The sequence below is a fragment of the Lissotriton vulgaris genome, chromosome 2_1 (assembly GCF_964263255.1).
Source record: "Lissotriton vulgaris chromosome 2_1, aLisVul1.2, whole genome shotgun sequence".
Taxonomy (NCBI): domain Eukaryota; kingdom Metazoa; phylum Chordata; class Amphibia; order Caudata; family Salamandridae; genus Lissotriton; species Lissotriton vulgaris.
The window spans coordinates 742,503,503-742,647,681 of record NC_141687.1 but is presented as its reverse complement, the minus strand read 5'-3'; the positions used below and the strand labels follow the sequence as shown (position 1 = coordinate 742,647,681).

At 42.8% G+C, this 144,179-nt stretch overlaps 1 pseudogene; it reads right to left on the bottom strand.

The window, feature by feature from the left end:
• Positions 1–123,779: 123,779 nt before the first annotated feature.
• On the bottom strand, positions 123,780–125,088 carry LOC147731068 (zinc finger BED domain-containing protein 6-like; annotated as a pseudogene).
• Positions 125,089–144,179: the final 19,091 nt, after the last annotated feature.

Sequence of the window (144,179 nt, the reverse complement as noted above, 5' to 3'; positions counted from 1 at the left end):
TATTATTTTTAGGATACAAATTATCAAGTGAAGGAAAAAGCCTAGCGGACAACTTCTTAGAGAAGTGCGCTGTATTCCAAGCACCAAAAACGCTGAAGAACTTACAATCGATTCTAGGCTTCCCGAATTTCGGAAGAACTTACATTCTAAATTATGCGGAGAGGGTTAAACCTCTCTACGAACTAATTAAACCTGATTTTAAACCAATCAACTGGACTCAAAAACACACAGAAATTTTGAGATCATGGCAAACAGACTTGTTAGCAAAAACAAAATTAGATACACATGACAATACACGAATCCTTGTAATCCGAGTCATCCCAGGAAGATGCGGATTCACGTACCTGACCTCTAATGAGGGAGAAACGGTACCAATAGCTTACAAATCTCACTTGTACACACAAGCAGAAAAAACATTCAGTCTCACAGAAAATACTGTGAAAGCAGTACAAACTGCAATAGTGAATGAACGAGAACTAGCACATGGCAAAAGGATCAATGTCCTCACAGCAGAATCCGCCTTCGAGGTGCTATTCAGCCCAGTAAACCTGCCTACAGTGTCACTGGATCCGAAATGGATACAGTGGGAACATTTTCTTGCTGCAGAAGACGTGAAATACTATTTCGCCCCGCACATGAAAAAACTGAATGATTTAACTTATGAAAAAGAATATCCTCTGCCAATCGAAAATTCTGCCCCTTGAACAGTACTCCTGTATAATCTACACAGACAGATTTGTACAGCATTACAACGTAGAAAATAAATCCTACGATGCAGCCTGTGCGATTGTTAAAGGTCGCTGGCTGTGCGGTAAATTCAGACCGAAAATAACAAAAACTGAATTACTGAGAAACTGTTCGGCTCAGCGAGCTAACATCAGATCTTTAAAGATGGCGCTTGAAAATGCAGAATGTGAATTCCCAACACTAAACGTGTGCGATTCACATTTTTGCGTCAACAACTACAATAATAAGTTGCAGAGCTGGATTCAAAATGATTACAAAGATGACACAGGTGCCACAATCAAGCATAAAATGCTTTGGAAACAGTTAGTTCTTTTACAGAAAGAACTACAAAAGACTCACGTGATACACACTCTGAGTCATCAACGTGATGGCATTCACGTTGCAGGGAATTCATTGGCTATTACAGCCACAGCGGATGCAACTAAACAGGCTTCCGTAGCCACAAAAAAGCCATCAGAAAAATACATAGACGGGGAGACCATGCTGGCAGTGAAAACAAACGTCCTTTAAAAGCGACTGTGCAGCACTACCCATGAACTATCCACTCAATTATGCATACGTAATTGATGCAAACTCCGTTCCTTTTTGCTCGAATCCCTGGAGTGGGGGATAGGGTAATTCCAAACACGAACCGGAAAAAGTTATTAATAGCAGACGCACACATGGGTGAAGGTCCAAGGCACAAACAGATGAAGGAATCCCTTACTGAATTACAATCAGTATACTGGTGGCCGGGGATGAGCGTGCAATATCAAATATATGTAAAGAACTGTCCCGACTGTTACCGTTTATAGACAGGGTAATGCTGTCTACATGCAAACCAGCGTCCTATTAATTGTTTAAGACTACATTCACTTAGAGAATGTGGCCCCAGCGCTCGGCTGATGCCACAACTGTTATAAAAGATCTGCGAGTCTTTATCGGCACATACGCAATTGCCATGTTCCATTCTGACCAGGGTCCTGCTTTCAGCTCTCGAGCTTATAAGGAGGCCTTGGCCAGTATGGGCTTTGGGTTGCGATGCTCTTGTCCATCACACCCTGAGGGGAACAGTGTATTGGAAAGAAAAAACTGATACATAAAGCAATCTATAACAGCGAGGGTATTAGTTTCGGGTGATGGGTGGGTCAAACATTTAATAAGTGTCCAACTTAGTCTAAATAATTTGCCAAGAAATTCTCTAAAAGGTTTCAGCCCGTACGAACTATTGTTCGGAACTAGAATGCATGTTCAGGACCTCGATAGTCAGGCTTCAGTGGTAAAAGATAAGAATAAAGACTTTGACATCAAAGATTGTTTGGCTGTTTTACAGGACTTGAATGAAACAAGAAAATCCTTAAGCAACATAAAGTTAAAGCAACAGCCAGCCCCCACTGAAGACACACCACCTGTCCCAGCAAGAGTTTTCTGGATTCCAAAGATTGGGGATCTAGTCAGAGAGAAAATAGCCGTGAAGAAGGAATTTGGCCTTCTTACAGAAAAGCAGTACCTGTCTTGGCAATCAACGGAACAAGATCAGTAGTACTACCGCCTCTTGCTGGTAAAAAGGAGAACCGAGTTGTATCAATCGACCTGGTAAAACCACAATCATGTGGCCTATAATCAACAGTAGGCCAAGTGGACTTCCAAGAAACAACAGAATACCAAATTTGCAACAATCCTAGAGGTTCAAACTGAAAGACTAATCACATTTGATAAACCTGCAGTGCACAGAGAGGGACTATGCAATAATGACAGGAACTTGTGCCTCTTGAAATACAGATTGAAACAGTTCGTCATGAAACACCAGTCTACAATGATGTGGCATCAGAATGTGCTACCGAAAGACAAATTGAGAAACAAATTCCAACAATTGACAGAACTGCCTCTGGCTACTTCATCAACTTCGATATTGTTAGAACCCAGTTGGTATGTTCCGTACACCCCTTCTCCCTGACCCGTGTGGGTCCTCCCACTGTGAAGCTTACTGTGGAATGTTGAGGTGCTCCTCAGTGAGGAGAGTTGGATGACCAATAAAGAGTTGTATTTCTACCAGCTGCGTCCTGTGTCCTGAGTACTACTACTTCCAACACTGGCGACGGTACTGTGCAGGGGACAGTGATGGTCATCTCCCCTTTGAGTACTCTCTCCACACAGAAGAGTAAAGGAGATTAGAAATAAGGCTCGTGGACCGCAAGGGAACGAATATCCATTCTGGGGAGGACGAGAAGAAGTAAGCTTAAATTGTGGATTCCCTCGTGTTTCAAATTTATTAGCGGATGAAAGACGTGAAGGGGGCCTTCTACCTAGCCGTTTTGAGGAGTGTATGGGCAGATGTTCAAAAATCCTTCATACTACTTAAGGCGTGTGTGCCCCTGTCAAGTGTAGAATTCTTTTGAGGACAGAGGAACTCACATCCTTTCTAGGGCCTAACTGTGTTAATGTTCGAAAATCCTCCACATTACTTAAGGCTTGTGTGCCTCTGTCAAGTGTAGTATTCTTTGAGGACACAGAAATCCCCATCCTTCCCTAGGTTCCCTTTCCCTTCTTTTTCTTTCCCCCGGGTGGTAAGATTCCCTCTACCGCAATCCACTATGGCAGCTGCAAGCATGAACCAACCCCCGCCTTTCCTAAATGACATTGGGGAACCTGAGATAACTTGGAAAGAATGGGTGAAGCTTTTTGAGTCCTATCTGATAGCGATTGGGGGACAGAGGTTTAATTCCATAAGGAAACAGCACATTTTGTACACAATTTGGGTGTGCAAGGGCGTAAAGTATATGAGAACTTACCTGTACCAGAGCGTGATGAGAATGCTGTGGGGGAGGTAGATGTGTTTGCGCAGACCATGGAAAAGTTGGAGAAGCATTTTGGGGACAGAATAAATGTGGTCCTGGAGCGACATAAGTTCTTTAAGAGATGTCAGGGGAAGCAAGAGTCTGTACAAAATTATATTGCTGTATTGTTGGGTTTAACTCAGCTTTGCGAATTTGGGGACCTCACTGACTCTTTAATACGAGACCAATTGGTAAGGTGTACAAATGATCCACGTATTCAGGAGAAACTGTTAGCAAAGAATCCAGGGCTAAAAGAAGCTGTTGAGATAGCAAAGTCAGTGGAACATAACGCAAGATGTGTCAAAGAAATTAAACCTGAGGGAGAGTTAGTAGCCTCCATAAATGATGCAGAAGAGAGGGTAGAGGTGTACAAGATGAAATTTAGAGAAAATGCTAGTACCAAAGTAGAACACAGAGAGAAAGGTCTGAAGTGTTACCGTTGTGGCAGTAACAACCATTTTGCCACCTGTTTCCAATGCCCAGCCAGATATGTCACCTGCAAGAAATGTAACAGAAGGGGGCATTTTGCCAAGGTATACAGTGATGGCGAATTACATCCTAGGGAGAATGAAATAGGAACTGAAAGAGGTGCCAATAGAGAAGTGAAATGCATTGAACAAAAAACGGAAAAACTCATTTTACAGGTTAAAGATGTTGATGGCACTGTCAATTCCATATATCCTAAATGTGAAGTACTAATTGACGATGAGCGCATTGAAATGTTTGCTGATTCTTGTTCTCCGTTCACCTTGATAAATAAAGACGACTATGAGTCCATGGGAAAAAACAAGATTAGTGATCTAAAGAATCCTGATATCTCTCCCGCAGGATACAATAGGGGCAGTATACCCCTACTGGGGATGAAGGAGGTGCAGCTACAATTTAAAGATAGGAAAACACAGAAGGAGTTGGGGATTATACTGGATCCCAATAGTGCAGAACAGGTTTTACTTACAGAAAAGTTCCTGGGAAGTAATAAAATCTGTGAAGAATTTGACCAGCTGTTCAAGGAAGAACTAGGATGCCTGCACAATTTCCAGCACAGGATCAAACTAAAACAAAATGCAAAACCAGTAGTGCATGGGCTGCGCACAGTGCCCCTCAAATTGAAGGAGCCCTTAGAAAATGAACTGCGCAAGTTGTGCGACTTGGACATTATACAACCGGTTGAATGCTCTGAGTGGTTGGCCCCAATTGTTCTCGCGGCCAAGTCCAGTGGTGATGGCATCCGCCTCTGTGTGGATTTGGGAAGTTTAAATGACTGCATCTGGGTGGAGAGACACCCTTTGCCAGTCATCAACGAGATGCTAAGCACAATGGGTCCCGCAAATTTTTTTAGCGTCATTGATCTATCCATGGCGTACCACCAGATAGAATTGCATCCAGACTCACGGCCGCTCACTGTGTTTATTACGCCTTTTGGAGCCTTTATGTTCAGAAGAATGCCGTTTGGCCTTGCGTCTGCGGTGGCCATCTTTCAGCGAGTCATGCAGAAGATCCTCGAGGGGGTGGAATGCACCATGTGCTTCCAAGACGACATTTTGGTCTATGGGAAGGACTCAGAAGAACATGACAAGGTACTCAGGAAGGTCTTCGGAAGACTCATGGATGGAGGCCTAACTGTAAAAAAAGAAAAGTGCAGAATCAAGGTGAAGCAAGTTGAGTACTTGGGCCATTCCATCACAGAACAGGGGTTCAGGCCCAAAGGGAGTTTGATCCGCGCAGTGAAGGAAGCGCCTAGTCCGCGCAACAAAGAAGAACTCAAATCCTTTTTGGGGCTCATGGAGTACATGTCGAAGTATGTGGGAAATTTTGCAACCAAGTGTGAGCCCATGAGAGAGATGTTGAAAAAGGACAAAGAATTTGTGTGGAATGAGGAGCTGGAGACTGTTGCCAACACTCTGAGAAAAGATCTAATCAACTCACCTGCATTAGGAACGTTTGATCCAACCAAAAGGACCATCCTGGCAACGGATGCATCGAACTACGGGTTGGGGGCCACCCTAATCCAGAAGGATGGAGGAGATGAAAAAGTGATTGCCTATGCGTCCAGGAGTCTTACCTCACCAGAGAAAAATTACTCTGTAATTGAAAGAGAAGCCCTGGCGTGTTTTTGGGCAGTCAGGCATTTCAAGTTTTTTTATGGGGAATAAGGTTTACGATACAGACAGATCACAAGCCCCTCATGTATGTGTTCTCTGTGAAGGGTTTAGAGAACTGCACCCCACGCATCAGCAGGTGGATCTTGGGACTTGAACATTACAACTTCAAAATTGAGCATGTACCGGGCAAGGAAAACGTCATTGCTGATTTCCTGTCGAGGTCACCACTACCGGAGGAGGAGGGACCTGAGGAAGTTTTGGACAGCCCCATAATGATGATGGACTTTCCTGCCATCACGGAGAAAGAGTGGGAAGAGAATATGAAGGAAGACAGCGAACTCAAAGTTCTAGTGGAACGGTTAAAGATAGGGTGGCCCAAAAACAAGAGAGATGTTGAAGCAGAACTGGAAGGATTCTGGGAGGTACGGAATGAATTGAGTGTCATCAATGGGAAGGTGTACCGCAACAACAGGGTAATTCCGCCAAAGGGATTACGCAAAAGAGTGATAGACCTGGCGCACGAAGGCCACCTTGGGCGCAGTGCCACGAAAGGAAGATTGAGAACAAACTTTTGGTTTCCTAGAATGGACAACATGACAGAAGAAACTGTAAAAGAGTGTGGAGCATGCGCCAGAAGCAACAAAACTAAAGTGATACACAAGTCACCCTTGTCTCCAGTGGAGGTTCCAACCAAGCCATGGAATAAACTAGCATTAGACATCATCGGACCCATGCAAAACCAAAAGAGTACAAAAGAGATTCATGTTGGTTCTGATAGATTATACCTCCCACTGGGTGAAGCAAACATTTGTACACACTGTCAATACCAAAGCAGTGATTCAATTCCTAAAGGAGGTGTTTTGTATAGAGGGCATCCCCTCCACTTTAGTTACTGACAATGGGGTACAATTCACTTCCGAGGAAATGCAGAAATTTCTGGAAATGTCTGGCATCAAACATGAGACCACAGCGCTCTATTGCCCTAAAGCCAATGGCATGGTGGAGAGGGCAAATAGGGTTATCAAAGAAAATATCCAGCTGGCCACCATAAATGGTCGTGACGTTGAGGATTGTTTGAGGGAATGTTTGTGGGCTTATCACACCTCGCCCAATAGAATAACTGGAATCTCTCCTTTTGTGTCTTTACGCGGGAGGGAGCCTAGTACCAAGTTTAACCCCTGTTGGTTAAATGGGGGGGATATCAGGAATGTGGACAGGGAGGAAGCAGGAGAGAAGGTCAAACAACATCAAGATGTATACAAACAATGGTATGACAAGAAACATGGTGTGAAGTTGCAAAGGTGGGAAGTGGGGGACATGGCACAGGTAAAAAAGAACACCAAATTGGGAACTGACAACAGTAAGTTCCATGCTCCCAGCAAGATTGTCAAAGTGTTTAAAAATGTTGTTCAGTTTGAAAATGGTCAATGGTGGAGTTGTGACAATATTGTTAAAGTGCTGCCATAACCTTTTCTCTACAGGTTCACTGCTGTTCCCCTAAGGGGGCCCACTAGTTTCTGTGAAGTTTTATCTCCTTGGCATGCATGGTGGGAACTCAATATGAGGAAGGGAGATGTGTTAGAACCCAGTTGGTATGTTCCGTACACCCCTTCTCCCTGACCCGTGTGGGTCCTCCCACTGTGAAGCTTACTGAGGAGAGTTGGATGACCAATAAAGAGTTGTATTTCTACCAGCTGCGTCCTGTGTCCTGAGTACTACTACTTCCAACAGATATCTTTTCTGAAGATGAAAACGAACCTGAAGTTACACCAGAAACAAAGACTTTTAAAGAAAAAGCAACAGAACTCTTTCATCAAATCAAAGAAGTATATCTAGATGCACAATTGATTGAGCATTGGATTATCTCAGGGGTACTTATACTCCTACTATGCCTAATTTTAGTTTTAATTTTAGGAAAATTTATTACAGATCAATGGACACAGCAAGTCAGAACATCAACTTAGTCCTGAAACCACACAAATCATCTCACGTCAAGAAAAGAGGACTATCATCAGTAAATGTCACAGCCATTCCAATACCCGGCGGGGTAGTATGGGATAAAACTGACTATGAAGTATAAGGCCCAGTCGAGATCTTGAAATATCCTCACCAGTTCAAGGTTTCCTTAAGTGACTTTGTAAAACCAAGTACATTCTCTGATGATTGGGATTTTGAAAGTATAAATAATATGATGTCGGATTTAGTGTTGTCAGCAAGATTTACAGAACATGATTATTTACAAGGTTCGTCTAAATATGAACAGATGTACTGCTTCTCACATTACGGAGACCATTACTTACATAAATCTGCACAACCTAGAAATGTTTTTAAATATAACCAATGGGAACATTGTGCTACTCCACCTAAAAGCAGTTCGAAAACGTTTTTTGAGAAATTCCAATACTTCTCAGGGTTTAATACAAGTAATGCAGAAACATTTTATTATAAACTGTTAGATAAAACAGGGACAAAAACCATGCTGACAAATACTAAATTGATATATTCAGAAGCATTTTATGAAAAAATGATGACATTTGGTTTTGATTTCTGGAAAAACAACATTGAAACAAAAACCATCTGGGGTACAAAAGAATGGCAGGTACAAGGCCTAGAAGCATTATTTCGATCCTGCATGATCCCAGAACAAATAATGTTCTTAAATGACAGAATTCACCAAACAACCTGTCTTGGCCTAGCTAAGATTAAAGAGCTTAACAAACCGTCTATTCCAAAGCCAATACCTGATAATAATACAACAACAGAAGTTGAAATAGACGTATCTAAAATTTTACATCTAAACACAACACATCCTGATTGGAAAAAGTGGTTAATTTGGCCTACTGACACGAATAACTGTCAAGATAGATTCCTGAACAAGACACAGGGGTTAAAAATGACCAGACCAGACCCTAGATACTCCCAGAGACAACATCCAGGGATAGTAACAACATACAGTGTAGGGAACCTGTGCTTTGAATGGCTAGAATCATCCACACTGGCAGAAATTAAGCAACATTTATCTTTACTTAAAGATGGTGCTGATTTGCACGATTTCATTCTGGGACCATGCAAACAGTGTCAAAAACGTTTCATAGCGGCAAGTGTATATGCGGCTTACAACGAGGCATGGAAAGTAATGCAAATTGAAACAGCTGAAAAAATACGAGAAATTGATCGTATTAATTTGGAAAAATCAGTTTCTGTTGTGGACAATGGGTTAATGACTCTGTCCGCCAGAATATATTCTCTGGACAGTATTGTATCATCTGCCATTAATATAATAGATAAAGACTTGCTAATGTTACAACATGGCCAGTCGCAATTGCGTTCTATTGTACAGCTAGGCTGGACGCTGCAAAATCTTCGTTCAGGCTATGTGCCATGGCGTTTAATCAACACAACGTCATTGTTTTCCATCTTTAACCTTACTGATAAACAAATCAGCTTGGCACAGAAAGGAGCAGGCTATAAAATCCTGAGCATCGAAAAACTTGAGAGATTACCATTGACAATGTCAGAAAGACCTGTCATTTAATGGATAATACACAGGATTATCACAATTCCGATAACAATTTTCCAATTTAAAAATTGCCTTGAATATATACTGACTGGCCAGTATGAACGATTGGGTAAAGGGTACATTATATCAGCATGGAAATTACCATATACACACAAATGCTATAGTGACAGCAACAAAAATGTATTTCTTAGTGGTGAAAATAGCAAACATTCACTAAGCGGTATACTTTTGTGCCAGGGTATTAATTTACACGGGGCCTGTGAAGGACCTTCAAACAACCTTTCATGCCACCAACATGTCACACCTGCAACACAGATAGAGCCTTTCTTTAACCGCTTCGCCGCGGCGGCTTTTCCCGCTGTGCGCAGCATTTTTAAAAATCGCGCGTTACGTGACAAAGCCAGCTCGTCATCCGCGCAGCGCAGGTAACGCCCATGACGAGCTGGCTTTGTCATCCGCGTCAAAGGGGTTAAGCAACTCTCTAACGGAAGTTACATTCTAATAACGGATCACAGCTGTTGTGGCTTGATGCCAGGGAAAGCATATCTCGTAAGCGTAACTTCCATGGTCACTTGCTGCATGCAAGCATTGTTTCCAAATGGCCCTGAAGATTCCGAGACGCCGATTTGGCCTCCTTTGAATGTCTCTTCTATACAAATTGATACTTTAAGCAGAATGAAGTCTGTGCTTTTACAGACAACAGTGCCCATAACATCATCAAAAGAGACGCATGATCTCCAATTTGCAAGGACAGCTTCGGAGATACATGACCTTTCATCAACAAATTGCCCCGTGCATTTCACAGAAATGCTTAGCCAAATTCTAAATATGTCAGATGCCGTAGGTATCTCAGGCGTATTTAAGACGATTTTTTCAGAACTGTTAACACCATTCAAAGCAATCCTGGAAATTATTCCTAATTTTGTCCATTCAGTCTTTGGCGGCATACCCCTGACTTTGGGACTTGTAGCAGGCATTTTATTTTTGACCCTCCTGCTCCGATATGGCAAGCCAAAACACAGACATGACTCCGGCAAGGATGGAAGAAACGATCCTAGCAGTATGCTACCGGGACTGCATAACTAGAGTCCTTGGATTGGCCAGGCTGAGAGATCCGAACATTACCTGGTTTCTTTCATTCAGACCTATTTGGCAGACCTGCATCTTACCTGTGCTTCAATGTATGCTATGCGGAGAAGAATGTGTGTTAGACACCTGTCTTGCACTACAATCAGCAGTACCAATGGATATCGATACTTTGCTAAGTCCTGTAACGGCTCACGCATCGTGTTGTCCCCAGCAGCTACCAATCCTGATGACGGCATTCATTGAGACTCCTGCGCTACGACTAGGTGGCGGCAGTAAAGCGATACAAGAAAGCAACATCACCCAGGTACGGCCTTCTGTGAGCATTACTGATTCAAACATCGATGATAGCAATCATTCTCACACCTGCCAAGTTACAGCATTATCGATCTTGGTCGAACTGTCACCTGAATATGTAGACCTATTTTTTAAGAGCCTGTCTGATATGATGTTCTCCCATGAACAACAACAATGATTTTTTGGAAAATACATTCCGGCACACAGCGTTCCCATGAACTCTGAATTCGGCCTTCAGTTTTGATCAACAAAAACTACTAAAAAGCGTTTGGAACTCTATTCCCCCGTTCACCATGAAAACATTTTATTTTTTATTTGAACACTTTTTCAAAATATTTACCTTTTTTCTGGCACAAAAACCTATGCTTAAAGTAGAACTATTCATAAAGAATAGAACTTCTATTATTAGTACATCTAGAGACATAATAACTTCACCTCAGCCTCTAGCACGGATGTATGACGTTAGCACGCATACTATTACCACGCATACCTTTATAACGCGGTATTTACAACGAATACCGTTACAACGTATAGCGCTTTGAGGTGCTGGATAGTGGTAAGTATAATTTTATATTCCAACTCCAGTCCCCGTGGACACTAGGGAAGGTGTTGGATATAAAATTAAACGTATTCCCTATCCTAGAGCGCCCCCCAGCGCAATGCGTTGTAATGGTATGTGTGGTAATGCCTGCGTTGTAATGGTAGTGCATGGTAAAAAATGCATGCTAAACGTTGTATACTCTCTAGCACATGTTACAGCAATTGCATTTATATGTGATGAAATAGTCTCGCCTTTTTTCTGTATTCAGAGACATTTCATGTGTAATTTTTTCGCAAAATCGTTCAACTGATTACATATGCTATCATTTTAGAATGATTTCTATGCTTAAAGACGTACAGTACCTATATTTTCATGTATTTCAAATACGCCATTTCAAATGTAATATGTATTTTGGGGTGGGAAGTATTACACACAGATCTTATTGCTTTAGTTTTTAGTAATTTGATGGACATAAATTTGTGGAGTGGGTGTCGTGTTCTATCTAGGACCCCGATCAATATTATGACCTTATGCCCCTATACGGCTATAATCAATCCATACCCCTATAATGGCAATAACGATCAGAGCCATATTTCAGAAACTCGTCTCTGCAGCTCATTACAGTATATGACACAGCAGAAGCCACGATCTAAGATTCCTAGATTACACACCGAGTTCTTTCAACAGATAAAACCCCCAGCAACCTGGGAAAGCCCCGCTTGCTATGTTTTGATTAGTAATAGAATTCTAATGAGCACTGTAAGAACGACCGTTTTTTAGTGATATCTTTATTGACGTCTTATGTCCAGAAACTTACGTCAAACAAGGCACCTTCCAGGTATAAATAATACCAACATTGCCTTAAGCAAAAACAGCGGTGGTGGTAGAGAATACAGGAGCAGAACAGCTGTCCCTTGCAGAGCCCAGCAGATGCGAGAAGCCCACGGACGCTGCCCCTCCTCCTCCTTGACGTGCTGAGAAAGACGCTGTCTTTTCTCCTGCCGAGAAAATCCAGCTCCGGCGTTTCCAGCCGACCCTTGCGGGTGACTGGGGTAGCGAGTCCTGAGAGGAGATACCAGACCTCCAACATTCTATTCAAGAGGTACATTGTTGACTAAACCCTTAGAGAGAAATCTTGAAGCAAACCCTTGGCAAAACCAACTTAACTTAAACTGCTACTTACTTACTCCCTTCCAAGTATTAGGCTTAGGTCAGGTACACTGGGGTAGGCGTATTTAGAAGCACCAGTTGAATACGTTAGTCAAATGTATATATGAATGTATACATTTTATTAATTTTAACCATTGTATAGCTAAGAAACCATATTAATGCTTTTACAGTATTATTTCACAATCCTCCTTTTACTGTATGCACTTTTTATAATAACAAGTATTGCAATTGTGGCAATTCATTTCTCTTGCATGAGAAGAAAGACTGTTCAATAAATAATACCTTTTATTGAAAACGCCCGTCTCTCTATCCTCTGCATAATGGTGAAAGTAATCTGCGCAACTGACTGAGTGAAATAGCTGTCTATTGTTTCACACGACTCTAGAGATTGACTCTTATTCTAAGGAGCAAAGTGGTCATGTTTATGCGGTTGTTGGAAAACTGAATCCCTTCTTGTCTGAGCCAGGGGAGCTGATCACTTCCTATTCAGTCAAGAAAGTTTCCAGTGACCTCTGAGCTAGTTGGTACAAACCCAATTAAGTCTAACATAGTCAGTAGAGACCTGGAAGACCGCACTTCTACGTCTACACTGCTGTTTATGTTATTCCAATGCGCAGGGCCTATATGGAAAATAGGAACTACACTACAACGTAAGGCCATATTGCCGCCTCCATGTCTGGATTGCTGTTTGGATACAATACTTGCATACAGCAAACGACCCTGGAAGTAACAGTTACGAGATAGCATTCTCCTGGCACAATTCCACAACAGCTGTGGTCAGTTATTATAACGTAGCTACCTTTGGAGAGTGGTCTGAAGAATGGTTCTATCTGTGTTGCAGGAGTGCCTTGCAGGTGACATGAAAGGTTATTTGAAGCCCCTTCGCAGGCTCCATGCAAGTTAATACCTTGACACAGAAGTGTACCGCTTAGTGATTTTGTACAATTATTACCACTAAGGAATACCTCCTTTTTTCCTTCACTATAACATTCGTGTGTGTAAGGTAAATCCTAGGTTGATTTGATGCAGCCTTTACCCAACCTTTCATACTGGCCTGCTGGTATATATTCTTGGCAACATTTAAGCTGGAAAGTTATTATCGGAATTGTTATTGTTCCGTGTATTATTCATTCAATTACAGGTCTCTCTGACATTGTCAATGGTAATCTCTCAAGTTTTTCAAAGCTCAGAACCGTATAATCTGCTCCTTTTTGTGTCAAACTGATTTGTTTATCAGTAAGGTTAAAGATTGAAAATAATGACGTTATGTTTATTAGACGCCATGGCACGTAGCCTGAACGTAGGTTTTGCAACATCCAGCCAAGCTGTACAATAGAGCGCAATTGAAACTGACCATGTTGTATCATTAGCAAGTCCTGCTCTATTAAATCAAAGCCAGATGATACAACACTGTCCAGTGAATATATTCTGGAAGACAGAGTTGTTAACCCATTGTCCACAACAGAAAGTGATTTCTCCAAATTTATACAATCATTTTCTCGTATTTTTTCTGCTGTTTCAATTTGCATTACTTTCCAAGCTTCGTTGTATGCAGCGTATATACCGGCCGCTATGAAACGTTTTTGACGCTGTTTGCAAGGTCCCATTATGAAATCTCGCAAGTCAGCACCTTCTTCAAGTAAAGTCAAGTGTTGCTTAATTTCAGCCAGTGTGGATGTTTGTAGCCACTCAAGGCATAGTTTCCCTACACTGTATGTTGTAACTATCCCTGGATGTTGTCTCTGGGAATATCTTTGGTCTGGCCTGGTCATTTTGAACCCCTTTCTTTTATTCAGGAATCTATCTTGACAGTTGTTTGTGTCTGTGGGCCAGATCAACAATTTTTTCCAATCAGGATTTGTTCTGTTTTGGTGAAAAATATGGGATACGTCTATTTCCATATCAGTAGTACTGTTGTAATCAGGTATGGGCTTCAGAATAGACGGTTTGTTTAAGTCTTTTATCTTAGCTAAACCAAGGCTAGTAGTTTGTTGAATGGTATCATTCAGGAATATTATTTGTTCTGGGATCATGCAGGCTCTAAATAATGATTCTAGACCTTGTACCTGCCAGTCTTTTGTTCCCCAGATGGTTTTTGTTTCAATGTTAATTTTGCAAAATTCAAAACCAAATGCTGACATTTTGTCATAAAATGTTTCAGAATTAATCAATTTAGTATTTGTCAGCATGTTTTTCATTTCTGTCCTATTTAACATTTTAAAATAAAAAGTTTCTGGTTTATCGTTGTTAAACCCGGAGAAGTATGGAAATTTCTAAAAAAATGTTTTCGTACTTCCTTTTGGTGGTGTTGGACAATGTTCCCATTGATTATAAGTAAAAAAAATTTAGGTTGTTCAGATTTATGCAAATAGTGATGACCATAGTGATTGTAACAGTATAATTCTTCATAATTTGATGAACCCTGTAAATAATCATGTTCTGTAAATTTAGCTGACATTATTAAATCTGACATCATGTTATTAATATTTTCAAGATCCCAATCATCAGAAAAGGAACTTGGTTTCACAAAATCACTTAAGGAAATCTTGAACTGGTGTGGATACTTCAAGAGCTCAACTGGGCCATAAATATCATAGTCAGTTCTGTCCCATGCAATACCCTCAGGTATTGGATTGGCTGTGATGTTCACGGATGATAGTTCTCTTTTCTCGATGTGAGAGGATCTGTGCGACTTTAGGACCAAGTTGATGTTCTGACTTGCTGTGTCCATTGTACTATATTTTCCATCAATGAATCTACCCAAACATAAAACAATGATGAGCCAAAGCAGGAGGAAAAGTACACCTAACACAGTCCAAAATTCAATCAATGGTGAGATCAGATATGTCTCTTTCAGTTGGTGAAACAGCTCGGTCATTTTCTCTTTGAAAGTTTTTGTTGCTGGCTTGTTTCCATGTTCACTTGGATCATCGGAAAAGTCATCAAAGTTGATAAAATAGCCAGATGCAGTTCTGTCAATTGGAGGGATCCCTTCCGGATTTCCATTGATCTTTGCATTTTCTTTTGTTACGTTTGTACATTCTGAAGCTACATCGTTGTACATTGGTATACCTTCACATATTGTTGCAATTTGGGTTTCAAGAGGCACAGGTTCCATGGCTTTGTTGCATAGTCCTTTTTTATTTACTGTTGGTTTATCGAATGTGATTAGTCTCTCAGTTTGAACCTCTTGGATTGTAGCAAAGTTTGGTCTTCTGCTATTTCTTGGGAGTCCACTGGGCCTGCTATTTATTATCGGCCACATGTTTGTTGTTTCACCAGGTCGATTGAAACAATTCTGTTTTCTTTTTTACCAGCAAGTGGTGGTAGTACTAATGATCTTGTTCCGCTGATAGCTAAGACAGGTACTACTTTTCTGTAAGAAGGCCCAAATTCCATTTTCACTGCGATCTTTTCTCAGACCAGATCCCCAATCTTTGGAATCCAGACAGGTCTTGCTGGGACAGGTGGTTCTTCAGTGGTTGTTGGCTTATTCTTTATGTTACTTAGACTCTTTCTTGTTTCATTCAAGTCCTGTAAAACAGCCAAACGATCTTTGATATCCAAAGATTTTTCTTCTGCCACTGAAGTCTGACGATCCAAATCCTGGATCATTCTAGTTCCAAACAAAAGTTCATACGAACTGAAACCTTTTAGAGAATCTCTTGGCATGTTATTAAGACTACGTTGGACACTTATTAAATGCTTGACCCACCCATCACCCGAACCTAATACACTCGCCGTTATAGATTGCTTTATGTCACGTTTTTTCTTTCCACTACCGCATTTCCCTCAGGATGGAAGGGAGAAGAGTACCGCAATGCAATGCCCATGCTGGTCATGGCCTCTTTGTAAGCTCGAGAGCTAAACGCAGGACCATGGTCAGAATGTAGCATGCCAATTGCGTATGTGCCGATAAAGACTCGCAAATCATTTAAAATAGTTCTGGCGTCAGCCGAGCGCTGGGGCCTACATTTTTAGTGAATCAAATCTTAATAATTATGGGACCGCATTTGTCCGGTGGGACGTCTGCGCATAGATAGCCTGATGCTGTCTAATAGTGGTGTCTGGGCTGTTGTCTGGTCTGGTTCACAACTGCGATCTCTGTTGCAGTCCTCACAATTTCTTGCAAAATTGTAGAGATCTATGCTCATTCCCGGCCACCAATAATTTGATTGTAATTCTATCAGAGATTTCAGGATCTCTTGGTGCCTCTGACCCAATCCCATGTGTGCGTTTTTTATCGTGTTTGGAATTACTCTATCCTTCACTCCAGGGATTCGAGCAAAAGGAATGGAGTTTGCATCAATTATGTATGTATTATTGAGTGGATAGTTGAGAGGTAATGCTGCATAATCGCCTTTTAATGAGGCTTTTACCACCAGCATGGTTTCTCCATCTATTTGTTTTTCTGAACGCTTTTTAGTGGCTACGGAAGCCGGTTGACCAGCGGCCGCTGGGGCTCTATCAGCCAATGAATTCCCTGCAACGTGAACGCCATCACGTCGATGACTCAGTGTATGTATCATGTGAGTCTTTTGTAGTCTTTTGTAGTTCTTTTTGTAAAAGAACTACTTGTTCCCAAAGCTTTTTGTGCTTTATTGTGGCACCTGTGTCATCTTTGTACCCGTTCTTTCTCCATGTCTGCATATCACTGTTGTATGACTTGACGCAGTAATGTGAATCGCACACTATTAGTGTGGGGAATTCGCGATCGGCATTTTCAAGCGCCGTCTTTAAAGATCTTATTTCAGCTCGCTGAGCTGAGCAGTTTCTGAGTGATTCAGTTTTGGTAATCATCGGTTTGAATCTACTACAGCGCCAGCGACCTTTAACAATCGCACACGCTGCATTGTAGGATTTTTTCTCTACATCGTAATGGTGTGCAAATCTGTCCATATAGATTATACAGGTATATTGTTCGAGAGGCAGAAATCCGATTGGCAGAGGATATTCTTGTTCATATTCTAGATCATCTAGTTTTTTCATTTTCGGGTGAAAAAAGTATTTCACGTCTTCTGTAGCAACAGAATTTTCCCATTGTATCCATTTTGGATCTAATGCCACTGTTTTCAAGTTCGGTGGACTCGTTAATGCCTCGAGGGCTGATTCTGCTGTATAAACAGTTATTCTTTTGCCTTGGGCCAGGGCGCTTTCTCTTGCTACAGCAGTTTGAACCGCTGTCAGAATTTTTTCTGTAGTACTGAATTTCATTTCAGCCTGTATGTACAAGTGTGATTTGTAAGCTATTGGTACCGTTTCTGCCTCATTAGAGGTCAGGTACGTGAACCCGCATTTTCCTGGAATTACTCGGATTACCAGATTGCGTATGTTTTCACGAGTTTGCAGTTTTGTTTTAGCTAACATGTCTGTCTGTAATGATCTTAAAATTTCTGTGTGTTTTTGAGTCCAATGTATGGGTTTGAAATTAGGTTTTATTAATTCATAGAGAGGTTTAACCCTCCCTGCCTAATTTAGAATGTATGTTCTTCCAAAATTCAGGAAGCCTAGTATTGATTGTAAATTTCTCAGCGTTTTTGGTGCTTGGAGTACAGCACACTTCTCTAAGAAGTTGTCTGCCAGGCTTTTGCCTTCACTTGATAATTCATATCCTAAAAATAGGACTGTTAGATGGGCAATTCTTGACTTTTTAAAGTTGAATTTGTAAACCTCTGAGGCGAACCCAAGAATTATGGTGTTCACTCTTTTTAAGTGAGTCTCCAGGTCATCGTCTGTCAGATAGATGTCATCGACATATGATAATGCTTCATCATCATATATTTGTAGTAATTCCGTTACCCTTGCTGAGAATAATCCTGGGCTATTCTTGAATCCCTGTGGGAGTTGGCAAAATTGTTTTTGCTACCCCATTATGGAGAAAGCGGTCAAGTACCTGCTTTCAGGTGCTATGTTTTGACAGAAGAATCCATTTGAAATGGATGGTGGTAGGGAGACCGTGAGAGGGACCTCAGATTTTGTATCAATATTGCCATCCATGTTTCTGGAAGAGACAGCATTGCCTACAGGAATTTAGCCTCAGTGGGTAATAATGGAATTCAAATTCGCCATATTTTGAATTGTGTTTCATGTTCAAGATCTTCAGTATGAACTGCACATTGGGGTGAAGAGGAATCTATACGTAGGAATGCATAGTTGTTGTAAATAGAAGCCTGGAGCCTGGTATCATTTAGGTTGCTTTATTCAAGATATTCAAGTCTTCAAGATGTTAAGATAAGATATAAGGAAGACCCACCAGGAGTGACCAACTTGCCACTCAGCCTGCCTGGTTCCAACTGCCAGTTGTCACCAGAATAAGCCCCAGACCCCCATGATTTTACCAGAGGTTCTAGTGGTGATATCATGTGGATGACAATGAAATCCCACAGGTAGAAAAGAGACAGGCTAAATACAGCACAAGCTACCCTGGAAAATGGAGGGAAACAGAGACATGCAGATGGCTCATATTGAACGCAGCTTCCAGGGCAAAAAAGAGCCCAAACAGAAAAGAATGTTTCAATTTCATGGTGCAGTTTAAAGTAGTTAGCCTCATTTTTAGGGATTAAGAGCCCATTTTAATGCCTAGTGGTAAAAGAAGACCTGGGTTTTATATGTTGGGGCTGAAGTTCCTTCTCAAGCAACAGCTACAGACTCTGTAAGGGCAAACCACGAACGTCACCAAATTAACCTCTGCTTAACCCTCTGGTAGCTTGCCTCAAAAGCAGTCAGGCTTTACTTTAGAGGCACTGTGTGAAATATTTATAAATTGCACAAACAGAAAGGCAGGTGAAAATACAACACAAAAAAACAATTTAGAAAAATAGAGAAATATTAATAAATTATTTGACAGCTAAACAAATTACATCTAATAAGTAGAACCAGAGCTGTGAATTTGTTACATTTTAAGTGAAAAATAGTGCCTAACACCTGGTTGCACGAGACCATGGCCAAGCCCAAAGTTGAGGCCAACTGTGATGGAGTTTGGTTCGGATACACAAGGTGGATTGACCTGGTCTCAACTTACCTTCAGACTAAGAAGACATTTCAAAGAAACAATTCTGAGAAGGTAAAGTTCAATGGGGCATGGTATCCAGCAGTGTTTAAGGAAGAGGCATTGTCGGTGGCAGGCTGCTGGAGGAAGTCACAGTGAAGAATTCTACATTTGGACTTTGTCACTTTTTTGGAAGTCATAAACCTCCAGTGGTACAGTGTTGCAGGCTGTAGCTGATGAGGGCTCCATAAGGCTTGATACCCCTTCCAAGAGCAGCAGCTAAATAGGATTTGCTGCAGTGGAGAAGAATGTGGTGAGCACCTCCGCAAAGTCAGGAAGACCAGCAATGCACATTGGGAGGATCAACGAGCAGTTAGGTCCCAGTCTCCTGTTGGCTCTCAGGCAACTTTGGTCATAAGTTTCAGGTTGTGTCTGTTTGGAGACCATTAGCACCACTTCCAAGGGTCCAGGACTGTTTTAGCACCACTTGGAGGGTAGGACTCAATTCAGGCAGGGTCCAGGTACAGGGTTCAAGGTTGTTGAAGCTTGTTGTGTCGTTGCTCATAACAGGAGGCTAGCCAACTAGCCCTTGGAGTCACTCTGGTAGACCTGGGTTCCAACAGCAAGGCAGGATTCAAGCAGCTAGGAAATCCTCTGGAGCAGCAAGGGAGTCCACTGAGGTGGAAAGCAGGTCTCCAGCAGCAGGGCAGCCTTCTGGAATACAAGGCCGTCCTTCTGAGCATCCTCTGTAGGTCCAAGAGTATTCTGAAGAGTTGGTGTGAGGGGCCAATATGTATACCTGGTACTGGCCTTCAAAGTGAGAGAAACCTCTAGGCTATCCCTCCATCTGATCTAGGAAATTCCCACACTTCTACTGTCCAGGCTTCAAATGATCTAGAGTGACATTAGTCTGGTATCATGTTCCTTTGGGAGTTGGAGGCAGCCATATGAAATGTAAGTAGGGTAGAAAACAGATCTGATCCACCTGTCCTTGCAGGATGGCCTACCCTGCCAACACCTGGTCCCACTGTAGTGTAGTTCCTATATTCTCAAAAGGCTCTACGCATTGGAATAACATAAACAGCAGTGTAGACGTAGGACTGAGGTCATCTAGGTCTCTACTGACTATGTTAGACTTAATTAGTTTTGCCAGCTAGCTCAGAGGTCACTAGAAGCTTTCTCGAATGTTCAGGAAAGGGTTAACCATCCTGATTTAGACAAGAAGGGATTAGTTTCTGACAACCACATAAACATGACAACTTTGCTCCCCCAGAATAAAGAGTGTATCTCTAGAGTCGTGTGAAAACAATAGAAAGCTATTTCACTCAGTCCATCGTGCATGCTTAGTTTCACAAGAGTGCAGAGATATAGAGAGACAGGAGTTTTCAATAAAAGTGTTATTTTATTGAGCAGTTTTCTTTCTCAAGCAAGAGAAATGAATTGCCACAATTGCAATACTTATCATAAAGTAAAGTGCATACAGTAAAAGTAGTATTATGAAATAATACTGTAAAAGCATTGATATGGTTTCTTAGCCAAAAGATACTTTAAAATATATAAAATATGTTCATACATAAAAACATTGACTAAACAAACTCAACTGGTGCTTCTAGATACGCCTACCCCAGTGTACCTGACCTAAGCCTAATACGGGGGAAGGAGTAAGTAAGTAACAGTATCAAGGTAAAGTTAGGTTTTTGCCAAGGATCAGAATCAAGAATTCTCTTAAAGGTTTTAATCAGCCCCGTACCTTGGTTATAGAATGAAGGAGGTCTTGTATCTCGCTTCTCAGGACTCAATCTTCCAGTAACCCGCAAGGGTGACTTGGGAACACCGGAGCTGGATTTCTCGGCGTGAGAAAAGGCAGCTTTTCCAGCGCATCAAAGAGGGAGGGGCGCCTTCCTTCGGCTCTGGCAACAGCTGGGCTCTCGGACAAGTAGAACGTCGCTCTGCTCCCCACCACCGTGTGTTTGCTTAAGGCAACGTTGGTATATTTATACCTGAAAGGTGTCGGGTTTGACGTAAGGTTGGACATACGACGTCATTAAGAACTAACAGTTCTTGCTGGACTCTAGGAGTTCTTGTGCAAATCAAAACAAAAGCAGGAGGGGGATTCCCGGGCTGCTGGAGACTTGGTTTGTTTAAAGAATGCGTTGTGCTTTCTAGGAGTGTGTGGGAGTAGCCTTGCCGTGCTTTGGACTGTGGGCTATTACTAAATATGGATCTGATTCTTATGCCTTTATAAGGGTACTATTATAAACCACATAAGGCATGAATCAGGAATATCAAATTAGGGTCCTAGATAGAAATACAACACCCCTTTATTTTACTGTCTGGGAGGAATACAGACAAGTATTTACAACCTACCATGTTACAAACAACTACAATTGAAAAACGTTTCTGCACCACATTATTGCATTAAAGTAACTGAGGCTGGCTTATAGCTCCACCAAATGGGTACTTTAACTTCTTTGTTTTGGGGTCGGGGCGCAGAAATTAAGTAAAGGAAATTATCCATTGGTTCATGTCATTAAAAAACTATATATAAATTGCTTTCATTTAGCATGACTGCATTCACTTTATGAACTCAATGAACACAATGTTTTTAGAAGCTTATGGAAAGAGAAGAACAGCTAATGACCACTCACCTATTTTTCAATATTATGCTTTTTGAAAAGACCACACCAGATAAAGAATGTTGCTAAATCTGGGAGGATAAAGATATTAAACTCAAAGATTATTTGTGGCTGATGACAAATATTTGTTTCCCTCTAACACAGGTATTCACTTTCAACAAAAAAGCGCTTGAATTAGTAGTCTGATGGACAAGGGCCTTTTGCAGTTGCAACCCAAAGTGATTCACAAAGGGACTGGATTTGTGACTGCAAAAGTGTTTTCTTCAATTACAAAAGCTCTTTTATAAGTTATAAAATATTTGTGACTGATTTTTACAATCCTTTCAAAATTGCAAATAGCTGCAGCCATGACTGCGGAATCCCCTTCCCATTTCTGATTCAAAAAGGAATGTATCAATAATTTGTGATCACAATTGTGGATGCCAACTCCTGAGTTAGGGTGATAACTAACAAAGATGAAGGTGTTCCTTCGGAACACCTTCCCTCTATGGATCATGGTTTATGCCTGAGGGGTGTAGGAAGTGACCCAGAGGACCAATTCCTGCTCCTCTAGTGTCTTACCACATTGGAAACAGTTCTTTGCAAGAGGCACCTGTGCCTTTAACAGACACAGTTTGCTTGAAAAATATATGTCCAGTCATGGAAAACTAATGCAGGGAGAGAGATCTGTTATACCCTATAGCATTGTTCCCTGCTTTAATAGCCAATCACAGGAAATACTACTCATGACTTGTGTAATATTAGTTAGACCTGTCATTTTATTTTCCTGTGAATAGACAATTTTCAGTGCGTCTTATTAGTACAAACTGCATTTCGTAAATTAGTGGGTGTGCACATTGTGCATCCCTGATTTGCGAATGGGAATTATACCTCTGGCCTTTAATAACAAACAAGTAAAATAGATCAGTTACATTTGAAATGATCTTGGTTCTAACAACACTATAGGCCCCTAGTACAAACTTCTTTTTTCAGCCACAAGTTCACCCCAAACTTGATTGTGTAACCTAATTTGACCTTCAACTTGAGCACCTGCTTTACTTTATCTATTAGAGCTTCCTGTTGAAGCTCTTTGTAGCTATTTTGGAATGGCGCTGGCAGCTTATTGGTGCCATTCTAAGTAGGGCTGAGGGCAGAAGGGCACAAAAGTGGGACAGAGGGCAGAAAGGGATAAAAAATGAGTGGGGCAGAGGGCAGAAGGGCACAGAAACGAGTGGTACAGAGGGCAGAAGGGCATAAAAAACGAGAGGGTGGCAGTGATTAACCAGGCAAAAAAAAACCCCGCAAACACGCAAAGCGCCCGTGAACACCTGCGAACACGCAAAGTGCCCAGCAAAAACACGCGAACACGCAAAAATAAAAAAATCCGCAAATTCGCATTCGGATTGCGAATTCGCAAATTCGCGGATCGCGAATTCGCAAAATTCGCCCAAGCTTAATTTCAAACACTTGTTTACTCTTGCAAAGCGCCTCTTGGAACCCTTTCTAACATTTAAACAGCCGCGGTCGGTAGTGGGATGACCTGCAGGGCGGTGATGTGGGGAGGGGTAGGGGCAGGGCGGGGGGGTAGTAATGTATGGAATACTAAGTTTTACAGGTCAGTAAACATATGAATAAATACAACGAATTTCGTTGCGTGCACTGCATCACATATTTATATGTTTACTTACCAGTAAAACTCCATAATCCAAACATACTACCCCCCACCCTGCCCCTCCCCCTCTCCACGTCACCGCCCTGCAGGTCACCTCACTACCGACCGCGGCTGCATTTAAATACCAGGGGGGGTTGAAATGAGTGTTGCACCTGTTAATTACAAGTTGCAATACAGTATATTAATTCTTTTAACTTGCAATTGTTGTTGTAAATCTTTGAAAAACATTAAGACTCAACATGTTACAGGGTCAAATGCTATGTAACCATTGCTATCTTCATTCTTATAGTATTTTTAAAGTATTTATTAACAATTTCTTGCTGCCTTCTTATTTTTGATCTCAACATGTATTATATTGTAAAATTCAATAAAAAATTTCAACACAAACAAAACATGTTAAAGTGACTCTTGCCAAGTGAAACTTGTACCCATGGCCAAATGGCATGGCTTCCGCTGTGCAAATGGTGAATACTTGCATTGGGCTGGAGTGGGCCAAACAGTAGTCCAGGACCACTAGGCTCTATCCTTAATGTATTCTCAGACTGCTATAAAAAAAACAAAGAAAACACTTCTTGTCCCTATGTCGAGTAGAGAATGATTTTAAACAACTATTGGGGGAATGCAAATGCAGTGATGGAGGGCTGTGTTCACTTGGAAATTCATTCTCAGCCATATGCAGGAGCCTTACAATTGATCTTGCCTCATGAATTTAAATGAGGCAGAGTTTTTTAATGTATTTTCAGTTATTTGTTTCAGGAAACATGTAAAACACAAATTTATGTCGAGCAGGAGAAAATTCCACATAACAAAGTCATACCAGGTTAAATACCATGGAACGGGACATAGAGCTGTACATTACATTGCAAGTTCTTCTGACTACGTCCATTTGATGGTGTTGGTTTCAATCCTTTAAACATCCAGAGTCCCCTTAACATTGTCATCTCACACCAACTATCAATTTGTACATGATACCATTAAGAAGTGTGAGTTGCTCCAAAAGATAACTCCTTAATGGGGTCCAGCTGTCCTTATGCTTAGAAGTGGGAGGCATGGTGGAGGAGTAGACAGCTACAGTTTCATTGCTATAAATTAAGTCAGAAAGCCAATCTGACAGTTTGGATATAGGGTCTCTGTCCATTTATATAGCCACACTTTTCTTGAACAAGAGGCAGGCCATTGGGATTTCCTTGACAGAGTCCAGCAGGGAAAGGAGCTGTGATAGAGTCAACTGCAAACATCATCTTAGAGAGTATACTGAAGTCCCGACCTCAATATTCTAGAATCTGTCGACAAGCACACCTCAAGTGGAAATAGTCTGCCTTGGAATAAAGACATCTAGGGAAAGTTGAGTCCATCTTTAGCCCAATCATATTAAGGCCTGCTAATGTGAAATACACTCTATGCAGAAAGTTGAATGCAACAATCTATGGTGACCAGTAAGCAAGATTGCCCCAGTTTTAGTACAATAATAGTGCTATAGTGAGTTCATGATTTCCACTACTATGTCCCTTTCGCCTTGCCTGTTAACACCAGACTCTGTCATTTTTCTAGTCTTGGCAGTCATGCTGTAAAATTCGGTAATTTGTTCTTGGGGACTGGCAGTTGCAACAATCTGAGTTAAGGCTAAAAGAATGTGCAGTTCAGCCTGAAACCCAGGAAAGCACTCTCTCAATGTATGTATAAGTCGGACGTTGAAAAAATATATCAAATGGAGAAGTCATCTCCTTTCAGTTAAAGTGATCCAAGGGCATAAACATATTCTCCAGATATAGATAAACATTTGCCAAAATGCCTGGGCTGGTTAACTCTTGCCAGGAATTTGGTTCAAATGCAGGTTTTAGAGAACAGGTGATACAGGGAAGTACAGTTTCTACAATACTGAAATATAAACCAATGTATGCCTGGCATGCACTGGAGACAGGCTATAGTACTAAACTGTAAGCGAGTCACCACCTTAGGCAGTTTAAACAGCATATCACGTTCAATATCAAAGTATAGAAGTTGGTATTCTGGTTGATATACAGACAAAATATCTAGTAAAAAATATTGAATTGCATAAATATCGTCTTCAAAATATAGAATGGACAAAATATCGAATGGACAGAATATAGTCAGCAAAAATATTGAATTTGAGGTAAGTAATGTAATATTGATTTTTATCAATATAGAAAGTTAAAATATCGAAGTATATAATATAGGTTATTAAAATATATCGAATTTTTTATAATATCAACTTTTTTAAAGCATTTTGTATGTTAGTATACTTGTGAAAAGTGTATTTTTTTTGTAATTTATTTTAATAATGAATTTTATGTTATTTAATTTTTGCGTAATTTAATTCTGTAGCGGGTTGTGGGTTTATAGGGGAATAGGGTGGGAAGTAATTTAATTATATGAAACAAAATAGTAATTTTTATAAATTATTAATAATTTTTTATTAGATTTTGCGTTTTAGTTATGTAGCAGGTTGTGGGTTTATAGGGGAATAGGGTCGGAAGTAATTTAATTGTAATTAATTAAATATGTTAATTTATTTATTGGCATGTATTTTGAATAAATTGTTAATTAATTTTTAATTGGTAATTACTTAATTTTTATTCGGTAATTAATTTGTATTAAATGATTAATTGATAATTATGTGAATTTTATTAATTTATTTTCGGTAGCGGGTTGTGGGTTTATAGGGGAATAGGGTGGGACGTAATTTAATTATAATGCTTTTAAATATTTTAATTCATATATTGGTAATAATTTTTTGAATAAATTGTTAATTCATTTTTAATTGATAATTAATTAATTTTTAATTGGTAATTCATTTTCATTAATTGATGAATTGATAATTATGTGAATTTTATTAATTTTTTTCCGTAGCGGGTTGTGGTTTTATAGCGGAATAGGGTGGGAATTTACTTAATTGTAATTAATTAAATGTTTTTATTTATTTATTGATATTTATTTTGAAATAATTGGTAATTAAATTGTAATTGATAATTAATTAATTGTAAATTGTTAATCAATTCGTATTATTAGTTAATGAATTTCAATATTTAATATTTTTTAATTGATTAATTATTATATTATATCAAATTGGTATTTACTATTAATTAATTTTTTATTGGTATTGATATTTAATTTATTTTTATTGATATATTAAATATTTACTTTCCCTACTGTTAAGCTCACTAGAGTGGGAATAGTTTCATACTGACACATGGGTCCAAATAAAACTGGGATCTGGTACACACCTATCGAGAAAAATAAAGACCAGTAAAGGACTAAAACAGGGCTGTGTCTTAGCGCCAACACTGTTCAATCTCTTCCTCGCGCACCTTCCAGAAGAGCTAAAAACAGTCACATCACACGCATCTCGGTAAGGAAATATTACGCTCTCAAATCTGCTTTACGCAGACGACCTGGTCCTCATCAGCCGGTCTCCTATTGGCCTCCAAAACCTCCTGGACAGAACCAATACATTTTCAAAAGCAAATTCTTTAACAATCCATCTGAACAAAACTAAAGTCATGCCAATGAACTACAACAAAAAACGGAAACCCGCATGGTACCTGGACAATCAAAGACTAGAACAGGTGGCCTCATACAAATATCTAGGAGTCATAATAGAGGGCAACGGCTCCTCCAAGCAACAACTAGAGGTCATCTATCAATAAGGCCCCTGCACAAAGCTCTCCCTGACAGGACATTAGCGCCACTCTTACAGGTAATAAAAGCTTGCCTACAGCCTATGCTCTCCTACGGCAGAGAATCAATGCGAGGCAAAGATGCAAGTACTCTGGAAAATACTATCAGTCGTGCATATAGGGCAATCTTCCATCTCCCTAAAAATTCTTCGCCCTCTCAAATTCGTCACGAATTCGGACTATTGAAACAATCTGTGGAGAGGAAAGGTCAATATATAAAAAGCTGGCGCAAAATTAAAGATTCGGAGCAAGGATCCCTAAACGCCAACTTATGGATTGAGCTTCACGCCAAAGAAATCTCACCTGCAAGGGCCTACCTTACAAACTCATTGGAGAGCCTAGGACTAAATACGCTCTGGGAAACAAGAATGGATTTTGGGACCTATAAAAAAGCAGTGTCGAAAGTCAAGCTGGTCTCCTCACTTGAGGACCGAGCCACCCTAACCAAGAGAGGGCATGGATGGGTTGTGCTTGAAGGGTACAGAACCACAAAGCCACAAGAGTACCTATCAATGGGCCTTACAAAAAAAACAAAAAACAAGTTCCTAAACATGCGCTTAAGCAACATATCCATAGCACGTCATCTGGTACCTTGGAAAAGGCCTGATCCATCAAACGCATGTCGCCTTTGTCAATCTGCGAAGGAGGTTCTTATACATATCATTTGTATTTGTAAAGCTCTTGTGGATGTAAGTCGTTCCATGCTCCGGCCCCCATGGAACCAGAAGGGCGTAAAAACATGTAGGCAAGCAGTGATGCTCTGCTTCAACCCCGAAGAGACTCAGTTAAACTGTAGAACAGTTAAATACTTTGAAATAGTGGACAAAAAATTAAATGAAATAACACAAGGGTGCGAAAAACCAACCGCACAAGGAGAAAAGTAGTCTTCCTTAATGGCCCTTAAAAACTATAAGACTGTTGGGCGAAACAATTAATCACATCAGGAGAACAGAGATCTCTGCAACAGCCTTACAGCCATAAGAACTATAAGTATTAATAGCTGTGACCAACAGGAAGACTTACTAATTTATTATAGACTCCTTGAGATTTTACCAATGTGCAATATCTTCTTGTTTGTAAAAGTTTTTTATATAGTCAATGACTTTTTATCTCTTGTGTAATATTGTGAGTTTTTATTAACTGTACAATAAACAAATTAGAATTCACTAGAGTGGGAATAGTAAATCCTAACACTACGCTATCCAACACTTTCCCTACTGTTGCATTCTCTGGAGTGTGAATAGTAATCTTTACACCTACGCTTTCCCTACTCTTGCACTCTCTGGAGTTGGAATAGTCATTTTTACCCTCCCGCTATCCAATGCTTTCCCTACTGTTGCACTCACTGGAGTGGGAATAGTAACTTTTACCCCTACGCTATCCAACGCTTTCCCTACTGTTGCACTCACTGGAGTGGGAATAGTAATTTTTACCCCTACGCTATCCAACGCTTTCCCTACTATTGCACTCACTGGAGTGGTAACAGTAAATTTTATCCTCCCGCTATCCTATGGTAAAAATATTGTACTTTTTTATGAATAATATGTGAATATATATATGTTTTAAAAAATAAAATTGTATGTTTTTTTAGCTTTAATTAATTATTTTATAATTTTAAGGTTATGTAAGTATTTTTAAGTATTTTTTAGTTAATTACTTTTAATATTTCATTTTTTTATTTTTTTTAAGACATTTACAAAAATTCGATATTTTGACTAACTATATTATTTTTAAACAATATTTTTGATTTAATATTTTTGTACTTACCTGTTTGTAGATAGGAATTCGATATTTTTGTAGTCGATATTTTATCCTCGATATTTTTGTATGTCTATATTTTTGTACTCGATATTATTTCAGTGATACATTCTGGGTAATACCAGTTAAATATGTACTTTGCCTGCGCAACCCAGTAGTAATTTTCCAGTTGAGAAACAGTGGATCCCGTCCAAACCCGGAATATGGAAACATCCGAGTATATCAATTTACCCTTCGTTGTTTCTCCACCCATAAAAAACCCAAAGTGGGACTGCAAACAGGCAAAGAAAGCTTTTGAACGGGGTAACTGTATCTTGATAGATAGGCCAAATAGGCGGAGTGAAAAAATAAGAGATAAGTATTTATGGAGCTTCCTGCTCATGGGACTTTTGCAATGTGATTGAGTAGTACATCAGTTGCATTGAAATGTGAACTGGGTTCATAAAGCAGTCGTGAAAAAACACTGACTGGTTTGCATACTTAAATCCGGAAATCGGCTTACATCTTCAAAAATTTATAGAACCTGTTCTCAAACATATAGACTTCTTTTACACATACATATCCATGTCAAGTAAAATTGCAGCAATTAGTGGTGCTGATTCATAATAGTGAATCCTTGACCTGCCACAAACCTTCAAAAGCAGATATGTGTGTGCTTAAAAAGATGCATATAGAAACAAACAGGAAAACGATTCCAATTTAAGAACTAAGACAGATGCATAGCTTTTCACGCATTCTTTGTAGCAAGGCCCTCATGTACGAAACATTTAAACGTTCACAAACTCTCTGATTTGGTAAATCAGAGGGTTTGTGAATGCTGAAACCCTTTTTCAAATGTAATAAACACATTTATTGATTCAGAAAAAGTTTTCAGAATCGTTAAATGGATTTAGAACCCACACCAAACCGATATTTGGAAGTAGTGTATATGGGCATTCCTGCTGATACAGACTTCTGAAAACATCACCATTCATACTCTTGCACCTACACAAAGATATTGGTAACCAATCGCAAATGAGTAGGAGTCCACAAGGACGCCCCATCCCCTTAATGAATGTTGACAAAAGCACTGTTTAAGAGTAAGCTGTGGTCTCATGGTCCACAGTCTAGTGTTAAAGAAAACGCTTCCAAAACGTTTCATTTTTTTTAAAAAAAAACATCTTTTGTTCCTTTCAAGAAAATGGGTTGCATAAAAAAAACAGTTTGCTTTATCTAAAAGCAATGACAGACAAGATGGTTTGCTGACTCCAATAGGCCACATTCCTATGAATGCAGGGAATAATAGTGGTACACAATTTGTGTCCTTGCTCAATAATATTTATGCGGTACGTCGAAATGCAACCCATTAGGATTCAGTATTTTGTCATACAAACTATTTGCACATTTGTTAATTTGCAAAATACCTATTCATAAGGTAAAAGTATGTGTGCAAATTGCATTTTTAGTACATGAGGCCCCATGCTCCTTATTTTATGGCAGATGCAGAAGACATGCAGTTCTTATTTCCCGTAAATATCAGTTTGCTATGCTTGAGTGAACACACTCTATTTCACCTAAGGTAATGGAGTGAGATTATCCAGAATTATTTCCAGTGGGTTGAACTTGTGCATGCCTTCTGTTATGAGCATATAAGTAAACAACTGACACCTTTATTAAAAGGCGAGGATCTCAATACCAGTCCCTTTTCATATGCTTTTCATGAGCGGAGAGCATTTTGTTGTTAGCAATGCTCAATTAACTCATCAAATAATCAGTCCAGTCAGAAATGATGATGTCAGTGGGATGAACCGGACACCTGTTTTTAAAAAGATTCACCTCAAAGCCTTTTTCTTGGGGGAAAAAGAACCATGCTAGCCGTGAAAGAAACATTCTCTGTGCATCTAAATAGCATCCTATTTTCAAAAGCGTCGACAACAGTGGAGCAAATCATCAAACATTTAGAGTATATTGCCAGCTGCACACATTTTATGACTGATTGTCATTGATATGAACATTACTTTGAACCAGATACTTCCTAGATTTTTTGCATGGCATTATCATAAATTAAATTAGTAAACATCTGTAGCTGTAAATTACCTGAACTTTGCATCACTACAAATTCGTTGTCAAGTGAACTTACTTCTAAGAGGGTCCACGAGTGTTTCCAGGATCGTAAAATGTACATCATTCTAGAAGTCACGGGCTGGTACAATAGAACTAAACCCCACAGTTTCCAAACCATTTTGTGCAATACATGTAAAGCTGACCTGTATCGTGCAATAAAAAACAATGCCCACGCCTAAACCCGCCGAATTTCAACACTTTGCAGAAAGCTTACATTGAAGCCAGACTGACAGACATATTTCACAAACCAATATCCATACAAAAAGTAGAATCCAAGGTGGGCATTAGGTCTGGGTAGACGTATTTAGACGAACCTCAAACTTCTGGAATATTCATGGTGGTCTGAGATTCAGGGGGTTGTACACATCTTGCTTGCTTAGCAGGTTGTTTTGAAATACACTGGCGGTTAGAAAATGTGCTCACCCCTTACAGACACCTAGCACTCACTTCAGGCCACATTTTGAGCCTTGACCGACTCAAGCACTTCACACACATTAACTAACGACTGCCTTGCAAAAGTATGTACAGGGTGGCTTTCCCATCTTATACTTGTCTTTCCCCCAGACTCACGGGTGCCCATCTAATCAGAGGATGTGAAACCACCGCCTGGGACAAGTTGTGAAGAGACCCATTGAAGTGGGAGAGGTGTGACCCGCATTAAGGGTGGGTAATCTAAGTCTAATAGTGTCATGAGACTGTGGTCGAGAGATGCTTACGCAGCACCATGAACAGCAGGTAGAGGTACATGGGTAGGAGGGTTTCATGCTGCACTGAAGTGAAGATAACACTGTCAGCTTCCACAGACTTACAGTAGATTTACTATTAAAGTGCGCGCACATGCAGCACAGGGCAATGTTGTCGTTTACATGGAGGCCTTTATAATGTGCAGTAAATAAGCACTAGTTTATGTATTGCATTTTGCTTCGTTAGCAACGCACACATATTAATACCTTGTCTCGCATTTGATTCTTTTCGTTGACCCACATAAGCAGTCTAGTTTACCAATATGTTAAGTGGCTATTACCTATTCCGCACAAAAGCGAGATATGTGTGAGACCCACTTTATCCAGATTAATCCCTGTGTGCAATGATTACCAAGGTAAGTAAAAATTGTTCTTGCAACCTCCTAGCTCTTCCACATGGCCATCATCTTCTAATACCCCAAAAATAATCAGTGGTAGGCTTACCTCTAATATTCTTTCCATAAGGATAGTCAGTACCTTACCCACATCCTGCCAATAAGATTGGAAATCTGAGCATTGTCAGAACATGTAAGCATTATCTGCTTTCTGCTCAACGCACTTCGTGAAGCACTAATTTCCTATCCTATTCTATACAGTTTCAAGGGGGACAAATACACCCTATGGGAGTCAACAGATGGTTCTTTCTTAATGGGGCATATCTGACAAAGGACCAAAGAGTAGCCATAGATACTTTCCACAGAGATGGAATACCAGCTGCCAGTAGAACTTCCTTCCATCTTTCTTCTGGTAGGGTGTTAGGGCCATCTTCTGTATGAATCATCATCCTGTACCAGGTTGAGATCTCTTTCTTTTGCGTGTTGGTGTAGAAAGATTTTCTTTTACCAAGTCGATGGAGTGGCCTGCAACTGATTGTTCACAAGCCCAACTTGTTGATTTGAAATACTTAGACCTTCACAGCATATTGTTTGTTTCTTGAGCAAGGAGGTCCCATGAAATTGCATTCTCTTCCCCGAGCAGCTGCCTCCATTTTTCTATTCCGGCCTCAATATGTGGAGTTGCCAATGAATCCACTAGGCATAACGGCGTTCCCGGAGACTTCTAAATTGACGCCAAATGACAATAGTAGGAGATTCCAAGGAGTCTCCTAACCTATATCCACAACCTGCATGCTGAGATCAAAACCCTAAGTCACACCTTTTTGAAGAATTAGGGATGACCAAATTTGAATAAGAAGTGAGCTCTTTGCTCCGCCAGCTTTTTGGCTAAGGCTCCAAAGCAGGTCGTCCCTGTTTGGAAGTTATCTGTTGACAGAAATTTGGAGTGTTTTAATTGGAAGGCCTAAAAGTATATTTGGAGATCGGGCAAGGTCACCCCACCATCGATATTTATTTGCTTTGTCAAGGATATTTTGATGGCCTTATTTAGCTCACTCTGTACCTTCCTCATCTACTTAGCCTCGAAATTGAGGGGTAACACATTAAAAAGAAAGGTACTTTTTGGGAGAAGTGTCATTTTAATAAGGTTAGTTCTGCCAATGATCGATAAGGGGAGGTGAATCCAGAGTTTTAGGAGCTTTATGGTTTCTTTCTCGATTTTTGACCAGATGGTCTTGGTCATGATATCTATATCTTTCGTCACTTGTACGCCTAAATACCTGATCTCATTCTTCCCTTGCTTTTTCAGGGTTGTGCCTAACAGTGTGTTCCATGCCATAATCTCAGTTTTCCCTTCATTGACTAAGTATACCAAAACTTTCCCAAAGTCTATTAAAATGTCCATAATGATGGGGTGAGCACCTACAAGGTCTGGTATGTATATCATTAAATCAGCTACATAGTGGGCCTCTTTCTTAGTCCATTCTAGATTTGCAGTGGTAAGATTTGCTGTTCCTGCCTAATTCTCCTAGCTGGAGGTTCAATGTATAAGTTAAAATGTAATGGGGATAGGGACCAGCCTTGCCGGGTGCCTCTACCTATCTTCATCACAAGTGTAAGTGTGCCATTGGCCAGGATCCTTGCCTTAGGGATCTATATCTGTTTTGAATTACGTGTAGGAAGTTATTACCTACCCCGTAAAATCTTAGGACTTCATATAGGAAGGGCCAGCTCACCCTATCAATATGGCTAAGGGAAGTTGTTGGACAGTGGCTAAATCATTCACACAGACCAGACCGTGTACCAACTCATGTATATGTCTATTCATCCTGAACCCCTTTTGGGAAGTGTCGATTTGCCCTCCCAAAAGGCCAAAATATTTGTAAACAACTTATAATCATTGTTGAGTAATAAAATTGGCCTATATGATTCACATTTTGGGAGTTTTTTTGGGTTGGAGGTGAATTTAGCATCATTTCACGTACCAGTTATGGGGTTGTTGTCTACGTATACAAGGTTAAATAATGAGTTCAACTCTGAAGCTAGGGCCTTGAATATCTCAGATGCAATACTATCTGGGCCTGGGGTCCTCCCCTTTTTTGAATGTTTAATGGCTTTAAGAACTTCCTCAGGGTTATTTCCTTATTGAGAAACTGCTCCCTGTCTAATGCAAGTTTTGGAAGTGAGTCCAGACTTAGCCAACTATCAATCTGGGTGTCCATCGTAGGACAGTCCTCCCTGTACAAATTTTTTAAAAACGTAGTGAAGGCCCTCCCAATATCTTGATCATTCTGACACCTTTCCCCTGTTTCTTCAACTTCAACTTCTTTGATTGAATTTCTAGTCAGAGCCCCTCTTGCCTTCCAAGCCGGTAGCTTCCCACAGCCCTCCCCGTACTCTTAATGTGCAAGTTGGCTAGCGTTCATTTTTGTTGTATAATTTCGTCTAAGTATTCTAAGAGTGCCTTTTTAACTTTGTCTATTTGTTTTTGCATTCCGGTAACCTCTTCAGGGTAGACTGCTTTATTTAGATTTGATAGCCTAGCAGCTATTACTCTCTCTTGCTCAATTATTCTATGGTTGGCTTTGTGTGGCACAGCTTATCAATCTTCTCCGCAAAAAGTCCTTATACATATCCCAGATTACACTTGGATAGGCAAAAGTTTTACTCTAGGGTGTCTCGTTTCAGACTCGTTATGACCTTCTGATCTTCTAAGATGGATCTGTCTAGAGTCCACCGAGGAGTAGGTGTGTCACTGTCTAGAGTTAAAACTAGTCTAACTGCGGAATGATCTAACAAGTGCGCACGTTGATGAGTGATTGCTGCAACCTTGATACCTAACCTGGTATCAATTAAAAAATAATCTATGCGGGAGGCATGACCGTATTTCTTATTACGGTATGTGTAGCCTCTGTTGCTGCACGCCTAACGTCTCCAGGGATCCATCAACCCCATGTTCGTCATTACATTCTGTATGACATTCCTAATTTTTGGTGTATTCATCGTTGGTCAAGGAGAGGATTTTTCTAAAACAGGATCCGGTAATGCGTTGAAGTCACGAGCGATTATAATAATGTTTTTTTTGTCTAGCAGTAGATGGAATAGATCCTGCAGGGAGGAAGGAGCATCTATGTTTGGCCCATAATAGGTGATCAGAGAGTATTTAATGCTGTTGATGTTTACAATAGCTATGAACCATCTCCCCTTAGGATCTGCAGTAATCTCTAGTAATTTAGCTTGCACTGTATTTTCTATTAGGATTTCAACCCCCTTTACACTACAATTTTGATGTGTACCTGCATACTGGTTGATCCAACTCTGGACTTTATAATTTCTTCCCACTCCACTTGCCGAAGGTGTGTATCTTGCAAAATTAGTATATCAATTTTTGATTGGTTTAATAAAAATTAGATTCTCCTTCTTCTGGCCGGCACACTCAACTCATTTACATTCCAGCTTAGTATTCTAAGGCTACGGGTGTTGTTAGAATTAGTTATTTTGAGGGGAAAACCCTTTCTTTGCACTCTTCAGTCTCGATTTAGTTCCTACATGTGAAGACCTTATTTTTTTCCCACTGCTCCCTACCCAGTGAATTATTTACATTGGTGTATTTCTGTTTACCCCACCCCCAGAGGAACCCTCCCTTTGATCAAGCTGGGCATTAACATTATGGCGTTTTCCCTCACCTCTCCGTATTAGGTATGAAACGATACGTTGCAGTGTTCAGAGCCAAACCCTTAGCTTTCATTTTGAAAAAAAACAAATTTAAGACTTCATCAGGGTCTTTTAAGTTAATCATCTTTTTACTCCACATTATTCTTAATCTGGTGGGGAATTTCAATTGGGCCATGGCGCCTAAAGATCTGAGCTCTTGTATATGTTTACATAGTTCCCACTGTCAATTTTGAGTCTTCCTGGCTATGTCCGACCAAACGCGGAAGGAGTCAGGACCATTCATCTTTTTTAAATGTGCCTACCTTTAGACCCTCCCCATGTATCTTTTCCTTTATCATGTAGGTATTGAAGTTAACCAGAACCTTTCTGGGCTTAGCTATTTTGGGGTTCTTCCTGAACAGATCCCTGTGTACCCGTTGCATGTCCTGATGCAAGTCTAGTGTCCTAACCAAAGGTATAAACTCCTTTTTGATGGTTATCACAAACGCTTTTAAAACTCCCCCTTCTCTTCCCTTGAGGGTATTTAGGATTCTCAAGTTATTTTTCTTAGAGTGATTTTCTAGCGCGTCTACCTTTTCCTGCAGTAGTTTCTCACTGGCCTTGAGATCCGTGATTTCTCTGCTGTTCTCTGTTGATTTCTCCTGCACTGTCTCCAATGCTACTTCTAGGCTCCCTATTCTTTCTGAGAGGCCCGTAATTTTATTTTCTAGGCTTTCACCATCATCACAGATTTTTGCTTGGTTTGCCTCAGAAAGTGTGAACCTGGTTCAAATCACCTTGGAGGGAGCACGCAGTAAGCCTCCTGTCTCTTGCGCTGGGGTGGGGAGGACGTGTTTTCCTCTGTTACTTTTGCAAGCACACCTATTTCTATCTCAGATGTAATTTCGGGGTATATTGTACTCTCCCCCAGAGTTTGGAAACGGTTAGAAAGCGGGAGCCCCTCCTGATCTCTGTGGTCTGTTTTTATAGATGCCATTCCTCTGAGGGTATTTGTGTGAGGCAGGGTGGTAAACACAATGTTATCCTCTTTCCCTTGAACCTTAAAATAGGATCTCAAAGAGGGAGTCATTTTGGTTTTCCTAGACAGGGGGTCTAAAGTGAGCGCCGATTTCCACCCACCTTTTTTCCTTTGTTTGCTCTCAGGGAGAAACTCCGTAAATGGTGGGGTCATTCTGGTATTTTGGGGCAGTGTGGTGGACAGTGCAATGGGTGCAGATATAGAAAAAATTATTGGGGGAGATGCACCAGGGCCCTTACCTTTAGACAACACAGAGCTGAAATCTACCCAGGAGTTACTTAGGGTATAGCATGAGATACCTTGATGCTTCCCTTCTGCAGATGGCGTGAGTACGGTCTTGACCGCCTTCTTGGTTGTCCTAATAGATTTCTCCTGTCCTTTGTCCTTCTGGCCTGGCAGAGGGGTCCTTTTGGGGCACATAGAGTGTGGAGAAATTGCAGAGATCAACGTCCTACTCAAGAAACCCTAGGCAAACACAAAGGACCTCAAAAACTTCTAGCTCATCTCCCTGCTCCCGTTCCCGGCAAAAGTCATCGAGAAGATCGTCAACAGCCAACTGACCCACTTCCTTGAAGGGAACAACACCCTGAACTCATTCGAAACCGGATTCCGCAGCAAACACAGCACTGAAACTACCCTCATCGCCGCCACCGACAGCATCAGGACCCTGCTGGACAACAGCGAAACCGCGGTCCTCATCCTCCTAGACTTCTCGGCCGCCTTTGACACCTTCTGCCACCACACCCTATGCACACGCCTCCACGATGCAGGGATCCATAACAAAGCTCTGGACTGGATCACCTCCTTCCTCACCGACAGAACCCAGAGAGTCTGTCTCCCTCCATTTTGATCCGAAGCCACCAAGATCACTGGCGGCGTGGCCCAAGATCATCCCTTAGCTTAAGCCTCTTCAAAGTCTACATGACGCTCGCCAACATCGCCCAATCGCTTGACCTCAACATTGTATCAAACGCCACCGACACCCAGCTGATCCTCTCCCTCACCAAGGACCCCGCCACCGCCAAAACCAACTTCCACAAAGGAATGAAGGCCATCGCTGAATGGATGAAGGACATTCTCCTGAAACTGAAATTCGACAAGACGGAGGTCCTCATCCTCAATTCCACCCCGCTGCCTGGGACGCCTCTTGGTGGCCGGTCTCGCTGGGAGCTGCGTCGACACCCACTGACCATGCACGCAACCTGGGGTTCATCCTGTCAATGACCCAGCAAGTCAACGCCATCTCCTCCTCCTACTTCAACACCCTCCACATGCTTCGCAAGATCTAAAGATGGATTCCCACCGGAACTAGAAGGATGGTCACCCATGCCCTCGTCACCAGCAGGCTGGACTACGGCTACGCCCTCTATGTGGCCTTGTCCTTGACATCCCCTGCCACAGCCACATCACTGCTCACCTGAGAGACCTGCGCTGGCTCCCCATCAACCAGAGGATCACCTTTAAGCCCTTCACCCATGCTCACAAAGCACTTCACAACGCCGGACCAACGACAAAATGACTCAGCTTCTGCACTCCCAACCAACAGCTTCGCTCCACTGACCTCGCCACCATTCCATGCATCCACTGACTGACCACCCGTCAGATCCTTCTCCCACCCGATACCGAAACTTGGAACACCCTCCCCATCCACCTGCGACAGACCCAGGACCTGCTGACCTCTAGGAGACTCTCAAGACCTGGCTTTACCAACAGTAGCAGCTTACCCTTCCACTTTAGTACTTTGAGACCTGCACAGGTGGGTAGAGCTCTCTACAAATGCTTGATTAATTGATTGATTGATTGATGCCTCCAAAGTGGGCACTTGTTTCAGGAAACGTGCCCACAAACTTGTGCTGACTCTGCTTCCAGCAACCTGCTGGTGAAACTGGGCTGCAGCTTGCCAATCCTGACGTAGCTTCGATGTGGCCAGGAACCTCCGGTCCCCGCAGGAGACTGGCCGCTGCATGAACATGCTGGAACGATACAGCTTCAAAGGCTACTGGGGGGTTCAGACACTCCCCCACCCCTTCATTAAAGTATGCAATATGCTCTACCGAGTCGCGTCTCATGCATCGACCCGGTGAGTGTCTTCAGCACGGCTCAGTGTGGCTAGATGGCTCGACATTCTGACAGCTCCGGAGAGGTGAGTAGCAACAGCCTGCTGTTAGCCGGCCGCTACGTTCCTCCTCACAGAACCAGTGTAAGTGTGTTTTGAAATGCTTTATTTTTTGAATACTTAAATATTTTGGTGATTGGTTATTAAATGTATAGTACTGACGATTTGTGGAGGTCAGTGAACCTGATTAATATAGTGGCCTGAGTAATATATAAAATGTTGGTAATATTGTTTAAAAAATAGTCATTCTTAATGACTATCGGCTGGATTTACAAAGGTAATCTTAGACGTTTGGTCTAAGCTTAGAATAAACATCTTTTACCAGTACTATCATTATGTCCACACTCTGGCAGATCTACGCCCCAAGTGCGAACATAACAATGGTATTCCTAAATACCCATTGTGAATTAAGCATGGGCGGAAAATCCGTTTCGCTCGCGGATTTTGCGGATTTTCGGTAAATTCGCAATCCGCGAGATTCGCGAATCTCCCGCAAAATCCACAAATCCGCGAGCAGCGGATTTTATGGCTTGCTCGCACTGTTCGCGTGAGTTCGCGGCTTCCCAGTACAACTTCGCACCCGCGAATAAGCGCAAAATTGCAGAAATACGATCTTAGCAAAACTGAAACCACTTACCAGGTTCAAAAGTTCAGGCTCATCATTAGTAGCCATTTCCTGTAGTGCTTCCTGAGGGGTCCCTCCAGAGTTCAGTTGCCAGTTGCAACTATTATGTGACCCTGCTCTGAACCTCAGAATAGTTACACATATGCCACAAAGGTCCTGAATTACAGCTAAGGGAGACAAGCAGGAGCCAGGCTGGAAGTTCAAATCCATTAATCAGCCCCTAATTCATTTTTGTCAGTTGGGGCAGGGCAGGTGTTGTAACTAATTTTGCAACAATGAAAGCACTTAGCAAGTGCAAAAGATCACTAATCAGGAAGCACTAAGGATGCAGGTGCCAGCTAAAAAAATATTCTGTGACACATTAATCAGCCCCAAATTAATTCAAGTCACTTGAGGCAGGGAAGGTGTGCTTGCTTTGCCACAATAATGTACACTGACTGGACAACCAGAGGGTGCTGTGATGAAACAGAGGGTGGCATGGGTGGGCCAGAGGGTGGCATGAGTAGTCAGAGAGTGGCAGTGGTGACAGAGAGTGGCAGTGATGAAGAAGAGTGTCCCAAACAGGCTGGACACGTAGAAACAACAAGTTCGTGAAACTTGCGACCCGACAGGTAAGTTCGCGTTTGCGAAATTGTACAAAACCCTCGCGAACTGGCAGAAACCCGCGCGAACACACACAAAAAAATCCACAAATTCGCGAGAATTCGCGGATTTTGCAAATTGCGAGTTCGCAAATCCGCAAAATTCGCAAACGCGAGATTCCCAAAATTCGCCCATGCTTATTGTGAATTCCCAAAGTCATAAACGTAGACGTTTGGCCTAAGTTTAGACCAAAAGTCCAAGTTTACGGGCCCAAATGTATTGCCTCCGAACATTTATTTCCTCCAATTTTCTTCCACAGTCCTAATGAATGTTTCCCGTTCCCATTAGAAACACATGTGCAGATGATCCACCTGTAAATGTAAAAGCAATGACTTCTAAAGACATGTTTGTACCCTCCAAGGCTGCTCAACAACTTATGGCTCATCATCAGCATTTGCTCCACCCCAATGCCTTAGTTTATCACCCCATTACAGGTGTAGCCCTTTTGATTTCCATCTTTATGGCATTGTAACTATCTATCTACATATTATTTTTTCTTTAACTTGTACAGTTTTATTTTTGTATTATTTTATTCACGACCATATAATGTAGCGCGATTGTATTAATTCTTTGTGTTCTCCAAATTGACAAACGTTCCTTGATGACACATTGAGGTCATATTTACATTCTGTGCAAAACAAATGTAACCGTTTGGCTTCTAGGATGAAAGTTTACTACTTTCACACTTCAACCCACGTTGGGCACGCTCGGACACAGCCACTGCCTGCCGACTTTGCAACTATCACAGAGAATCCTGGCTACACTTGCTATGTTGCTGCACTAAGCTGGCCAGTGACCCACAGCGACTGCTACGTCCGGCACTACGCATCTTGGGCCACAGAACTTGCAGAGAGGCCTCGGATTGGTGTTTCTCTGAAACCACAACATGTTTATTAGCCAGGATAGACAAGTTCATCCATCAAGTTAAAATGGCACTCGAAAACCATCCAAAGGATACCATCCCGAAGAGCCCTGTGACCCGCCGCCCTAAAGTTGACAATCCACAGATAACACAGGGAGTCGCCGAAAAGAAAATGGTCCCATCAGTTAGAGGTATCCAACTGGGGCTGACTAAGGGTCTGATGAAGTCCACAGTGCAACTGAGAATGTCGAACTTTTACACGCCCTCCAGACTCTAGTATGCGAGGCCTCATGCTGACTCTAAAAACTTTAATTCTTTTTAATAATGTATAGTACCAGTGAACATAGTCAGTATCGAGACCACATAGCTGTACCATTGGTCCCTGACCGGTGTAGGTCGAGCAGGGAGGGGGGCACTTTACTGTATTTTACTGTGTTTTATTTGAATCAAACTGCATTTTTTATACTGTAATGATTTTAAGTAATCGCACAGTTCATTAATAAACCTATACTTTCACACTATTCGCATGCTCTAGTGGCATGTGACACCATGCAAGTAAACATCCATGCTTGCCAATTCTTCAAAGTTCAGCATTTGAGTTCATTGTATAAGAAAACGCATTGCAATATCATGACGCCATTGCTAAGACACTGATGGAACTGCACACATATTAAAAATTAACAATATCTCGTCATCATTCAGTTGTAATAAATGCTAAGATCATCTTTACATCTTCAAAAAACTGTTTCCCTAAACAGTCATAAAAGTGCAGCCAAAGAGTATACATTAAAACTAGATACCAAAACTGGATTTAAACGTGCATTAACACTTTACAATAAGTGATCCCAAAAACTGATGCTGAGATAAGAAGGTGTTAATACAGACCTCATGGGTTGTTGTATAATTAAGTTTAAGGATTCCTTTAAAGGCTCTTAGTAATTTTGTGTCTGTTATATATAATATACATTTTTTTATTTTAATGTTTTTACGTTTTGCTTAAAGAAATTGATATTGAAAAGAACTTAACAAAATGTATACAATAAAAGTAAAATCCCTAAACTAATACTGAGAGCCATGCGGGTGAAGCCTGTTAATACAGTTAAAATGCCTCATGCTGCTTTACACAGTGTTGTATGTGCCCAATGTGAGCCCTCTTACTGGTTAGATAGAAAAACAACAGCTAGTTCAGAGAGGAGGACAATGAACCCCTCACATACTTTCTCCTGGGTCAGTGGGGGACAAGGCTACGCAGTACTTGTAGAGTAGAATTAAAGTGCTTCAAATTCACACCCAGATCTAATCCTTCATTTCCTATGATTTGTTTCTTGAGAGATTATCGTAATATTTTCGCAGGTGATTAAATGCCTTTAACTAAACTAGGAACATTGCAATTTCAAATATCAAAACAATAAGAACGTGTGACCAGTGACAGCTGCCTATAATACAAAGTAGTGGAGCAAATATTTGTCCATCTTACAGGCACTTTGAGAAACCATCAAAGCTGTCAATCTTGCTCCGATGTAAACAGTGTTTATAATGGGCCAAGATTGAGAGCTCAGGAGTTGAGACTGAAGCCAAGACAGTGCGAGTTTTCACACTGCCTGTAAGTGGGTAATAAAGCAGTTTTAATTAAAAAGAAATAGCAAACTTACTCACTACGAAGGTGTTCCTCTCTGGTCCTGCAGTCCGTGGCTCCAAGGCACTGCAGGGTCCCAGAGTCAATTCCCATAGCCAAAGCAGACGCTGCTCTCATGCTGATGGTAATATTAACCAGCATGAGAGAAGCACCAAGATTGGTGAGAGAGGGCTGACTCAGCGCTCCTACAGACACTGGAGGCCTGTGTCTGCTCTCCACCCAGCTGTCTAACATAGCACTGAGTGAAGAGATTTAAAGAGCTCATGTCAAGCTGGCCATCTGAATGCAGCTGGCCAAAGTGACGTGCACCTTAAACTGGAGTAGCCACCACTCCTTCCCCGCTGATGCCAATCAACAGCACTGGCTCCATCCTGCCCTGACACTCAGCTTGGGCTGGCTTTGAAAAATGAAATGATAATAAAATATATTTATTACCATTTTAGTTCTCATGTTTACTGTGTTTGCACTGTGCGGGGGTGACACTTCTCTGACCTAAAGGAGCAAATTCCTTTGAGTATGACATAGTTTCAATCGTTGAGGTAGCTCTCTGTTATCATTGCATTACACTGTATGGATGGTAAACACAAACAGTAATACCATTTACGAGTGTGACATTTTCTATAGGTAAAACTGCTGCAACTCTTTGTGCCTTAGCCAGTGCATAAACACAAAAATGTCAAAGCGATTGACGAAACATATCATAACCCAACCAATTACTACACTGCCACATAATATTCAACTCAGAATCCTCACAATTAACAGTCCTGCCCAACCAGGGAGAGGTTTCCCCCTTCCTTGCTTCAGTGCCAATGGCACCATTGCTATGTCATTGTAAATGGCGATTTGGCATGTTTTTCCTTTGGTGCCGCCCACACTCTTCTCATAACCAACTGACCAAATGGCATCAATTTCAAACTTTTATTAGCAATTTGTATTCACTTTCCAAATAGTTATCCCCAATCATTTTACAAAAAGCAACAGTATGTGCTGAACGTTTCCAAAACAGCCATAATCATAGAAAGTAAAATAATAGCTAAAAAAGTATTACTGCATTATCCAAATGTATTTTCTTGTCTATCAACCTAATACATTTATTGCCAAATTTCCCAAGAGAGAGCGAATGGAATCATAGCTAGTTTTTGTGAACTGTGATTGTGTGTCTTTTGTAGAACTTGTTTCAAGTGAAAAAGGGCCCAAGAACCTTTTTTTTTTGTTGGTAAGTAAATCTTACACCTAACATATGTGTGTTTTACGACAGTATTTCCGTGAATCAGACACGCTGCTGGTGGACCAGGATCAACATAAACAGCTTATCATAAGTCTTCATTCTAAGGAAATTGGGTTATTAGATGTGAAGAATGTGAGTCATTTACAAGCAATTCTTCCTTAATTGTCTTATTACTGAGAACCAAGTACCCCATTGTAGCGCTTGACTCTCTCTGAGTAGTGAGACAGCAGTCAAAGGCCTACTCATGGGAGATGGTGTGGGTTAGCAAACCCACTACCCTGACACTAAAAAACACTCAATAAATTATTGTCCAATCAGTGCCTTTCCTTCTAAAATGTAAAAGTGCTGTTATTATACACACTACTGAATACTATTTACAAAATTACACATATATATTTTAGGTACATAGACATACCTTTGATGAAACCCTCCAATGACACCCTTAGTGAGTTCTGAACCCTGTAATCACAATACACCCTACCCATTCCAGATACCCACACCAGATGTAACATCAACATATATGGGATTCTAGTACATATATATGGCAGGCCTAGTGGCTTTGTCAGAGTACATTAAGAAAATCAGCCACATGTCATACTTCACCATGACATTATCATTATTACCAGTGGGGATAACAAGCATTGCAGTGATCAACAGCAGTATAATCAATAAACATTTTTAAATTGTGCATGTGTCAGAATGTTTCTTTACACTCTAAAGACAGCCAAATACAGGCAGAGAAATGACCACAAGGGGCTGCCACACCCCAGAGCCCAAGAACAAAAGTTCCAACTCAAAGAGCCATTACAATGATATACCTACACTTATGGGTAGGTTTATCATTGTGAATGATTCTTGGCTCTTACAAGTGTTTGTAATTCACAAAGGTATTTTTATGAGTGCTATCTTTTCAACTGCTAAGTCTACAAACATAAAAAAGATATGACTGGCCTATCTTTTTATGTATGGCGACTCCGCAGGCGTAAAGATACTACTAGCAAAATACCTTTGTGAATTAGCAAGCAATTGTAAACGTACACAAACGCATAAGTATACCTTTGTGAATCAGACTTGAAGAAGGCTTTAATTACGATAAACCTCTTCGGGGGCTAGGATGGGCTTGTTTTGATGCTTTGGTCAGAAGGGATCAGGCAGCTGTGCCATTAAGGGGCAGAGCTGGGGGGGTACTGAGAGAAGCTCTTACTAGCGACAATTACACTTTGCTATTTTAAATTGTATCAGAATCCCAAATGCTTGGCACCTAAAACTTTACATTCCACTGAAAACCACCTGCACACATGAGAGATGGTTGAGAAAACCCTAGACCTGAAATGACAGTGAAAGGATGCCCAGCTTGAAGGAGAGGCCACCTGATGCCCTGCAAAGATGCACTAAAGACTTTGACTCCAGCTACCACACTGGGGGGCAGGCATGCCAGCTACTCACCTCTCTGCTGGCACTCCTCACAGACAGGGGATAGTGCAGTACTCCAGACATGGATTCAAGTCAATAAGAGAAGAAGTGTATTGCCTGCTCCTGTCCAGCACGAGGAGAGAGGCACTGTATACAGAGAGTAGGTGTGGTCATGGGGGCCTTGGTGCTCCCTCTACAGCTGCCAATGCACTCTGCCACACGTGGGTATCATGCGTGGGACATAAGCACCCAAAACCATACTCAGGACTGTGGTGCAAGGTCACTTCACTAAGTGTAAACAGCAGGCAAAGCTGCTCACTACTTTTGCAGGCTTCCAGCAGAGGAGTGCCCCATAATGCCTCACTTGGGCTTACTTTTTGGCATATTTTACTTCTAGTTGTCTCCCAAGGAGGGGTAGGGACACCAACAATAGTGTTTCTAGTTTTGTGAGGGGGTGTAGGAAGTGCACCAGCCCCCTCAGAAATATTTAGTAGAACATGCAGGAAGTCTCTTAGGAAATATGGGATAGCCCATTGTGTCCACACCTAAGCCCCCTTTGTGTTACTAGTGGACAGAGCAAATGGTTAGGACAAGAAAAGGTCAGCTTTCTAAAAGTGACATTTTCAGAATTGTGATTTAAAAGCTGAAATTACCATAAAATAGGCTTTTAAACTACACTTCATTTGAGGGCAAACAACATATCTCTATTTGCTCCAAATACAAAGTTATCGCTTAATACATGTTATTAGTGAACCCTGTGTTGGTCAATTAAAGAGATGGACCTTACAATGGAGTTTTTCATTACCAGAACATGTAAAACATATGTACACATGTCCTCTATCTTTAATACAATATACCCTGTCCCATGAATCTTTAGGGATTACCTTAGGAGTGAGTTGCATGTAGGGAGTAAGGTTTAGACCCGGTAAAATGCATTTATCCAGGTCAAAATGGCAGATTAAAACTGAACTACAGGCTGCACTGTTAGGCCTAATGCATGATTTAATATGCTGCTTTAGTGGGTGGTGCACTGAGTAATGCAGGCCCACTAGTAGCACTTAATTTACAGGTCCTGACTACAAATAGTACCATTTACTAGGAACTTACGATTCCATTATATGTATCAATTAGGTATATCCCAATTGTACCATGTTTTTAAGGAGGAAGTACAAGCATCTAACCACTGGTCAGCAGGAGAAAACTGCTCAGAATCCTAATGTTCTTCCAAAATGTTTTTAAGTTTTTGTGAACTGACTCCAGTACTGGGGACATCATTAACTCTATTACAATGCATTCTAGTAAACTTAAAATCTGGATCAGGACATCATCATCTTGCTTTTGGTCCTCACCAGAACAAGCACATGTAATCACACATTTAGAAACCCTTCTATTACTCCAACATTTCGAATCCTGTGAGATAACACTTCCCTTGTTCAACTTTATTGCCTTCAATTGTTTTGAAAATCTAAAACTCCCTTTTACTACCCTTAATGGTACCTTATGCGTACCTCATCACATACGACAACCCAAGTTGCTTGACCTTGTTTACCTCATCGTACCTTTGTTTGCCCAGTGACTGTTTCTCTTGCTAACAATACCATGATCCACAGTTAAATCCAAATAATTTTTGGAAGAACAACTTTTAAGTAACCACCAGGGACACGCGTCAACTCTGGGTGATCTACCCCTCAGTAACCTGACTGGACTAAAATCCGAGGTGAAATGATAATTTAAAGTCTGTTTTTCAGAACCATGTGGATGCTATCTTTAAGATACTGATTGCATCTTTCAATCAAACCATTGGATGGAGGATCATATACAGCAGTGAAAGTGTGTTTGGTATTATATAATCTGTGGAAATTCATAATTTCCTTGGTTGCAAACTGAATACCATTGTGGTGACAATGGATTTTGGGAACACTTCTCTACCGAAAATGTCTTTCATAAAATATAGTTCAACATTAGCAGTCACTCTTTCAGCGAATGTTCCCTCATGCCTAATTCTAATCTACCATGACAATGCCATAATGTTTATGTATAGGAATACCTTTGAATGAGCCAGAGATATAAAAATCATGCTTTTGCCATGGCAACTAAAGCCAATGGGTTAGTTACATCGGTGGTGTGATGCATGTGAGATTCTTGTCACAATTAGAACCTTCCACACAATTCCTCACATAATGATCAGGTCCAGGATCCATATAAAGTCCCCTGAATTGTGGTCTTAATGAATTTGTTATGACAGGGTTGCCCAAATGGCCTTGGTGGCTGGCTTCCATAATATTTTTTCTCACATTTTACGGGGCACAGACTTGGCATTTCAGAAGAGAATGTTAGTGAGCACACTAAGGGCCAGATGTAGGTAAGTAACATTTACTGATTCTTAATTACTGAAAATTACCGAATTTTACTGATTCGGTAATTAAGAATCGGTAAATGTGAGGGGTGGATATGTAGGGAATCCAGATGTTCCCTTTTACCAAATCGGTAAAAGTCGGTATTTACCGATTCGGTAAATACCGAATCGGTAAAGCCTATTGATTCCTATGGGCTTCAAAGCCCATAGGAATCAATAGGCTTTACCGATTCGGTATTTACCGAATCGGTAAATACCGAATTTCACAAGGGTGCAGGGGGTGTCACTTTGACACCCCCTGGAACCCCCTAAACAGGATTGGGTGCCATGTGGCAGGCATACAAGCCCTAGGGGCAGGTCTGCCTGCCACATGGCATAGGTGTGCATGCACACATGTGCATGCACACCGGAATCGGTATTTTACCATGAAGTTGGATTTCATGGTAAAATACCGATTCGTTAAGGCCTTTGGGACTATGAAGAGTCCCTCCTACATATGGAATTTACAGAATCGGTAAAATTACCGATTCGGTATTTTACCGAATGGGTAATTTTACCGATTCTGTAAATGTAGATTTACCTACATGTGGCCTTGGATTTAGGCCCCTACATACCGATTGGCCATTTACCGGTCGGTAACGGCCGAAATCGGCCGTTACCGGTCGGTAAATGGCCTGAAACGGCCACCTACATCGGGCCCCTAGACTATTCACACAGTGGGTAAAGGAGTGTAACTCCCTTTGCAATAGTTGACGGACAGCCATCCAGAACACAATATTCTTTGCCTTACAAAGCAATTTGGGGTAGATTTACTAAGGGCTTGCATTACCCCTGCGTCATGCAATGTGACGCAAGGCAACACAAGCCATTAAATGGGATTTACTAAGCCACTCAAAGTCTACATGCGTGGCTCAGCATGGCTTATTACATCCAGAGTAAGATGTGACAGCGCCAATTTCTGCCTTGTGTTACTCTGTGTTGAGACGGCATTGAAAGGGTGCAGCATGGGTGTTCCCAGGCATCCACCCACCAATTTTGAGACAATCTCAGATTTACTAATATCAGTTAACCTTGGAATGCATCGAAATGGTATGCCTTGCCAAGTCAGGCGTAACAAGGAGAAATATCTTTATTTCGACTCGTTATTTCCTCTGTCTATATATTCTGCACAATGCCTCTAAGCAAGGGCGGGGGTCAAAATAACTTTTTTTTTATTGCCCATTATTTTCTTTTATCTTCGATTTCTAGGTTAAAAGATAAAATCCAAAGCTAATAAATATTAAAGAAAAAAAATACAAAGTAAAGATTTGAGGTTAAGTAAAGTGGTGGCAAAGGGGGAAAATACATGACAGAAAGAACAAGAAATAATGGCAATACCAAAAATACATGAGAGGCTAATAGTGTGAGATCAAAAGAAAGAGAAAATGAAATAAGACTGCAAAGAAGGAAAAAAGGGTAGAAAGAAAAGAAGCATGGCTGAAAGAAGGCACACATGAAGAATGGAAGAAAAGGAAGGTGGAAAAGTTATAAAGGAAAAAGGAAGATAAAAATAAAAGGGAAGAAATAAGGGTGGCCTGAAAGAAAGGAAGTTAGAACAAAAGTATAAAAGAAAAATAGAAGGAGAGAAAGGAAGAACAATGTAGGAAAACAAAATAAAAGAAGGAAAAAAGAAGAGACGAGAAGAATTAAAGAAGGACAGGCATGGTGAAAATAAAGGGAGAAGAAAGGACAACAATGTAAGTAAGGAATACAATAATGAATGAGGCAAGAGACAAAGGAAACAAAGATGGAAAGAAGAAAAGAAAATTAAATAAAGAAGGGCAGAAAGGTAGCAAGAGGGTGAGACGGGAGGAAAGAATAATGGACTGAGAAAAGCAAGATAGAAAGAGGGAATTAAAATAGAGTGGAGAGAAGGAAAAAGGAATACTATAATGTAGAACAGAAAGAATGATATTAAGGAGGAAAGAAATGTCGAATGCATGATTGAATGACAGAGAGAAATAGAGCAGGAAGAATGGCTGAAAAATAAAAGGAAAGCAAGACTGTAGAATAAAGGATAGCACAATTGTAGGAAGACAGATAGAAAAGAAGGAAGAAGGAAAGTCTGGTAAACATGGAGCGGTTTGGCCAAATTGTTTTAAAATTGTGGCGTAATGGAATCATTTTGCACTATTTATTCAATTGGGAGCGGGAAACAATTCTCACAGGCCTCTATAGAAATGGTCGAGATCGCTTACTTTGCTCTTATGTTTTGTACTAGGTGGTTCAAAGTGGTGGTTATTTTATGTTTTTCTGATTACTCCCTTGCCTCTGGGGATCATTTTTGTGCAGGAATGTATCCCTCCCTACACAAAAACAAGCATGTCTGCAATGCATGCACCCCTGCCCCATTGCACAAAGGGGCCTGCATTGGTGCTAGGAAGCACAAAGTGCACCGGTGCAGAGAGAGCAGAAATGTGTCATATCAGTAGCTATAGTGCATTTCTGCTCTCTCCCTGTTGTGCAGCTCAGCTCAGCAAGTTATCTTTCTGCGTTGCATCGTATGAGTTCTCAGTAAAGCTGTCCCTTCATCTTTAGCATTATCATTAAACCATCTTTTCTCAGTTAATGGTACACCTTGTAGAGGGACAATTCTCTCTTACATTAACCACAACATCCAGATCAGCATCCTCACACAAACCCATTCCTGCTGCAGGACAAGGAGACCAATATAAATAATCAACATATTTGTTAGTTTTGTCCAGCACATGCAACACTCCTGTAATTATTAACTCAATTTTGCGATACGTGTCCGCTGAATTTAGCCCACCTCCCAGAGGTAAGATGTGAACTAAGGGTTACTTACCAGTTTGTAAACTGAAGTTGCGTCCCCTTATAAGGTGCTTGTAATGGTCCTTGACCCCTACACATGCCAAAAGCTCACGTTATGTTTCAGCATAGCATTTCTCTGTTGGACTAAGGGCCTTATTACGAATCTGGCTGTCTTCAGACCACCAGACTTTTGGTGAGGCGACGGTGGCGGTCTTCCAACTGCCACAATATGACCTTGGCGGTCGTGCCGCCCTGGGACCACTGTCTCTGCCATGGAACCTCTGTCCACTGACGGTGGCATGGCAGGCTTGAGGAAGTAATATGCTTGGCAGGACGGATGTGGTCTGGCTAAGCATATTACGACTTTGATCACCGTCACTGATTTCACGGAGGTCTTTCCTCCATGAAAGCAGTGGCGTGAGGAATGAAAGAGGGCCCTACAGACCCCCTTGAGCCCCAGTACTTGGGAGGCTCAATATGTGCCCCTCCTCCCCCTGTGTGCATGCACCCCCAGTTGCAGCAAAGCATGAACTTCACAATCCATGCCGTGCTGGAACTTCATTTGATGTTCCAATTGTGGTGCCTATTTTATACGCACAACATTTTATAGGCACCGCTGTGGAACGCCAATGAAACCACCAGCCAGTGACGAAAAAAGTCATAAAACTGCAGGCTGTTCTCACGTGGGCTTCGCTGTGCAGGGGCTGGGTAGTCCTGCCGCCTCACTGCTAAAATCGTAATCGGGCCCTTAGTGATCTAGAAGCATAACCTAGCCCCCATTCATCATGTCTTTGTGACAAACAGCACACCACACGAGAATGGAGAGATGAACATTTATTGAAATGTGCATTACTTAAAAGAACACAATATATAACGGAGTTATTTCTGAAATATCATTTGATCCTTATAATTTGCACACGATGCTTCCTTAATAATCTCTTTTGCCGTTCCTTAGTATATCATTTACTGATTTTTTCACTAGTTTAGTCCCATTCTCGCTGTTAAAAATTAGTTATACTGTGTAATTTACATTTTCATGAATGAAATTAGAAAACAAACCAATTTTCTTCTCGTATCATTCTTCCTTGTAATCTGAAAGCAAAACCCCCTTATAGATTTACAAATATGATTTACCAGAGTTCCTCAATTAAGCCTATGATGCAGGATTGAGTTTACTTTAATACATTTATATTTTAGATTGTACCTAATTTATACAAAACGGTGTTACTCCATTAACATATCCTGCCTACAGGATCATCAAATGGTTATCGACTGTTTTTCTTGGTTCCTAAATATCACCGTGGATCTAGTTTGTTACTTATGTTTTACAAACAGATGTGTCCAAATCTCAACGATGTTCCTTATAATTATTATTAGGTTAGTGTATTTACCATTTATCATCGCAAAAAAACATGATTCCTGTTGGATAACTTTTTGTGGTGTCATTTTAAAGGTATGATGGAAAAGGAATGATGGGCACTATTATTTGGATTGAAGAGGAGGAGGAGCTAGGAATGTAAGTGCAATTGTCCTTGTATTTCTCTTTGCCTTTTTCTTTTGTATTGGGAACTGTGGGGCATATTATCAAGCCTGTGCGCTAAAATTATCGCCGCTTTATCGGCCGAAAACGGCCGATAAAGCGGCGATAATGGGCTTGATAATATGCTCTGTGGAATTCCAATCGAAGCCCATGTTAGATGTCTTCACATCTAACATGTGCTTCGATTGGAATTCCATAGAGCATATTATCAAGCCCATTATCGCCGCTCTATCGGCCGTTTTCGGCCGATAAAGCGGCGATAATTTTAGCGCACAGGCTTGATAATATGCCCCTGTATTGTTTGAGTGATTGCTCTAACTTCAGATGAGGCTAAAGATTTGGAAGGGTTGCTTTTCGGATACCCAAGAGTTATCTATATCTGTATTTCACAATGGAATCCAACATTCAATGGGATGCATACTTGCTGACTAGTTCAATCAACTTTCAGCTTTAACTGTTTGATGTCCCCAAAGTGGTTTTTAGTATCACAATTATGGTGCTAGCCTTCACTGAGAAATGACAGAGAAATCAGAATGGCAATGAGATGGATTATTTTAATGGGTTAGCACTTTTAATCTCTTTGCTGGCAAGTTTGGAACATGATTTGCATAACAATTGTTTTGAACTCGATTCCAATTCTGTAGTTCAGGGGCTCATTTTGGGATGCCCTCGTGTTTTTGTATAGCCAACAGTGTAAACAATAGAATCACTATTCCTGACATGAACGCACCAATGACTGGTGCAGGACACAAGGCAGTGTTAGTAACGTTTCATCACAACAGGTCCTTGCTCCAAACCTTGTCTTAGTAAGTGTTGCAGGTAAGACACTTTGGCATATCTCCACGCTTGGACCTATGACGCCTGGTATTTGCCTGCTAAGCACCTTCCTTAGAAATTTACAAACTTAAATAGAGTTTAGATGAATTGGTGAACCATTACTAGTTGAAGGTGCATCTTCCTCACTAAACTCGTGCTTCCTTCATCTCTTTTCAAGGTGGGTGAACTACAGAGATTCTACTAGTCAAACCTCAGCTGGCTCTTCCAGTGAAAACTCTTGATTTAGTTGCTCATCTACCATAGGGCCACCAGATTGTAGTGACAGTCACCCAATCACTAGATTTTCTTTTCTTGAACTTCCATACCAGGCTTGATGGGTCCAGGCAGGGAGATCCAAGAATGACCTCGATGTGCAGATGGAAAAAACTCTCTAGGGCTTTGATTTTTTTCTTTTTCAAGAACAAACTTTCACTTTTAGAGCTGTAATAGGGCAAGTCTGCCAGGAGAAGGCTCTATGCATCCACTGACCTAGCCGGTTGGCAGGGCATCCACTGAGATGTTAATGGCCCCCACAATCTTCTCCATCCTCTTCTTCCATCATTTATGTGCTAAAACATCATATTCTCCTTCTCCTCCATTAAGGGTTAGGAAGCTAATGTAAGACTAGCAGAGGACGTGGATTTTAAAATGCTGGTAATGCTGTGGCACTATTTTTCTGGAGCTTGAGAGCTAAGCCAGAACTTAGAGGGCAGATGCATAAGCAGTATTGTTCATCCAACAATGTTAGTCTGGATGTGCATGCAAATCCCTTTATAGAGGACAGACTTCTTGGACGTCTTGGTCTTCCTGGCGCCTGAACATAATTCAAGTCCACTACAACCACTCTTCCAATAACCTGAAGCAAAGCTAAAGATAAATAAAAGATAGGATTAATCCCCACTGAGAATCTATTGCTACACTTTGATCTGGGTTTTCAGGGCTCCCTCCATAGAGGGTAGATAGAGAGTACATAATATGCTGACCTGCTGTAAACTCAATTCATGATTTCAGCACTGAACAACTACGAAATCTTTCTTCCCTTTCACTCACCCGCTCTCTCACACATAATCACACACAGACAAACACGTGCACGCATGCATGCGCCTATGCCTTGATAACTTTGCTTAATACTCAGAGACTAATGACACTTAAATGGGAATTGATGCAATCTGCTCCTCACAGAACCACCTTTTTCCTTGTTGTCTAGCAAAGTGATGGTGTAAATGAACAGCAATTTACTAAATGTTGAATCTTTGCTACCCTGGAGGCTGCTCATATACATGCCTTTTACTAGATGTGCATCTGAATTCTGGTTTATGAGCAAATGTATCAAGAGACAGGTAGCATTAGCTAAATCAAGGATAGCCTCACCTGATTCGAATATATCAATGCAGCAAGAAGACTTAAAATGTGTTTGTACTGTTGTGTAGGATAATGGAAACATTTGTGGTAGCTAGCAGACAGCCTATACAGTTTTAACGTGCATTCAGCTACAAGAGGCTATCTCCTCCCGTGCAGAAGAAATGCCACATATTCATGACAATGACGTAAAAAATAAAAAGGAATTAGAGATAGTGGTCAACGTATATTTTCTTCACAGTTTCAACACAACAAGGATGCAGTACAACCATACACCTAGCGGACCTGAGGAAAAATGTAGATAGGCATATATAATTATACACATTGTAAAGGTACTTCATACCCTAAAGATTACCAAGTAGACTTAACAAATGCAACACAAATTAAATATGTTTTCATTTAAACCAGCCCCAGAAAAGGACCTCAGTGGAGGATTTAATATGCAGGCAGGACAAAAGCAAATGGAAATATATTTCCCGAAAGAGTCTGTAAGTTTCAGTATACATAGCTTTGATGCCATATGAATGGCTAACCACTGGGGCTCTATTGCATAGTTTCTTCAGGGAAAATTGTTGGCCTTTGGTTTAACCATTGTCCTCTTCCATTGTTTTCTGCTCCTTCAGCTGCATGGATGATAGACCTGTACAATAATAGACCTGCAGACAGGGACGGTGGGTGACATTTCAAAGTGGTGGGGCGCAAAGTGATTTGCATACTGCACTGTAGCGAGCGCAGCGAGTGAGCCCGAACCCCAAAAGGTTTTTTTTGGGGGGGATAACCCCCCCACATGAAAATTTTGAAAAAAAAGAAGAAAAATCATGCATTTTCAAGCAAATTTGAGAAAGCAGGAAGGTTAATAAAGCAATTGTGAAAGTGCAGTTATTACATTAGTAGATGGCATAACATAGGTAGCTGCTTATTCAGTATAACCACAGAGCTTCATACATCCCGTCCTATTACGCCCAGGTGCTGAATTCAGACTATAAGACTTTCATGAAAATCTCAGCTCTAAGAGTAGTAACTTAAAGCAATGCATCCAGCAAAACAGTGCATGCAGTCAACCATACAAAAGTAAACTAAAGTAAGAGTGAACCTGTGAACCTTCACTTTGAAAGCAGGGTGTTAGTCAACAGGCCAGTCACATACATTTAAACTGAAGAAGAGTACACTTCAGCATGCAGGCACCAACATAAAAGCACCAAGCAAGTCAAAAAATGAAAGCAATACATCCAACAAACTAGACAGTGACTCAAAAAGTAAACTGAAGCAAGTGCACAGTCATAAGTCAGAAAACCAGTCACCCAGAAAACCAGACCAGCACACCAAATCATCCCTCCCCTGATTGGATGGTAGCTGTGCTCTTACGGTCACCCCTCAGTTTTTTGGCAGGGTTGAGCACCCCCCAGTTTTACGCCCTCTGCGTCTGAAGGGGAGACAGGCAAAAGGGGTCATAATGGGACATCTGGCACATCCACTTTGTAATCGAGGTCACCCACCCAGCTCAAGACTGAGTTACAGGCTGATCTTAAATCTTGAAACAACCACAAGGGTCTCCAGCTAGTTGGTTCTTGAGCCAAAAGAGTCCTCAGCTCACTGGTAATCTTTACATCGCGCCTGAAATGACATGACAATGTCCCTTAATCCGGAGCAACTGTGGGGACTGGTCTGGGTCCGGATCTGACTTGGTACGAGCAGGATACAAAAAGTAACAGGTAGGTGGTAACCCACTTCAAGTGAAGGAGCTGTAAGGAACCTAAGGGTACTGGTGTTCATACCACTTACAGGGCAGCTCTGGCTTTCTCAGGGTGGGTGTCAGCTGTGTGATGAAACCAGCATGTGAAGCAGTTACCTCAAACAAACTAAAACCAATGCACTCATCAAGACAAGGAGTTACATGAAATCAAATAGAAAACCACCATCAAACCAGGTAGTCACCTAAAGGCAAATTGAAGTGACTGCACACTATGGGAAGTGCACTTCACCAGCCAGCCTATTACACTAAAGGAAAATAAAAGCAATGCTCCCAGTAAACACGACAACATAAATTGAAAATGTTTCCCCGCAGGACCAACAGTCACAAAAAGTAAAGAAACAGAATGAAGTCAGAGGCACTCCAGGAATCCAGGTAGTCACACAAAATCATAACTGATTGAGCAAACTGTGTACTGAAAACTATTGCAAATAAGACAATTATATCTAGTCACAGGGAAATAAACGCATGCACCCATCAAGCCGTGCATCACAAGTCAGCAAACGGAATCGAATTAAACCAGCAATACTTGGTGTCACTCAAAAGCAAGTATAAAGTGCACTTCAGCAAGCAGGTCAGCCACATTAACAGGAGACTTTCGAGGATACACCCCTAAAAGTCATAGAATCAGTTGCAAAAAAAACAAATGTACTCCAGCAACATAGGAAGTCGAATGAACACCACTGTACATAACAGCACTGTACATAACGCACACATTACACAGAGACTAGCAATCATAGGTGTGTAAAACAGTGTATGGGACATGTTATATAAGACAAACGTGGCTGACTGCTTCGTCTGCGTTCTCCCACATTGCCCTGTCCCTTTTCTCCACACACCCCAAAAAGCCCAGCTCCTTTTTCTTTTCTCATTTTCCTCTTCGTACATTTATTTAGGTTTTATTATGGCGAGGTCTCGATTTTCCTTCCTATTGCTCTACTGGCTGCCTTCCTCAACTCTTTGTGAAGCCAAGCCCTCCATGTCACCCCTTCTTACTTTCAGGGTTACCTCTGCCTTTTTCCCCTAAAGCATAATGAACGCATGCTCTCCCTATAACCATAACTGATGCCCGTCTCCCTTTGCCATTGACACAAGGTCTCCTTTCCATGGACCACTCTATCCATCTCATCACTAAAACCACTGCCCTCTCCGTTAAGGCCCATGTCTCCATCTCACCACGAATGCTCCTCAGAGGCGTGATAAAAACGGTGCCCACTCCCCTCCTGGAACACGATGAGGAGCGGCCGAGTCTCCCATGTCTCCAAATATATTCAGTGGCCTTGGGCAGGAAGCCCCGCACTCCATGAAGCGTAGCAGGGGCCTGCCTGACTCCCCGGTCTTCCTTTCTCTATTAATGCCCGTCTCCCTCTTACAGTGCCCCCGCCGCCTTCTCTCTCCGCTGACGTCCTGTCTTCCTTCTACCATTAACTCTCCCGTCTCCCTCCTACTGTTAACACCTTTCCCACTCACTAGTCACGCCCTGTCTGCTTCTAGCTCCCCATAACTGCCCTGATGCCTCTCTCTCACCACCACCAATGGCCCTGCTGCTTCTCTCTCACCATTAATCGCCCTGCTACTTCTCTCTCACCATTAATCGCCCTGCTGCTTCTCTCTCACCATTAATCGCCCTGATGCTTCTCTCTCACCAATAACGCCCCTGTTGCCTGAAAGCGTCATTATTACCTGGAAGAACCTGCGGCGTGAGTGGACTCCAGAGATTCCGAGTTCAGCAAGAGGCTTCGGCTCTTAGGAGTCATAGCCCTTTCCCACCCTCTGAATAGTAGTAAATGCCATACGACACTCTGCACATTTGTATATACTATAGCAATATGCACATATGGTCTTTTCAATCCATTCCAAATTAATATCATAAAGTTATAGGCTGACTTGACAATTCGCATCCCAGTAGCTCCATCCTTAAAGTGCAATGTCTTCTGCACACCTGTGGAAACAGCCGTACGTACTGCGCTTCTACTGGAGGTGTGAACAAATTTACGTAGGGAGTGTTGTTGTCCACATTTCCACGGAACACCTATAATGAGAGCACAGACAATCACTTTATGTTGCCCTACATTTTCATTTAAAGAGTTGCAGCATGTCTCAATCTTCACTGATGGCTAAATATCCTACCTCTGTGTATTGTCCTCCCTGCCCTGGCTGCACCCCTCTGACCCACACCTGCCCCCTGCTTACACCCCCTGCCCTGGCTGTACAACTCTGACTGCAGCACAGCTCTCCCCTCTACCCCGCCCCCTGCTTGCACCCCTGTCCTGCTGCACCCCTCGGACTGAAGCACAGCTCTCCCCTCCACCCTGTCCCCCTAATTGCCCTCCCTGCCCTGGCTGCACCCCTGTGACCCACACCTGCCCCCCGCTTACACCCCCTGCCCTGGCTGTACACCTCTGACTGCAGCACAGCTCTCCCCTCTACCCCGCCCCCTGCCTGCACCCCTGTCCTGCTGCACCCCTCGGACTGAAGCACAGCTCTCCCCTCCACCCTGTCCCCCTAATTGCCCTCCCTGCCCTGGCTGCACCCCTGTGACCCACACCTGCCCCCTGCTTACACCCCCTGCCCTGGCTGTACACCTCTGACTGCAGCACAGCTCTCCCCTCCACCCCGCACCCCCTGCTAGCCCCCTGTGCTGGTGTACTCTTCGTACTGTAGCACACCTCTCCCCTCTACCCTCCGACCCCCCTGCTTACACCCCCTGCCCTGGCTGCACCCTTCAGACTGCAGTATAGTCCACCCCCCTGCTTGGCCCGCCTGCTTGCCCCCCTTTCCTGGCTGCACCCCTCGGACTGAAGCACAGCTCTCCCCTCCACCCCGTCCCCCTAATTGCCCCCCCAACCCTGGCTGCACCCCTGTGACCCACACCTGCCCCCTGCTTACACCCCCTGCCCTGGCTGTACACCTCTGACTGCAGCACAGCTCTCCCCTCTACCCTGTCCCCTGCTTGCACCCCTGTCCTGCTGCACCCCTCGGACTGAAGCACAGCTCTCCCCTCCACCCTGTCCCCCTAATTGCCCCCCCAACCCTGGCTGCACCCCTGTGACCCACACCTGCCCCCTGCTTACACCCCCTGCCCTGGCTGTACACCTCTGACTGCAGCACAGCTCTCCCCTCTACCCTGTCCCCATGCTTGCACCCCTGTCCTGCTGCACCCCTCGGACTGAAGAACAGCTCTTCCCTCCACCCCGCCCCCCCCTGCTTGCCCCCTATGCTGTGTACTCTTCGGACTGTAGCACACCTCTACCCTCTGCCCTCCGACCCCCCTGCTTACACCCCCTGTCCTGGCTGTACCCCTCGGACTGCAGTACAGCCCTCCCCACACCCCACCCCCCCTGCTTGGCCCGCCTGCTTGCCCCCCTTTCCTGGCTGCACCCCTCGGACTGAAGCACAGCTCTTCCCTCCACCCCGCCCCCCCCTGCTTGCCCCCTGTGCTCGTGTACTCTTCGGACTGTAGCACACCTCTCCCCTCTACCCTCCGACCCCCCTGCTTACACCCCCTGTCCTGGCTGTACCCCTCGGACTGCAGTACAGCCCTCCCCACACCCCACTCCCCCTGCTTGCCCTCCCTGCCCTGGCTGCACCCTTCAGACTGCAGTATAGTCCACCCCCTGCTTGGCCCGCCTGCTTGCCCCCCTTTCCTGGCTGCACCCCTCGGACTGAAGCACAGCTCTCCCCTCCACCCTGTCCCCCTAATTGCCCTCCCTGCCCTGGCTGCACCCCTGTGACCCACACCTGCCCCCTGCTTACACCCCCTGCCCTGGCTGTACACCTCTGACTGCAGCACAGCTCTCCCCTCTACCCTGTCCCCTGCTTGCACCCCTGTTCTGCTGCACCCCTCAGACTTAAGCACAGCTCTCCCCTCCACCCCCGCCCCCCTGCTTGCCCCCTGTGCTGGTGTACACTTCGGACTGTAGCACACCTCTCCCCTCTTCCCTCCGACCCCCCTGCTTACACCCCCTGTCCTGGCTGTACCCCTCGGACTGCATTACAGCCCTCCTCACACCCCCCCCCCCTGCTTGCCCTCCCTACCCTGGCTGCACCCTTCAGACTGCAGTATAGTCCACCCCCCTGCTTGGCCCCTGTGCTGGTGTACTCCTTGGACTGTAGCACACCTGCCGCTGACCGCTTCTCAAAAATGTCAAAAAGTGCCTCTTTCAAAAGTAACTGGAAGACTTCTCAATATGAAGAAAAAATAAACACTTTGACAAGAATAATGGAACACAGTCTTAGAAAGGATGTTCAAGTTTCCCACACTTAACACAAGACCACCATAAAAAAGGGAAAATCATTGCTTCTGATATGCCAGTATATTGTAATATGAACCAATCTGATTTTTTATCTATCCTCTAATTTTAAATGCATCATCTTACTTGTATTCTTATTCCCGGTGCAATACTCCTGGAATCAGTTGCCATGTTACTGAACCATAAATTACGGCACATTTTCAAAAATGTTCACCCGAACATTAAAAACACTAAAATGAGGTGCCCGCAGACCCATAAAAACAAAATCTGTGTTTCGTTACTAAAATTCAACATGGGTGTTAATGCCAGTCATTTAACTAACCTGTTGCTATGGGAAACCTCACAGTGTATGTACACATTGACTACTGTTCTCAACAGGTTGTTGACAGGAAGATTTTGCTTTCCATTATATTCCAGAGCATTAAATCTTTACTTCAGTGTCTTCTAAATTCTCAAACTCTGAAACCGCCCGGCGACGATCACAGATGTTCACCCGAACTCGCCCATGGGAAAATATGTCCGTCCTGTGCCCCGTGAATGTCTGTGGTTAAACTTCGATGCTTGTAACGAAGTGCACACCCCAGCATTGTACACAACAGGGAACTGTCCCTGGTAGCTAATTCCGTTCTGCAAAGGGGAATGCAACATACATAGACATTACAACACTTGCCGAAGTTTTCTTACCGCCGTCCGCCGACATCCTGATCCTCCTCGCAGCGTGTGCGTCGACAGTGTGTGCGCCACCCCCCGCGCGGCCAGCCAATCCTGGCGCTGGGGGGGCACATTTGCTGCTCGCCCTGTCGCCCTTTGAAAACCCGGGCTGTTGCACTGGCAGCAGGCGAACAAGTACCCCCCTGGGTCCCGCTGGGGAACTTAGTGCACATGCTTGAGGTAGTTGCCAACAATCCCAAGCATGCGCACAGTGCACTGTAAGCTCCCCAGCGGGACTGCGCACTACGGTCTGCCTGAGTGTCACTCAAGCTGCAGGCCACCCCCCCCCTGCACAATTCCCGGCAGTGGGCTGAGGGCGGAGGCTGATTGTTGCAATGTATTTAAAAAATGTATAGATAGGATTGCGTACGGCAGCCGCGATGCGGGTCCATTGTGGCTGGTGGGGCTACGCCCTTACGCCCCAATGGATGCACCGCCGTGTCAGACACGATCCTGGGTATAATGGGCGTTACCTCATGATCAGGGATAATAGTTTGATAAAGAAATGTTTGTGTGCAAATGTACATGGGTGGTGTCAGGTAGTGTGTGTATATTTACCAAAAAAACAAGGGAAGTCCCTAATCAAGAAGATTAGGAGTATCAATAAATATAGAGAAAAAGACTGCCCTCATGGATATACCATCTATTTTTTAATTAGATAAGAACGTTTTTCTCTTTCACAAACATATGTTTACAAACAAGTGTATTTTGTTCATTTCACAAACATAATTCTATGGGTGGAGGCTTTCGCACATGTAGATGTATATGCCTGGACAAATCATATCTAAATATATTTAGTGACTCTAGGGAGAGATTTGCACCTAATGGAAGCAGTATATATCTCAATACTTTACGTAAGGGGTAAGGGACATGTAGAACTCAAAAATTGATTATAAGGTTACTACAAAAACGTTATGGGTGTCTTTTATGCAACAATCTGACAAATGTATTTTTTCACAGGGTAAGTGGAGATCGAGCCTATGTAAATCTACGAATTACAGAAAAAGGAAACAAGTATCACCTGAGGAAAATAATACATATGTGACAGTAATTACAAGTTGAAACACATAAATACAGCCCACATCCTGGGCTGCACCTACTTCCCCTTGTGCTGCAGTACATTTTGGAGCTTCAGCTAAAGTTGTCTGCTGTGTCATTCTGTGTATGTTCGTTTACAATTTCAATATTTTTAATTATCTTAAGTATGTGCATTATCTGTTATGTTCAAATTTGTAGAATTCCATTTTTCTGAGTGTCCACACTGTATGAGCATTTCTAAATTTTGTATTTTACGTTTTACCGATTTTTGATATGGATATAAAGTTATTCATATGCCTGTCTAATGTTATATTAACATAATTTTAAAATATTTTTTCTTCTTCTTTATTTGCACTTATAAATCCGAACCCATGCCTTCCGTCTCCCCACAAAGTCAGGCGAAATTGTCGAATGGAATTTTAATCCATGTGACCCTGAGTGACTGGGTTTTTCCACGCCTGATTTCTGCAGTTGGGAGAAACCTTACCGAATTTTTCTGCCATAAAAAAACTTCCCCTTCCCATCTCATCCTACACCCTTTCATCAACTATATACCACCAACAACTCCTTACTCAGAGCAGGTGATACATCAAATCATTAAAAGCCTATGGAATTAGGAATTCTATGTGGGTTTATGACTGTTCATTGAACAAACTTGCAAAGGTATACAAAACACCCACAACTGGTAACCCCTAGGTGCAGTACATCATCATACATTACAATCTGGGCTCAGTCAGTTCCGAACAATTGAAGTAAAGTGAAACTTTCACCAGCCTCTCCTCTCATGGGTTCCGGTGGGGCACTGGACGGCAGTCTACACAGGCCAACCCCCACAAACAGCTTCATGCATTCAACCAGTGTCTCTATATTCACTGCACTTTCTCCCACACTTTAGAGAATTTGCAGGAACATCCCCGGGCCTCGTATATTACCTGTTCTGCCTGCAGGCACTAATCCATATTTTGGCCCATCCAGTCACTCCCAGGGTCATATCACTACCCTACAACTGTCCAACGTCTCTCTTGGCCACCATCAGTGAAAAATTGTAAAAGAGCAGCATATATCTAGCAGGAGATAGATCGCTCCAAATCCCCAGTAGTACCAGCTGGGAGGTAAATTTCACTGGGTTTCCTGTGACATGGGATAGTATTTGTCCTATCTTAGACCAGAATGGCTGTATCAAAGGGCACTGCCAAATGGTGTGGATCAGTATTCCTGGTTTTTTAACAACCCTGGAAGCATCTGTTGTTATCCACCTTCCCAATCCTACATCATTGTGTTCAGTTGAAGTATGTCCTATGTAGAATCTTTATTTGGATGAGACAGAAGCCAAATCTGATCACAGCGTCTCTCCAGTATCTAAAGGCCTCCTCCCAATCTCCTTTGTCCAACACCCCCAGGTCAACCTCCAATTTAGATTTGAGTGCCACAAGTGGGCTATGAATGTTGGAAATGAGTGTCTGGTAAATCTGTGGGATGGCTTATTTTCAGAGTGGTGCCTCTAGGAGTCGAAATTCAACAGGGGACCCTTTCTCTTAGGACTCCAGTAGGAGGCCATATTTCATCAGTGCTGCTTAAGCTGCTTATAGCAGTAACATTGGGTATAAGCCAGCTCACACTGTTTTTGTAATTCTTCAAACTATAAGACCCACAAGACCCACACATCCCCAAGTTTTGAATTGCCAAAGAAATCGCATTTTCAGAAACCTTGCAGTTTAGTCAAGTCTGGGAGCAAGACCACCACCCAAGGGGCTTCTCAGCAGATGCCAATGACCAGGGCTGTCAGGGTGGAATTTCATAGGGTGTGTTCTGCAGCATGTACAGTACTTTTGGCTGGAACAATATTTATTAAAGCACTGCTAATCCCATCAATGACACTGGCAACATTCTCCAATAAGCTACATCTGTCTTATAGTCTTCAAGGATTTCTCTAGTTTTTACTACATAATTGCTGAGCAATCCCTAGTGATATACACCACCAAATACTTTAAGCCCTCTGTCTGTGGTGATAATGTCTTCCCAGGCTAATTCCTATGTGGGCATCACATCTCACCTAGTTGACCAATGGCTCCCCCTCCAGGGCATACAACAGTGGGTAGGAAGAGTGGGCAATCTTGTCTGGTTCCACATCCCAGCGCAAATTCCTCAGATACTGATCCAGTTATTTGGACTCTCACTCTGGGGTCATTGTATTGTAAGTGGACCCATGCTTTGACTTGGGAGGTGATCTCCATCTTACTCAGAACCACCTTGATGAAAGGCCATTTCAGAGAGTCGATCTACCGGGCATGAATTCCGATTGGCCCACATGTATGAGTTTGTTGATTATTTAGTACAATTGGTTGGCCAGCACTTTGGCCAATATTTTGGCCTGAATGTTCAGGAAGGAAATAGGTCGGTAAGAGGCACGCTCCTCCCGTGGCCTGCCCTTTTTATAAATGAGGGATATGTGGAGCATACTAAGGTATCTTGGCAGTATCCCCTCAACCTGGGCCCCATAGAACACATGTGAAAGATGATTCATGATCTTTTCCACAAAACATTTAAATAATTCTGTGGGCCATCCATTGGGGCCCAGTGGTTTCTCATAATGCATTTGTGGGATGGCAATCTGGATTTTAGACACTAGAGAGGCAACATCCTTCGCTAATAGGAACCAGAGAAGGGAAATCCTGCATGAATGCATCCATCTCCTCTGAGGAACAGTGGAGTTTAGACCCTTAAAAAGACTCCAGGTATGAGACAAATGTTAGATGTGGGGACTGATCAACATCCCCCATGGAAGGAAGTGTGTATCCGTGTATCAATCCCCCTGCAGTGACGGGGCAAAGAAGTACTTAAGCCTAGAGAAGTAATATCTGTTGGTGCCCACATAGGAGTACTCTTTGTCAGTAGGGAGTGCATTATGCTAGAGGTCCTTTAGCCTGAAGGCCCTCAGGACTTGTTGTTGGTGTCTATGATCACTGGCTGAGGTTTTGGCCATCATGAACCTGTCCAGGTAGTGGAGAAGCGCAAAATTAAAACCTACTCCTATGATCAGGAGCCCTGCTGGAGCCTATGTGAGCCATGTCTCAAGTCTCTCTAACAGAACTGACTGTCATTCTGGTGGGAAGTACACAAATCAATTAAAAATATAACAAGTCAAATTTATTAATAAAATTACATTCTCCAAAGTTTATACAAGAACATATTCATTACAATGTTAAAAAACACACAAAAATATGTATAGCTAAAATGATTATTACACAATATCACAAAAATTTACTAACAATACAATTTGTCGACGCGCGTTTCGGCGTTGTCAAAACGCCTTCATCAGGAGCCACATACAATCTAGTAAACACAGTGTAGGTGATCTCTAATAAATCTGGATACGGTCCAACATCTGATTTCTTAGCCGTAACTGACACTTGGATTAGTCTTGTTCGACTATTATGGTCATATATATTAAAAGGTGTTGCTGACGACGCGATCAAAGCCCCGAATGCTGCTGTAATATCGGTATGTTTACAACGTGCAAAAAAGTAAGGGAGAGAGGCCGCTGCATCAACCTGTCAAGAGCCGATTAAGTCACAAAAGGTGCTAATTTCCGTGCGTCTTGCAGCCGTTGGTATTGTTTATATACTTCCCGAGTTAAAAAGAATTATAAGCCGACAATGCAGCCTTTTGGGTTCCGGAAAGAATTCCGTTTCTTGGGGTATCCAGCAGCGTATCGCAGCCGTTGATTTGCGTGTGGTACGTCCGAAAAGAATAGAAATCGGTCCGTATCTTCAACCTGCGGGCGCGGTGCACATGTCCTCAGCCAGCGTCCCGCAGCCGTTGGAAAAGGGACGCTGGCTGAGGACATGTGCACCGCGCCCGCAGGTTGAAGATACGGACCGATTTCTATTCTTTTCGGACGTACCACACGCAAATCAACGGCTGCGATACGCTGCTGGATACCCCAAGAAACGGAATTCTTTCCGGAACCCAAAAGGCTGCATTGTCGGCTTATAATTCTTTTTAACTCGGGAAGTATATAAACAATACCAACGGCTGCAAGACGCACGGAAATTAGCACCTTTTGTGACTTAATCGGCTCTTGACAGGTTGACGCAGCGGCCTCTCTCCCTTACTTTTTTGCACGTTGTAAACATACCGATATTACAGCAGCATTCGGGGCTTTGATCGCGTCGTCAGCAACACCTTTTAATATATATGACCATAATAGTCGAACAAGACTAATCCAAGTGTCAGTTACGGCTAAGAAATCAGATGTTGGACCGTATCCAGATTTATTAGAGATCACCTACACTGTGTTTACTAGATTGTATGTGGCTCCTGATGAAGGCGTTTTGACAACGCCGAAACGCGCGTCGACAAATTGTATTGTTTGCCACCTATGTTTTAAGTAAATTTTTGTGATATTGTGTAATAATCATTTTAGCTATACATATTTTTGTGTGTTTTTTAACATTGTAATGAATATGTTCTTGTATAAACTTTGGAGAATGTAATTTTATTAATAAATTTGACTTGTTATATTTTTAATTGATTTGTGTGCTTTACATATTGGTCTTTTCCCTAGTTGTATTATCAAATGTCCTCTCTTTTCTCTCACATTGTTATTTCCCTGTATTACAAATCCAGTAATCGAACAGGGGGTCCTTGTTGTTCACATTGATTCTGGTGGGAAGTACATCAACACCACCACAATCTTGTCCCCATTCCATTTTCCAACACTGCTACGTTGCACCCCTCTCTATCCTCACAAACTTGTGTAACAGTCAGTGGGAGTGATCTGCCGGGGTAGGTGACAATTATCACATCCAATAAACTTGGAAAAAGTCGGTGTTGTATTTTATCGGGTGCAACAATTATTGCACCAGACATGGACCTCTTGCACTGAGGCCCATGATATCACTAATGACCAGATCAATGACATAATTGGAAAAATAATATGTTCTGCCAACTCTGACTTTGTGAACAATAATATTACTTTAACTGTATCTGTAATATTGTACATGTCTCTGGCCTTTTCGCTCTTTTTCACACTTGCCCATTGCTGGATGGAAAAGTGAGAGAACCAAACTACTGGTTTATTGGTCCAGTGGATCACTGACGCAACATTGACTCCTGTTATATAGATTTACAAAATTATTGAGTCACTAATATCGCATATAAAAATATCGACACCATTACAAAAAAAATTCAAATGACACAAATATCGATAAAAAAATTGTCGAAACAATTATTGACTACAAAAATATCGACAACAACACAATAAAGCACATAAATATTGCAAAAATGTAAATAACATAAATGCAACAAAAATATTGAAATGCATAATATCGACAACACAAACACCAATAAAATACATATAAACTATAAAAAAATCACATTTAAACATACATTATTTTTTTCAATACTGTAAACAAATAACGTATTTCAAACATTAAAACAAAGACTAACAAAAACAATTACAATATAATTAGAACCAAAACACAAACTAATATACTTAAAAAATCTAAATCTAATAAATACACAAACACTACAACATAAAAAATATATCCCCACTAGCAAAAATAATGAGAAATATATATAACATATTTAAAATAATATACAACATTTGCTAAGACATTCATTTTAATTATATTACAAAAGAAAATACAAACTCACATCTGTGACTGTCCACATTCCATGCCCTATTCCCTTCCTTCTGTCCCCCAAGGTAAATTTTACTGCCATACCCTTCTGCCCTCCCTGGTATGTTGTGCTGCAACTGCTCCTCCTGCCTGCCCCGCAAGGTCTGTTGTGAGGCCCCTTCCCCAGAACTCTCTTTTCTGTGCTCAGGTCCTGACCCTCCATTCTATCCTCCATGGTCCTTTGTGCATTCCCCTGCACCCTCCTTCTTGCCCATCATAGCCATTGTGCTGCCACTAACGCTCCTGCTTGCCATGCATGGTCTTCTGTGCTGCCAAGGCCCCTCCCACCTTCCCAGTGTGGTCAGCTAGCTGCCCCTGAACCCCTCCCACCTTCCCTCCATGGTCTGTGTGTATGCCATTATAGCCTCACTGTTGCTCTCCATGGTGTGTCTTGCTTCTAATGCCCATCCTGCCTGACCTCCATGGTCATCTTGCTGCTTCTGCCATGCCCCCTTGCCCCCAGCCTCTGTTTCCATGTGCAGACCACTCTTCCCTTCCTCCTGGCTTGACTTGACTGTTCCATTGTAATGCCCCTAAACTGTCCCTCCTGCCCATTATGGTCCGATATGCTGCAGCTTTCTCTCCTGTCTGTCCATTATGGTCAGCTAGCTAAAATTGCCTCTTTCCCCTCTGTTCTCTGTTGTCAATGTGCATTGTCCTGACCCTTCCCTATTGCTTTCTATGGATTATTGTGCTGCACTCCCGTCCCCCATGCCCTGTGTGGTTTATTGTGCTGCTGCACACCATGATGCCTGCCCTGTAGGGTCGGTTTAGTGCACCTCTCCATGTCCCTCCTGTTTGCTGTTATCCGAGTCCATGTCTTGTCCCCAATTCCTCCTGCCTTCCATTATCAATGTATCCTACTTGCTAACATTTTGAACTTGGTAAGAGGGAGATTTTGAAAAAAAACTGGGGTATTGATTTCCCCCTTTGACTTACATCGAAAAAGAGGAGATTCTAGACAGGAGACAGATCAATTAAAGCCCATTTGGGCTTAAAAACATTGTAAGTTTCTTGGCTGAATCGGATCTGTTGGTCTATATGGTTGTACTATCACTGCCTCTTCCTTCTGCCCCCATGGTCTATTAAATTGACACAGCCTCTCTTGCCAGTCCTGTATGTTGGTTTGTTGCCCCTGCCCCCCCTTTCCACTGCTCTCCATAGTCTGTTGTACTGCCACTGTCCTACCTGCCTGCCCTGTGTAGTCAAATTGTTGCCTCTTCACCCTCCTACCTGCCTTCAATTTTCAGAGTCAGTGCCCCTGACCTCTGCCTCTCAACAGTATCCTAATGCACAACAAGATTGCTAACATTCTATATTTATTACAAAAGCCTGACGTCATCTTGATGTAATTAAAACTGTAATGCCTAGAGCATTTCCTTTAGAAATTACATATATGAGAGGGTCTTATTTGCATCAAAACTATGGTTAGCGCTCCAAAACACTAAAATGAGGACACATTTTCTGAGTTTTCAAATAGCGACAAAGCACTTTTAAATTATTTGTTATCTTTATGCTTTTTTATCCAGTTGACCACTTGATTAAATGTTGCATTAACCAATGCTCATGTAAAGCACTCCAATACCTGACAAGTCTGCACTATATAAAACTGTAAAAACACAAACAATAAAAAGTGTTTTGCACACTTCTGTCATTTGGCTACATGTGGGCTACATATGGGTGATATTTGTGCTACATTTGGACCCTGTTGTCTCTGGTTGCCATCATGGACGATTTATTTGTTATGAAGTTTTCTAATTTCCTCATTTTCTGCAATCTCCTCAGTAGGAAATGCTTTCGGTTTTTTACTTTGATTCCGTCAAGAAGGTATTCAGATATGTCACACATTTGCCATAAATTCTGAATGTTAGCACTCTAGTTGCTCATTAGATCACTGTAGTAAAGCTACTGCTCACCATGGAAGTCTGCTGCTGGTATTAATAGTGCATGTTTCAGTCTGCATGTCAGAAGTTTTTTATGAAATCGAAGAGGATTGAGAAGTCACTCAAAATGTGCCCTCATTTTTCTTTCTTCAGCACTAATCATTATTTCTATGACAAAATGAGCCCCCTCATTGTGTTCCTTTTTTCATTAAATGTAAGTGTTACCAGTTTATTCTAATCAAGATGGCTTCAGGTGTGCCATACTTTTGTCACAAGTAAGACAGTAAGCACTCTAGTTGTTCTTAAGAACACTCTGGGATATTCTATCATTGAGCTATATGTGGGCTACATCTGGATGATATTTGTGCTACATTAGGGATCTTTTGTCGATGGTGGCCATCTTAGGAGACTTATTTGTTATGAAGTTTCCTAATTTCCTTATTTACTACAGTGTCCTCAGTAGGAAATACTTTCAGTTTTTACTTTGATTACATCAAGAAGGCATTCAGATGTGTCACACATTTGCCATAAATTCTGAATGTTAGCACTATAGTTGCTCATTGGATCACAGTAGCAAAGTTACTGCTCAACTGGGAAGTCTGCAGCTGGTATTGAAAGTGCATGTTTGTCTCCTAGTTCCCATCTTGCCCGCCCGCCCGCCCCGCATTCCACCCGCATTCCTTCCCGCCGCTGCGTCCCCTGCGGCCCCGCCCCCTTCCTCTCCCATTCGCCACCCGCCTCCCAGCTGCTCCTCCCTCCCTCCCTCCACCCTTCTTAATGCAGGCCGCTGCCCGGCGAGAGTGCAAACCTTGACCTGTCCTCAGGCCAGGTCCGCTCCCCCACTGCTCCAGCATTCCCTGCTGTTGCTCTGCTGCTGCCCACGCCGCTGCTGCCATCGCTGGAAGTTCGAGGCCCTCCTCCACCTTCAGGCTCCCGCCTGTGCCTCATCCTTGGTGGCCCAGTGGTGGGCGGTAAGCATCACGTCTGACCTCTTGCTCTGTTTGTCTCTCTCTCCTGTATTTCCTCTTTTTTGCTGCACTTTAAAATCGTTTCTCTCTGCCTTGTTGCCTGTTTCTAATCTCTGCCTGCTTGTCTCCTAGTGCCCATCTCGCCCTCTCGCCCCCGCATTCCTCCCGCATTCCTTCCCACCACTGCGTCTCCTGCGGCCCCGCCCCTTCCTCTCCCATTCGCCAGCTGCTCCTCCCTCCCTCCCTCCACCATTCTTAATGCAGGCTGCTGCGTGGCCGCGCCGCTGGTGCGCCGGAGGCGCACCCGAGGCAAGCCCGTCTGCGCCCGTCCGTGCCTAGACCGCGCCCAGCGCCCGAAACCCTGGACTCCGCGCCCCTAATCCCTCCACGCTCATAACACCGACCGAGACCAACGCTGCGTCCAGGCAGCCCCGACACGCACCCACGGACCCTTCTCCTGTCGGAACTGCAGCTTCACCTGCAACAGAACGACCGAACCATCGAGGACTAGACCCAACCACCTCCGCTGCATACTCCTCAACACCCGCTCCGCACGGAAACACGGCATCGAACTGTGGGACCTACTCGACACCACCACCCCAGATGTAGCCTTCCTGACGGAGACATGGTGGAATGACTCCTCGGCCCCAGACATCGCCATCCCAGATGGCTACAAGACCACCCACAGGTACCACGCCAAAGGCACCGGAGGAGAACTAGCCATCCTCCACAAGTCCACCATCGAGATCACCACCCACGCAGACGACACCCTCCACACCGTCGAACACATGCACTTCCAGATCCACACCAACCCCACTACCACCCTCAGAGGAACACTTGTATACAGACCCCCCGGACCCCGAGCCCAGTTCAGCAACTCCATCGCCGACCTCGCCAGCACCCACGCCCTCGCCTCCATGGACTACATCCTCCTCGGGGATCTGAACTTCCACCTTGAGAACAACAACGACGTCAACTCCGCCACGCTGATCGACAACCTTGCCAACCTCGGCCTCAGACAACTCGTGAACACACCCACGCCGCCCGCCACACACTGGACGCCGTCTTCTCGACTGCACCCACGTCGCCTTCAACCATACGACTGAACCCCACTGGACAGACCACCGCTGCATCCACTTCACCTTCAGAAAACCCACCACTTACCACCGCACCCAACAGCTACCTCGCCGATACTGGATCAAAATAACCGAAGACCAGCTGACCTCCACCCTCGCCATGAACCCTCCCACCGAGCTCAACAACCCTTACATCACAGCCCGCAACCTCAGACAGTGGATCTACGACTGTGCTAACATCCTCGCCCCTCTGAAGAAACCCCCCAACAACAATGCCAGCAAGAGAGCCTCCTGGTTCACCAACGAGCTTCTGACCTCCAAGCGCACATGCCGGAAACTGGAGAAGATCTGGCTCCACGCCCGCACACCGGACACCCAGGCAGCCCAAAAGGACGCCACCCGCAGACACCACCACCTCATCAGACAAGCCAAGAGATCCTCCTTCACAGACTGCATAGACAATAACACACACGACAGCAAAGAGCTCTTCCGCATCCTGAAAGAACACTCCAACCCCAGCGCCAATGCCAACAACATCCCTCCCTCACAGGAACTGTGCAATTCCCTTGCCAACTTCATCCATCGCAAGATCACTGACATTCATGACAGCTTTAACACCGCGACCAAAACGACCGCACAAGACCCCACCCCTCCCACGCGCACCATCAGCACCAACCATCTGGCTTCCTGGTCCAACGTCTCTGACGACGAGACGCGCAAGGTCATGAACTCCATCCACTCAGGATCACTGACAGACCCGTGCCCACACCACATATTTAACAAGGCAGGTGCAACCATCGCACCCCAACTACGGAGGGTCATCAACATCTCCTTCGAAAATGCGACATTCCCGGAAAGCTGGAAGCATGCCGAAATCAACGCCCTCCTCAAGAAACCCAAGGCGGACCCCAAGGACCTCAAGAACTTCTGACCCATCTCCCTGCTCCCGTTCCCGGCGAAGGTCATCGAGAAAATTGTCAACCTGCAGCTGACCGGTCACCTGGAAGAAAACAACATCCTGGACCTGTCTGAACCCGGATTGGGACAGCACAGAGACAGCCCTCATCGCAGCCACAGACGACATCAGGCGCCAACTTGACAACGGGGAAACATCTGCCCTCATACTCCTGGACCTATCGGCCGCCTTCGACACGGTCTGCCATCGCACACTAAAGACCCGCCTCCAGGGAGCCGGAATCCAAGAGAAGGCCCTCGACTGGACCACATCCTTCTTCTCCGGCAGATCCCAGAGCATCCGCCTCCTGCACTTCCGATCTGAAGCCACCGACATCATCTGCGGCATACCCCAGGGCTCCTCCCTCAGCCCGAGGCTGTTCAACATCTACATGGCCCCCCTCGCTCAAGTGGCCCGACACCACAACCTCACCATCATCTCCTACACCGACGACACTCAGCTCATCCTCTCCCCCAAGGACCCGCACTCCGCCAAATCCAACCTCCACGACGGGATGAAGGCCATCGCCGACTGGATGAGGAGCAGCCATCTGAAACTGAACTCGGACAAGATGGAGGTCCTCATCCTCGAACCCACCCCCTCAGCCTGGGATGCCTCCTGGTGGCCGCCCACCTTGGGAACAGCACCAATGCCAACCGACCACGCACGCAACCCAGGATTCATCCTCGACTCCACCCTCTCCATGTCCAAACAGGTCAACGCCGTATCCTGCTCCTGCTACAACACCCTCCGCACACTCCGCAGAATCTACAAATGGATCCCGACCGAGACAAGAAGAACGGTAACACAGGCCCTCGTAAGCAGCAGGCTGGACTACGGCAACGCACTCTAAGCTGGAATCCCAGCCAAACACCTGCGTCGTCTTCAGCGCATCCAAAACGCCTCCGCCCGACTGATCATCAACGTACCCCGCCGCTGCCACATCAATCCCCACCTGCGAGACCTCCACTGGCTCCCCGTCCAAAAGAGGATCACCTTCAAACTCCTCATCCTCGCACACAAAGCACTCCACAACGCCGGACCAGCCTTCCTGAACAGCAGACTCAGCTTCCACACACCCTCCCGCCAGCTCCGCTCCGCAAGCCTCGCCCTGGCCACCGTCCCCCACATCCAGCGTACTACCTCCGGTGGCAGATCCTTCTCCCACCTCGCCGCCAAAACCTGGAACACCCTACCTACCCACCTACATCAGACTGAAGACCTACTCGCCTTCAGAAAACGCCTCAAGATCTGGCTTTTCGAGCAGTAACGGCGTCCCCGCCCTCCCACACCCCCAGCGCCTTGAGACCCTCACGGGTAAGTAGCGCGCTATACAAGTCCTTTATTGTCAGAATTTTTTAATGAAATAGAAGAGGATTTGAGAAGTCACTCAAAATGTGCCCTAATTTTTCTTTCTGCAGAACGAATCATACTTTCTATGGCAAAATGAACTCCCTCATTTTGATTTTGTTCCTTTTTAAATTAAATGTTTTATGTGTTATCAGTTTATTCCAATCAAGATGGCTTCAGGTGTGCCATACTTATGTCATAAGTTAGACTGTTAGCCCTCTCGTTGTTCTTTAGAAAAATCTGGGAAGCTGCAATAGAACACAAAGGAATCAACTGACAGTCTCTGCCCTTGTTGGATGTACATGTTTTACTGAGAATGTCAGACTTTACTGTCACATGACTGAGAAAGATAATGTGAATTTACAGAAAATATGCTCTCAGTTTAGCTTATAGATCACTTTCCAAACCTATGTGGGAAAAGCATGAGAAAATTGTTTTCTCTCAAACATGATTCATGATATCCCAGCAGAAGGCTTTTTCATATGGTAAAATCACCTTGGAACGCACCAGAGTTCCTAAAATGGGTATGGTACCATCAACAAATGATTTATAATATAACTAAAGTCTTAAAACTTTCTATAAACTGCAATGCTTTTTAATGTGGTGCTATCATGAATATTGGTCCCAGGATGGCTGCCAACACTTCTTGGATGAAGTGCTGACAGCCAATCAGATCTCACAATGAGATGTGAGAGATGAGATATTGAAACTTTTTCTTTTACTAATTTCTCTCGAACTACTGAAAGGATTCAAAAGGGGGGTCCCAAAACGTGTTTTCTCCATGCAATTTTTCATTGGAAACTTTCAACACGTCTACAGCCTGAACTGCTGAAAGGAATTACACCAAATTTGGCAGAAAGGTAGCCCTTGGTTCAGAAAGAGCCCTTTTTGTTAAATGGTGTAAATCTGTTCAGTAGATGCTGAGAAAAAAATATATATATATATCGATATATAGAGGCGCGGTGGATCCGGGCACCCTGCTGATCAGGAGCTGCATTCTAATTGGCTGTCAGCACTCCAAACTAGGAAGTGTTAGCAGCCATCTTTTTAAAAAACTGCGAGATGCGCAATGAGTGCGCAGATCCAGCAGCGAAAATAAAAAAATTACGCGCATTATCCCATTATTAATTGGCCCCCGGGTGGGCCAAGTCCTGGGGGCATGTAAAAAAATACTTGAGGGGGCTGAGGGGGACCCCCATAACCTCCAGGGCATTCTATAAATATTTGTGGGGGGACACAAGCCACCCCCGCAGCCCTGGGGACCACCACCCCTGGAGCTTCAATTTTTAATGTATGGGGGCCTCAAAGGCCCCCCAATCCCTGGGGACCGCCACCCCGGGGCTTTCATTAATTATTGTGCATTGGCACACGCCCCCCCGCTGACCATCCCACCCACCGGGGCTTCTTTAAAAAAAAATAATACCTGTGTGGGGGGGCTCAAGCCCCCCCACACGCCCCGGGGTCCACCACCTCCCCGGGGCACTAATATGCAAATTTGGGGGTCCATTAAGGACCCCGAGCCCTGGGGACCACCACCTCACTGGGGCTGTGTATACATAGGGAGTGGGGCTGTGCGTCCCCGCTCCTGGAGCCTGTCATGGCCCCGGAGACCGCCACCCCCCAAGGCTGGCTCCTGCAGTGTCACAGGCGTGCCCACCCCGGGACACTGCTGTTCGCTATGGCAGGGCGGGAGCCTCGCAGCTCCTGCCCTCCCATACCCAACTTGGTTTGAATTTTGGAAGAGAGAGCAGGAAGCCTGCTCTCTCTTCCAAAATTCAAACTAGATTGCTTTTCCACACGGCGAGCTGCATGTCAGCAGCTCCCCACGTGGAAAAGCAATGCCGGCTCCTGCAGGATGCGGGGAGCCAGCAGGGACCATGGGGGCATTAGAGCTCCCCCCACGGTCCCAAATGGAGTGGGTCAGGCCCTGGGGTTGGGTCCCTGGGGCTAGAAGTGCCCCGGAAGGGGGGGCCACGCGGCCCCCTCCTCACAAATAAAAAAAAATAAAAAAATGAATAAAGGCTGGCCCTGGGGGATGGGGTCCCCGGTGCCAATAGAGGCCTTAGGAGGGGGGCCATGCAGCCCCCCTCCATAACAAAAAATGTAAAATCATGTGGCCATGCTCCACTGGATGGGGTCCTTGGGCCTGAAATTTGCCACAGGAGGGGGGACCAGGCAGCCCCCTTCCCGGTCAATTTAAAAACAATATGTGGGTAAGGCCCTGGGGGATGGGGTCCCCGGGGCCCAAAAAAAGTAAAAAGAAGGGGGCCACACAGCCCATTCTAAAAAAATAAAATAAAACAGAACCCGGGATCATGCCGGAGGCCCCATACCTTACAGCAACAGTCTGAAAACGCGCCCTGTGGTGCGTTTTACAATGGGGAATTAATTCTTCTGGAACATTGGGAGTCCCTGGGGGCCAACTATCCCACTAGGTACCTCCAGTAAGTGCCACAGGGCTGCGTTGCGGAGAGGTGGTCCAGGCCACGCCCCTTTTTACATCTCTCTGCAGTGTAGCACTGTGGCGCTAACTGGAGATAAGTGGTGGGCTAGTTGGCCCCCAGGGACCCTCAGGATTGAAGAGGAATTAATTCCCCGACTTAAAATGCACCACAGGGCGGGTTTACACACATGTCACCTCAGGCCGGCCCCCTTCCTCCACCACTGTGCAAATGCTGTGCAAACGCACCTCAAGGCGCATTTTAAGAGGTAGTTTTGATCCTCCTGCCCTATTATGTACTAGGGCCTTACAGAGGAGGTCAAGCTAATCATGAGGGAAACCCAACGCATAATGTTCCCTAGTGTATGTAGGTGTTTTCACTGTATTCTAAGTGTCTTGTAGCATAGGATGGCTCTAGGCCTGGTTAGTCAGAGTCAGTTACCACCAGTACTCGTCTGAAAAAGTTGTGGGTACAGGATGATTTTGCAACAAGGACTTTTTCTGCTTCTCTGTTGGTTCTTTCTGCACATGTCTTGCTTCTTCCTGTACTTCTCTTCATCTTTGTGGACTTCTGTTGCCTCTTTCTTTTGCTTCTTTCTGTGAGTTTATTCTTCTTTATTCACATGTCCAACCTCTGTAGGCATAGTTAGAATTTAGCATTTAAAAAACCTTTGAAATTCACTGAAAAAAACATAGGTTTCAGGGGCATTATAGTTAGTTGGACATTTAACTCGTACAATACCATAGAAATTCCTCTGTTACAGTTGACTTACACACATAGTCACACATGCAAACAAAGTATCAAACATCCATTTACTGGCATATACATTTCTACAAACACCACCACACTTACTTCTACAGAAAGTAACACATACTTATTTATACAGGAACTCTTCCAAACTCTCACTCTCACATATACTCACTTATATAAACAAATACTGACATATACTAGTTTAAAACATGTAGTTACTCATAAAGACACTATTTAGGCAGTCATTCAATCACTAACACACCCATACACACACTCATCCACCCATACAGTCCTGCACACATACTATCTTCAACACATAAAAACAGTGACTCACTCATTCATGCATCTATGCACTAAGTAATACCCCCAGCAAACCACACAGACACTCACACACTCATACTGATACTCAAAAAACAACTAATAACGAATATAGAAACTCATGTAGCTACTCACCAACCAATGCAGTCACGTATACACAAAGTTAGAGACTGATACAGATATTTACATATTCAAAAATTACTCACTAACCCATGCATTCACTAAGATACACTCAGTCAGTTATACAATCAATTTTACAAAAAAATAACCATTTAGACATTTATATACCCATTTATTCTTCCATCGATCTTGAGATATACATATATAAAACATATTTAATTTTCAGAAAAACACATATTCACTGGATGATGTCATCAGTAATGTCATTTGACATGTTATCAGTGATTTCATTGACCATGTCATGAGTGATGTAATATGTGACATCATCAGCAGTGCATTGCGGGCGCGCATGTTATAGTTAGCTGAAATAACTATAGCGGGGGAATTTCTATGGTTTAGTATGTGTGAAATGTCCAACTAACTATAACGCCCCTGAAACCTATGTTGTTTTCAGTGAATTTCTAAGGTTTTTTAAATGCTAATTTCTAACTATAAGGTGCCTGAAACCTATTCTTTCAGTCAATTATATATATATATATATATATATATATATATATATATATATATATATATATATATAGTTGAATATACCAATTGTGCGTTAACAGCTCGAAGAAGGCGCTACGCCGCAACGCGCCCTGCTTTTGTTTTGCGTTAAATAACGCCGCATTTGCTTCAACCGATGAGTGAGGTCTGGTATTTTACAAGGAAGTGAAGGACCTTGACCGAATATATATATATGGCACAGGAAGTAAGCTGTATGTGCCAGGACCTCCGAGACACTTTGAGACCAAGAATAAAAATAGGCGGACAGAAAAGCACCAAAGGGCAAACAGGAAGCGCAGTACAAGGCACAAATGTAATGCAAGGAAACACAAACAGCGAGAAAAGAACACAAAAAGGTCGCTGGAACAAATTACCCAAGAAACAAACAAAGGGGCAAACTCTAGCTCAATAATTAACCTCACCACGCTACAGCTCACACAGAATGATGAGAAGATTCTTAATTTAGGACAATCATAATGTCCACCATGTGACTTTAAATATGCGGACTTAAGAATGGACGCTTTTAGATTTGTAAGAAAGCTAAAACTGAAAAAATATTTCAAGCTGCAGCCCGCAAACAAGAAAGTCGGGGAAATATTGAGCAGCCCAACTCTATTGGAAGCAGGAGATCGGATAGGGTTTGATGAGATTTGGGCTTTACATGAAGAGTCGGGTCCTTCAAGGTTGGTTCCACCAGCAACATCGAGTGTAGACCGAGCCATGTGCAGTACCCCTTTCAAACCCAAATACGTCTTCCTACCAACCACGACACATGATGACTTAGATGTGTACCAAGAACTCATTACGAAAGATCTGAAAAAACTGTACATAATTACAAACAAGAAACATGCTGCAATAAATAAAATGAATCAGAGTTACAACAACTTGGTGAAAAAACTTGATTCACACAAAAATATCATTGTCCGCCAAGCAGACAACGGCGGCAACACAGTATTGTGGCCACGTCAAATGTACATTGCGGAGGCGGAATCACAATTACAGGACTCCTCATGCTACAGGAAAAGCAACCTTGTCGCAATTAGAACAGCATGGCAAGACCAGAACTCAAAACTGGTAGCATGGAGAAGCAGCAACCTAATTTCAAAGGAAGAATTTGGCTTTCTCAAAAAGGAACACCCGGTGATACCATCATTTTACTTGTTACCAAAAGTCCACAAAAGTATGGACAAACCATCAGGACGTCCAATAATCTCCGCAATTGATAGCTCCACTGAAAACATCTCAATCTACATCGACTATTTTTTGCAGGACAGTGTTAAATGTTTGAAATCATATGTTCAGGACTCATCGGATTTTATCTGTAAATTGCAGAATGTGAGGTGGAATTCTGAATGTCTGCTCATCACATTAGATGTATCTTCACTGTACACAGACACAATGATGGAGTTAAGGCAGTTAATCATTATTTAAACAAACGTGCCATTCATTTCTCTGCTCATAACAAAATGTTGTTATCTATGATCCGGATTTGCTTAGAACAAAACTATTTTCTATTCAACAACCAGGTATATCAACAGGTCAGGGGGTAGCTATGGGGGCCTGTTTTTCCCCTAGCCTAGCGTGCTTGCACATGGGTTGGTGGGATATTAGATATATAGATGACCTGTTCCTGATCTGGCAGGGATCCTTACAGCATGCACAATCTTTTGTGGAACAACTAAACATCAATGATTTAAACTTAGAGTTTACATCCACAATTAGTAAAACTTCTGTCTTTTTTCTTGATAAAGAGGTATACAAATATGATAGTGGGTTGGCTACAAGATTACACAGGAAGCCGACAGCAGGTAATACTGTCCTACATGCGGCTAGACAGCATCCCCACCATCTGATACGCAGCATCCCCTTTGGGGAGATGCTGCCTATTAAAAGGATCTGCAGTACTGAATTGGAATGCTCTAAAGCCCAGGAAGCGAGAAAACAGCATTTTCTGGCTAGAGGTTATTCAGAGGCTATCGTACAGTAAGCAATAAATCGTTCAAATAACATCACTAGAACACAGGCCCTCATACCTAGAGCATCTGATGATGTAATTATTGAGGAAATCACATCAGAGCAACCCAGGGTCATTGTCACATACAATCGACAATTTAAAGAGATTAGAAAGATCTTTACCCATAACTGGAACCTGGTAACAGGGGACCCTGTCATTGGAGATACAGTGGGGAAGAAACTCAATTTGACCTATAGGAAATCCACTTCCATGTCTGATAAATTAGTTAAATACTACCTGGAGCAGTCCCTATCTGCAACTTGGATGGCACTAAACAAAGGATTCAAAAAGTCCCCCAACTGTAAAGCGTGCAGGTATGGCTGCAACAAAACTCAATACCAGGTTCCATTTAAAGACAGTCCTGTACCTATAACAAAACAACTGACCTGCAAAACAGAATTTGCAGTATATGTGTTGCAATGCCCTTGTGAGCTACGGTATGTAGGTAGTACCTGACTACCGGCTCACAAGCGGATCTTGCAACACATTAGGGCATCACTACTAAAGACCAAGCATACCCGGTGGCAAGACATTTCGAGAACACCCACGACAGTGACCCAAAACATCTACAATATTACATCATTGATTGGGTGATGCCACTGAAACGGGGTGGTAATTGAGATGCGTTATTACGGGTCCTGGAGACTAGATATATATTAGAGCTTGATAGTAGGACCCCGGGGGGCATCAACGCAAGTGAGGATCTGTATACATGTTTATAGTCCCTCGGGGAATCCTATCGAGCGAAATTAATCATATCATGTCTTATCCAGGTAATACCGAGGTGACTCCACTATTCTCTATCGAGAGTGGAGGTCAAAAAGAATAGTATAACCTACCTTTAATGAAACTAATACCAACAAATACATTTTTTAGCGGCTCTTCTTTTCCTAAACAATGAATTCTTAAATTAACACTAGACACTTTATGGTTATATTTGCACTATATTTGTACAGTTGTTTTGCACTATAGGAGGAGGTACAAGTAGTTTACAGGTTGCAAGAATATTGCACAGGCACCTTATATTATCCCACTTGGGATATATCCTGCACATGCTGTTTAACTTGGAAACTAAAAACGTAAACAATATAATATGTAAATATGTTTTTAATGAATTTTTACATATGTAGTTATTATCATTTGCGTATTTTGCACATATTTATAATATTGTATAAATTGTGTAGCTGGTTGGATGTGATGTATTATGGTTTTTTTGCATCACACACAGATTTAATTAACATCCAGCCATAGTCTTTTTACAGTTTCCTTGTTAACCATCACTAAAGTGAACAGTGATGGAAGCAGTCCGCTCTCTGTATCAACTATAAATACCTCCCCCTGTTCTAAAAAACACATCATGTGATCAAGCCTGTGGATACAGGCGAAATGCGTCATAGCGGGCATGCTGAGCGTTGAAATGCACTAATAAAGCACCTCTGTTTTAGCACCAAGATTGGGTTTCCTCTCTTTGTCATTCTTTGCCGACAGGAACGAGTTGGTGGCGGCGTGGCGTCTGGCGAGAAATCTTTCATATATATATATATATATATATATATACATATGTCCAGGAAAATGAATGCGAACACCCTCCTATCGACGCCGGTGCCAGCAGCGGTAAAAACCCAGCTAAATGCGTTTTCCCGATTTATCGGGATGATCATATGATGCCATAGTCAGGTATATTACCTATAATTTCTGTATCAGTTAACAGTAATGATGAAATGCAAAGTGTATTATGCTCGATCTCAAAATCATTGCGAGCCGAAGATTACAGCTGGCCATGTAATTCATGTATAACACCTTTTGAATTCATAAATATTTGTACAGCACTATATGATGAATTATACTGCAAAGTACTGGCACTATCGGTGTACGGATTTGATGAAATCTTTCTTTATTGTTATTTTCAATTTGAACTTGCAATGTTTCTTTGCTCTTCATGAACACTGACCTGTATTTCTAAGGGAAGTTGGGCGCAGGTCATTGACTTGACAAAGGCTTTGCCAAAACATGTTGTTCTGTTTTGTGACACAATAAAACTCATTATTTTGCATGTCCATGGTGTGCCGCTGGAAATTTATTTGGGGATTCCCGGAACTTGTTTCCTGAACATATAACAGGACAATTCCCTTCTATCCCAACTCTAAACCCTCCCATAGTAAGAATTAAAAGATTTACTGCTCAAACACCACCCCCCAAACTTTTGCAGAAATAGAAATTTTACAAGAATACACACAAAGATGAAAAATTAATTCCTTATGACAACAATAGTCATGAAAAAATTATTATCATCTTTGCCACCAACACCAACATTCACAAATTAAAACAATGTGATACATGGATGATGGATGGGACATTCAAAGTTTGTCTTAAATCTTTTCATCAACTTTATACCATCCATGGCAAATATGAAGAAACTAACATCCCTTTCATATATGCCCTACTCCCCTACAAACAAAATACTACCTACATAGAACTCCTTACAATAATTAAACAACAAACAGAAAACTACTTTGCACAAAAAATAATAATAGATTTCTATTAAGCAATGATCCAGGCGAAACAAGGTTGATATTATCATTTCAACAAAAATATATGAAAACATCTCCAAAAATCAACATAAGCATAGAATATGATACAAACAGCAATTTTCCTTAACAAATTACCAAATAAAAAAATGAATAGCCTTGGCCTATGTACCAACAACAGAAGTAGCAAACCACTATGATATACTTATCAAAAAGTCCTTTCTACCAAGCTAACTAAGCAAAATAAAATGAACACCCTTGCTTGACTATTTTGAAGACACCTGGGTAGGAAGACTACATAGGTCAGGGCACAGAAAATAACCCAAATTCCAAATCCCCAGGTGGAATGTCCATGAAAGCACCCTAGCACAAAAAGCTAAATCAAATAATGCAGTGGAAGGATGGCATATTGCCTTCCAAGCCACAATCAGAAAACTACAACCAACTTTCCACAAACTAATAGAAGCCATCTAAAAGAACAAAGGGGGTCATTACGATGGGGGGCAGACTCAAGTGGTGGTGATTTGGATCGGCCGTCTGTATGGTGGAGGTCCTGCACGCAGAATCACAATGCGACCACCACCGTGGCGATGTAGTGCATTGAAGTGTAGGGGGTACAATGGGTACCTCCCCACAGCACCTCCCCTTCCCCCCAACACAAGGGGCGCCCGCAACTGGCCTACGAATACAATCTCCACCAGCCTTTCAATAACGGTTTACCCACCATGGAAAGTCTGGCTGTGGCCAGCATCGTAATCTGGTGGACGGTGCCTGCTATGCACGCCACCATTTTAGGCATGCTGACCACTCTGCCAGGCAATTAGTATGATTGCTAGTGGCGAAAGCATGGCGTGCGGTCTTTGCATCCATCATGGTCGGAAAGCGATTTCACTGCCATCGTAATGTGGTGAGGGGAAAATTGCTTTCTAATGGTGGAGGACCCACTACCGCACTAGTGGTGGTGGCAGGCCTTCCGCCATCATTATTACCCCCAAAGTGATCAAGAATTAAGGCTAGAACAATCTGTCACTAAAATAGGTCCTAAAATTGGCAAGCAAACAAAAACAATGTACAAACACCTACAGTACAAAACTAGACTCCACCCAAACACCAAAGGACTAGAATATCTAGACACAATAGCCGAATCTATACTTTAAAAATAAGAGACTAGCAAACACCATGCAGCATTTAAAAATTACAAAACAATGAAACAACATCTTTCTACTCTTTTTAAATTATTAATTATAATTATGTCATTTAAAAATTAAAAATGTACATTAAAATATATGACATAATATAATTATTAAAATAAAAAAAGAAACTAGCAAACAAAATGTTAAACAAAAACTTTTCCCACCCATAATAATTTTAAAAAACGTACATTTTTGTAGCAGTAGATGGTCCTCAAATCCATCTTATTTTTAACGAAATATATATCCATAAAAAAGGAATGCCCGAAGAAAAATGTAAAAATGCAAGTGTATAAAAAAGGCTCCTGCAACACAATCCTCTAATACCCAAACCCTCAAAAACCCGAAAATTGGTTTAAAAAAGAACCGCTCCAACAAACCCAAAAAATAAAAGTAAATGTAAAAAAGTAATTTGTTTCAAAGAAACAAAATAAATGTTCCTTTATTATGTCTTCAGCATCATAACTTATCGAAACTTTAACCTGCAAAAAGAAAATAACAACACCCTCCTACATAACTAACACCATATAACACTCTACTACTCTTCAAAACTATGTCAAACACATCAAACACTAAACTACCAAAACAACACCATACTACAAAAAACAGACATTTAAACCACTATCAAGTCTATTAAACTACCACTACCTATCCCCCTGCCTTAAAATGACCTTAAAAGTAAATTAAAACAAACCTACATTAAGTGACAAAACGCAGCTCCCAACCCCAAGGGTCTGTCTTACCAAAATCACCTAAAAATGATATAGATAGGAAAGTGAGCAAATAGAAAATAAAGGCTCACCATTTCTCGCAAGGAATGGGCATGCACGAGCGAGGTGCATGTGTAGATCATTGTGAAACCGAGGAAAAGGAGGACGGCAGCCCGGGGACGCTGCAGTTAAGATAAGAGTTGTTTTTTTAACCTTTAGTGTATATTTAATGTAATTCTCCGGGGGGTGGAGGCGAGGGCTGGGCAACTCCGTTCTGCCACGGAGTGTGCCGATTTGTGCCTACTCTGTGTTCTCTGCGGAACGCGGAGTAGGCACAAGGCCCACTCTCTGCTGGCAGAGCGGTTCTCTTCGCCCACGGTTAGAAAGTACTCGATGAAAAAACACAAAAAATTACTATTCCAACTCCAAACCAACTAAACTCAGGGAAAGTGCTGAAAAATAAAACATAAACATGTATTATTCAAACTTCAAACTAAGTGAAATCAGGGAAAGTGCTGGATAATAAACCAATACAAATTACTATTCCAACTCCAAACAAACTAAACTCAGGGAAAGTGCTGGATAATAAACCATCAAAAAATACTATTCCAATTCCAAACCAACTAAACTCATAGAAAGTGGTGGATAATCAAATATAAACAATTACTATTCTAACCCAAACCAACTAAAATCAGGGAAAGCGCTGGATAATATACCCTAAAAAAATACTATTCCAACTCCAAACCAACTAAACTCAGGGAAAGTGCTGGATGATAAAATATAGAAAATTAGTATTCCCACTCCAAACCAACTAAAATCAGGGAAAGTGCTGGAAAATAAACCATAACAAATTACTATTCTAACTCCAAACCAACTAAACTCCTGGAAAGTGCTGAATAATAAAACATTAAAATGCACTATTCCAACACCAAAATAGTTTAACTCAGTAAAAGTGCTAGGTAATTTAAAATAGTTTTTTAATTACAAAACACAATTAACAATATTCTGAGAAAAAAAATTTTTTATATACATTTTCAAAAATTATTCAAATATAAATCGTTGATAGTTAATACACACATTGTGCAATATATTTTTATAAAGCTCTAAATATACCCCAAACCTTCTTAAATATCTATATATTATAAATTACATTCTTGCAAAAAATGTCAAATTTGTTAAAAATATTATATATTTTTTTAAAGAAAATTATATTTATTTTTTATATTTAATTCTAAATTAACCAAGTTCTAAAAAAAGCAATCAGGGTACGGTGCGTACACCCCTGGATTTCAGGGGTACGGTGCGTATATCCCTGTGCGTACACCCCATGAATGTTGGCGTCCCTACCCCCGAGGCCGTAGGTGTACGGTACGTATACCCCATGCGTACACCCCTTGCGTTTAGGGGTACGGTGCGTATGTGAATGTGTGGCTTTCCGTACGAATTGCCTATACGCGACTTGTTCCGTACGAATCGCGTATTCATTACCCGGTCCGGATCATACTTGGCGGGTCGTACGGCATATTTACGAACCGTACGGTTCACTGTGAGAGTCTAATTCGTACGGATTTAGCCTTGTTTTTTGTACGGTTCGCACGGATTCAGACGTATTACTATCCTACGGACGGATTTCTACGATTCGTACGAAAACGGCTTTGAATACGAATCGTCGTATGGATTGGTTTCCCGAATCAGAATCGGCCCCTAAATGTAAAAAATAAATACTAGTTTAAACAAATATTTTTAAATTACTCCCCACCTGTATCCCGTATAAATACAACATCTCGCTCCTAAAAATAGGTGAAAAAACATTAGAAACATACATTTTAACAAAAAATATATTTATACACATAAAATACCTACTACAAAAATATTAAAAATGATATTAAACATTAAACAAAAAAAACACAAATAGTCGATATTAATTACAATACTATTTTTAACATCGATATTTTCAAAATCGATTTTTATAACTTACACAAAAATTGATAATTTTTACAATGATAAACTTACCTCGATATGTTACACACTTGATATTCTTGACTTGATATACATGACACTCGATATTTCTTCATCGATATTCTGTCCGTTCACTGAGTCCAGCTATGGCATCAGTTGACACACTATATTTAAATGGGTTAGTTAAAGGCAATAACAAATGTATCTTACATTTTTCTTCTGGCATACAAAATATAAATTATATTGGCTAATGACTTGTTTTCAATAACTGGATATTTGCTTCAAAAATGTCATCCCTAATATTTTCCAAGCCAACATCAGAATGAAGATGCTTGTAAAGAATGGAAGTTTCCTAATATACAAAGTACTGCATCCTTGATGGTAACATGACACTTTTAACCCATTAACCACATTAACATGCATGTGGGCAAAGTTCATATGGACGTTCGTGCTAAAAGTCACATCAGCTGACACACAATGTAAAATTTAGTAGAGGAATGCTAAAAAAAGTACTCACTAAGTAGCTTTTCTGAGACCTGGCCTACAGCTCCACATGGATTTTAGCCTGTGTGATGGGTTTTGATCAAGATGTGAGTTTTGAAAAGCCTTGCTGAGGGTCATATGTGGCATCTGACTTTTGGGTAACATTTGCTGATTATGCACTGTTGTGGGTCACTTACACAAAAGTTGAATATGCCATTTATTTAGCCATACTATTACTAAAGTTTAGGAAAAGGCAAATGCTCTGATGGACAGTTTAGCAGTTCTTCATTGCCTCACAGTGTAAACGCTTGCTATCCAGGTATGCTAATAACAAAAATCCATGAAAAAGATGTGTTTCCTACATTTTGGGTTGTATTATTGGTTAATTGAATTTTATTTATTTGGAAATGGATTAAAGGCCCGATTCACATAGGTAAACTTAGACCTGAAGTGTAAGTTTAGAGCTGAACTCTAAGTTTACATTACAGGTCTAAAGTTAGAATTCAGGCCTAAAGGTAGACTTCAGGTCTAAAGTTAGACTTCAGGTCTAAGTTTACCTTTGTTAATCAGGCCCTAAGTATTTCAGTTACGGCTCACATTTTGGTTTCAGGAGATTAATTATGAATGCCAATACAGTTCCCATACCTCCCATTGAGCCTGACCACAAGTATTTTACTAAAAACATGCACTAAGCAAAAGAATAGGTGAAAAACAGGGAATTGGGCAGTAAGGGAGAAGCATTGGAGCTGATCTGTGGTGTTCGGAGGACATCACCACTTTCTCTGTTTATGTTCCTCATCTGTGGTGAAATGAAGTGTATATTAGGTATAGTGATATCAGGAGTGCCACAGTACTTAGGATACCATTACGATGGCGGGAGGACTTTGTCGGCCGCCACCGTAACGGGAAATGGGACCGACTGCCAGAGGTATGGTGGTCCCATGAGGCAAATTAGGATGACCCACCACACTGGCAAGCACATTCTTGCCTTTAACATTGCTGCGGTCAGTGCTGTAAACAGCACCCGCCGCAATGTTAAAGGTGCATGTTGTGCACTGGAATGCACAACGTGACGTACCATGCAGTGCCTGCCACCTTGTGTACGGCAATCAGTACCCCCCAGTAAAGCGACCCACCCCCGGGTGTCCCAATGGGCCCCCAAAGCCTTTCCCTGCATGCCTTTCCATACCTGAGTCTCCACCATGGAAAGGCATGCCCACCACACACATCATAATATGGATGGCAGTGCCTGCAAGTCACCATCACCATATTGTGGGCCTTTTCCATCCGGCAAGCAATCGTGACGATTGCCTACCGGCGGAAAAGCGGCAGGCGGTCTTTCCGTACACTGCGGTACCCCTGCCGTGGTAATATGGTGGGGGTTATTGGAGGTCGGCCAGGGAGTTATGGCGTGCAGATTGCCACAGCTGGTCGTGCAGTGGCTATCCGCACGCCATCATAATGACCCCCTTTATATTTGCTGTATATGTTGGACTATCCTCTGAAGGTAGCAGATGAGGCATTCTCCACAGCGTGAGTAACCTCCGGTGGCATACTCAGAGAAGATGGTGAGGAGAGCAGGCTTTTTCTTTGCAAGCAGGATTGGTGGTGCTAGATTTCAAGACTGTAGTTGCAGAAAAACAAGCAGGTAAACATCAAAGGGAAGTAAAGGGGAATGGCAAAACAATACAGGTGAATGCAGTGGATAAGTCAGGTGCAAAATAGTAGAACAAGGTAGAAACCCATCAAAATGTTGTCAGGCAGTCAGTCCTGATTCCTAAGAAAAAAGGTAAACAAAAGACATAAGGAGGCAAGGTAAGGATACTGTGATCCTCTAGGCCTGCTGGTGGGCTCCCACAGGAACTCCACCTGGGTCCAAAAATTGATTTTTCCAACTTTTGCTGTATACGTGAATCTGTGGTAAACTTTTTTAAAAGTACAAGGTGCAGCGTGTCGTTTTCAAAGAAATCATGGGTGAGCCTGGGCCCAAGTGTGATGGTAAGTTTATATTTTGCAGTGGGGGAGTTTGGACCCCCTCCCCGAGCCTCTGAGAAACCCCGGGGGACCATTTCCCCATGAGCTGCAATAAAAGAAGAAGGTAGAGGGTGTGCCCCTCCTTACGGAGCCTAATTTATTCCTGGTCACCCTATCATTGGGGCTTAAGAGTATAAAAAATGAGGAGGGGGCTGCTGGGCCCCTTCCCCGAGCATGAAATGGCCTTAGGGCCTCCATTCCCCTCCCAGAGCCTAATTAGGCCTCAGGACCCGGTCCCCAGGGATAACATTTACAGTAAAAGGAGATGGGGCCATGCAGCACCCCTCCCAAAGCCTTATAAAGGTCCTAGAGACTCCATACCCCGAGGACATGACAATAATTTAAAAGGACGGAGGTCGGTGGCCCCAACCCAGAGACTTGAAAGGCCCCATCCACTGGGCCAATTCAGTTACGGTGTCCCATGTTGCCCCTCACCTGAACACAGTATTTATGATTGAAACATGCACCTTCCAAGGATTCTGTTCTGTTTCTCCTCCCACAGTCCTGTCCTATGGGCAGGGAAACAGAACACATACTGCTCCCTCCCGGAGAGTATGCAAAAAACAGCATGCAGGGAGATGGCTCGAGCTTTGGGGCCCTGGTGCTCCTCCACGGTTCACAACGTGTTGTATATCGGTGCCCCGGGTGGGCACAGGACACCCATCTATAGCACTCTAAATGAGGGTTCCTGAGGTTCGAGAAGGCTCTGGGAGGAAGCAGTAAGGTCTGCCTCCCCTTTTAAATGAGATATGTGCCTGGGGGATGGGGTGCCTGGGGCCTAGAAAAGCCTTGGGGAATGCAGCTGCATGGACCCCTCCCCTTTTTTGTTCAATTCAGCCCTGGGGGATAAGGTACCTGGGAACTAATAAGGATTTGGAAGAGGAATTATGTGGGCTACCTCCCCTTGTTCAATAAATTTGACACTAAGGGATTGGGTCCCCTGTTCCTAATAAGGCTCAGGGAGATGGGTCGCATGTCCCTCTCCCATTAGTATACTTTGCTTGAAGGGTCCCCCAGATGGGCACCAGGGCACTCACCTATAATTAAGAGAGGCCCCAGAGGATGGGGTCCCCAGGGCCACAATAGGCTTGAGGAGGGGTCATGTAGGCAACGGAATTTAGCTCAATGGATTGGGTCCCTAGTGACTAATAAAGTTTGGAAAAAGAGGGGCCCCCTTCACTTTTATTGCACTTTGGCTCTGGAAGGTGCAGTCCACAGGGCCAATTAAGGCTCGGGAGAGGGGCTGCTGGCCTATCCCATTAATATATATGTTTTGCACCAGAGGATGGGACCCCTGGGGCTCCAAGGCCAGTCCTATGCTGTGTATGCCAACAGCTGTCTGTGATATGGGCCTGCCAACCTGCTGGGGTAGTTGCTGCCTTTGGATGGGTTGGCCTGCAGGTGGATTTGGCCACAGAGCGTGGCCACAGGTCAGGCCCTGTGGTTACACTCTCTGTGCATTGCCAAAGGCCGTGTGCCAGGAGATTTGCTTTTAGTATGGTAATGAAATATACTTTTCGTTGAAAAAATTCCCTAGAAATTCACAGAAAAAAACAAAGGTTAAAGTAACATTGTAGATAGGTGAAATGTTCAGTGACAACTTAACCTTTTAATTTAAAAAAACAAACTGAAATTCATTAGTTATAGTTATAGTTCTCGCAAGTAACTATAACTTGTGCCCTAAGGTAACTAAAACGCATGCCTTTACCCTGCACTGCTAATTACCCCACATATTATATCACTCATGACATCTTCTATGGCTGATATCTGTCATTGATAACATAATCACAAGATTTCCAGTGAAATTTTTGATAAAAAAACTGTACATATTGCTACTGCGGGGTATAGTTACCTTAGGGCACACGTTATAGTTATTTGGGATATGTATATATATATATATATATATATATATATACATATTGCGATCTCCTGCTCCGTTCATGAGAGATAGGGCAAGCAGAGGCGAATGTTTCTGGCCAGAGATTGGTGATTAGCAGAATAGCAAATAATGGCTTTTTGAATAGTCTTCTATTCCTTTATTTTTTTAACCTGGTCACAAATGCATTTACTTTCACCCTCTTGGTGGTCTATCCCTAGGTTCTAAACGCATTTGCTGAAGCGTTTGCAGTTCAGTTCTTTGCAGTATACTTGAGGAAGCAAAACACATTTATGCATCACACGGACTGTGTAAGCCAATTTGTAATTTGTATCTCTCAAAGTATTTCAAAACTGTGACAATTTGTTGTTTTAAGGCACATTGAAGGCGTCCTTAAGATGATATCAGGTACATAAACTGTAGAAGCAAAATAGAAGGGTGGCCGATCTATCAGAAAATAAGACATATTAAATGGTTTCTAATGTTCTTCATGTCATCAAGGCCTGAGAAGTTAAACGCGAAAAAGAAAACATGTAGTAATAGACCTACATTAAACCTGCTAAAAATCATTTCAAGATGGTTGAAGAGAAATAGCAAATGAAAAATGCCCCTGGGTCCCGAGTCTGTTTACTGTGCCTCATACCTTTTCATCACAATTACCTAAAGTGGTGCATTTGTATTTCTGTAATGTATGGAATTCATTACATAGTTATCCACCGAAATTATCACACTGTGACTGGGACATCTGTACCCTGTCATACATCATTCTATTCATTTCTAGTTAATTTAACCTTTAATATCTGCCTCCATGCTAAGACAGATGTTCAGCTCTTCTGCGTCTTCTATAGCCTGCATCTTTGAAGAAATGAAACGGGGATAAAGTCAGCCAATTTGCAGGCAGGCTTGTTGCTTGTTTGCCCAGAATGTTTGCCTTTACTGGCATCATAAGATACGATTGTATATGTGTTAGAAGATTAAGGATTTTGCTTCCTTCGTATTGCGCAATTTCTTTAGGTAAATTCAGATCCTAAATGGTGAAATAGCCCTGCAGCCAGTCATATGTAAAACATGTCGAAAAGGCTGATGTGCATGTGCTCATAAAACGATACTATATATACATTGTAAAGTGATTGACAGCGGTTGGATACTGACTTGGAGAACACACACTTTTTTTGTGTTAATTCCTCTTCTCACTAACACCATGTTCTATTTAACGTTGTCACACCCCAAAACATATGATCATCTGTCATGGCTTTTATAAATTGTAGTCCAACCCAATTATTATAATGGGAGGGAGGGGGCAGTGCAGCTTTCCGAAAAGGGTGGAAACAATACGGGAGAGGATGTAGCCATAGGCTAGAGCTGCCGACTTTGGAGCTCAGGAACAGTGCTCTAGCCGCGGTTTCGGCTCAGCATCCTGTGATTCTGGGCACATCACTGAATCTCCCAGTGCCTAAAAAAGAAAAAAAACGAATGTGACCTTGTGTAACATAACTGGTGCTTATATAACGCACTCCAATACCTTCGGGTCAAGTTTGCGCTATATGAATATGCAAGATAAAACTGGACTTATAATACGCCATTTCAAATTGGCTTTAACCAAACCAATCATTTTGGTAATTTTATAGTAAAAGTGCATTTTCAAGCGTCACTGAACTAACCACTCAGGGGAGGTGCAGTGCAGTCACCACCTTTGTAAGCATGCCAACAGACTTGAGGAATAGTTACAGCACAGCCTGCTGCAAGAGCAACGTTGACTCACATTCAGGGCATACATACATAACAGCAGCACCAGGACCCTCGCAGAACAGAAGAGATGCCAATTTTGATCTGTTTCAGACATATTAACCAGTTAATTGCGCCCGTCGGCCCAAGGCCGTTGCGAGCACTGCCTCGGTAGTGCTGCACACGCCCGTTGACTGCCGCGGCCCCGCCCACATAATAGAACGCCCCACACTGCCGCAAAATTATCGCTGCGGTAAAAGGGTTAACAGAAGATGTTGCTACTACTAGATTTGATAGTGCTCATTTTACCAACCTCAGAATATGCTAAGGCTGAGCTTGTTTCTGCTGGGACTTGATCTTGTGACCTGAGGCCACATACACGTGCTCAACTCATTGTGTCAACTTGCTTTCATGTGATTTTTATTGCAAACTATATACAAGCACGTTGCAAACTCTGTACTGAGATTTTATTAGATGAGACACTGGAATAGTAGGAAGAAGGGATGCTGCCACAATGGCTAGGGAACAGCTGGAAAGGCACAGGCAGTGGGCAGCTCGGGTAGCAGAAACAAATGTGGGAATAGGGGCAGTTGCATGTCACAATACTGAACACAAAAACATCCTAATGTAAAAAGAGTGTTGTCAAAATATCAACAAAAAATTGACTTTAAGGGGAGCGTAGCTTGGACAGCCAGCATGGCGGATGCAACTTAACAGGGTTCCGCAAGTCCACGCCAAATAAACATATATAATCTGATGAAATCCTTACCAAACGGAGCACATTGGTCGAGCTGAATGGCCAGAGCAACAGTTGCCGGTGCAGAGGAGAGAGACAGCGATGTCTGGCCGGTGCATCGGGAGCTATGACCGACCAGAGTGCAGTGCGAGCTCAGGCCTGCTGCTGTCCGGTTCCTTCTCCCCTGATCTAGCGAGTGGCTTGAAAGACAGAAGGTGCTGGATCGTGGCCCAAAAGGTGAGAGGCAGCAGTTGCTGACAAGTGCTGCAGAGGTGAGCCCGAGAGGTGACCATGGACCCGGTGTAGATGGCGGGCCCGTAACTGGAGCGGGCCCACCCGGCGGCAGGCGCGGCCCCCAGGGAAATCCTTGGCTGCACTTTATTACCAATGGCTCAAAGGTGTCCTGCCTGAGGATATATTATCCACTTGCTTTGTGGTAGAAAGGGTGCATCGGACATTAACTAAGAAGCCCCCCCCCACAGGATAAAACCGAGACCGGTGATTGCCAATATGCTGAATTACGCAAATCGAGACGCCATATTGCAGTTCACCAGATCACACAAGGACAAACTACTGTTTGACTCACGCCCTATTATGATCTTCCCGGATTTTACCCGACTGGTGCAACAGCAATGTCAGTCCTTCATGGCGGCAAAGCGCAGGCTACGAGACCTTAACATGCATTATATATGCTTCTGTACCTTGCTCGAATGTGGGTTATCTATAACTTCAAATCCTATTTCTTTGATTCACCAGAGACAGACTTTGCCTGGACAGTTGAGCAAATTCACCTAAAGCACGTACTCCGCCACCACCAGATTCAGACTCATCTCAGAGTTCGCAACCGAACAGACCAAAGAGGAACAAACCCAAAAGAAGACACAGATCCGGCTCTAATTGGTGCTCCTCAGGCCCAGAAGAAACATCCTAACCGGGACAAAAGACATCATCTCTCTGGCTTTGGCCGGATATTGTCTATTATCCAGTGGAAGCATTCTGCTCCGTTTGAACAGTAAGTTGGTGTGGACGCCGAGCCACGGGATCATTTTGCGCCGGACCTCTGCACTTCATGTTAATGTTCCATGGGTGGTCTGGGTACAATTGGAGGAGGTACTATAGGTTCCCCATTGGGGGCTTGGGGTTTCCTTCACCGTGACAGATGCTCTTTGTTTATGGGAGTATCGGGGTGGGGGAGAGGGGTTGGTTGGTTAATGTGGTGCCATGTTAATATGGTTTCAGTTATTACATGCCCAGAGATGCTATGTCTAGATTCCACCATATCAGCCAAATTGTTTCACCCATATAGAATGTAGATGACTACACAAATATGCGTTCCCCTGCCCGGGGATATGACAGTGACGTCCTGGAATGTCAGAGGGCTGTTAAACAAAATTAAGAGAGGCGCTGTTCTTCACCAAGCTAAACGATATGAGGCTGACATCCTTCTCCTACAGGAGACCCACCTTTTAGGTACCAAGGCTCCCTGCCTTGCCAGATTTGGATACCACACAATATACCATGCAGGGTTTACCACGGGTTCCTGGGGTACTGCCATTCTTTTACACCACCATGTCCCATTTGTTCCTACCACTAGTGCCGAAATGCGCGTAGTGTTCATCTACCACTTGCCCTCATCAAGACAATAAACTCTATGTGCCTTATTTAATCAATTGAGAAGTATTGCACTAAATCACAGACTATGAACTGTTGTTGATAAAAATGTATATAATAAAAGTGAATAACGGTTAACTATGTTTGGAACAATGATGTTTATATGATTGAAAAAAGCTTTGTATAAGAGAAAAAGATAAAAAATAAATCCAAAAATATATTTTTCTAAAAAAAGCAATGTGATACATAAAGTCTATTATCCCTGCGTATAGCAAGCCCATTGTTAAGTAGGGGTCCCCTTTTTTCAAACTGTTTGTTCCCACCAAACATTGGCTACATCCTGGGGGAAGATACACCATTATATCGGGCATACTTCATGGAGAACACATCAACATTGGCAGTATATATGCCCCCCACTGGGAAATACTTTCATAGAGAAGATTTCATGACTGTTGGGGGAACTCCCAGAGGGCCTGACGCTGCTAGGTGGGGACTGCAACAATGTTATGACTAAGGGTGGGCATAGTTGGCGGAGTACTACTACTCTGAATTACAGGCAATTGAACAAAAACTCTGTGAATTCCGCAACTTCGCTCCCCAGTCGTACTCCCAATTTTTAAAACAGAGACCTCATATACTTTAGGTAAAATAACAAGTATATCTGTCTTTACATGTTAAAATGCATATAGTTGTTTCACAAAAGTGAAAGTGAAAATTTAGAAAGCAGTGAGAAAGGTGATGATTTTGGGATCCTCCCTAACCTAGGGAGAGAACCAAGCAGATGCCTTGAAAACAAAGAGCACATCTTGCTGAACGATTCGGTGGTGGTTCCATCCACTTAGGACCACCCCTAGCAGAGTTATGGGCAAATATACAATCCCAACCAAAAGCCCTGCAAAGCATTATGGGACAAGATTAGCAGTGGGCAGTGAATATTACAGTATCCAATATCAAAATAATTCTACAAAAAGCTGCAGTTCAACTAGTCGTTACTAGGTGTCCCTCACGAGTCAAATGCAAAAGCATTGAAATTATTACAAAAAGCTAAAGTTCCACTAGTCGTTACTAGGTGTCCCTCACGAGTCAAATGCAAAAGCATTGAAACCCTTTCATGAAGCTGCAGTTCCACTAGTCGTTACTAGGTGTCGCTCATGAGTCAATTGCAAAAGTATTTAACTTGAGGGACACTTAGCAAAGACTAATTCACTGTCCCAGTTAGATTACATATTCACACCACACAGCTATATCCACTGGATTTCTCATAACTCCCATCTGCCCAGGGGATTATCAGACCATTCCCCAGTCTTATTCGAACTCCGTATCCACTCACATAAACGCCCCTTTAGGTGGCGTATTTCCCCTTGGCACCTTTGCAATCCTGACTATCAGAAGAAGACCTTGGCCAGGGCGGTCTTGGACTACCTGGAATCAAACATGGCCTTGGCCCCATCCTAGAGAATTCTATGGGAAGCTCTAAAACCCACAATCCGTTGGGTACATATAAGTTTCTGTGCAAATGAAACTGGCTGAATTGGAAAGTCATCAGAGGAGCTTGGAAGCTCACCTCATCATGGGCTTTAGACCATCCCTCAAATGTAATCTACTCCAGGTACAGCAACACCTACAGCAACAACTCATTAACGAGGCAAAGGAAATCTGGTTAGCGTCCCAACACCGGATCTACCAGTGGGGGGACGATCCAGTAAAATGCTTTACAGGCTGTACCAGGCTAAGAAGTCCCCCACAAATATCCCAACACACTGAGGAGTGGAATGGAACTCTGTGCTCATCCCCTGAGGTGGATGCCAGGGAGTTCGCTCACTACTTCTTCTCACCTTATGGGCGACAGGAGCAGCTATCGGAGGCCTTGATCACTGAATTTGTAACAGACATTACCCCTTGAAGGCTCACGGATCACGTGCGGGATCAGCTTGATGCCCCTATCACAGTGGACGAGCTCAGGGCAGCACTGGCTGCTATGCGCCCAGGTCAGGTCCTCGAACCCAACAGATACCCCATGGAATTCCTTAGATCACACATTAACATACTGGGCCTGCACCTACTGGAGGCAATACATGATCAAGATTGGCAACATGCTGAGATCATTCTGTTCCTGATGCCCAGCTACCCACAGGATGATCCATGATCATATCGACCCATCTCCCTCAACCAACTTTGACCCCAAACTTTTGGGCAAAATCCTCACTGATCGCCTGCAGGCCTGCGTGCAGGACCTGATCCACCTGGATCAGTCTGGCTTCACGCCACATCGATCCACCCGTCACAACATACAACAGGTTCATAATGCCATAGTGAAGGCCTCGGAACTGGGGCGTCCACAGCTATTCTATTGGCCGATATAGACAAGGCGTTGGACTCTCTCAGCTGGTCATACCTCTTCCAACTCCTCACAGCCACTAACTTTGGCCCGTGCTTCCTACCCTATGTACACCTGCTCTATAAGGACCTAACAGCCTTGGTCCGGCTTGCGGGGCACTGGTTAGCCTCCCTCTCTATCAGCCATGGCACAAGACCGGGCTGCCCCCTTTCTCCGCTATGGTTTGCCCTGTCCGTGGATGGCTGGCGCCATGGGTACATGGTGACCCGTTGAATTGAGGCTTTGAATTTTCACAGTCCCAATCAGACAACATTGCGCTTTACAAGGACGATGTGCTGTTCTTTATGACTAACCCATTGTTTTCAGGACCCAGAATCCTACAAATTCGCCAAGTGTTTGGACAGACCACTGGGCTCTATACTAACCCTTCAAAATCAGTACTATTCCCAGTATGTGGGAATCAGGGACGTGGAACATGGGCAATGCAGCTGTCACATGCGACCATAGGTTTTATATACTTGGGCATCATTTTGTCGCCCTGCCCGAAGACCTCATGGGCACAAAACATCAATCCACTTACCACTAGTCTAAGGGATGAGACAGCAATTTTGTCTCCCCTTACTCTTTCGTTGTATGGACGCTCAGCGATTTTCAAAATGGTCTCTCTACCCAGAATATTATACACTTTACAGAACTTCACATATTATATAACACGTGCCTGTTTCGTGCAAGTTAACGCTATACATAACAAATTCCTATGGAGTGGAGGGGCAGTCTGGGTTGCGCTGAATAAGTGCATGCAGTCAACATACTTTGGAGGCATTGCAGCAGCCGATGTCTATGCCTCTATGCAGCATCCTATTTATTAATCATAAACGAATGGTGGCATAGCTCACCAACAGACCCCGCGTTCGCACTCGAGCCTATAGCAATGGAGGGCACCCCCTTCTCCAGATCCTATATGCACAAGCAACCTGGACTTTCAACCCCATGCCAGCAGAACCGTGGTCCCGCTCTGGAGGTAAACGGTTTGGCAGATTGGGTGGCAAGGCCACCTGACACAGGCGACTCCACTGTGGCATGGTATATATCTGTGTCCTGTGGTGGCCCTATCGGGATTCCATAAATGGGACCATGTGGGCATATCCACTCTGGGAGATGTAATGCAGAGAACTACCCTTAACTTGTTTCAACAACTACAGACAGAGTTCCAATTGCATAGGACGCAATTTTACTTATATCTCCAGTTAAGGCATGCACTCGCTCCCTTAATTTATCCACTTGATACCCTGCCCGAATTCCATCTCCTTGAAGGCCGCTTGCTGATGGGGGAACTATGAGTCCAAAAGATCCGCCCTATCTACCAAACACTGACCACCCATACCCTTACGACACTACATAAGACTAAAAAGGCATGGCTAAAGGACATACCTGACCTGACCGACGATGACTGGACTAAAGCCCTAGCCAGTCCCCAGGGCGTGGCGGTGTCCACACGCTACGACTCATACAATTTAAGTACATACATCGTATATATTTCACATGATCCCGTCTATGGAAAAAGGGCGTCATCCAGTCCCCCATGTGTCTGAGATGCGCGGGGGAAGAGGGGACTTTCCGACACACTGTCTGGAGCTGTGTCGCATTGCAGCTGTTCTGGCAGAGGATTGCGTCCTGCCTGGGCCATGTCATCTCCCATTTGACTGAGACCGACAGGATAGGTGGGAACCGATACAAGCAACATTTGCTCTTTCTAGCCCTCACTCTCGCCAAGCAAGCCATCGCCCAGCTGTAGGAGGGAGCGTCCCCGCCGACAATCGTTGGGTGGAAAAAGGCCATAGATAGATAAATGGGAGTAGGTATTCCGGCCCCGGTGCTGCCACCAGAACCACAGGAAAATATGGTCCCATTGAGCGACTTATCGGGGAATCGATCTACCCCATACCCCATACCATCCACAGACGCCTGATAAGATTGTCCTCCAATGCATAATTGGCCATCGAACAACCTCGATAAAGAATGCTACCATCTGCAGCTACATTCATTCAGACATACTGAGCTTTGTGGGATCAGAGACTATCTGTGCCATGTTTTTGTTGTTTTACCCGGGGTTTTTTCCGGTGTTACAGTTTCATGTCTGTATTTAAACTCCTGATTTATTAGGTCCTCAAAATGTATACAGAGGGCCACAGCCCATAATGTACCATGAAAACTCAATAAAATTTGTTGTTCAAATAAAAAAAACTATAAAAACGTATAAAGTACAAAAATGTTGATAGAAAAAATATTAACTTCAAAACTTTAGTTAAAAATTAAGGCTAAAAGGTAACTATTATAACTCCAGGCCAACATACATTGGGAAAAGTGTATACATGTTGGGGGTGTAGAGTGTAGCCCTGGGCGTAGTACTACGCTACGCTCGCGGAGCGTGCATAGTTTGCGCTACTACCCACTACACGAATTGCATGTATTACAGTGCAAAAACACATAGCGTAGCATAGCGGTCATTTTTTGCTTGCTCGCGGTCCTCAAAGTCATGTTGGTGACCACGAGCGAGCAAAATCAACATCCCGGCGAGACTTTTTCCTCGTTCGCGATCAGCAACATCAAGTTGCCAATCGCAAGCATGAAAAATAAACGTCCCGGCGAGATTCTCAACGCGGGGAGGCCAAGTTTCTCATTGCGAGTGGTCGCGTATGCTCGTGACCGCTTGCAATGAGAAACTACCAGTCCGCGTGGAAAAAGCTGCAAATGTACAAATGTACTCGAGCCACAGAAAACGACGGCTGCCACTGTGCAAGATGCCGTTTGCAATGATTGCACAGTGCGGACAAGCATCCGGCACTTGTGCAATCAGCGCGAACAGCATTTTCCCTACCGCACTACGCAGTTCCTGTAGCTACGTGTAGCGTGTGTAGTGCGAAGTACACTTCGCGTAGCTACGTGTATCGCCACTATGCAAACTAAGCCCTGGGTTAATAGGGATACGGGCCAGAGAGATTTATCTATGGAATGGTTGGGTGCCACACTGATGAACTACTCTTTTGCTTCTTCATCACATTGATTGATGGGAGGAAAAATATTAGAACCATCGATCCTCAATCAAAGATATGAGATATATAACTTACCCTGGGCAGAGAAATGTGGCACAGACATCACATGCTGAGATAGAATTTACTTTTTTAGGTAGGCTGGGACTGAAAGAAAGAATGATGATGAAGTAAAGCACCAGTAGGTGACGGAGAAGTTAGGGTGGGTGGACAGTTCTGCTCTGCCAGTTTCTCATTCCTTTTTCTAATTTTTTGTTATGCTACACTGTCAAGGAGACTGCTACGTAGGACAACATTGGGGGTCCTGACCATGACCATGATGATCAATCTGTCTCTGCCCATGTACTTATTGACTGTTTGAGCAAAAAAAACACCAACTTCGGTACCCCTTCTCCTGGCATTTCTTTCAGACACAGGGAGTGGCTAAACACGCAGATTCCTGTGTCTGAAAGCAATTTGTTTGTTTCCCTGCTCACTTGACAGCAGGCAGAGAAAAAGATGAATGCTCCATTTCCAACAAGCAAGAGCATTTTGTCAGCTCTCTCTTGATGGAAGCAGAGCATTTGTTTTGACTTGGCGGAGGCATTGAAGCTTCCACTATAAACAAAAAACAACTGTATTCCAGGGGTGGGCACACCAGGATGCAGAAGGAGCCGGATCTGGGGTGTGGTGGTCCCAAGGGCCATCTATGGATCCAGGATGGGGACCATGTGACTCCCCTCATTTCTAGGACCGGCACCAGGGAAGTGGCAGTCCCTGGTGATGAGAACTGACCAGGAGCAGGGGCCACATGGCTCTCCTCCCATTTGGGAAAATAAATGGCTCCGGGAAGGTGGTGGTCCCGGGGGACCAGGGAGGTCCATGAGGCCCCCCCATGAACAAATAGTTAGCCCAAAGAGATGGTGGTTTCTGTGGCACTTTGTGTCCACACGGCCTCCCGATTTATTTTTTGATTGTGGCCCAAGAGATGTGGTTCCTGGGGTCGGGGGGATTAGAGAGCCCGCTCTTTAAAAACTCATATACCGCAGAAGGATACTACATGACATCACATTTGAATGAATTTTCACTGTAACAATAATTCACATAATGTGCAAACAAGAATCTAGCCCTATGGTTGGGACTAAACAAGGTCTCGGAGTAGTGCGCGTAGTTGTGCTACGCGAAGCTATGCGAAGATGTTCTTGCACTACGCGAGCTTCGCAAGCGTGCGTAGTTGCTTGTCAAACCCATTCGCAATGTGTTTTTCTTTTTTGGGAGCGCGTTGTGCGTGTTCGGGGTGCTGTTTGTGTGCTCGGGGGATAGCAGCTCACGAACTTACCCATGCAGTTGCCTATGGGAGCAGCCATCTTGTTTTTTCAATTGTCCCACCCGCTCGCGATGGCTTATTTCCTGTTCCGGGTCGCGTATAGCGTGTTCGCGATGTGCATGTCATGTTCGGGAATGCTATCTACTTGTGCGCGACGACTAGTGCGTGCTCGTGAGAAATATCACGTGAACTTACCCACGCGGTCGCAATGTGTGCGGCCATCTTGTTTTTTCACTCTATGCTATGGTTCTGGGCCTAGTTTTCTATCCATCTTTAATCTTTGCAATCCTTCGTTTTTTTCACTGTTTTTCTCACTTTTTTTTATTTATCATCTATCTCTCTCTGTCCCTAAGTTTATATTTTGCACTTATTTCTACTTTTACTGTGTTTTTTATTACTTTTCTACTGTTTTATTTTACTTCTTTCTCTAAGCTCCTACTTCTTCCCCCTAACTTTATTTTTCCTTCTTTTCTTTTCCGCCTCCACCCGAGAACCATGGCCAAGGGCAGCAGTACCGGCTCCATGGGCAAGGCGCCTGCGCCCAAGAGCCGGCTGCCTTGCGGCAGAATGGGCCCTGCAGGGGTTCAGGCCCGTCAGCTTCTCGGCGAGGTGGCGGTGGACGCCCTTGTTTTTTTCATCCAGCGCCATCTCCCCTTGACCTTGGCAGCAGGCGGCAGGCCAGGCTCCGGGTACCTTACCCAGGAGCATCACCGCTGGTGGGCGAAGGTGCGCCAGGCAGTGTTTCACTGCTCAGGGATCCGGCACACCCACAACCAGCTGGCCCACCGGTGGTCAGACATCCTGGACCGGGAGCAGGACCTGTTGGACCTGCTAGGTGTCGAGGTCATGGGGCTTGGAGAGTAGCTAATATATAGTGGTATACGTATTGTGTATAACTTTTTGACGAATAACACGATTATTGGTGTGCTTAGTTACATTGCAGATCCATTACGTTTCCAAATCTTCTGTGATTGTAGGACACAGGTGCTGCTCGGCACTACTCTTACTTGTTTGCAACTTTGCGCTAGCTTGGGCTGATTAATGATGCAAGAGTTTACTTTGGAGAACTGAAGTTAGTTAATGCTATTGCTACAGAGTCTAGTCCTTCCATGTCCTTCTGTGAAATAGTGGGTGATGGATAATAGGTTTACTTAGTATTAGTTCATACTTTTTTACAGTCTGCATGACGTCTCCTCTGTCACTGAATGCTGCTTACCCCAGTCCTCCATAGAACCTTTTGTAGTTTGTTTAGTGAGTGGTAGGCTTAGCATTGTCAGTCAGTAGCAGAACAATGGATGACGCAACCAACCAACAATTTGGTGTATGCACAAATTTATGCATGTGTCCTCCGTCTCATCTATGCATTTCTGAAGGCAAAAATGAAATGGAAATGCAGACTTACTGAACAACTGGCATGTCTGGAATAGGTTGTGTAGGTCAGGTGGTATTTAGGCTTCGTACGTTTTCTGGAATCAGAATGATTATGGAACATTTGATTAGTGTTCATAATAAGGCAAGGTCCATGAATCCTGCAAGCCAGTAGTCGTTTTGATTAGATAGGTCAATTTTATTGCTATTGTTGATTCCTAAAATGTTTTCTGAGTGTTTTGTTAATGTTTTATTTGTTTCACAGCACTTTCTAATGTTTGTCTCTTTCTTTATTATTTCTTACAAGATCAGCACCCAGGGGCAGGAAGACGGGGTCCGAGTTGGCGGGACAACCACCAGAGGACCGCTCCTCTACCGAGGGTCCTGCTGCTGGCCCCAGTAGGTCCTCCAGTGGTTATATTAACAATTATATTTCCCTAACTTTTAACGCACCTTCTTTTTTCTAAACTATTAATTACGGTTCCACTTCCTAATTCAATTTTTTCAAAAGCTTCTTTGATCTTGATTATCTGTTTCCAAATGTTGGTTATCCCTGCCTTTAAGTTCCTTCTAACTGCCTCTGCTATGACTCTCTGTACTACTACTATTAGACCATCTGTAGCTAAGCTTGCCCTGTTGGACACTCTTTATTTAAGGTTTTCTTTTGAATGAAGATCTGATAGACCAATAGCTGTAGCCATTGGGTTCACTCCTGTCCTTTGGGGTTTCCTTTTTAATCTCAAGGCTTTGTCAATTCCCACCAACAAAATGCACAACCAGATGTTTGACTAGTGTTTTTGTTAGGAAAGTAGCATATACTACTACTGTTATGGGGATTCTGCACAGCCACATACAGAACTATGCACAAGAAAATAGGATATTGGCGATGGGAGGTTGGACCTTACTCACACCTCAGTAAGAACTCAGAACCCACAATTCCCTGACCGACTAGCTATAGTGTCTCTTTAGGTCCCGAACCCCCACACAAATATACCCAATGATTATTACACAACCCAGAACATAACACCCTTTCGCTCACTCACTCGTGTAGGTCCACAACACCACACCAAATACCACAGAGTCTATGTGTAAGTTCAAAAGGTGTATTTATTTAAAAATAACAGGCTTTGTAAGCTGTTCAATGAAATTACTACAGCCAGCTTCAACATGAAAAATAAATAGATTAAAAACAGTAAACATTTGTTACAACTAGTGCATGATAGAAAAGATTTGTGTGAATTCTGGGAGACCCCTCACCGTTGAACGTAGACATACAGTTTACATGCATCTTTTGTAAGCTCTACAAATCTCTGGTTCGTAGAAGGGAATCTTCTGCCTATTATGAGAAAAATGGTGCATGTTAGACAGTATAATGTAATTATGCAAGCATTTTGAAGTCATGCCAAAAAGTGTAACATTATGGCTAAGCTAACCGAACTCCATAAAAAAGGGGGCTTGTTTTTCGACCTCTTCACTTGTATGCAACACTCATGTGGCCTCAAAGGCATCTTACTGCACAACAATCTGCGAGGTAACATGCGCAAAAGAGTAGACATGAATCTAAAATGGTTACATGGCTCAGGTTAACTTTCCAAAGAGTAGAGTAGGAGTAGAGATGACCCTAGGGACCATATAATACTACTAATGTCTGTCTACTGACTCTACTCTAGTATGCAATTTGGACTAGTGATGATGTATGTTGTAATTTACCTGTTTTTTCATCATCCTTCGTAGTGAAAACGCGAAAAAAAGGGGGAGGTGTACAGGCATCTAAAAAGGAGTCATTTTTTTCATACGCGTACTACCAGTATCAACCGCCAGTGCCGGCAGGGCCAGCGGCGATGGCAATGCTGCCATTCCGGAGGGGGCAGGAGATGCGGCACCTGCAGGACCTCCGGGGGGAGCCAGCAGCAGTGGGGGGCAGTGGTAAGTTATATCCATTACTTATTGGCATTGCTAGCTGATAGGGGAACACTTCACTGAGTGTACTGTGAGACTTATTAATTAAGTATGAATTTGAAGTTGTACTGAACAATATACAATGGTTGAAGAAGACACCCTTTACTTAGCATTACCAATGCATTAGCAATACCATTACCAGCATGAGTTGAGTAACCAATAGCCTCTTCTATCTGACTCCAACTTAGCTGTGAAAGTTATGGAGAAGACTAAAAGTTGGATCAGATGACCTTGATGGATGTGTTGAACAAAAAAGGAAACAAGGGTGGAAGGAGAAAGGATGGGCAAGATGTAATATGACTAGCAGAGAAGGATACTTTGGAAGCAGCATGCAGGTGGCTGTTGTGAATCAGATGCATGGATTTTTGAAGAATGGGTGGAAGGTGAAAGAAGATGCCTGGGTGGGTGGGTGACACAGTATGGGTGGATAGTGGATAGCAAGAATCATCAGCGGTGTTTGTGTTAAACTCAAAGTCAAAGCAAGGAAGTAAGGAGTGGACGCATGGGTGGTTGTTGGTGAAATCAGCTAAGGTTTGTTAAGCGATATATAATAAAAGAATGATAGACATTTACTTTTAATAGATGGATGCCGGATGTATTCATCATAGACAGCAGAGGTGGAGACTGTCACTGGATGCAGACTAGAGTCTTATTTTGAAGAGAATGTAAAAGAAACTGCGCCAGAGTAGCAAAGCAGAGGGTAATATTTATGTAAAAGTAGGATTTTATTTCAGAATACAGTTGATGACTCAGTAGTTTGCAAGCACATCATATATATATTATCAAGCGCCTTCCTCTGACTCCAAGGACTACTTCCTACCTATGTTACATTTTTTTCGATTTTGTCAGCCAGCCTGCAAAGGGTGGCTTATCTGTTGGTTACAAAATCAATGAACAAAGTACCTTATGCAGTAGCAGTCGGTGGTGGGAGTGCTGGCGGGCGGTCATGTGGGGAGGGGTAGGGGGAGGGGCAGGGTGGGTGGTAGTAAACTATGGATTATGAATGCAGTGTGCGCAACAACATTTGTTTTATTCATTTATAAGTTTACATACCAGTAATTGTCCGCAATCCATAGTTTGCTCCCCCCACCCTGCCACTCCCCTTCCCCAAGTCACCGCCCGCCAGCACTCCTGCCACAGACGCTACTGAACTGATATGTCTTCATTCCATATAAGCAATGATCATTGGATCAGAAATATATTATATTAATCTGCCTTTTTGTAGTAGCCAGGGCACAGTGAAAGTGAAATTGAGCAATTGCCCTTCATGTAACAGAGAGAGTATGGCCATTGCCACCCGTAATCGAAAAATTCGAGCTTCTCCACCTGCAGAGTAGTAAATAAAATTAACGGGAGTCTGCGTAATTACTCGTATTTTGGTCTTGGACACAAGCTTAGCTGACTGAGCTGGCATGCCGGCTATAACAAGGTTATATAATTTAGCTAAACTAGAGATAAGACAAAAACTGGTGTTCTGTGTACTGGAGTCCATCCATAGTACTAGGGCAAGTATAATGCCGGAAAAAAAACTCCAACAAATGTTAGACGCCGAGGAAGCGGGAGGATAGATACTTACCACTAATGTTAGCTACTGTGCCACTATGTTTTGAAATATCTTTGTGTTACTCTTTTGCTAAAAGTATTGGTTACAATTCAGTTTCTTTATAGACCCTCCTTTCTAAAAAACAACGCAGAAGGAGTTTGCAGCCAGGGCCAAGCGCCGGAAACTGGAGGCCATCTGTGAAGAATACCACCGGCTGGTGGCTCAGGTAGAGGAGGAGGAGGCGCCAGCAGCTGCAGCCTCTTCCAATGCCCCTTGCCCAGCCAGGCCCAGCCTCCAGTAGTATGGTGCCGCTGATGGAGTAAGGATTCGCACGTTAAGCGACTTGCTTGTATCATGAAACTCAAATAACGTTAATAAAATAATCAACATGTTCGTTTTACTAATTTTGCACATTATTCATTATACGGGGTGTCCGAGAGACGCTTGCCTATGTGTTTATTATTCTTAATACGCTTGCACTATAAAATGGCCACTGCTACGCGGGAATTTAGACTGCGCATGCGTCGGTCATAAACATGTAACATGACGTATTCAATGTCTTGGAGGGAAAATGATTGCGCATTGTGCAATAAAGCTAATAGGGCTGCTTTGTGTTCTCACATGCTTAAAGCTTGCTTTGCCGCTTTTGCATAGCTGTCTGTTCTGCATAATCAATAATGCTATAGTTATTATAAAGTAATGGGTGAAGTATAGCAATTCATGGTATACAGTGAAATCATTTATTCTATGTTTTAAAACTGTTTCTTTTCCATTTCATGTACTCTTCGAAACTTGGCCCGTTTATTTGGGCTGTACCCCATTTTGAATAAAACTGTGTCTGCGCGAGATTTGCAAGACTCCAAAGCATATGACAATTGAAAAGCTGTCAAAGAGACGATTGACTGAGAAGATGCTCATGGGAACCTCACCTCACGAACCCAAATTAAATACAATGTATTTGTAAAAAGAACATTTATTGTTATACGAAATAATATGTCATGAGAACCTGGAATTTAAGGGGCGGGTATAGAAATTGAATATTAAACCTGAGAAAGTCTAAAATTTAGGTGGTGTGATGACTTAACCTCCTCCTTTGTCCAATCAAAATTGGGGATCCTTACACTTGCAACATTGGGGGGTGGTACACTGACCCGAAAAACAGTATAACTGCGTAGGTTTAGCTAGAGAAATTGTCCGACTTGTCCGAATAGCTGACCTGTCATTGACCCAACGCACTCTATAGGTGACTGATACAGAGAGCTGCGGAGCACTCTGTTGGGAGGTTCGAGAAACCCATTTCGGGGTTTTGGTAATTGAAAGTGCTGGCGAAACACTTTGCTGGGAGGTTCGAGAACCCATTCGGGGTTATTGGCAGATTCCTTGCAGAGATGGAGTAGCGCAGGCGCTGCAACCGAAGCTACGGGTATTGGCCGTACCCTTTGGTGAACCCGGTCCTGATCCAAATTCTGGGGCTATCCTGTCCTGACTGTCCATGAGCTGTACCTGCTCGCCTACTGGCACCTAAGTCCTTGAGGGTTCCTTCCCGTCTTTTCCAACTGATCCGTGGCCAGGGTTGGTTTTCACTCTATCCTAGGTAAATATAAAGTCTGTGTGGGTGATTGCTTATCTATATTTACATTTCTAATTCTCGAATATTGCAAAGTGTAATTGCATATGTTCCTTTTTCTCCCCTGTCCCTTGATAAATGATATTTAATGCATTACTTGTTTATTAGTATGTTCCATCTTTCAACCCACCTTTAGTCAATGCTAAATTGTTTTCTACTTTAGTATATGTTCCTTTTCTTACATTCCCTTTAGGAGATAAGCTGAATTTTAATAGTATGTTCCAATCTTACCTACCCTATAGTATTGAGCTAAATTGAATCTCGAATTTAAGTTTCTTTAACTGCTATAAAGTCTCTTGGATATAGCATGTTCCCTTTCTTTACCCTCCTTTAATCAAACTTGCGAAAGATTGTTATCTAAAATAGCATGTTCCTTGTTCTTACCTTCCTGTTATTCAAAGTTCTTAAATGCTTAGCATAATCTATCTTTTACATAGCTATACGCTTTTAATGAGTGTGATTATAGATAGTCTTATCTGCTTTAATTTGATACTCATGACATATGATAATGATTATTAGATAAAGTTTTGAACCTACCCAGAGTCTGTGGTTATTTTATATTTACAAATTATATAAATGTTTTGACTATCTAATTTACAACTCAACTCCCTGATCCTAGGTGATTTTGTTCCTAGTATCTATTTTGCTAGGTTATAGATATAGGAATCAGAATTAGTAGTATAGAGAATCTCAAGTTACCCAAGAGATGTTAAGGTGTATTTAAAATTTATGGGCCCAGGTGAATATAAGTAAAAATTTCCTAGCTGGGTGACCTGCGCGCTCTATCAGTATTCTTTTCTGGTAGCAGAGGTATGGTTAGGGATTAGTTAAAGTTAGGTAGTTAGTTAGTCAGTAGGTTAAGATTCATATTTTCATTGATCAATCAAATGTGTTATTATTGAAATGTGCTGTTTAAATGCCTATTTTGATGCTGCTATATTGAAATATAAGTATTAACAAACTTGTTCATACCTGTTATATATTTTGTTTGGAATCCCCGGGGGCAAAATAGCGGGTGGTAAAGTAGAAGCCACAGCGCAGTGAGGCCACTTACTCGAGGAAAATTAGTGCAGGGTTGGGCAGAACTGGAAGCACTAATTAGGGTTTTCTGTAGGAATGATTGAATAAATGATAGCAACGAGTTCGCTAGCAAAACTTCTAATGTGATATAACCTAGTAAGGGTCACACGGAAGGAGTAGCAGGTTTGTCGGAGCTTGATTGATAGCAAAAGTGTTTGCTGGTGAAACTTTAGACTTAGTATATATCCCAGAGTGGATGAGTCAAGGGAGTAGCAGGTTCTCTAATGCTTGTGTGAAGGATAGGCAGAAGGGATCTATCCGCAGTATACGAAAAGTAGACAGAAGAGGTTTACTTGCAGTAAAACAAATCTTTTCTTTCTAGACCTGAGAACCTGAGAACCCGAATGAATGTCTTACATCCCAGACCTAGATTGACACAATATGAGGCGTTAGAGGAATGGGAAATAGAAGCTTTCGAACGGGACAGACCAAGAATTGACAAAGGGTTAAGTAAGTTTCACCCAAAGGTTAAAAGAGATACCAAAGAAAAACTAATGGAAGAATGGAGACAGAATATGCTAGTGGAAGGACTTTACCCAGTACTGACAGTAGAGGAGCCTGTGGGAGGTAAAAAGACTGAGAAAACTAGACATTTAATGACTACTGGTGATTCAGATGATGACTACCTGGAGGATTTATTAATGAAAAATCCACCACCGCATAGTGAAGAAACAAGAATAGTAAACCCAAAAAATCTGTTCTTTAGGCCTCCCTGTAATGAGGGGTCGAGTACATCTGATCCAACTGTTCCGTTCTATAGACCTTCCTGTAATGAGGGGTCAAGCAGTTCAAATCCGACTGCTCTGTTCTTTGATCCACCTTTAATTCCGCAAGTGATTCATGAGACCTCCCTTGAGAGGGTCTTACAAGAAAGAGAAAAGGAGGCTTTGAATAAGCAGAGGAGTGAATTATTCCAGAAAATATCCCAGTTAAATACAAGTCCTGAGGCTTTGACAATTCCAGTAACCATTGGCCCAGTTGTTCCATTGTACGGTGATAAACAAGTTAGTCCAAAAGTTCCAATTGTAACGACATCAATAGTACAGCCAAGAAAAGAAACCCTGATAGTAGATGATCAGGCAAGTGAATGTGAATCAGTGATTTCCTTAATGGATTTACCAATACGAGAGCCTGAAAGTGGTTCCATGAGGAAACCCACACCTGTATCCGCAAGGGAAGTACAGCTAGAGACTTCATCAGGTACAAGAAGTGCCACTGTAGTAACTCCTGAAGAAATAGAGAGATGGACCCGAGAGATAGAGAGATCAAAACCGCAGCCCAAGCCATTAGACATATTTAAATTAGGAATTGAAATAGAAGAATTGATGAATGGAAACGTGTGACTGGAAAGATTGAATACCCTCAGTGAAAACGAATTGCAGTTTGTCTGTAAAAGTATCACTAGAAATACAAGGGTGTTTCACGAAAAATTAATGGATAAGGCAAATCCAAAGTGTTGCAGAAACCCTATTGAGTAGAATTCTCTGACAAAGATTTAGAGAACATGAATGTGTCAGAGAAAAAGGTCCAGATTAGAGAGCTGTTAAATTTGATGCAAAAATGGGGTGATCTAGAGAAATGGAGAGCAAGATGGGCAAGGAAAATGGAAGAGGTGCGGTCAAGACAAATGGCTTCAGAATTTGTTCTAAAAGAAGCAGACAAGGTAGAAAAATTATGTCCCATGCGAGAAGTACCAGGTGGAGGATATGTACATGTGCCATGGTCCAGATAAGATATTGTATCATTCACAAATAACTTCCCAAAATTACGAGAAAAACCTGTAGAGTGGTACAGACAGGTCAAGAGATTTGTGAAAGTCTCAAAATGTCTCCTGAAAGATCTAGATGGGTTCTTTGACATTGTAGTTCCTGTGGATCTGTGGACAGAATGTAAAATTGCTGTAGATTGGCCAAATGAGGAATACTCTAGAGACCCGAAGACAGGTGCTCCTTCCGAAGACGTAATGAGGAAGTACAATCAGGTGATGTTGTACCTGAAAGGAAAGGTGCCTGCAAAAGAGACAGACTGGACTCGCATAGATAGAACTACTCAGAATCGTGATGAGACTGTGCATTCATATTATGAGCGTCTGTTACAAGTGTTCAAAATGAACAGTGGGCTAGATAATATTGAAATGAAGGATATGACCCACTTCATTTATCGATTTGTGTTAGGGTTAAGGCTTGAAATCTCACAATGGATCAAAGACAATAAAATTTGTTGGCATGATAAGCCCATAGATGAGGTCCTGAAATATGCAAAATATTGTGAAGATGAGCTAGAAAATAAGAAAAAGTAATGGAAAGAAAAAGTCATGTGGGCACAGGTAAAATTAGCAGAGCACCAAGAACAGCAGTTAAGTAAAATGACAAATACTCAGAATCAGAGCCCTGGGAGTGGGGGAAAACTGAGGATAAAAATGAGCGGAGAGGAGGCCAGGAAGAAGTTCCCCTGCCATCGGTGCGAAAAGATGGGGCACTGGAGGGACGAGTGTAAGGTGGTGCAGAATGATAATGTACAAATTAATGATTTAAAACCAGAGGCGCAGAATGAGGACCACAGAAGACACAGCAACAGGTAAAACAGAATCAGTTGCATTGTGCACCTAGGCCAAACTATAGGAGCAAAGCACAACAGGGTGAAGAAACCGAAATTTGGGAAGGAAGGAAGGATAGAAATGCAGCAACTTTGCAATTCCTGGTAAATGATACATTCCTCTATGACGAACCTTACTGACGGTGCCTGATGGGGGAGGACGAGGAGTGCATGCTTGGCGCCTCCTTGCCGGTAGACCAGTCAGGGCCATACATTGAAGGAAAGGTTGAAGGAAATGATGTCACCTTTCTGTTGGACACTGGTGCTACCCGTTCTACTGTGAGAACAGCAGACGTTCCAAACCTACCCCTTTCGGGAGAAGCGATCCAAGTAGTGGGCGTTTCTAATAAATTAATTAGTACCCCAGTAACAGAACCCATGGAAATTAAAATAGGGAATTTCAAAGAAATACATAGATGTGTTGTTTGTGATTCAAGTCCTGTAAACCTACTAGGACGAGATTTGCTGTGCAAAATGAACTGTACCATCTTTTGCATTCCAAATGGCATAGAAATTCAGACCCCAGATGAAGACGGAATCTACAAATTAATGTTGATAAGACCTGACTCAGAAATTAAAAGACTGACAATACAAGACTTACCTGAAGAGCTCCCACAGACAGTGAAACCGGAAGTATGGTATTTTACTGGAAAAGATATAGGATTAATGGCAAATGTTGACCCAATTAAAATTACCATAAAAGAAGATGCAATTTACCCAAATACTCGACAGTATAAAATTAGTGCAGAAGTAAAAGCACTGGTTGCTATTGAAATAAAAAGGTTGTTGGAAGCAGATATCATACAAGAGGTGTTGAGCAGTCCTTGCAATTCGCCCATAATTGGAATAAAGAAACCAAGTGGTAAGTACAGGGTAGTACAGGACCTGCGCAAGGTTAATAAAATCGTTGTTCCTTGCTGTCCTATTGTGCCAAACCCTGCAGTGATTTTGTACCAAATACCATGGAATGCTGGATGGTTTACTGTCATCGATCTATGCCATGCATTCTTTTCTATATCATTGCATCCAGACAGCAAATTTATTTTCTCATTTGAATTTGACAGTCATGTTTACGTTTGGAATCGTGTCCCTCAGGGGTACACAAAGAGTCCTTCGATTTTTAATCAAATTCTGAAAAAATGCCTTGAAACCCTGGTATTGCCTAGAGAATCAGTCCCGGTGCAATATATAGATGACCTCTTGGTGGCGTCTAAAAGCAGGAATGACTGTGTCATTGACACCATTGCCTTACTGAACCATTTAGGTGAAGGAGGACATAAAGTGTCACCAGACAAATTACAGTTCTGTACCTCCTCAGTGAAATATCTGGGGCACCAGATAGAGAGAGGTATCAGGAAGGTTACCACAGAAAGGATTAGAATATTTCAAAACATGGAGCTGCCCAATACCCAGAAGGAAATCAGAATGTTTCTTGGAATTGTAGGTTACTGTAGGCAGTGGATTGTGGATTTGCAGTCCTAGCAAAACCATTGATAAAAATGTCAAAGAAAGGAACAAAAGACCCAGTGGAGTGGGATGAGGAAAGCATGACAGCTTTTACGAAATTACGAGAATGTCTGTGTACAGCTCCCGCATTAGGAATGCCTGACTACTCAAAGGAGTTTGCACTGTTTTGTGACACACCAGACAATTGTGCACTTTCAGTCCTGACTTAAATTCATGGTTTGACTAGAGGTCCTGTAGCATATTTTTCCTCTAATTTGGATCCAGTGGCTGGTGGATTACCTGGATGTCTGAAAGCAGTAGCTGCGACTTGCATGAGTCTTGAACAGAGTGAGTCAATTACTATGGGTCATCCTGTCACTGTGTATGTTCCACATGCAGTTGCAATTTTATTGACCAGAACCAAAACTCAGGGGCAGATTTATGAAGGGCTTGCGCCACGTTTACGCCGCCGTTGCGTGACGCAACGGCGCGGAAATGTGGCGCATCCCTGCGCCTTATTTACAACGTGACGCATCTAGGAGATGCGTCACGTTGTACAGCACTGCGCCATGAGGAGGCGTTCCTGCGCAGGGGGGGGCGTTCCTGCGCAGGAACGCCTCCTGAAAGTGGCTGAGTGAAATCTATGAGATTTCACTCAGTCACTTTCAGGGTAATGCTGCGTCAAAACCCTGCGCCTGCTTGAAGCAGGCGTAAGGCTTGAGGCAGCATTGAAAGAATAGGCCCCCCCCAGAGCATTGCTGGAGCTGCGTCGTGCTTGCGACGCAACTCCAGCAATGCGTCACTTTTACGGCACAGATGCGTGACGCACCTGTGCCGTTTTTGCCCCATGGTGCGCCGCATCATAAATGCGGCGCACCATGGGTGGCGTAGCTGTGGCGCACTGTGGCGCATGTTAACTGGCGCATCCCTCGGGATGCGCCAGTTAACATAAATCTGCCCCTCAGTATCTCACACCTAGTCGGCTGACTGAGAATGAGAGAATTCTTGTAGGTGCAGGAAATGTAACCATTGCCCGGTGTAATATTTTGGATCCAGCTACCCTGTTACCAAATTCACTCACAGCAGAAGTGAAAGGAGAAGTTGAGCATGACTGCCTTGATTTGACTGAATTTAGCACAAAACCACACCCTGATATAAAAGAAGTGCCCCTAACTGATGAAGACTACGAGCTGTTTGTAGATGGCTCATGCATGAGACATGAGGACGGAGGCTTAAGTGCTGCTTATGCAGTATGCACTTTAGGAGGTCCAGTGGAAGCCCCCTATTACATGGAGTCAAGTCTGCACATATAGCTGAATTGGTTGCATTGGCAAAAGCCTGTAAATTTTGGAGGAACTTGAAAATAACCACATACACTGATAGCCAGTATGGTTATGGGGTTGTGCATGACTTTGGCCAATTGTGGCTACAAAGGGAGTTTCTGACTTCTTCAGGTACACCTATCAGAAATGGAAATTTTGTGCAAGAATTACTGGAAGCAATCCAGTTACCAAAATAATTGGCAGTGGTCAAGTGTGCTGCTCACAAATCTGGCAATGACAAAGTGACAGCAGGTAATCAATATGCTGACCAACTGGCCCAACATTGTGCAAAGTACAAAATGGCTATTAATAAAAAGATGGGGGTAAAATGTGGTTGTCAGAGAAGGAATGAGGATGGTGTCATTGTTTACCTTGATGATATGCCTGTGTTGCCAGACTGCCTGCTTGCTCCTATGGCTAGACTGATACATGGAGACAGACATTTAGGAAGAGACGCCATGGTACGCATCTTCAGGCAAACAAGGTGTCTAGTTTGTCAGCAATTCAATCCCTGGAAAGAAAACTGTAGTTTTGCCAGGAAAGATTGGGAAAGATTGGGAAGGCAGAAGGCCCTTTCAAATGATTACAGATTGATTTTATTCAGTTACCCCCTTGTCGAGGAATGAAGTACGTCCTCGTCATTGTCTGCCTATTTTCCAAATGGGTAGAAGCTTACCCTGCTCGCAGAAATGATAGCATCACTGTAGCTAAACTGTTACTGAGAGAACTGATACCAAGGTACGGTGGGCATTTCCATAGAGAAATATTAAGACAAATCTGTGAAGCGTTCAAAATTACGCAAAAACTGCACTGTGCATATCGCCCAGAGGCTTCTGGAGTGGTAGAACAACTGAATGGCACAATCAAATCAAGATTGGGAAAAATGTGTGAATCTACTCAAATGGAATGGCCAGATGCTTTGCCACTTGTTTTGATGCGACTCAGAAGTATTCCAGACCGGAACACAGGCTTGAGTCCACATGAGATACTGATGGGAAGAGCAATGCGGCGAGCATGGGTGCCAGGATACAAACTGATAAGCAAGTGCGCTCTATCTCTCACCAGATTGGGGAAGACGCCGTCACCAGGCCAACAACTCCAGCACATGACTTGAACCCAGGTGAATGGGTTGTAATAAAGAAACATACTCAGAAGAGTTGCCTTGCACCGAAGTGGGGAAGACCAAGACAAGTAATCCTGGTTACCACAACAGCTGTGAAGTGTGCAGGTGTACCATGGTGGATCCATACCAGCCATACGAAGAAAGTGACTGAACCTGAAGAAACTGAGGTTGAAGGTTGTGCAGCTGAGGGGTCTCAAGAAATTGGTCCTGAAGTATCTGAAGAAGAACAACCGAGCCCCAGTCAAGATGATTGGATCCCAATAATTGACCTGACTCTAGATCCAATAAGAACAAGAAGACAAACCTACTTAGATAGAGAGAGGGATAGTGAGGATGAGACAGGAATACGATAATCAGATCATTGAAATCCAAATCAAATCTGATGATGAGGAAGATCAGATAGGGAAAGAACAGATTATTGACACACCTCCAAAAACTCCAGAGCCTGAAAAGGGACAGATAGAAATTAGAGCAGAAGTTCAAGCGGAAGAAAATCAAAAGTTCGAAGTGCTTGAACAGGATCAGATAGAAATAGATAAATGTGTTCAGGAAGAAGAAATTGAAACAAAACAAAGCCAATCCAGCATATACATAACAAGGCCAGGTTAGTGACCAAGCAGAAGAAGCTGAAATAAGACCTGGAACTAGTTATACAGGAATGGAAAACGAAGACAATGCAGTAGATGTGCCACAACTGAACGATAATAAAAGAACACTTGAAGAAGGCCAAAACACAGTCCCAGTTTAAACATTCAGAAAAGGAGATAAAGTACCGAGATTTGTCAAAAGACTGAGACTGAGACTAAAGACTATCGACGAAGAACTTGAGCAAGAAAATCAAGACTCCAGTAAAACTGACCAGTCAGTGATTAAACCTAAGAGAAGAAGTGCTCAAATAAAAAGACTGAATAACAAGTATCAAAGTCCTGAATGGACTTATCTGGTGTTGGAAGATTTTGGAAACCTTGAAATACGTGACGAAAGTGATGAAGAATTGATTGCTGACCAGACTGACGAAGAAGTGAAACCAACCTGAAAGTTGCCCTGTGTAAGCAACCTGTGCAAAGTTACAAAGAGGGGTTGAAGCTTCTTTTGAGTCAAAATGTCTGATTCCACTGTGGATGGAAGACCAAGATGAAATTGTTGTAAAACATGCTGTAAAGTATGTTTATGTAGTGTAGCAATAGTACTTATATTATGGATAGACTAACAATTACTATTCCTTACATGATGAGTAAAGATACTAATTTGTACCCTACTAAATCAGTGACAAAGGACACAGAAGAGCTGCCAACGAAAGATACACCACAAAGAGTAGAGACACAAGAGAAAGCACTTAGCCTTCGACAAACTAGAATGGACGTAGATGCACCAGATGAGGAAGGACTGCATTATCATAGAATCAAAAACAGAACTCATTTAAATGTATTTGCAAACCTTTTAGTGCATTATGTAGAAGAAATGGAGATAGAAGACTGTTACGTCTGTATGAAGCTACCTACTTCAGTAGCTTAGGGTGTGACCTACCATCACTTGCCACTAACATATGGAATTTCCTGTAGTGTTTTAGTTAGTTTATTCTATAAGAGAGGACCTTTACAGTATTATTACTCTAATTCAGATGTGATATTTTCCGAACTTCCTATACGTGGAAATCTGAATCCTGTACATACTAAGAGTGATGTAACACGTTATATGGGAGAATACATTCTAACTATAGGTACAATAGATTTAGGTGAAGCACATAGAGATAACTTGACATGTTCATTACACGAACAAGAGAAAAAATTTCTAAATATGGCAGAGAAGAGAAGAGAAAGTTTCCAAAGAAAAGCAAATGACAAAAGGGAGAAAACTCCTAAATGGGCTAAAAATATAGGGAGCACCTCAAATGGTGGAGCTAATGCTGCTTTGTTGCTGGATTTCGAAAAGAAGGGGAAACTTTGTCTTCACAGGGAAAAGACTAGTTATTATAATAACATATTCATTGGTTCCAGTGAATATGAACACAATTACAAGGTATTTGGAGGTTGGGGTTTCAAAAATTGGTCAGAACCTGTGTTTCCCGGAATCTATTATATATGTGGGAACAAGGCTTATTCCAAATTGCCAGATCATTGGTATGGAAGCTGTTATTTTAGTATTATCTTCCCAAAGATATACCATGTAAATGAAGTCGCTGGAAGTAATGAAAACACTAATGGATTATTGCGTAGTAAAAGAGAAAGTGTAGGAGAAATAATAGGTGATATATTTAGTTCATTGATACCAACAGTGGGAGTGGCTCTGAATACACACAGAATCTACAAATTGTCAACAGTAGTAGATCAGTTATTAACTGACACTGCTGGAGGTTTCCTGATGGTCAATACCGAATTGGTTGCAATCAGATCTATGGTTTTACAAAATCGACTTGCTCTTGACACCCTATTGGCAAAAGAGGGTGGAGTCTGCAGAATGTTGAAAGCACAACATTGCTGCACGTATATTCCAGACAAAAGTGTTGAAATTAAGAAGTATGTGAGAAACATAACTAATTTGGAAAAAGAGCTCAAACCACTGGAGGTTGATAGTGCCTGGAAGAGACTAACTGATGGTCTCTCCTCTGTAGGGAGTTGGTTTTCTAACCTAGGTAAATGTCTTGTGAGTAAAATACTGATGCCAATAGCGGGAATAGGTTTATTAGTGTTCACTATAATAATTTGCTGCAAATGTTGAAAACCCAAAAAGAAATATACTGTCAATAGGAGAGGAATGGAACGAAATGTTTACGAACTCGAACTAGAAGAAATGAATAATCAAATGTATAAAAGAGTGAAACATTCTCATCCTAATAAAGACGCAGACAAAAAGCTGAATAAAAAGTTTGAAGAGATTGAAATGGGTGAAATGTGAAAAGTTGGCATCTGGTTCCATTAATAGTAATGATAGTAAATATCATCAAAGAGTGGATTGATGGAGCAAGGATTCGCAAGTTAAGCGACTTGCTTGTATCATGAACCTCAAATAACGTTAATAAAATAACCAACATGTTCATTTTACTAATTTTGCACATTATTTATTATACGGGGTGTCCGAGAGACGCTTGCCTATGTGTTTATTAATCTTAATACGCTTTTGCTATAAAATGGCCGCTGCTACGCGGGAATTTAGACTGCGCATGCGTCGGTCATAACCATGTGACGTGACGTATTCAATATCTTGGAGGGAAAATGACTGCGCATGTGCAATGAAGCTAATATGGCTGCTTTGTGCTCTCACATGCTTAAAGCTTGGATTGCCGCTTTCGCAAAGCTGTCTGTTCTGCATAATCAATAATGCTATAGTTATTATAAAGTAATGGCTGAAGTATAGCAATTCATGGTATACAGTGAAATTATTTAATCCATGTTTTAAAACTTTTTCTTTTCCATTTCATGCACTCTTCGAAACTTGGCCCGTTGAATTATGCTGTACCCCATTTTGAATAAAACTGCGTCTGTGCGAGATCTGCAAGTCTCCAAAGCAGATGACCTTTGAAAAGCTGCCAAGGAGCCGATTGACTGAGAAGATGCTCATGGGAACCTCACCTCACGAACCCAAATTAAATACAATGTATTTGTAAAAAGAACATTTATTGTTATACGAAATAAAATGTCATGAGAAACTGGAATTTAAGGGGCGGGTATAGAAATTGAATATTAAACCTGAGAAAGTCTAAAATTTAGGTGGTGTGATGACTTAACCTCCTCCTTTGTCCAATCAAATTTGGGTATCCTTACACTTGCAACATGGGGGGGTGGTACACTGACCTGAAAAACAGTATAACTAGCGTTGGTTTAGCTAGAGAAATTGTCCGACTTGTCCGAATAGCTGACCTGTCACTGACCCAACGCACTCTATAGGTGACTGATACAGAGAGCTGAGGAGCACTCTGTTGGGAGGTTCGAGAAAACCATTTCGGGGTTTTGGTAATTGAAAGTGCTGGCGAAGCACTTTGCTGGGAGGTTCGAGAACCCATTTGGGGTTATTGGCAGATTCCTTGCAGAGATGGAGTAGCACAGGCATTGCAACCGAAGCTGCGGGTGTTGGTCGTACCCTTTGGTGAACCCGGTCCTGATCCAAATTCTGGGGTTATCCTGTCCTGACTGTCCATGAGCTGTACCTGCTTGCCTACTGGCACCTAAGTCCTTGAGGGTTCCTTCCCGTCTTTTCCAACTGACCCGTGGCCAGGGTTGGTTTTCACTCTATCCGAGGTAAATATAAAGTCTGTGTGGGTGATTGCTTATCTATATTTACATTTCGAATCCTCGAATATTGCAAAGTGTTATTGCATATGTTCCTTTTTCTCCCCTGTCCCTTGATGAATGAGATTCCATGCATTACTTGTTTATTAGTATGTTCCATCTTTCAATCCACCTTTAGTCAATGCTAAATCGTTTTTTACTTTAGTATATGTTCCTTTTCTTACCTTCCCTTTAGGAGATAAGCGAAATTGTAATAGTATGTTCCAATCTTACCTACCCTATAGTATTGAGCTAAATTGAATCTCGAATTTAAGTTTCTTTAACTGCTATAAAGTCTCTTGGATATAGCATGTTCCCTTTCTTTACCCTCCTTTAATCAAAGTTGCGAAAGATTGTTATCTAAAATAGCATGTTCCTTGTTCTTACCTTCCTTTTATTCAAAGTTCTTTAATGCTTAGCATAATCTATCTTTTACATAGCTATACGCTTTTAATGATTTTGATTATAGATAGTCTTATCTGCTTTAATTTGATACTCATGACATGATGATTAGATAAAAGTTTTGAGCCTACCCATGGTCTGTGGTTATTTCATATTTACAAATGTTATAAATGTTTTGACTATCTAATTTACAACTCAACTCCCTGATCCTAGGTGATCGGGTTCCTAGTATCTATTTTGCTAGGTTATAGATATAGGAATCAGAATTAGTAGTATAGAGAATCTCAAGTTATACTGATAGTAGAGCGTGAGTTACCCAAGAGATGTTAAGGTGTATTTAAAATTTATGGGCCCAGGTGAGTATTAGTAAAAATTTCCTAGCTGGGTCACCGCGGTCAGGCTGCCACCCACCACTACCCTTTTCAACAACTGCTGCTCCCCCACATGGATGCAAATGCAAGTTCTGAGCATTTCGCCGGAAAATTCTTCTCCGGGTGGCACAGCTCGAGGACCATTTAGAGGAGCGAGTCAAAATCTTGGTGGACAAGCACCTGAAAGTCCGCCGATTGTAGATGGACCCTGTTAATTTGCCCCTTTTTAAGTACTTTTGTCGGTGGGTGGGAATTGGGTGTTGGGGTTTCTTATTTTTTGGACATTGGTTGGACTTGGACATTGGTTGGGGTCAGGAAGAGGGGTGGGTAAAGTGTGGGATAGTTTATTTTTGTTAGGGAAATAAACTTTATTTATTTATACTTACAGATACGATGTTAATGTTTTGTGGGGGGGGTTACTGTTTCACGAATGTATGTGCGTCAAACATTTCCTTGCTGATGCAGGGCAGCAACTAGTGTTGGATTTAAATAATCTGCCAATTTTGTAACACGCAAACAGTTAGATGCGGTACGACTCACTGAGTTATATTTGTCCTACTAGTACTGTCAGTCGCTCCTCCTGGTCCATTATACCTCCCAGCAAACTTAGCTGTGATTGATGATGATTAAGTTCGGCACAGCAAGGGCTGCATGGTTTCCCAAGAGAATGGAGAAGATGCCATGGTTGTGGTGGTAGTAGTAGACACTGGCACTAGCAGTTGAAAACAAAAAAAAGAGACAGTCACTTGCCTGAGAGAGACTGTGCGAGTAGTAGAAAAGTACAGTACAGAAGAAGACTGCCAAAGAAACAATATTGCAACTCCTAAAGTAAAAGAAAACATAACGGTGGCGGGGACAGCCTTGTGCAAGAAGTTAAGAAGTTAAACTGTAGTTGTGTCGAAGGAGTGACTTAACACAATCGTAATTCGTAAACTTTACTGCTGTGAATCCAATCAATGCTGGCAATCAATTATGATCTATGAGGTGGGTCCCTTTGGAAAACAAATTAGCTTGTACAGAGACTGAGCCTGGGTGGGCAAACAGAAGAAGATCCTCGCCCTGACTTGAAATTGAATTAGTGTTGCTTTCACCACATCTGCCCCAGCAAGCATGCGATCAATTGTTGGTGTACATTTAATGTAGTCACATCTCATCTCAATATATAATCACACAGCCCGGGGTAAGAGGGTTAGGGTTTGATGAATGGATGGGAAAGGGGGTTTGGGGAAAGGTTTGACAAAGAAAAGCAGTACGCATGGACACAACAAAAGTAAAACAATCTTTGTAGACGACGATGATCCACTATCCAATAAATCTTTAAAGGCAGAAAAAGGAAATGCATGCATGATGAAGATAACTTGATGGTCAATGAGTAGTACTTAACTACTACTACACAAACCCTAATTACCTGCTTTACCGGGCTGAAAGCTAGCAAAGAAAATTAGAATATAGTTGTAGGGATCAATTAACAAACAAACAACAATACAACAACACACAGTGGTAAAATGATTATAGAGAAAAAAGGAATCAAATTATTTAAAAGACGAATGATGAATATGATACTAAAGTTACTGTATTATCCAGGTCCAATTGTGGAGTTGTATCTCGTCATTCATCTTGGTCCTCCCTTCCATGGACAGTGACGCTGCCCATCATTCTTGGGTGCCACTGGCTGGCTGATGCGGATTGGTAAGGTAAGTGTGAGTTGTTGCTCCAAGTATAATAGCACTGGGTAAAGGCCGGCCTGTAAATGTAGATGGAAAAACAAAAGGGGTATTGAAAAATACATTCATTTAAAAAAAAGCATTAAATACGGTGTTGTGAAAGAAGACAAGACTCTTGAGCGAGAACACTTTCAGACTGAGGCAGCTTGGATACATTATGTCTACTCTAGTACTATTTACACAACATTAATCCACAAGAACAACAGGACAGGAGCAAGCACAGAACAGGCCCACGGCACCGGGCTGTGACCCAAACTCCATTTACCTTACATTTTGACAGAGCCAGACAAAAGGCATATACAGCAACCTAGCATTTTCCAAATCAAGTGACAAAATCAATGTGCCACTGTCAGTCATCATACCACTATTCGACTCCACCACTGCATGGACATGTAGCCTGGGTGTGCTGTATTTCTTGTTGAAGAATTGTTGTGTTTACTTTTTATGCCAGTTCATGAAACACAGTTATTCCATCAATCATCTTAGATCCAACTGACTGACTGCATGCAAAGATAGTGTGGTCATCATCATGGTGTGGTAAGTGTATGTGTTGTCCTACACCAACTCAGTCTGTAGTGAGTGACTCCGATTAAGTAAGTCCAGACTGCACCTGCAGCAGTAGGAGTACAATCTGGTTATTAAACAACAAGGAAATATTGACTGTCACTTGAGTCACTTTTACTTTGTATATTAACTACCAGTATAGTTCGACTTCATGCACATTCGCTCAGAGTCAACAAGCATCCAGTGCAATGCATGGCATCATTCATTAATCATGTACCTGTCTTGCTCTTCTCTTTGGCTGTCAGAGCAGAGATGCCAAGCCTTCTGAAAGTGATGGCGAGTTTACTTTACGTTTGGATGCCTGCTCATGTTCTGACAGTGAAGAGTTGTGGATGCCTGCAGACAGAGACGGTAGCCTTAGGACAGTGATGAGTTTCATCTTAGAAACAAAACAGAAGATGGCGATAGTCATGTACGTTTAACATCTTCTGGAGGGACTGTTAGAGGCTGCATTATTGTACTATTCTCCATCTCTATCTAATGTCTAGCTTGATGGAAATGTATTTAGGGCGAGTCAGGAAGATGGAGCAGGACTCTGAGGAGTAGAGTGGACAGTAAAATGCACAGACGTGCAACTCCAATAGGTAAATAAAAGTTGGAGACAGTGGTGTTGGATTTGTTGTGGTTTGATTTGAACCAGAAAGACAGATATACACACACAAATAAATAAAGGAAGGAATAAAGTAACAATTTGAAAGCCTAGTTGTCAGGGAAGAGGAGCTCGTCCTCAAACTCTGGTGGTTCAGACAGAACTAGGTCATGTAACCCACTACTTATGTCTTCGGAGTAGCTCTCCTCTTCCTGCTGTGATTTATGTATTTTGTAGTCCGGTGGTATGAAGTGCTGATTCATTTTGATCATGGTTAACCTCTCCACGCTTATGGGCGAGAGACTGGTCCTTTTCACAGTTAGAATGGCACCAGCAGCACTGAAAACATGCTCAGAAGAGACACTTGCGACAGGGCAAGCCAGATACTTTATCGCCAGCCTGCTGAGCACTGGCCATTGGCTTCTTTTCCCATACCAATACACCAATGGGCTTTGCTCCGTGAAGAACCTTGTTGTGTCATCCAGATAGGCCTGGACCATCTGCTCAATGTTCAGGGGTGCTCCGATTTGCTTGGCCTTTTTTGACTTTGCATCAGCAATGGACTTACCCATCCCTTTCCGTAGAAACTAATCAGTTATCATTTGGTTTGCTGTGTTTGATTAATCTGATCCTGTTGGTGCTGTTGTTGATGTGATTATTGGTAGTGCTGGTGACTGCTGGGAAGCAAACGCACTGGTTTCATGCTCTGAAGTAGAACTTGACTCTGGATGCCCTGTAGTACTTGCTCTGTCCTGGGGTGGCACTGGCAGACCTCTAATAAAGAGCCGTTCATTTTCTAAATCAGTGGCTTCCTCAGCTATTAAAGTTTTTTTACTTGGCAACATCCACTTCTGAAAAAGGAATTACTGCATTACTGTTCAGAAATAATTTGTACCCTGGATCCAAAATTGTGGCAGTAATGTAATGTCAATGTGACACAATCTGATTTTGAATCCTTGTATTTTCAGATAAGCGAACGGCTAAGGCGTTTGCCAAATAACATGCGTCTACTTTGTCTTCCACACCTTCGTACATTTCAGACACCTCCTTCAGCTGTTGCTCTAGCATGTACAACAATGGGATAGCTTGGCCCATAGTGCAGTCCTCCCTGCTGACTGCACATGTGAAAACCTCAAAAGGAAGTAGCATCCCTGTCAGGCATTTAACAAGGTCCCATTGCCCCATCTCAACAGTCATGGCTTTCACAGTAAGATCCCCTAATCTTCTTGTCATGATATAAGCATTAAGTCATATGTACTGCTCAAACAGACGATCAAGCATGTAATAAGTTGAGTTCCAACGTGTTGGCACCTCCTGGCTGATAGCTCTGACTGGCATTTTATGTTCACGTTGAATGACCCTCAACTACTTCCGGGCTTTAAAAGAATGGTTAAAATGTGTGCATATTCGTCTGCAGGTGGTCAGTAAGTTGCTGACTTTGCTTTCATTTTCCGAAAGTCTTGAACAACAATGTTAATGCATTACTGCCATTGTCCATGCCAACGAAACTAATGTTAAGCCCTCTTGGTCACAGCCACTCAAAGACCTTGCTGTTAAACTCATCCAAAATGTTTCCGGCAGTATGAGATTTCTCCATAGCAAACATGGCTACAGTTGCATGTTTGTGAGTGTCATGAAAAATCTCAGCAGTGTCAACACCTGCAGATAGCTTTTCTCTAACACCCGAAAAAGAGATCCAGTGTTCAGTGATGTACATGTAATCAGTGTCTTAGTAAATGGTCCACATGTCTGTTGTCAGGTAGATACTCTGAACAGCACTCTGTTTAAAGGCTTTTCCAAGCAATTCCAGCACGTTGTGATGTAGTACTGGAACAGCAACTCTGGCGAAATAGTAGATGCTGGGCACCTTCCATTTTGCGCAGATGGTTGTCACAAATTCCGGAAAACCCAACCCCTTCAACAAAAGAAAAAGGGAGAAGGTCCAGTGCTAACATTTTAGCCAGCTTCACATTACACAAACATGCTATTGGGTGGTTGCGTTCGTACTGTCCCTCCTGCCTAGTAAACATGCTAAGAATGGTACGTTGCGTGGTATTCCTTTCTGTTCGTCTCGACGCTGCATTTTTTTGATTCACAGTACTCCTTGGCGTATCAGGCTGACTCTTACTCTTGCGCCACTGAGATGTTGCTGATGCTGAGGATGTGGGTGGTACCACTGCAGTGCTTGGGATAGGCCTACTTTGTGTACCACTACCAGAGAGAATGTATCCCTCTTCTTCTTCTTCCTGTTCCACCGTGAAAGGACCTTCTACTCCTTTATCCCACCAAACATCAATGGTTCCAGTTTTTATGCGACAAAGGTGGTCCTCCCAGGTGATTGTGTGGTGTTTTTTCAGATGGGTCATTTGGCCTCCGGTACCATAGTTTGTACTAAGCGTACCACGACTTACAGAGGTATGACAATGGAGCATGTAGCACTGTTGTCCTCCTTTACGCTAACCATAGTGAAGTCTCACACTGGGGAGCTTAACTTTTGTCTCCTGCTAGAGGTGCCACTTCCAATGCGGGATGAGCTGAGGGTGGGTGTTGAATTTGACGCTGTGGCTGTGCAGTACCACTACCTGCTTCTGCTGAGGTGGGGCTTGTGCTGGATATTGGACGCTGACGGCCCTTTGCTAATGTAAATATGGAAGCTGAAGGTCGTGTTGGTGTTGCCTGTGTTGGAGGTATGCGTGATACATCCCTAGTCTCACTCGCAGCCATTCTGGATAGGTTAATGATGTTGGTCTCCATGTCCTTGGGACCGGGAGTGAACTTCGTGATAACTGGCTCTTCATCATCATTATCCTGCTATTCTACACCGTCCTCCATAGGTCTAAGGCTTTCTGGAGCCTTCCTTTTCACTAGCCTGGTCTTGGGATGTGTCTACTTCTTATGCTCAGATTGTTGTGGCTCCCAAGTGAGATCTAGATCATCAGAAGGGACGCTTGGCAAAGAACTTGATGGACTAACCCTCATTTTCCTTGCTGGGGATTTGGGAGACAATGGATCTCCTGAAAGAATGGCTTCCTCTTCTTCTTCCTCTGCATGAGGCTCAATTTCCTGAACTGCCCCTACTTCGGGAGGAATACCAACTACTATTGCGGGTGGTGGTTGCGGTTGTTGTTGTTCATCACTTATCTGCTGTGTTCCCTCATGCGTTGATTGTGTACTACTTTGAGATAGGTCAGGCTCAGCATCACTGCTTTTCACCATTAGGTTGGCTGCCTCTTCTGCACTCATCTGTTTGGGCCTGGGTTGGTGGGTTGGGCCCACTGATGCAGAGGTGCTACCTCCAGCTTGCCCCCAGACACCGCTCCTGCAAAGGTACTTTTTGGTTTCCCAAAAAAGGTTTTCGGGTCAACACCAGACTTAAGTGTCACTTCCTTCTTCTGTTCTTCCTTCTTCATCTCAGCAACTTTCTTGGTCTTGGAGGACCTGGTACCTGCTTTCTTTGGGCCCATCTTCTTCAGATGTCAGCAGCACTCAGTTGCACAAGTTGCAGAGATGTCTGGTCAGGTCACACCACACGCCATGTACAACAGCAGGACGTCTGTCTGACTGTACAACGGGCGATGATGACAGACACCTCATCCTCAGTCTTTTGTGCACCTTCAAGCAAAGAAGGCAGAAGAACATCAGTCAAACATGGAATTTGTTGTGCTTTAATTTTAATTACTACTCAGTAAGAGTAAGAATAGCAAAGAACTAAATACAAATGTACTGGAAGTGGAACCTGTTTGTCCTTAATTTGTGCATCATGTGGGATGGATGCAGATTCAGGGACCTGCAACTGGCAATGGGGTTGGAAGCAGTAAGCCAAGAGGAACAATGGAAAGACACACAGGCCTATGTGGCTAAAACAATACAGCATACTACTACTACCACCACAAAATTGTCCCCAGTCACATGGTCAATCATCACAGGTACAAGGATAAGTCCCAGAAAACAATGAACTCAAGCAGGCCCATTTCCCTATATGGCCAGACACAGGAGGATGCCTGTTACACATCACAGCTTTAATGCATAAAAGAAAATCTGCATGGCTAAAAAGGTTGGAAAGTTACACAGCAAACAACACATACACATGCAACAAAGGCATTTATTAACACATATCCAAAAACGTAACTACACCTCAAAAAACACATTTTGGAATTCAGTCCAATGCCATCCATGCCCTAAATGATGTATAAATTTAACAGACAACATAGAAACAGTTACATCAAGCACCCCCAGTGTGTACCTTTGGGCGTCTGGGCCTACTGGCAGAATAGGCTACAAGTTTGGATGCCTATGGAGAAGTACAGTGGAAGGTCCCACAAAATGGCCGCCACCACATGACCTGGCTACCCACAACAACATAAAAAGACAGAGAAGACATACAATGCAGGCCTATGGCAAAAGCACAATGCTTGGATTCAGAAAATGGCCACCACCCCACTTAAAACAAGAAAGTACATACAAAGGACAGGAACAGGAAGTTTGAGTCTCTGGGGAACTTCCTTCCTCTTTAAAAAAAAATGGAAAACAGAAAAATAACTCCATGCTCCAAAAACTACAAACAAATGACAACCTGAGGAGTTTTTTTTAGCAAAATGAACAAAATCATCATTTTCAAGAAGGTTTTATGCAGTTTGAGACATATTGTTCGCCAGGTTGAAAATTCGGCATGTTCGACATGGCGAACTGTTCAAAAAGTCGTTATTGCGTGCGCGAACATGCAGATTGAGTGCGCGAAGAAGTCAAAAACTGCAAGTTCGAGTTGTCGTGCTGTGCAAAGTTACTAAAACTACGCGAGCTGAACTCCTAGGGTTACCTACTGGCAGAAAAGCCCTACGTATTAAACACACTTCCAAAAACTGCGATTCCACCCCAAAAAACACATTTTGCAAATCAATCCAAAGCCATCCATCCCATACATGATGTTAAAATTCAACAGACAAAACAAACTGGCAGAGTAGGCCACAAGCTTGGAGGCCTATGGCAAAAGCACAGTGGCTGGTCCCACAAAATGGCGGCTACCACATGGCCAGGCCACCCACAGAAAGTACATACAATGAACTCAAGCAGGCCTACACTAACTATATGAACTCCTGGGGTTACCTATTGGCTGAACAGGCCCTATTTAATTAACACACATCCAAAAACTGAAATTCCACTCCAAAAAACACAGTTTGCAATTCAATCCAATGCCATCCATGATGTTTAAAAACTTGAAATTCAACAGACACCACCAAAACATGGTTGGACCCATGGGTAGCTCTGGGTCAACTGGCTGAAATTTCAAAGAAATACAACTTGGCCCCTCATGAAAGTACAGGCCTCCCACAACAATAATTTTTAAAAAGGATGAAAAGCTCAGAAACTGTAGGTAAAAAATAAAGCCCCAATCAAACAAACATGTACACCAATTCTTCAACTTACTTGTAAAATAAAATTTCAAATCCAAAAGTCCTCAATAAATCCAATCCAATGATATGATGCAGCAGACATACACAAAAAGTGATCCTTCCAGCTCCAAATCCAAATGAAAGTGAACAGCACATGGACAAAGCACTGGGAGGAGCCTGTTGGACAGGAACAGGAAGTTGGAGACTCAGGGGCACTTCCTTCCTCTTCAAGCAACCCGGGCTGAAGACGGCTGGAATGCCAGAAACCGGTCCTCGGAAGCTTGTTTCCAGTCCAGAGAAGGCATGGCTTGGCAGTTCGGGCTGGACTGTTCCCATGAGGCACAGGGTAAGACTGATTTGCATATAGCCATGTCTGAACTGGGGTGGCAGAGTGGGCTAAAGAACGGTGATGGATTAAGCCCAGATCTTTTGACTGGGTGTGAGTGTTTGATTGGTTCAGATGCTCCGTCCATTACCACCCCCTTTTGTACCGCTTTTGGCTGCCATAAGTGTGGCAGGGTATGCTCAGAAGTGAGTCCCTTGCTCACTTTGCCACTGGATTCAAGCAAGCCGGGCTGGAGACAGCTGGAATGCCAGAAACCGGTCCTCCGAAGCTTGTTTCCGGTCCAGGGAAGGCATGGCTTGGCAGTTCAAGCTGGACTGTTCCCATGAGGCACAGGGTCAGACTGATTTGCATATAGCCATGTCTGAACTGGGGTGGCAGAGTGGGCTAAAGAACGGTGATGGATTAAACCCAGATCTTTTGACTGGGTGTGTGTGTTTGATTGGTTCGGATGCTGCGTCCATTACCACCCCCTTTTGTACCGCTTTTGGCTGCCATAAGTGTGGCAGGGTATGCTCAGACATGCGTCCCTTGCTCACTTTGCCAATAGATTCAAGCAAGCTAGGCTGAAGACGGCTGGAATACCAGACACCGGTCCTCGGAAGCTTGTTTCCGGTCCAGGGACGGCATGGCTTGGCAGTTCGGGCTGGACTGTTCCCATGAGGCACAGGGTCAGACTGATTTGCATATAGCCATGTCTGGACTGGGGTGGCAGAGTGGGCTAAAGACCGGTGATGGATTAAACCCAGATCTTTCGACTAGGTGTGATTGTTTGATTGGTTCAGATGCTCCGTCCATTACCACCCCCTTTTGTACCGCTTTTGGCTGCCATAAGTGTGGCAGGGTATGCTCAGACGTGAGTCCCTTGCTCACTTTGCCACTGGATTCAAGCAAGCCGGCTGAAGATGGCTGGAATGCGGGAAACCGGTCCTCGGAAGCTTGTTTCCAGTCCAGGGAAGGCATGGCTTGGCAATTCGGGCTGGACTCTTCCCATGAGGCACAGGGTCAGACTGATTTGCATATAGCCATGTCTGAACTGGGGTGGCAGAGTGGGCTAAAGAACAGTGATGGATTAAACCCAGATCTTTTGACTAGGTGTGAGTGTTTGATTGGTTCAGATGCTCAGTCCATTACCACCCCCTTTTGTACCGCACCCTGGGGAGATAGCAGTTTGCTTTTACTTGGCAGGAGCCTTGATGAGAGCAAACACTAACTCTGCTCCCAGCAGGCGGGAGCAGAAAAACTGCTCCGACCCTCTGGGAGCAGAGTTTCATCTGTTGCTCTGCCTGCTGTTAGGAGGTCAGGAAAACAGATGAAAAACTGCTCCAATATGCAGGGAGCATCATGTCTGGCTGCATATAGGAGCAATGCTGGAAAGCTGGCAAGGACTGCCGGGGCTTTAGACTCCCCACAGTCCCCAACAGTGCTCACTAAGAGCAGTGGGTGGGTACCAGGGAACCCAGCCTTAATTTACCAGTCCCCAGAGGATGGGTTTCTAGGGGCCAAAATTGGCCCGGGAGTTTACTCTCTTCCCATTTTGTAACAAGGGAGTTGTTTCCTGACCTCTACTGGTGAGAGGAGAGGAGACTCCATAGCTTTCCCTATAAATTACTTCAATTATGCAAATGTGCAAATCACCAGAGAGTTCCTCCTTTGTGGCCCTGCCCCATCCACCTTAGTAGTATGCATTGGCTTCCCACATTTTGTCAGGATGATGGACAGCATAAAAAAAGGCCCCTTCTCCATTTGATTAGACATTTTGTGCAAAACTGTGGAGGCTTGTTAGAGAAACAGGCAGGTGAGGTTCCAGTCTGGCCCTGATGCTCATTTTACAGAAATTAAACCTCAATGGGAAGCACTTACAAATATAAACATAGCAGAAGCTCCAGTTGAAGCTCCCCCTTTGTAAAGTACAAATGATCCTAACTTTATGGGCTTTCTGAAGGCAAAACAAGTGTGCTTTTTCAGCAGTTCTACATTGAAAAAATATCTGAAATCCTTGGTGAAGGTTAATGCATCGTTGATCTATTGAAGTGCAATATGAAGTGACTGTGATGAGTTGTTTCTTTCTTAGCTTTTCCTGGTGACAGCAGAGCATGCTTCACCCTCTAGCTCACTACGGGTGTTGGTTATCCGCATTGCATAATGGACCCAGAAAGAAACTCATTAAAAATACAGTTTGGCCCTACATCATGTTAAAACCTGTCCCCTGGTGGAGCCATACTTAATCACAGTCACGCTATCCCAACACCAATACCTTTTGTAAATTTATACCTTTTGACCAGATTTAGACTTAATCTTATATATTGGGCCTTGCCGGTCCCACTAGGTAAACATAAGGTGGAAGAGAGAGGTCCTTCCTAGTGTCGCAAGTTCTCCCCACATCGACATCGATACAAAACATGCCTTTCTTTAAGGATCAACTTTCTGAGCAAATTGACTAACTTTGGTTTACTTATAAATGATGACCAGTCCATTTATATATTGTAATGTAGCAAGTTTCTTGATAGGGGCTCTTCAAATCAGGAAGAGGTTTCCTGGCTGATGTGATGATTTAATGGTGTATAAATGTGATTAATTTATTTCTATTTTTAATACAATTTTTTTTAAAGTTTTGTGTGATAATGTGTTTTTATGCTCTTGTAAATATGATATGCTTTCTTTTATGGCTTTTATTAGCTGGATAGCACTAATTGACTTGTTTTTTTGACTACAAGTAATCAAATGTACAAAATCACCTGAAAGCTCCGCCCATTTTGTCCTACCCTGTCCACCTTAGTAGTATGCAATGGCCGCCCCAACTTTTTGCCAGGATGATGGACAGCTTAACAAACAGAGAAACAGCACCACTCCCAAAAATGTTGGTGACATATTCTAGATGCCAAAGAAAATTAGGATATCTTCATGAAAGAAGCACTTGCTCCATATAGCTAAGAGGAAATACTGTTTTTTAGTAGAGATTCACCTCTTTGTAGTCTTGTGTTCCCTATAGGAGTACTCATGTTATCACAGATTTCTAGATGGAGATGCATCAGAAACAATCACATTGTCGAAACACACGCAAGGTCACTGGAGATGTTTTCTCATGGTCCATTAAGGCGTTGTTGTGTGAAATACGCACTAGACATTTACCCAACTAGGTAGCACTTACTAATTAACCTTTAGAAACTACCCAAGATGGGTAGAATTTTTGTGCAAAACTGTTGACTCTTGTTGGATAAATGGCAGGGGAGGTTCCTTTCTGGCCCTGATTCTCATTTCACAGAAATTGAACCTCAAAGGGAAACACTTGCAAATATAAACATAGCAGGTGCCCCAGCTGAAGCTCCACTTCTGTAAAGGATAAATGTTCCTATCTTCCTGGGCTTGGGGAAGGCAAAGCAAGTGTGTTTTCTTGACAATTAATCATGACCTATACACCCACTCACACACTCACTCTCAAAGGCTACAGGGTACAGCTAGCAAATAAAATGTAAAAAATCTTTGAAATTCACTAAAAAAAGAAAGGTTATAGCGACATTATAGTTAGGAAATAACAACAAAAAACCTTCGCAATTCACAGAAAAAAACAAATGTTACAGGAATATTACAGTTAGGAAATAGAATTAAAAATACATAGAAATTCACATAAAAAAACAAAGGTTGCAGGTACGTTATAGTTATGCTCAGATTTCACTCATACAAAACCAGTGCAATTCAGCAGTTATAATTATTTGAGCTAACTATAATTTACTCCCCTCCAATGCACTGCTTATAACCTCATATATTACATCACTCATAACATAGTCAGTGACATAACTGATGACATCACTGATGACATCTCAAATGACATCACTGATTACATCATCCATAGAACCATTTACACATCCACTCACACACCCACACAGCCACTCATGCACCCATACAACTGCTCATGGACCAACTAAGTCATCCATAGAGCCACTCACACACCCATTTACTCACCCATACAGCCACTCATACAGCCTCTCACTTACCATTATAAGTACTCATGCAGTCACTCACTCACCCATACAGTCACTCACAAGCCACTCACTCACCCATATAGCTACTCACAAACCCACATATTCACCCATACAGCCACTCACACACAGTTACACAGCCACTCATAATATATGTTAGAAATAGTATCACCCATTTGTACTACACGAAGTATACTAATTTAACTATTGTTGAACCTTAGTATGTACTCTGAAACATTTAGAAAACACTTACAATAACTGGAGGATGTCATCAGTGATGTCATTTGAGATGTCATCAGTGATTTTATGAGTGATGTCACACAACATCTTGAGTGATGGAAACGTGAGGTCATAAGCAGGACATTGTGGGCCCGTAAGTTTTATTCTAGCTCATTGAATTATAACTGCTGAATTTTACTAGTTTTGTATGAGTGAAATCTGAGCCTAACTATGACGTCCATGTAACCTTTGTTTTTTTTTGTTTGTGAATATATGTATATTTCAAAACTATGGCACACACTTATTTTTTCTGTAATCATGCTACTTGAAAAAACAAATAAAATTTTCAGAAAACAAAAATATTATTTACACACTATTCTCCCAAACCTCAATGCTTAGCAGATCGAGCATGTCTTTTTCTCGGTCAATGACGTCTTTCCAGTGGTGCATCGTCTTCTGAGTGATCATGGTGCAGCCGCACACTGCCGCACTTGCCCACACAGCACCTGATGCTCTTGCTGGGCATGGCCCGTGCCGGACCTGCTGCCTGCCTCCAGCATATGGTCGAGGTGGTGCTGCACCCACAAAATTTGTCCAGCCACTGCTGTCTCGCTGTACATGAAGTAGGGCTGCACCCCTTCCCTTCTGCAATGCCCAAATGGGGTGTGGGTGGCGCCTGTGCTGCCTGTTTCTGCCATTGGGATTGGAGGAGAAAGGAGTGGGCCTGGAACTGACATCAGGAGGGAAAGTTTAGAAATGGTTGGACAGACAGAGGATAGGCCAGGAAAGGATTAAACAAAATCAAGGTTAGAAAAAGTCACCAAAGCATAAAATAAACACAAAAATGAATACCGTGAAAATTAGACAATAACAATGAAAGAGCAGATGGTGTTGGATTGTGCTGGATTTCAGCAGCAAGGAACGAGGAACAGAAGTAGATAGAACAAAATGGCCACCCCCATATGCTTTGTATGGTGCTGTTCACATTCATATTTATGGAAAATCTCTTGAAACTCTGCAGAATTCCACATAGTAAAACCACAAGAGGTGTGCCCAGACCTACTGATGTGTGGGTCTAAGGAGCCTATTTTTATAACTAATTCCTTCTTTAAAGTGGGAGAAGTTTCTGGAGAATTCCTTGAAGTGCTTGAAATTTTCTAACTCCCCCACCCTGGCTCCTAACTCGTTGCATGAAGAAAGTAGGGGTCACAAGTTCTTTCTATAAAACTTAAGCACATCAACTATTATTTATTTGCAGTGGGGTTGTGCCCAGATTTGCCCCCCTTCTGCCAGTTGATGGTCAGACGTAATCCCTCTTTTTAGTGGCTATCTGGGAGAAATAAACAAATTTCAACTGCCATCTACACCGAGTCATGTGACCCAGGAGTAGGCAGCAAGCACCAAATGGTTCAGGGTAGGACAATGGTATTTTCAAAACTCGTACTTAAAATCTGACTTTACCAATAAAGAGGATTTTAGTTACCATTACTCAGAAACCAAACATGACATGTTCGCCTGTTAAAAATCAAAAGTTAGCACTTATTAAATGTAATAAAGCAACCCAGCATTATGCTAAGGGAAAAGTAGGCCTCACAGAAATGAAAAGTTAAGGCAGGAGTTTTTCACTACCAGGACATGTAAAACGTAAAAGTACATGTCCAGCCTGCCATTCAATTACAATGAGCCCCACCATATGGGCTGCCTAGAGCCTACCTGCTGGGATGCCTTATATGCAAAAAAGGGAGTTTAAGCCTTGGCAAAAGGGTTATATTGGCAAGTATAATTGGCAGTTTAAAACTGTATTCAGGCTTCAACAGCAGACCTGGTACGTGTTTTACAGGGCTACTCAAGTGGGTGGCACAATACGTTTTGTAGGGCCACTAGTAGCATTTAAATTACAGTCCCTGGGTATATGGTATACAACTCTACAAGGGATTTAGAAGTAAATTAAATATCACAATAAGATGTGAGCTAATTTGACCATGTTTAAAGGAGAGAGTACTTTAGCACTGGTTAGCAGTGGTAAAGCGCGCTGTGTCCTAAGGCCAACAAAAATTAATGTCAGCAAAAAATAGATGGCCAAGGCAAAAGGTTTGGGGAAGACCACCCTAAGGCTGACATCAACCCTCCTAACCAATGTATGCACTTTCCCCATTTTGTCTTACACTGAAGTTAGAATAATAAATCACACTTTCAATGTATATAGTTTTCCCAATGGTTGATGGGTTGCAGTCAGTCAAAAAAATAAAATATTAAAATGTATATAAATAAAGTAGTAAAATGTACAAATGAAAACGTTCCATAAATGTGAAGAAATTTGAAACTGGAGACTTATAATTAAATTAGATGGTTGAAAACAGACAAATCAGAGCGAAGATTGTTATTACAGAGAGTCACGGTCACAGCAGCAGGCTGGTCCAGGCGAGGCGGTGACAAGGCAAGATGAAAGGGAAGCACTACGAGCGGTTGACTTTACTGTGCAGTTGGCTTTCTCGTGCAGTCCCCCGTCTCCGGTTCTGCCCGGACCACGGGCCCTGCATTAGCCCTGCCTCCTTGCCTCAATGCCTGTCTCTAGCCCAGCTCAGTCCTACCCAGCTCGGTCCAGTTGAGTGGGCAGCTAACTGCCAGAAGTGGATGGGGGGGCCGTCTGTTGGTGGCAGTAAAGGAGTTAAGGGTCAGCAAGAAGACAGCAAGCAAGGCAGGCTTAGTCGGACTGAGAAGGGGGAGAAACAGGCTTCAGCATTTAACACAGTTCAGCAAGAGACGCCACAATTGAGGTGGAGAGCAGTGCAAGTATGCTGGAATATCCGTAAGGTGAGGTGGTAGAGCGGCAGAGGCTCTCACGCACCTCCCCCAGGAGGTAGGTGAGTTGCAAGCAGCCTGCCTCCCACCTTGCAGTTCCGGGCTCCTTCTCTCGCTCCCAGCTTTCCCAGCCCTGCGTCCCCCAATCTAAAGAACCTTGGGTAAGATCCAAGTGGGGCACGCTCTCGAGATTCAAGAGCTAAGGGCTTGGAGGAGCGGATTAAAAGGGTGCAGGGTCCTGACGACGCCACAGGGGCGCAGTTATTACCCGGCAGCCACAGAAGTGGCCGGCACTAGACCGTTGTGGCTTGCTCCTCTTGGAGGGGGCTGCATGCCCCACCCCACCTTCAGTTACTGTACCCAGGAATTTTGGAATCTATATCATTGGAGTCTACCATTATTCACCATTATCACATCTGCTGTTTCTTTGGAAATCTGCCTGGCTTTTGCACAACCTCTTGCCCAGTCACAGATTAACTCTCCTGTTGTGATCCCTTCCTGACTTTTGAACCGGGATTGAACCAGGATTGAAGTGCAAGTCATAAATCCCCTGAATTGCCATAAGAAAAGCTAAGATCTCCTGCTCACCTTATGAGATCCCTTGCTCAGAGATGCGTAGAAAACTCCAGGAGCACAATGACTTCAAGAAAGTTACGCTCAGGTCGTGTGATTGCCTCTTCAGCTAGACAAACCTATAAAACAAGGAGATCGCACAGTGGGATTTTTCAGGAAGATGTCACAGATTGTACCCGGGGTGACAGCAGTGACCCCTGATGGTCTGACTCCTACTTTCCATCTAGGAACTCCCTCCTCCTCTGACTATGTCAGCCCACGGGGGGTCCTCCCACTTCTGGTGGGGTCAAGATTTAGCCAAATGAAGGCGCCCAGGATGCCCAGTTCTACAATTTACTGCTGCTCCATTTCCTTTGGATGGGGATGTGCCATTCGTCCTTCAGAAACTTCTCCACAATTCACAGAATGGGCCCAATAAATATTCTCCTCCAGCTGTTACACCAATCCAAGGGACGTACGTAAGGTGTTAAGCCAGGTGAGGTGCCTTGAAGAACCACTGGGAGTTGAACCTAGTTTGGGTGGTAGTGCGAGGATATGTAAAGAATTGAGTGTTGGGGAATATTTTACACTCCCAGATTTTGATACTGAAGCTCAGTTAGGGGCTGGGGACGTTCTCCTGACTATGTCTCTAAGAGCGATCCTCCACCGATTAGATCTCATGAAAATAGTTTTTTAAGCTTAAGTTCTTCTCCCCAGCACCTCTCTGTGACCCCTATGAGTTGTAGTTCAAGTCATTTAATTAGCTGTTCTCCAGAATCTGTTTAAGATATATTCTTGCCTTGTACACAGCCTGAGATTGGAAATGGCAGCGATGGCATCTCCTCTGAATACCTTTTTTGTATTGAAAATATTTTAAATTGCATTTTGTCTCTTTTTTAGAGAAATCTGTGTTGTCTCGACCATGTACAGGAAATTATGTCAGTAATTTTGTTTGAAGTACAGAATAGAAACCCGAAATTGAAATCTTTCCCCTTGTTTAAAAAAAGTAATAAAAAGGGGCATTGGAGAAGTTTGGAATCACTGTGTACTCATCTCACAGCCAGGTAGGGGAGGAGAGGTGGAGCTATTATCTCCTATTACCCCCCTTGCATCTTAATCTGTTGGGGGCAGGTGGTTTGGAGGGAGGAAAGGGAGACAACCCCATAAAAAAGCAAAAGGGAGAGAATAAGAAAAGGAAACACAAAAAGGGGAGATGATTTCACAAATGTAAAACTATAAGAGTACACATTCTGAGGGACCCTGTTATGCAGGATGGCATTCAGAGAATGAGGGATGAGGGCTTAGCAAATTCTCCCTCTGAAGGGGGTGTTCTGAGGGTGGCCCTCACACTGCACATGGCTTCAGAAGGGAGGACTGGGGTTTTTGGAGTGGCGGTGTTTCATTTGACCTTGACGCCTCAGTCCCCTAAAGAAGCTCCATTCCCCTTAATGAGTTAGTCAGCCCCCTGGAGGGAAAAAGGGAGCGTGTTGTGGAGCCCCCTCGCCCCAGCCAGTGATCGAGGTTAGTGCGGTCTAAAAGTTAGAGGGGTGGGCAAAAGAGCCGAGGGCTACTCAATGATGGCCTAATAAAGTCCATACGTGGTGCAATCTATTGCCCAATATAAACCAAGAGGGAGGTGCCCAGAAGAATCTCGTCCTGTACCTTAGCGCACAGCCTAACATGTGAGCTTTTAGCTACAGGGATAGGTTTCCCTTATGGATCCGGCAGAAGGACACTCTAAACATAGCCAGTGTGGTGCAGAATATCTCATCCTCCACCTTGGACTTTACTTGGTTATTTGACTATGAATCCCCTCCAGTAAACAGAGGTTTTATCCTTAGCTCCTTCTTTGAGATTGAGGCCGTAAGATTGATATCCAGTAGCGACATCTCAAATGTGAAGTCCACTTATCCAATACACTTTCCTACTCTAGGGTCACCTTCTACTCCCTGATCTTTGCTAATCTGGTTGCGCTGAATTGTGAGCATTCTTAAGGGAGGGATTGATGTTATATCTGTCATAGAATGCAGGGAATCTCCCCCCAGGCATCCTGTATCTCAGTATCCGAATGGTCCAAAGACCTCTAAATAAGTGGTATCCGATGCAATGGGTCACGATTTAGAGGTCTTCCCCGGTGACCCCAAAGATGTTGTGGTCTCTTTAGGCTAGAGTTGACAAGCAATAAACATAGTTACAGGCCTTATAGCTGATCCTCAGGGTCTGGATTTGGAAGACGTCTTGGCCCAGTAGAGGTGGGTGGCGGGAGCCCTAATTAACTCCTGCTGTCCAGCAGAAAAGAGTCATCCTGTAATGTAGCTCAGGGGGATCACTGCTCTCCTGGAACAGTTATGGCTTGGGTCATAACAAGGAAAAACTATGGGGCATATTATTAAGGGGGTTTGTCTCCACTTTTTTCGGCTTTAAAAGCCAAGAAAGCGGAGATAAAATGTATCTCCCTATTACCTAGCTGTCGCTAACACCAGTTAGCGACAGCTAGTAGGAGATAGCGACCATCTTGGGCCCCTCTTTACATGTCAGTGATATTTATCACTAATGACATGCAAAGTGGGCGTGCCAAGATGTTAGCGACTGGAAACAGTCGCTAACATCGCTATCTCCTATTACCAACTTTTGGAGATATTCGCGCTAAGCGTGATTATCTCCAAAAGCTAACACCAGCCCCTGAGCAGTTCTTAGCCATGTTATCCAATGGTAGGTGGATAACATGGCTAAGACCATTAGCTCGGTAATGCATGAATATCGCTGACTTTTCAGCGATATTCATGCATTTCGGCCGATTTTTATCGCTTAGGAGATAAACCTTGATAATAGCAAGGTTCCTAAGCGATAAAAATCGCCGCAGCTCGTCGATAAAAATATTGCCGCTAAGCCAACATAGCGATAATTATCGCTAGTTGTTGGTAATATGCCCCTACATTTCTTGAAAACTTTAAACCCTCAAGAAACTTGGGCCTGTAAAACACTTACTTGTAGTGTTTATGTGTGTTTTCAAGCAATGCTAAGTGTTCTGAAATAGGCCATGCTCATGATGGGGTGGCTACCGTGCCTAAGAATTTGTTCAATTGGAAGCAGATGTTTTTTAATAATCCCTCAAATCTGTGCTAACCTTTGAAGTTAGTATGATTGGGAGATAATGGTTGCTCTTCTTTTTTCCTCTTGGCAAATATGTATATTCCACCTGGGAGACACTTCAATTATTTGGTGAGTGCACTTTTTTCATTAGTTTATGATATAGCTATCAGGGAAGAATGTCCCCATATAATGATCATGGGAGACATAAACGCCAAAGTCTCCAACTCGGCCGCTGACATTTACACCAACCCCGATAAAGAAGAAACCTGGTCTATACCTGAGATCCTACTCCCGGAAAAAATAAGAATGCCCTTCCTCAAGACCCTTAGAGAGTAATATTTTATTATATTAAACGGAAGAGTACCAAGCCAATAAAGCTGCTTTATTTGCTTTTCCTTCACCTCTGACCCCGAGTCTACTAGACTATGTGGTTGTCTCTTCTCAAATTTTTGGGTTCTGTGAAAATCTTTTTGTTCTCCCATTGGTATTGACGGACCATAGGATAGTGGGCATGACAACTGCCTTTAATTTATCGTTACATATAAGGGTAAACCCAAAAGGCACTGGGACCTGGGTATTGGTCAGTACAATATAGAGTGGATCCAGTATGCAATAATTCAACACACACAGAGAAAATATACATGAATTGGAAAACAAATTGAAAATGACCATGTTGTGTGAATGATATGCCAGTGTTTTTTAACTCTACAAACACTATTATTGTAGATTAACGATGCCGTAGAATACTTAAAAAAAGCGTAAAAAGTTTCTGAGGAAAGTTCGGTGATTTGGGTGACGATGAAAGGGTACAAAAGGGAGAGAGTATTGGGCAAATCACATATTAATGTTTACATCAAGTAGTGGCTCATCATTTAGTCGAAAGTGTCTAACAATCTTCATAGGTTATTGTGTAGCCATGGGCTCGAAGAATAACACTGTTGATTATGCTGGCAAAGGGAAGACTGGGGATCTCATAACAGTTCTCCGTGTGTTGTTGAATTATTGCATAATGGGACCCCTCTATATTGTACTGGCTTTTAATTTACCACCATTGGATCTTGGGACCTCTTGCCTGGTTAAGGATGTGTTTAATAAATCAAATTGTCACTCCTTTTGGACATCACAAAATATGGCCAGGTCAATCTCAAAATTAAGAGGGCTTATAAAGATCAACTAGGATGTATGCCCAACAATCCCATTGAATGTTTGAAGCCCAAATGGAAGAGATTCACAACTTAAGCTCCAGTATTGTTGCCCCTTGAAAGCCTAAACAGGGCATATTCCCTCTTAAAATTTTAAATCAATATATAAATCGACTAATACGAAAACATTATTCACAGTTTTCTATGGGTCGTCAGCAGAAAATTAACCATCAAGTACGAAGCGGCTGCAAACTTGGTGAAAGGAGAAGGGATAGCAACTCAAAGTGGATCAGCTTAAGAAAAGCTGCAAGGACCAAAGAATACAGGAAGTACTGGCGCCTTATCACAGAATATTGCGAGTCTAGGTAGAATGCAATGCCTAGCCCGATCGCCGGAAAGGGCTTGGTAGATTATACCTCCCGATTACACACAAACAATAGACCAGTTGTTCTTGTAACAATTGGTGTGGACAAGGCCTCTCTATTGGCATATGGCCCCCCTTCAGGGGAGGAATTAGTGGGGTTAATACAGAACGCTATAACATCTGGTCACAGGGCCCTGATGGAATTCCCATTACGATAATGAGAAAGTTGCCTGGGGAGCCTTTCTTGCCCCCTGTAACTGAAATTTCCAGCAAACAGATGTGCAAGAGAAACCAAATGAAAGATTAAGCTGTTGAGTGTGCTTTTGGGGAAGGCAACTTCTACTTCAGCAATACCCAGCATTGCATGCAGCTTGTAGGTTGATGGAGAGTCAGCAGTGTCTGGTACAGGAAAGGTGTACACAGCAATTTGGCTGCTGAAGTGACTCATCAGTACAAACAATGGCATCTAAAGCATTAGAATTATAATTATATTATGTGAAGAACAAATGTCTTACTGTTTTGAGGGTGTGTTTTTGTATTAGCTTTGCCCCTCCCTAATCCACTCCTTAAATATCCATAAATCCCCTCCATTTTGTTTTAGTTATTCCCCATTCTACTGTGTTCAGTGATTTCTGCTGTTGTGGTGGAGATCACTGTAGGGAGAAGATAAAAGAGGGAGAGACGAAGAATTCCTGCTAAACGTTTGTGAATTGCATTTCATAGTATATTAATATTACTATCGGAATACTACTTTACTTACTCTAAAGCAATGTTTGTGATTTGGGCCCTACATTTATAGTTTTGGTACTTGATGCTGTTCTAAAAGCATCAGGCAGGTCTCTTGAGGCTGGTAAATCAACACCTTTAAAATCTGAAGGAAAACATGTATGGCAAATGCCATCACACGCCCTCGTATAAACACCACTAGTGGAACGCGGATTCGCGGTGTGGGCACGGGGGTGGGGTGGTGGGTGCCATGGGCACGAGGACATCTTATGAGAGAAACAACCAAAAATAAAATGACAAACTTACTTTATCGCTATTCCAGCCAATGAATCTTTGCTCCTTACTCCTGCTCTCTCCTCGTGGCGTGGGACAGAAAGTCAGGAATAACAGCAAGGCTCCCCTGACCAATCACTGCAATGCAACATTGTGATTGGTAGGCACCCGGGCTTCCCTGACCAATCACAACACTTCAATGCAGCGTTGTGATTGGTTTTGAGTGTCCTAGTGGGGCGCTCTACCAGGGAATGGGAGCCTGGGCTTGTTCTCCATGCAGGCTGTAATGTAGCCTGCATGGAGAAGGGGTAAAATGTGCATGACTGGTTTCGGCAGCCCGGAAGGGCAGACCAAACAGTCATTGAACAATTGAGTGGGCAAACCCTCTCATGACCTGCTCTGAGTGAGCAGAGTAGCCCCGCCCACCGGCAAAGGAAGGAAATATAAAATGATAATACCTAAAAGTTATTATCATTTCATGTTTCCTTTTCTTACACTGCTCAAAGCAGTGGAGCGGCCCTCCTCCGCCATAGCGGAGGAGCCACCCCTGATAAAGACGATTTCATGTTCCCATTAAGATCACAACCAACTTTTTAATCCAGTTGCACAAATACCAAACACCATCAAACACTGCTTTGAACAGACAATTTTTCTCTTACAAGTAGAAGAGTTCTCTAAACCATTCCGAGAGGGTGTCCAGATTCCCACATAAGTAAGAGATAATAGAAATGTTGCTATAAATTCTCGATACATACCTAAGCAAATGTATATATATGCAATAAACACCACTAACCTTATTCTGTATTACCTGAATTTAAAAGATAATCACTCTCTTCAAAAATGCATATTAATAGCAGTTTATTTTCGAAGGGATTATATTAACTCTTCAGTATAATGTGTATTTAGAAAATCTTGCTCTTTTTGTAAATAATAAGCAGTGCTAATCTTCCATTTCCTAAATGGCTAACAGTTGTTGTTAGCATCACACGTCTGATGTGTGAGTGTTGAAGCCAAATGCAGATTCTCCATATGGAATCATATCATATCGAAAGTGCTATCATCTGCAGTATCACATTTTCTTGCCTGCTTCTCATAATTTCTGCAGAGTCTGCAATTATGCAAATACACAGTTTACAGTTTCCTCCGTAACTACTCTGTTCTGAGATTTGTATAGCTGGATGGTTAAAAAGGTATGAAGGCACATTTTAATCTGCGTTCTGCTATTAAAAATAGCTATGTTTACTCATGCTTTGCTACAAGTAAGGAAGACAAATCTTTTTGGTCGTGTCCCAAAAATAGTTTCAACTTCAAATTATTTTTGGATCCGCCAGATAGACCTTGCTGACCAGTCCATGTCCTTAGATGTATGTATCTCTGCTAGAATTTTTTGAGGATAGATGCAACCACAAATACTATTTTCTTGCACAAATGTGAACTGTTTTTCGATACCCCTGCAGATTGTGCTGGAATATAAGGAGAAATGAAACAGTCTTAATTGTGTCTGAAGGTGTGAGTTTCACTGGTGGATTATGTTAGAACTAGAGGTCTCTAATTGGCAAAGGTAGGTTCCTTTGTCCTTTGCTTCTAGTCAGGTTAAGGGGTAAACACACCTTAGATAATCCCTGC